This window comes from Vombatus ursinus, unplaced genomic scaffold (genome assembly GCF_900497805.2).
Source record: "Vombatus ursinus unplaced genomic scaffold, bare-nosed wombat genome assembly UNPS02014802.1, whole genome shotgun sequence".
NCBI classification, from domain to species: domain Eukaryota; kingdom Metazoa; phylum Chordata; class Mammalia; order Diprotodontia; family Vombatidae; genus Vombatus; species Vombatus ursinus.
In genome coordinates, this window is record NW_020954580.1 from 17,699,819 (window position 1) to 17,824,471 (window position 124,653).

The window sequence follows — 124,653 nt, forward strand, 5'->3', positions numbered from 1 at the left end:
GAAAAACCTGGAAAGACTTGTATGGTCTGATGCTGAGTGAAGTGAGCAGAACAAGGAGAACGCTGTACATAGTAACAGCCACATTGTGTGATGACTGATATTGATTGACTTAACTCTTCTCAGCAATGCAAGGATCTAAGACATCTCCAAAGGCCTCATGATGGAAAATGCTATCCACATCCAAAGAAAGAACTATGGAGTTTGAATGCAGATCAAAGCATACTATTTGCTATTTTTTTTTCTTCTGTTGTGTTTTGTTTCCTCTTTCTGGTGGTTCCTCATATTGGTTCTAATTCTTTCTTACAACATCACTAATCTGAAAATATGTTTGATAGGAATATATATGTATAGCCTATATCAGACTGCATGCTGTCTTGGGGAGAGAGGTGGGGAGGGAGAGGGAGAAAAATTTAAAACTCAAAAGCTTATGGAACTGATTGTTGATAATTCAAAATAAATTAATTAAAAGAATGTCAAGAAGGCTAAAACCAAAAAAAAAAAAAAAAACAACCAAAAAAACTCTAGTGATTTTCCAGGATCAAATACAAAATGCTCTGTCTGGCATTTAAAGACCTTCATGACTTAGCCTCCCCACGCCCGCCCCCCCCCCCCACCTTTCCAATTTTCTTACACCTTAAACCCTGACACAACTTTTGGATTTAGGGACACTGGTCTCCCAGCTCTTCCAGGAATAAGACACTCTATCTCTTAACTCAGGGCAATTTCCAGGAAGGGAACCAGGAGGCGGCACTGGAAGAACCTTGAAGGTTGGTTTGTTCACTGGGCTCTGGTCTCACTGCAATTTTTAACTCCTTTTGCCCTTGTGATTGATTTGCCTCTGTGATAGAACCTGGGCAGCTGCAATCCCTCCTCTGCTCCTACTACTGACTCTCTCTCTTCCTTTAAACCCCAGCTAAAATCTCTCCTACAAGAAGCCTTCCTCAACCCCTCTGGACTCTAGTGCCGTCTTTCTGTTAATTATTTCCTATTTATCCTCAACATAGCTTGCTTTATATATGTTTATGTCTCCCCCATTAGATTGTAAGTTCTTTTTACAGAGGAGGAAACTGAGGCAAACAGAGGTTAAGTGACTTCCCGGTAAGTGTTGGAGGTCAGATTTTGAGCCTAGGAAGATGAGTCTTCCAGGTTCCCAGCCCAGTGCTTTACCCACTGTGCCACCTAGCTGCTGCCCCACCTGGTATATAGTAGGCACTTAATCAATGTTTGGTGATTGATTGATTGATCCCTTGCTCTTGCCACATGACCAGTCCATCTGTTGAGGTATAGGGGTGCAGGAACCCTGAAATTGTGACACAGATCCTGCCTCAAATGAATTTTACCCAAGCCTTCTTTCAGCCACAGGCAAGATTTTTTAGAACACCCATCAAGGTGAGCATGATTCTAAAAATCCGCCATGTTGGCCAGACTCTTAAGGAATCTGAGACATTTAATGGGGGGGCAAGATGGACCTTATATACAGAAATACTGTGGGAAGGCTCTAGGTGTGGTCAATAGGCTGGGGTGACTGGGAGGTAACAGAGAAGGACCCGGCAGCATGTAGAAGAGGTCTAGATGGAATTAAGGGTGAGGAGTTGGTGGGGGGAGGGGTAGAGCAATCCATAGGTAACAGACAGTGAAGGGCTGGGCTAGGTTACAGGTAACAGAGAATTGGGAGATTAGGTTGGCCACCATGAAAGGCCAGTTGAGAGGATTACTGGGGTGATGACTCAGGCCAAGGCCAGAGAATTGACCTTGTGGGAAAGTTCGAGAAAGTTGGGGTGGGGCTGGGATTCTTATAATCTAGCCACTGGTTAGATTCTTATAATCTAGCCAATAGTTTACTAATGTTCAGACTCCTTAAGAGTCTGCCCAATATGACGGTTGTTCTAATAAACTTTGTCTTTGGCTGAAAGAAGGTTTGGGTCGAATTCTTTCGGGCAGGACCTGTGTGTTGTGATTTTGGGGTCCCAGGACCCCTGTACCCCTAAACCACATCAGGTCCACTGGGGCAGCAGCTACAGTGTGGGCCCCCTTGGCAAAGATCTTGGGCCCTAGGGCAACCTTTGCCTGGAAGCATCACCCAGATTTGGCACATCCTGCTCAAGGTAATGAAGCTGGCCTCCAAACTTGGACCACAGCACATTCACCTACAGTTGCTAGCAAACAGCGGGTTTGGGAGACAGTCAATGTCTCCCCATTGTTCCCTGGATGCAGCCTGTGCTTGGTTCTGGTCAACCTCCTCTTTGGGACCCCCTGGAGGCAGGGACAGCTCTATGCCCCTTGCCAGCAGGAAGCAGTTTCAGAAGCTGAGACCTTTGCCCCTTACCCCAAAAGAATTTGGGTCCCATTTGTTTGAAGGGAGAATGATGAGGATGGGATCTAGACCCCAAAAAAGAAAAACCCTGGACTTGTTGCACATGGCCAAATCTCTGGTGCTCACCAGAGGCTATAATCCCATCACCTGGCTTTTCATTGTGGCTACACCCAATCTCCCAATTCTGTTACCTTTAATCTAGCCTAGCTCTCCATTGTTTTATCTCCCTATGACCCCCGGCCATTTCCCACCCTTAATCCTAGCTAGGCTACATTCTCCCTTGGCCACCAGGTCCAGGTCCCAGGAGTTCTGTTTACCCCAGCTTGCTGGCTACTCCCATCCAGTTCTTCCTTAGACCCCTCCTCCAGTCACCCCAAACTACTTGGCCACTTCTAGATCCCTCCCACAGTCTTTCTGTATATAAGATCCATCTTGCTCCATTAAGATGCCTTGATTCTTAAAATCTAGCCATTGCTTAGACTCTTATAATCTAGCCAATAGTTTACTAATGTTCAGACTCCTTAGGAGTCTGCCCAATATGACAGATGTTCTAATAAACTTTGTCTTTGGCTAAAAAAAAAAAAAAAAGAAAGTTGGGGTGGGAGGTGTTTTCCAGGGCCTATACCCCATCACATCTTCACTTTGATGGGGTTGGGATCTGGGTCCCAGAGAGGAAAAACTCTGGACTTTACCACATGGCCAAATCTCTGGCTTTCCCCTGAGGCTATAATCCCATCAACTGGCCTTTCATTGTGGACCTCCCTATGGCCCCAGGCCATTTCTCCATTCTCCCTTGGCCAAGAGGTCCAGGTCCCTGGAATTCTATTACCTCATACACTATTTGGCCACTCCTAGATTCCTCCCATAGTCTTTCTGTATATAAGGTCCATCTTGTCTCCATTAAAATGCTTAGATTCTTAAAATCTAGCCACTGCTTACCCACCCAAAAGAGTCTTACCAGACTTCTTAAGAGTCTGCCCAATATGACGGATGTTCTAATAAACCTTGTTTTTGGCTGAAAGAAGGCTTGGGTTGAATTCTTTTGGGCAGAAACTGCATGCTGTGATTTTGGGGTCCCCTAAACCACATCAACTTCACTTCATACAATTCCTTCATGATGTCTTTGACCCCTGTTCTTCTTTGAAGTTCCTATTTAATTACATATTGCTGCCTATTCACACCTACCAAATGGCCTTTTCTCATCAGGATTCTGTTATGAAAAATAAGGATAAAAGCAAAGTAGAGATGTTTCTGTTAGCAAAATGTTCCATGAAGCTACATCAGGTAGAAGGACTAAAATACTTTCCTGTGGTTCTCTTCTTCTCCTCCTCTCTGCCTCCTGGCTTCCCTGAGTCCACCTCTGTAAGAAGCCTTTCTCAGTCCTACTGAAGCAGTTTAGGGGTGCTGGGACCCCAATATCATAATACACGGGTCCTGCCCGAAAGAATTCAACCCAAGCCTTCTATCAGCCAAAGACAAGGCTTATTAGAACATTCGTTACATTGGGCAGACTCTTAAGGAGTCTGAATATGAGTAAGCAGTGGCTAGATTATAAGAATCCCATCATCTTAATGGAGACAAGGTGGACCTTATACACAGAAAGACTGTGGGAGGGACCTAGGAGTGGCCAGTAAGCTGAGGTGAATAGAACTCCTGAGACCTGGACCTCATGGACAAGGGAGAACAGAGCCTAGCTAGCATTAAGGGTAGGAAATGTCCAAGGGCCATAGGGAGGTAAAACAATGGAGGGGAGATTGGGTGTAGCCACCATGAAAAGTCAGTTGATTATAGCCTCAGAATGCCAGAGATTTGGCCATGTGGGAAAGTCCAGGGTTTTTCCTTCCTGGGGCCCAGATCCCAACCTCATCACTACCTCATCCTAGCACCCTTCTAATATTACTTATCTCTGATTTATCCTGCATGTAACTTGTTTGTACATAGTTGTTTGTATGTCATCTCCCCCATTGGATTATGAGCTCCTAGAGGGCAGGGACTGTCTTTTGCATTTCTTTGTATCACATAGTAGGTGCTTAAATAATGCTAGTTGATTGATTGACTGACTGATACCATCTCCCTATCCCCATGTCACATATTATAAAGCATGGGATCAGCATTATTACAGTTCAATCCAATTCATAAGACCGTCAGTCTTTAGAAGGGCCATTTTGGTTTGCCCTAGTGCAATGGAAAAATTGTTACCAATGAAACTCCATGATATCCAAGTTAATTTGAGCAACTTTCTTTACGTAATCAGATAGGACCCCCTCCATACCCACCCACCCCCAAAACCTGGCTGACAGTGAAGTCTTGCTGGGCTCTGAGCTATCTGGGCTACAGTTCAGTTTAGTTTAAATGAAATGAAGTTATCTTTTCCTTTCATTGCCTGCAACATTATTTCTTTACCTCTCTTTTTTAAATACTTATTAATTATTTACTATGTGCTAGGCACTGTGCCAAGGATTATCTAAATCATGGTGATAATAATAAACATTTATTATTATTAAAATTAATGATGGATGACATCTTAGATAACAATAATAATAGTATACACATTTATGTAACATTTTAAGTTTTACAGAGCACTTTTGTCTTTTCTTTTTTTGAATATTTTATTTTTTTCCCAATTTCATGTAAAACCTTTTAACATTCATTTTTTAAAAATTTTGAGTTCCAAATTCTTTCCCTCTCTTTCTTTCCCCTCCCTGAGACAGTAAGCAATTTGTTACAGATTATACAAGTTCAATCATACAAAATATTTCCATATTAGACATGTTGTGAAAGAAAATACAGACCAAGAAAAAACAACGTAAAAAAAAGTGAAAAATAGTATGCTTAGATCTATATTCAGACTCCATCAGTTCTTTCTCTGTGATGAAGTCTAGAGGTTTAGGGGTGCTGGGACTCTGAGATCGCCAAACGCAGGTCCTGCCCAAAAGAATTTGATCCAAGCCTTCTTTCAGCCAAAGACAAGGTTTATTAAAGATCCACCATATTAGCCAGACTCTTAAGGAATCTGAGCATCTATGAGCTATTGGCTAGATTGTAAAAAATCTGAGCAGTGGCTAGATTATAAGAATCTGAGCACCTTGATGGAGACAATATGGACCTTATATATGGAAAGACTGTGGGAGAGATCTAGGAGTGGCCAAGTAGACTGGGGCGGGGGAGAGGATGAGGGAGCAGGAGAGACTGTGAGGTAATAGAATGCCAGGGACCTGGATCAAGTGGCCCAGGGAGAATGGAGCCTACCTAGGATTAGGGTGGAAGTGGCCCGGGGCCATAGGGAGGTAAAACAATGGAGGGCTAGGCTAGGTTAAAGATAACAGAGAACTGGGAGATTGGGTATAGCCAAAATGAAAGGCCAGTTGATGGGATTATAGCCTCAGGGGAAAGCCAGAGATTTGGGCCTGTGGGAAAGTCCAAGGTATTTCTTTTTTGGGGTCCAGATTCCATTCTCATCACTGTAATACCATGATAGCATTTTTTTTTGCATTTTATCTTCATATAGTGCACACAATCCATACTAAAAAGCAGAGACATCTCTTTGCTGACAAAAGTCCATATAGTCAAAGCTATGATCTTTCTAGCAGTAATGTATGGCTGTGAGATTTGGACTATTAAGAAAAGTTGAGAGCCGCAGAATTGACGTTTATGAATTGTGGTGCTGGAGAAGACTTTTAAGAATCCCTGGGAAAGCAAGGTGATCAAATCAGTTAATACTTAAAGAAATTAATTCACACTATTCATTGGAAGAACAAATACTGAAGGTGAAGCTTAGATACTTTGGCCACATAATGAGAAGACAGGACTCGTTGGAAAAGGCCCTAATGTTGAGAAAGATTGAAGGCAAAAGGAAAAGGTGATGGCAGAGAATGAGATGGATAGATAGAACATGGAAGCCACAAACATAAGCTTGAACAAACTTTGGGAGATAGTGGAGGACAGAAAAGCCTGGCATGCTTTGGGTTCAGTGGGTCATGAAGAATCAGACACAACTGAACAACAACAAATTATATATGCATATATTGTACTATAAACATATATTTATGTAGGGTATCCCAAAAAAGCCAGCCCACACACAAATTGAGGAAAATAATCTGCCTAAGAACAGGGTAAAAAGCTTGATGCAAGGTTCAAAATAATGACTTTAGTTTTATAAACAAACAAAAACCCACCCACATTTATTAACTACAAAAGTAGTTAATTGGAATAAGAAACTGTTATTGAGTTGTTAAAATGGAGCTTTTTAAGGTCATGGAATTAAAAATAAAAGTAAGACTTTAATTGTCATATTTTACTTCAATTAAATTTTTAAAAAAAGTATTTGAACTCAGGGTATTTTTTTTTAACCAATTGACTTCAATACCGAGACTTGATTGGATTTAAAAATTAATTTTTTTCAATCAAAGACAAGGTTTATTAGAATATCTATCATATTGAGCAGACTCTTAAGGAGTCTGAACATTAGTAAGCTATTGGCTAGATAATAAGAATTTAAGCATCTTACTGGAGACAATATGGACTTTATATACAGAAACACTATGGGAGGGATCTAGGAGTGGCCAAATAGTCTATGAGGTAATAGAACTCCAGAGACCTGGACCATGTGGCCAAGGGACAATAGTGCCTAGATAGGATTAAAGGTGGGAAGTGGCCTGGTGCCATAGGGAAGTAGGGCTAGGCTAGGTTAAGGTTGACTGGAACTGAACACAGGCTGCATCCAGGTAACCATGGGTGGGACATTGGCTGGTACCCACTGTTTACTACCAACTATAGGTGAATGACCTGTAGTCTGGAAGACAGAAATCTGACAGAAAAGACTTGCAGGGTCCCCATATAAAGCAGGGACTAGATTTAGGGCCCAAATATGAGAGGATAAAATATCCTTAGTTCTGTTTGCATTCAGATAATTCAGTTTTCCAACCACGCAGATCAACACCTCATAGCCAGACTCAGGAATAGTCAGGTGGGTAACATTCCCTTTCAAAGAAACATAATGGGGAAACTGAACCAGGAAGATCCCATCTTAGACTGAGGCTAAAATTGTCCTCTCAGCTTTTCCCAATGCTGACTTTCCACCAGTATCACATTCTCTTTGAGTAGTTTGTGGCACTTCTCTCAGATGGTAGATTATTGATTATCGATGGATTATTATGATCCATCAGACAACTCAAAACAAAATCCTATGAGCTTTTACCTCACACAGCAGTTTCACTAATCACAGCTTAGGAAAAACTTATCCAAGATTTACATTTCAAACTTAAGTTTGTCCTGGTGTAAAAAGCCAATCATTAGATATTATTTCTATATACTTGCAAATTCTCAGCAAGACAAAACCCAAACAAGCATTTTGGCTAGTTTACACATTAAAACAATAACCAAAAATAGCCAAATTATTTTATCAGTAACCAAATTATGAAAAATTACTTGGCATAACTGATACAAAAAGTTCACCAGTTTGAAACTTGAAACAAACCCATTACCAATCCGGTGAGTTCAGTCTTGTTAAATTCATTTCCAAATTACTTTACACAGAGAATCAACATCTCATCATTAACTGTTAAAACTACAAATTTAAAAGAGTTACTTACCCAAGTTCAAGTTTGGAGGTCAGCTTTTTTTACTTTGAGCAGGATGTGCTGAACCTGGGTGATGCTTCCAGGCAAAGGTTGCCCTAGGGCCTAAGGCCATTGCCAGGGGGGCCCATGCTGTAGCTGCTGCCCCTCTCCCCTCCTTCCTTTCCCCAGGTGGGGGAGGTGAATTCAAAGGTGAGGGGGAAAGGGTGAAACTCTCTTCTCCAAGAGAGAGATTAACAGATACCCTCTTAACTCAAGGGAAGGGAGTGACCAGGGTTGTAAGGAGGTGTTTCAAAACTCCTTAATGATCAATCACAAAAGCTCCAGAATCTGCCAAGATGTTTTTAACTATTCTAACTTTCCCTGTGACCTCCACAAAGAAGGATTCAGGGGTGTAGGGGGAAGGGAGGAAGTAAGCCTCAGGGAACCAAAAAGCAACTGCAGTTTTCCCCAATTCTCTAGCACCGAGAGAATTGACAGAATTAGGTATGCATTTCCTGATAGGGCATCCATCCTTGTCCTCTCTGCTGTGGAAGGTGTATCCAGGTCCATGGCCTTCAATTGACCCAGTGGACCAAGAGCCTGAGAGTGTCAGCTGAGTGAGAGCCTCAAAACTGTCTGCCAGAGAAGCACTTCCAAGCCTTGGTGCTTGGAGAGCGACCCTAACTGCAGGGCGAGAAAGGAGGGAGGAGAGGCTTACATATCTTCCAGTCTTGGCTGGAGAAGAACTTGGGGTTAGTCAGTTTCCTTGTATGGGCCACCAAAATGTTGAGGTTCAGGGGTGCTAAGACTCTAAAATCACAACACACGGGTCCTGCCTGAAAGAATTCAACCCAAGCCTTCTTTCAGCCAAAGACAAGGTTTATTAGAACATCCGTCATATTGGACAGACTCTTAAGGAGTCTGAACATTAGTGAGCTATTGACTAGATTGTAAGAATCTGAGCAATGGCTAGATTATAAGAATCTAGACCTTAATTTTTTTTTTTTTTTTGCGAGGCAATGAGGTAAAATGACTTGCCCAACTAGTAAGTGTCAAGTGTCTGAGGCCAGGTTTGAACTCAGGTCTTCCTGAATCCAGAGGCGGTGCTCTATCTACTGTGCCATCTAGCTGCTCACTAAATATTAATTTGACAAAAGTTCTGAGGACATTCTGATAATTTAGTTTTTGTAAGGAGCAATGAAGTCCCCTAGGTAAAGTGGTGAAGACTACAGAGGGTCTTAAACATTAAGTTTTGATTGATTGATGCCTGATCTGATCAGCCATTCAGAAACACAGGAAGTTTCTTATGCAGAGGATCTTCTGTAAGTGAGATTCAACAAGGAAAGAAGAAAGGAAATAAGCATTTATTAAGCACTTACTATGTACCAGGCAGGTACTGTGCTAGGTGCCAGGGATATGAATACAAGCAAAAAGAGAAACAATCTCCAGAAGGAGCTTACATTCTAATGGGGGGAAAGGCAATGCACAAAAGGGAATTGAAGGGAGGTTAGGGGTGGGGGGTAGCAGGAGAGGAAGGAAGGTACCCAGCTCATGGGCATGGCTACGAAATTCAGAAGCCAGGAATGGGACTGAGAGTGGAATCAAGCCAGTTTGAGTCTCTCCACAAAATGGAGGCCCCAGTGTGAGAAGAGGGGGCATGACTTTAAGTGGGATATTCCAGGTTGAGAAAGCCCCAGGGATGATTGGAAATTCCAGGGCAAGGAGGGCCCAGGGTCTGATAGAAGTTCTAGGATGAGACAAACTCACTAGACATTCTCTAAGCAGCTACTATGTGTAAGATCTGCTGGGGGATTTTGGACAAGCATTTTAGATAAGGCATGGAATCTGTCCTTGTGGAATTTATCATTTGGTAAGGGGATAAGACAGATATATCTCTATATTGCATGGTGAGCTTTAGAGAGAATTGGAAAACCAAGTGCACATGAACGCCTGGGACTTTCCACTGTGCTTTTTTACCTTTATTCTTTCTCCCTTCCAAGTCATCCTTCCTACCTCCATCACATTATCACAACTCTGTCTTTAGTGGAACCCTGTTGCCTAAAGCAAAGTTCAAACTCCTTTGCCTGGCAGTCACGGCCTTCCTTCCTTCCTTTGGAACTGTCCTACCAATCCAGATTTATCTCATCCCATTTCCTGGCATATTCTGTGCTCCAGCCAAATTGGTTATCTCATACTCTGGGCCTTCTGAGCACCCCTTCCTGTCCTTTCCCACTCCTGTGCCTCTGTTCAGGCTGTTACCTAGAATAGAATACATCTGGAATGTCTGCCTTCTTCACTGTCCTCCATCGACTTTTTAAAGCCCAATTAAAATATCACCTTTTCCCTTGTTCACCCAGTGAGCTCTTTGTTTTACAGGTTTCCAGTGCACTTTTGTATTATCTCAGGCTTTATTTATCTGTAGGGGTAGCTTGGACCAGCAGAGGGACAGCTGACCAGGAAACCTGGGTTCAAGTCCTGCTTCTGACATATGGGCTGTGTCACCCTAGACAAGTCATCACTTCTCAGTGGTTTCAGTAACTCTGTAAAACTCTTAAGTTGTATTGGTAAAGGGAGTTTCCCCACCTGGGAGTTCCCAGCACCAGTGAAGTGACAGGTCCATGCCCTTTTCCTATATTTATCTGTATATGTATTGCATCACCTTATTATACTATAAGCCCCATGAAGGAGGGATTATGCTGTATCTAATCTTGTTTTTTTGTTTTTTTGTTTTTTTTTTTAGGCAATTGGGGTTAAGTGACTTACCCAGGGTCATACAGCTAGTAAGTGTCAAATGTTTGGTCTGAGGCCAGATTTGAACTCAGGTCCTCCTGACTTCAGGGCTGGTGTTCTATCCACTGTTCCAGTTAGCTGCCTTCTGCTTTATCTACTCTTTAAATTCCATTGATGGAATGTTCTGGATGAAGTGGGTTCTTAATACAAAGGCAGCTAGGTAGTACAATGAACAGAGTGCTGGAGCTAAAGATCTGAGTTCAAATCTACCCTCAGATACTTACCGTCTGTGTGACCTTGGGCAAGTCACTTAACCTCTGCCTGCCTCAGTTCCTTCATCTGTGAAATGGGGATGATGATAATAACACCTATCTTACAGGGTTGTTGTGAGGGTCAAATGAAATAATATTTATAAAACACAGTGCCTGGTACATAATAGATGTTTTAATAGATGTTTATTTCCTTTCTCCCTAATAAATAGTTATTGAACTGAACAGGTGGAGATGACAGAGAGAAAATGTTGAAGATGACTGTCAAGTTTAAATCTGAGTGACTATAGTGCAGCTAGGCGGCACAGTGTTGGCCCTTTCGTTAGGAAGACCACTTACTGGCTGTGTGATCCTGAGCAAGTCACTTAAACTCCATCTGTTTCAGTTTCTTCAACTAATACACCTATCAGGGTTGCTGTGAGGGCTGAACCAGATAATTGTGTTATATTGTGTAATTGTTGTGGGTATCAAATGAGATATTTGTTTTTTTTTTAATATGTGCTTTATTTTTAAAAAATTTTGAGTTCCAAATTCTCTCATCCCTTTAGCGCCTCCCCCACCCATTGAGAAGGTAAGCAATATGATATCAATTATATGTATGAAGTCCATGTAAAATATATTTCCATGTTAGCCATGTTGTGGGGAAAAAAGCAAGAAAAATAAAGTAAGTGAAAACAGTATACTTCACTCTGCACTTAGAGTTCATTGGTTTTCTCTCTGGAGGTGGTTAGTATTTTTCATTGTGAGTCCTTTGGAATTGTCTTGGATTGTTGTATTGATTAGAGTAGCTAAGTCTTTCACAGTTGCTCATGAGATAATATTTGTAAAGGTCTTAACACAGTACCTGGTATGTAGCAGGTGCTTAATAAATGCTCATTCTCTTCCCTCTCCCTTCCTTTGACACTGGCTGTCAATAAGGGTGCAGCTATTGAGGGAATTGACCAAAGCGGAATATGGCAATTCAGGATAAAAAGTGTGAGAAGATAGCAAGATGACGAGCAAGAACATCTTGAAGACTGTTAGAAACAGAGAACTAGGCGATGGGTGTGGATATATTTGAAACCATGATTGTGGGTTAGTTCACTAAGGGAATGAATGTAGAGACAAGAGAGTATTTAAAAAGGCAGTCAAGAAGGCAGACAACAATAGGTTAGTGAAGCTTGAAAAAAGGGAAAGGAGTGAAGTGAATCAAGGGGGACACCAGCAAAGGAAAAGGATCGGGGTGACAGAAGAAAACGGGGCAGCCTTGTTGGTGGTAGCAGGAGGGTCAAGAGGCCTTAGAGTGGAAAGGGAGAGAAGAGGCTCCCTAGCCCAGTCCTCTCATTTTCCAGATGGAAGATGTTGAGGCCAGAGAGGTCAAGTGGTTAACATGACATCACCCAGCTAATCTACAGTCAAGTCAGCAGATGCTCTGATTCTAAATGTAGGCCCTTTTCATTACAGCACCCCAAAGGTTTCGTGGACTAATGAAAATGATGTAATATAGCATGATACAGAATATAAATAACAGCATTGGGAATTTGGTGCGAGGGAAAGAAAACTTGACTCAAGAGTCTGGAGGCCTGGGTTCAAGGTCAAGCTCTGCCACTAACACCAGCTTGGGTAAAGTCACTGCATGCATTGTCCTCATTTGTTAAATTAGAGATTGGATCATTGTGGGGTTCCCTTCCAGCTCAAAAAAAAGGGGAGAAATTATAGAGAAAAAAGAAGACAAAGTAAGGCAGAGAGAAGGGGAAAGAGAAAATCAAGAAAAAAACACCATGGAATGAGAAATACAAAAAACAAAAAGAAAGGAAGAAAGATGGGGTAGGAAAAAGGAAAGGAAGGAAGAAAGGGAAAGAAGAAAGAAAAATGAAAGGAAGAAAAGAAAGGAAGAAAGAGAAGGAGGAAGAAGGAAAGGAAAAAGGAAAGAAGGAAGGAAGGAAGGAAGAAAAATAGGAAGAGCTGAAATGTCATAGAAGTAAAAAGAACCAAAATAATATGTACACAGTGATTTCATCTATGTAAAGGAAGATAACATTAAATAGCAGCTAGACTTATGGTAAATATAATGAACAATACTGATGCTGACTGGCTAAAGCCCAGAAGATGGTCTTCATATCTTCTATTGACAGCCGATAATGACAGGCAGCATGGTGGGGTGGATAGAGGGGGTGGGACCTAAAACCAGGAGGCTTGAGTTTGAATCCTACTCAGACACTATCATGTGATCATGGACAAATAACTTAAACTTCTACAAGCCTCAGTTTCCATATCTTTAAAATAGAAAATAAATAATACTTAGAGTACCTGCTTTATAGGGTTGTAAAGATATCTTTAAAACCATAAAGGATTTCAGATTTTACAAATATGAATTTTTTATTATTATAGCCAAAGGATATAGTGGCATATAAAATCATTCCCAACTACTTTTTTTTATGTTGTGTAACTGTTTCAGGGGTTTTTGTTTTATTTTTGCCAAATTGTTTTTTTTTCTAATTTTAAAGAAAAATAAATAAATTTTTAAAAATTAAAAACAAACAAAAAATAGCCAAAAGAGATGAGGTCGAAACAAAAGGGAAATGTACAAAAGAAAGAAAGAAAGAAGGAAAGAAAGAAAGAAAGAAAGAAAGAGAAAAAGAAAGAGAAAGAAAGGAAGGAAGGAAGGAGGGAAGAAACAGAGAGGATAAAAGGATTAAACTCCAATCTATTCACTTGCCCTGGCCAGATGGTCTGATATCTAGGGCGTAGGGTCCTACGTCCCATTCCTCATCTTTCCCTCTTGGTCTACTTTATAGGTTCTGGATTGCTGTTTTTAACTCCAGCATCCTTCCTTACCCTGTTTCTCAACTTCACAGTGAGATTTTTGAGGGACATGAAGGAATTTGGGACATTAGGATAAGCTTCATGTTGTCAACTCCAGATATTTCTTTCAGGTAAACAGTGGCTTGGGAGAGCTGGTTGTTGTTTTCAGTGTGAGCATTTACACCCTGGAAATTGGCAAATGTTACTAATCAGAGCTTGATTTATTGTTTTGTTGATTGTCTGGACTTAAGAAAACGATGGAGAAAATGGTAATAATGCAGGTTACACTTTAAAGCATGTCTTGTGTACACCCCCACCCCATCCCCAGATCTAGTTGTTAAATATTTACCAGCACTCTCTGGGATACAGAATGGTATTATTGGATCTTGAAATTGTAGCAACATTTCCCTTGCCTAGAGGACCCTTATTTGGCAACCTGGGGTAGAGAGGGTACCAAGGAGGATTAGCACCTCTGGTGTTAGGGCTTGCCAACATCTTTTCAGGGCTGCTCATCTACCTTTGGTGTCCACCTGGCTCTCAAATCTCATCTGTGGCTGTAAGAAGCTGTAGCATATGCAGTGGCCACTCCCTGGTACACGATTTTAGCAGATGGCTAAACCAGGTTGAGGGGAACAGATGAGCCTCAAACTCGTGGGTGAGTTTGGGGGGTATCTACCCCAAGCATGTGAAGACTTCTCCCAGCAGAATGGGTGGATGAGAACAATTTGTTCCACTGTCCATGAAGGCCGCTGAAACAGGTGCTGTGGAGTGCTTAGAGCCTGGTCAGACATCAAGGATGCCAAAGTCATCCACTGCATCCCGGGCCATCGCCAGTCGTCTTGATTTTGTCCTGCCACTAGACTTCAAAGACTTTGGAAGAGAAAGTGAGGCTGAGACTTTGTGTAACTCTGCCTCACTTAAATCCAATTCAAGCACAAGTCAAGACATCACCCTGGGATGTCACTGGTCCTCTTCAAAAACAAAGGGCAAGGGGCAGCTAGGTGGCGCAGAGGATAGAGCACTGGCTCTGAAGTCAGGAGGACCTGAGTTCAAATCCGGCTTCAGATCAAACGCTTGACACTCACTAGCTGTGTGACTCTGGGCAAGTCACTTAACCCCAAATGCCTAAAAAAAACAAACAAAAAAGAACAAACAAAAACAAAGGGCAAGCAATAATTTGGCAACCTTGATTATTCAGAATGTAGGTGAAAACTAATAAGCAAAAAAGATCCCTGAGCAGCCAAAATACAGGTCACAGAGTCATAACCGAAAATAGCTTATACTCTTAGGGTTTTCCTCAGCCCCCTCACTCACAATCTCTTCATTATAATGGAATGAATACAGTGCTTCGAGTCAGGAGAGCCACCGACTTTGCTTCTTTTGATGCTAGCTTTTTAATTCTGGGCAAGTCTTTTAATCTTTCTGGGTCTCAGTCTCTTCACCTATAAAACTGGAATGAAACCTATAGATTTCCATATGTTTGTGGGCACGCGCACACACACACACACACACACACACACACATACACACACATACGGTACTGGGAAACATCTATAATCTTATTGGTCTGAGTATTCCCTATCCACTGGTGCTGACTGCAACACATCCTGGGAACACATCTTTCTTACCCTGGAAAATTATATTCTGTGTCCTTGCATAAATCCTCAGTAGAAGGTCAACCCAATGTACTGGAGGCCTACCGATGCAACACTTGGACTGTCCAACTATCTCTTATTCTTTACTCTTGTTACATGAGCACGTCATTTCCCTTCTGGGGCCTATATGACTTTGCTGCCTCTGCTGGCAATGACATATATGTGTGCATGCATATATGCATATCTGTAGAGAAAACTATACTTCCTATTCAAAACTATGACTTTTCCTTGCTGCCTTTTTTTTGGGGGGGGCATATTGTTTAATTAAATGTCTTTTGTTTTGAACTGATGTATCCAGGCAAAAGTAAATAAATTGGTGTGGGCTTATAAACTATGTTCTTGAAGAGCTGCTGACTTTGACTTTGGAGTAGTCTTTCTGAATTCCTGTGTGTGGGAGATTGTGCCCCAGGTGCTCCATATGAAATAGCAGATACATCCTTTCCATGTCTCCTGGGGTTTTGAGAACATTAGTTAATCCTCTTTAATTGCCTGAATCCCTTGGCTAGACATGTGAGGTGGGCACCATAGTCACAGCATTACTGTGCTATCATTCATTCATCTGTGAGAGGAGCCAGGGTGAGCTGTTGGAGGATGTCACCGATTTATTAATTTTGATTTATATCCACTTTTCCCATCTGTTCCATATTGGTGCATTCTGTAATGCTTGTATTTCACTGTTGCTGTTGTGAATTTTCCCCATGGATATATGGTTTAGAATGTACTACAATTATGCTGTATACAAATGCATTAGAAAGAGTACTAGATTTGAAATGGGAAGACATGGGCTTAAATTCTGACTTAGTCATTCCCGGTGTGACTGACTGAATAAGTGAAAAAGTATATATTAAGTATTTACTATGTGCAAAGCACTGGGGATACCAATGGAAAAGTCCCTGCTCTCAAGGAGATTACATTTTAATGGGTGAAATAATACTTATGGATCTTAGCTGCAAGTCAGAAGGAAAGGTCCCATGGTCCTTAGGATGCAAAGTAGATGTTAATACCTCTTCTTTAATGTTATTTCCACTGATACAATCACATCAGTTTCTGATGTTGAACCATTAGACAGTACCAAGTACTTTCATGATAAGAGCTCCCTTTTCTGGATCTTCAGTAGCCATGGTTACAACATCCCCAGAAGCAGTTGCCAAGCCCCATCTCCATAAGGGTTACTTCCCAGGATGTTGGCAGTTGGTCAGAAGTTAGTGATGAGAAAGGTGAGTCTTAATTGCTCTAAATCTAGGATCTGATGGTCCTTTTTTATGCTACTTAACCATAACTAGGCCAACACAGCTAACCTCTATCAGAGTAGGCACTGCTGTGGTTCAAACTTTCTCTGTCCTCAAACCTACAACACCACCTCCACTTACTAAATTTGGATGCCAAAGGTCTGGGAGGGGAAGACAGATGCTGGGTAGTTGTTTGCCAGGGAGCATTTCCTCCCCATAATTGCTGGAGGGTTAATCTTTTCATTCTTCCTTCTATGATTCCCTAACTCACTCCCCTCAAAAACCTTTCTAGACCTTTTATTCTCTCCTCAAAGTTTTGATTGCTCCATTCAGACTTCACTAAAGGGGCAAGTTGTAGCCCTTGACGGGATTGTTGGTACACTTAGCTTCTTTCTCATCCATTTTGGTCCCTCAGACTGAGCAGAGCAAAGAATGTTCTTGGGGAATCTCTTACATTCTTCACAAGGCTCCACTTGAGCCCTTTTCTGTATTATAAGCTCTAGTCTTTCTAGTACCGATGATACCCAGGCTCTAAATCTAATTTCATTGATCACAAACAACCTTATTTCCTAGTCAACCCTCAGCCTACAATTTGACTTGTTATATTCATTCTCATCACCCTGAGTTCTGGGGTAATTCAGGTGCAGGTTTGCATATTTTCTCATGAATTAATTAAATTTGTTTCATTAATTTGTGAACTCATCAATATTTCTCAATCAGCTAAGCTCAATGCCTTCACCAGTTCACCTTGCTTCACTTTACTGGGTCCTCTCTGGCCTCAACAACCATTTTGCTACCTGGAAGTCTACTTTTGCCCTGGGACCTCACTGTACTGACTGGTGATTGCCTCTCCCAGAGCAATATTTCAGGAAATCCTCAGCTCCCATGCTTCCCCTTCACTCTCTAGTCTCTGGACATCTCTTCCACAGCCTTGCTGAAAAATAGCCACACCTTTCCCCTCTCTGGTTCTGGAATCACGCATAAATCAACTCTGTCACAGTTCCTGGGTCAATCTATTTACCTAACGCTCCTTTCAACATCTTGTAACTTTCCACCCTCCCTGGTCACTAAGTCCTTTAGGTGAGTTGTCTCTCCCATTAGAATGTAAACTTCTTGAGGGTACAGAAAATATTTGCTTTTATTATTTTACATTTTGCTTTTATATTTGTACATTTCACATAAGGCTTAATAAATCCCTCTCCCCCCATTCATTTATTTAATAAATTAGAGAAACCTTTTCTCAATAGTAGTTACTCGTATCTATATATAGTAAACTGCTTAATCTCAGGATTAACTAAATGTTAAAGTTGCTGAGCATACACTTTATTAACAACGAAATCAACAATAAAGATATCGATAATTATTTGCAGAATTTTAGCTATGAAAATAATCACAACCAAGGTCACATCAAACTAGGAATGTGCTGGTATACGTTTAATAACCATCCCTCAAAAATGTATGCACAACACATTTTAAAGTTTAATCTGAGTTGACATTTTCTTCTCTTAAATCTAGATGCTGAACAAAACCATCAAGCCCTGATTTGTGGGTTTTGCCCGTTTCCAAGGTGAAAGTGCTCATGCTGAAAATTTAACAATTTAACACCTCTGCCTCAAACTCTCACTGTAATGGCAGATCATTTCTGAGAACATACCCCCTAATATTTAGCTCATTAAGAATTAATAAATGAAGTCTCTTTGAAAGAATTTTCTCTATGCTTTTCTAAAAATAAGAATTAAAACAATTTCATCAAGAGAGAGGTCCTTTTCAACCTCTTTCTGTCTCCTTTAGCTTCTCTTTGGCTGTGACAAGAGAACAGTCTCTTCAATTTTCTTCAAGCTATTAATCTAAACAGTCTTTCTCCGGACTCATTCATCATAAAATTCTCTTTATAAAGGTACTTAATAATAGTTAAGATAATTCTCCTGTGAAAGTTTTTCCTTGCTCTATTTCTTTTGTCCTCTCCAGAGTATCTTTTAAACCATCTTCATTGACTCTCTTCTCAGTTTCTCAGAAACTGCCAGTCCTGACTGCCAAATCCTAAACATTCCATTTGGCTCTTAAAGCTATAGAAACTGTAGCTATGGCTTCTGTAGGACAGGCTTTTGAAAAAGGGGTTATACTTGTGTTATAGTTATTGGAACTAACTTTCTCCCATGACTGGTGCTGACTCCCTACACATCTCTGCCTGCTTATTTTTGTATGTCTTACAAATCTCATCCATTAGTGTATAGAAGATCCTTAAGGGCAGGGAGTATCATTTAAAAAAAAATACATTACTTTTGTATGTCCAGTTTTTAGCACAGGAGTAGTGCAGGTATTTGGACTCTCTCTACTCCTCCTTCTCTTCCCTCCCCCTGCCTGTTTCTCCTCCTAATGCTCATCTGTCTCATTGTGACCCTAGAAATCTCTTTCTTAAAATCACAATTTTATGAAGAACTCTAGCCAAACTTCACCCCATTTAAGCTTAGACTCTTTCTCCTCCTCTATCAGCTGTCTGCACCCTTCTCCAGATTCCTTTTAGGTCTTATAGTCTGCTATTAAAATGCAAGCTTTTTGAAGGTGGGAACTGTCTTGCTTGCTTGCACCTGCATTTCCAGCACTAGTCAGTGCTTAATAAAGGCTCTAAAATTTTGGACAACCCCAGTGCTGAGGGAACCCCCCAAATATTTTTTAAAACCAAAAGAAAGATCCATATACTGTTGATCATAAAGGGTAGATCCTTTATGAAGCATTTATAGTGACCTCTTTTTTAAAAATTATTTTTATTTCAATTAAGCATTTATTTTCTCTCCCGTGGGATAGAAGTGGGAAGGAAAAACAAACCCTTGTAATAAAAATGCCTAGTCAAGAAAAACAAATTCCCATATTGGCCTTCTTCAAACAACTGGGGCTTCAAAACGGACCTATTTGTACAGCCCTCCCTTACTTAAATCCAATTCATTTGAATGTCATGTACATCGCCTCCCTGATGTCATGGTACTCTTCCAGAATGAAGGACAAGGGGCAGCTAAGGGGAGCAGTGGACAGAGCACCGGCAGTCAGGAGGACCTGGGTTCAAATCCAGCCTCAGACCAAACACTTGACACTTACTAGCTGTATGACCCTGGGCAAGTCATTTAACCCCAATTGCCTAAAAATAAAAAAAGAAACAGAATGAAGGACAAACAACAACAACAAAAAAAACAACAAACAACAAGAATTGGATATCCAAGGGATGCCCATCAATTGGGGAATGGCTAAACAAGTTGTAGTATATGATTGTAATGGAATACTATCCTGCCATATGAAACAACAAGCAGGATGATTTCAGAAAAACCTGGAAAGACTTCCAAGAACTGATGCAAAGTGAAGTAAGTAGAACCAGGAGAATGTTGCACACAGTAATAGAAATATTGGTGGATGAAAAACTGTGAATAACTTAGCTATTCTCATCAATACAATGGTCCAAGACAATCCCAAAGGACTAATGATGAGACATGCTATCTGCCTTCAGAAAAAGAACTGATACTGATTGAATACAGACTGAAGCATGCTATTTTCACTTTCTTTTTCTTTTATTCCAGTCTTCTCATACAAAACGAGTAATATGGAAATGTTTTACTTCATTGTACATGTATAACCTATCTGATTGCTTACTGTCCCAGGGAAGGGGTAGGGGAGGGAGGAAGGAAGGAAGGGAGAAATAGAATTTGGAATTTAAAACTTTAGAAAAAAGTTAAAAATTGTTTTAACATGTAATTTGGGGAAATTACATATGTATGTATGTATATAAAACCGGGGCTTCTCATTCTGTTTATTCAGTCCATCACCTCTCTCAGAGTTCTGGAATTACAGTTGGCCATTGCATCCATCAGAGTTCCTGCCTTTCAAAACACTGTTCTTGTTCTGCTCATATGAAGGATTTATAGAAAGGAATAAACCTGACCGGATGTGCGGAGGATGGAGGCCTGGAAGAAGGACATCGATCCCTGTTGCATCCACCAATTAACTAGCATTTATTTAGGGCATTCTACGCTGGGTCCTGGGGATACAACACATAGATGAAACAGTCCCTGCCCACAAGGAGCTTCCATTCAGGTGGGTGGGTGGGTTGTCCACAAGGCCCGGGGCAGGGTTGTTCGGTTCTGTCCCGCTTGCAAGAGCTGCCCCCCTCCGTCGGCCTCATCTCACTGCAAGCCCTGGAACTCCTCCCGGATGCCTGGCCCTTTAAAGCAGACCTCGGGAATAGAGTCAACCCCGGGAGGCGGAGAAAACAGCCGCACCGCCCGCGAGGTTGGTAAGGAAGCGGGGCGCGGAGGCCCGGCGGCAGCTCCTGCAGCTCCCCGGCCTTCTGCCCTCGGACCCGGGGCCACTTGCTTGCCCCCAGCCCCTTCCCTAAGCGGCGTGCTTGAGCTCAGCCCCGTCCTTTACACCGCAGGTTGCATGCCTGTCCTCAGCTTTTACACCCGGAGCCCCAGGCTTAATCCCAGCCCTTGCACCCCAGGGCCGCCTGCTTGCCCCCAGCCCCTTCCCTTGGGCCTCGGAAGCGTGCTTGAGCTCAGCTCCGTCCTTTACACCGCAGGTTGCATGCTTGTCCTCAGCTTTTGCACCCGGAGCCCCATGCTTAACCCCAGCTCTTGCACCCCGGGGCCGCCTGCTTGCTCCCAGCCCCTTCCCTTGGGCCTACGCGGCGTGCTTGAGCTCAGCCCCGTCCTTTACACCGCAGGCCTTGTACCCGGGGGCCGCATGCTTGACCCCAGCCCTTGCACCCGGGCTGCATTCTTGAGCTCCCGGCCTTGCATCCTGGCCGCCTGTAGGAGCCCGGGGCGGGTTCTGTGCTCTCCGCCCCGTGCTCAGAGAACCTTAGCTCGCCCGCGCGCGCTGGCACTGCCGTAGCACCCGGGTTCTGGGCTCTCGGCCCCAGACCCGCGCCCTCGGTTTGCGTAAGGAAGGTGCTCATGGGAGGGGCCGCGGCCTATGGAGGGCCCAGCGGGGCCGGAGCCTGGCGGGAGGGGCCGTGGAGACCCGGGGCACTGTTTTCTGCCGGGAGCACCGTGGCTTCTTGGGCTCGGGCTTCCTGCTTGGGGCCAGCCTAAACCCCAGAGGTCTATATTAGAGGGGAGGGCGTGGAGCAGCCCCGGGGGCCGGGAGGAATGACCATTAAAATGCCTTTTTCCCTTTAACAAGCCTTTGTCACAAATATGCATGATCAAGCAAAACAAATCCCGGCTTGGTCCTTGCCCTAAAACGTCTCCTTGTGCCGCCTGAGTCCCTCTGTCCTGAAGCTGATAGCAGGCTTCATCCTTGGGCCCCCAGGAATCCGCCTTGGTCGCTAGTTCCTAAACCTCCAAGCTGTTTGCCTTCACAATGATGATATTCATGTTTAGATTATTTTCCTGGTTCTGCTCACTTTACTCTGCATCAGTTCATACACGTCTTCCCAGGTTTCTTTGAAACCATCCCCATCATTTCTTACAGTTATAAATATTCCATCACATTAAACTGTATTTTTTTTTTTACAATAAACTATTTTTGGTCAATTGTTAACGTTAGGTCAGGCTTTCCATATCATCTGTCACATCTCTGGCTTCTTCCTCTGACCCAAGCTATCATATGTAATAATAGGCATAATAGCCATTCCTAACCAGATTAAAATATAATGAGGAATGTTTAACAAAATAAATAAAAATACAATAAAATATAGATAACTCCTTTTTAAAACCAAGTCAATATGTAGCCTGCAGGGATCATTATTTCCTGGTTCAGGGGCACTTTTATATTTGAGTTTGATACCACTATCCTGAAACACCAAGGTGTCTCCAGGCTCCTGTTGAAGTTTAGAGATTTAGGGATGCTAGGACCCCAAAATCACAATCCGCGGGACCTGCCCGAATAAATTTGACCCAAGTTTTCTTTCAGCTAAAGACAAGGTTTATTAGAACACAGATCAGGGGTAGATGAGATTTAAAGAATCCGCCATATTGGCCAGACTCTTAAGGAATCGAAGCATTTGTATTGCTATTGCAAGCAGGCCAGATCTTAAGAATCTGAGCACCTTAATGGAGGCCAGATGGACCTATATACAGAAAATCCTATATACAAAAGGAGGGATCTGGATGGGAGTGGCCAGTAAGCTGGTGTGAGGGAGGTAGGTAATGAAATGCCAGGGACCTGGACCATAGTGGCCAAGGGAGAATGGAGCCTAAATAGGATTAAGGGTGGGAAGTGGGGGGGGGGGGCATCGAGGCATCGAGAGGTAAGACAATGGAGGACTGGGATAGGTTTAGGGTAACCAAATTGGAAGATTGAGTGTAGATGATAATGAAGGGCCAGTTGATAGGATTATAGCCTTAGGCAAATAGCAGAGATTTGGCCATGTGGGAAAGTCCAAGGCTTTCCTTTTTGGGGTCTAGATCCCAAAGACATGGTCTTTTCCTTTTAGGGGTTGTCGACCTGAAAGTTGGTTAAAGAGACAACAAGCTAGGTGATAAGTAAATTCATATTGTTTTATTCCCTTAAGTTAGCAGCATGTAACATGTTACATGGAGGCAGAGCTTTAGCTCTAACCGAATCAAGCAATTTTTGGAGGACATTTAAACCCTGACTCAGGATGTCTGTGTTACTCAGTTTTATGGTCTCCATATGTTTAACCAGAGCAGGAGAAAGGAAATTTAAATAAGATAGGCAAATGTCAGATCCAGGATATCTGTGTTTCCTTTACCACCATCAAGGTAGTGTCTGTCTGGGTTAAAGGCGCCTTAGTGGTCATAAACCTAAGAATGCTCTTGATCAGCTTCAGCTGTTGACACAGGAAGGGGCATTCTCAGTTCACTGGGAAGAAAAGATTAATTCAGGTTTTTGGCCCTTATTTAGGCTCAAGTGATCTTAAATGATTGGCAGGGTTCAGATCCCATCCCCATCATAGAACTTGAATCCAGGTCTACCGGGGCTCCACGGCCCGATATCTCTGTCCTCTGTGCCACAACCACTCCAGCTAGGTGGGAAAATGGGGCATATATGTTTTCAGAAAGGAAAACAGTGATGAATTATTTCATTTGGCCATATTTAATGTATGACGAGAATTGCTCTAGGGAGGAGGGGTCATTGGGAAGTAACAATGATTTTAAAAGATAAAAAGATATCAATAAGACATTTAAAAGGTAAAATAGAAAAATAAAGTGAATAGCAGAATAGTTAATTCTTGAGGATCATAGGTTTAGAGGGGCCTTAGAGGACTGGATTTTCTTTTTTTTTTTAGAAGCAGTTGTGGTTAAGTGACTTGCCCAAGGTCACACAGCTAGTATGGACTGGATTTTCTTGAGCAGAGAGTCATCTAATGCATTTCCCTCTCTCTTCTTTGCGTAGATTTCAACCCAGAAGCAGATCTTACAGTCTTCGAGTCTTACGTCTCTTCTTTTCTTTAAGAAATCCCCCCAATTTGGGTTTGAAGCTGCGATTCCCAGGACAGAGCTTGACACAGGATTCTCTTTCTCAGCAGACTGAAGGCGAATCCTCCAGACGTGCTAAAGGCAGAATGGCTCTGGTTCCCTACGACTCGGAAGGAATAGGGATACAGAAATTCCATAAACCTCAGGCCACCTATACGTTTGCAAACCGCACGATCCAGATCCACCAGGACTGGAAGCAGCTGGGTGTGGCAGCGGTTGTATGGGATGCGGTTTGTATGCCCCCGGGCTTCTGTATTTCTTGAAAAACAACCAGATGACCCCAAAAATCACTTGAGGGTATGGAGACTTGATGGTCTCTCATTTACATTTTAAGGATGAGCGGGTAAGGCCCAGCAAAAGTCTTCCTCTTCCCCAGGATCACATTAGACTGCAAGTTAGCAGTAAAATCAGAACCCAGACTCGGCCACTCTGACTTCTAATTTTTTTTTTAATGGAATTTTTACCGAAGTCCTGATTCAAATCTGAAGTGCCCCAAATCCTTTTCTCTACAGTCCTAAAAACAGCGTGATGTGGATGTGTATGCATGCACATAGTAAGGCTCTTAATTGCGTTCTTTGTTGGCCCAGGCTGTGGTGCTCTGTACTTACCTGGAGACGGGGGCTTTCAACCTTCAGGGCTGTTCTGCAGTGGAGCTAGGAGCTGGAACAGGACTAGTGGGCATTGTGGCTGCTTTGTTGGGTAAGTTTGCCCAATTCTTTTAAGTTCCCATAGTGTTTAAAGCTAACATAAAAACCAGGTGTTTGTGGCATTTTCTTGATTTGGCCGTTTTCTTTACTCAGGAGGTTTCAATCCATGTAAAGGGTGTCCTAGCAGATAGCTTAAAACTGCACTAAGACTTTCTCACTGGATATGGGCCAGTAGCTGGTTATTATTATTTTTTTGGTCACATCCACAAACTCCTTCAGTTAATTCTTTTGACCTCAATAAAAATGGCTAACATTTATATATATACATATATATTTATATTCATATAGTGCTTACTGTGTACCAGGCACTGTGCCGAGCACTTAACAAATATTACCTCATTAGATCCTCACAGCAACTCTGGGAGGTAGGTGCCGTTTAATTATCCCTCCCTTTTACAGATGAGAGAAAACTGACACAAACAGAGGGACTTGCCCAGGGTCACACAGCTTCAGAGGCCAGATCTGAATTCAGGTCTTTCCCACTCCAAGCCCAGCCCTCTATCCACTGTGCTACCTCTGTTTCTTTTATCCCTTTTGTCTTCAGTTACCATCTTAGGTGAAAATTCCCCTTTGATTTTTTTCCTCCCATACTCTTACCCTTATTGAACATTTTTTTTTTTTTTGAGGCAGTTCGGTTAAGTGATTTGCCCAGGGTCACACAGCTAGCTAGTAAGCGTCTAAGGCCAGATTTGAACTCGGGTCTTCCTGACTCCAGGCTTGGCACTCCATCCACTGCACCACCTAGCTGCCCTCCAATAATAATAGTTTATATTTATTTATGTAATATTTATTACAGAGTACTTTTTTAACACTAAAAATTTCAATTATCATGCATTTAATTTTTTCCCTCCCACCATCCCAAACCCCAAATAGAAAAAGAAAAAACAAAAGCCTTGGGACAAATAAGTATAGTGAGGCAGAAAAAAATGACTTCGTTGACCATATCTAAAAATGTACATCTTCCTGCACATGTTGATCCATCACCTCTCCATCAGGAGGGCAGTAATATTTTCTCTTTTCTTTTTGAGTCCTTTAAAAAATACACTTTATTTATTTTGTTAAACATTTCCTCGTTTCATGTAAAAAATTATTTGGCATTAATTTAAAAAAAAATTTGAGTTCTAAATTCTGCCTCCCTCCTATCTCTCCCCCAGGACAGGATCATTCTTCATCACTGATCGGATGGAATCATGGTTGATCCTTGCATTGATTAGAATCCTTAAGTCTTTCAAAATTGTATGCCAAATACATTCATATGTCATAATTTATTCAGTGATTTAATGCCCAGTTAATTGATAGGTACCCCTTTAGTTTCCAGTATTTTGCCACCACAAAAAAGAGCTGCTATAAATATTTGTATATACATATATATGCACACGTGCATACATACTTATATATACACATACACACACACATATACCACTTTGGGTGGACGCTTTCCAATAAACCTTGTTGCCTGCTTTCCTTCCTGGATTTCTGCTCCTTGGCCATCCCCTAACTGACTCCATGTTGGACCTTATCATTCCTTGCAATTGGCTCCATCTCCCAAGATTTAAAACCCAAATAACCCCTCTCCAATCTGAACTTCTGTTGTTATATCACTGCTACCCAACCTGCTCTCCCCTCTCCTTGTGACTTCTAGACCCTTTATTCATCCCATATCCTAGTCCCTTAGCTGTTCTATGGGTTCAGTTGCCTCCATACTCATCCCATGAATCTTTACCCTGTTCTTGCTAGCACCCTGTTTGCATTTTAGGGGTTAAGGAGTGGGTAGTTGGCAAGGCAGTAAAAATATCATAGACTATGCAATCTAGAAATCTTGAGATGTATGGAAAAAGAGGGAGAGATTCACAATAGCTTGAGGGGAAATAAATAATGCTAATGCTAGTAACAACTAGCATTTCTATAGTGTTTACTGTGTGCCAGGCAGTGTGCTAAGCTCTTTACAAATATTACCTCATTTGATCCTCACAGCAACCCTGGAAGGTGGGTACTATTATTGTCCTCATTTTACAAAGGAGGAAACTGAGGCAAACAAAGGTTGAGTTTTGCTGAAGGTCACACAGCACAAAGTTAGGGTAGATGTTTTTATTTAGAAAAGGTAAGGACGGAGTATTTTTTAGGTAGATGGGAAGGAACCTATAGAATCAAGTTTCTTAACCTTTTTCTGTTTCATGTTCCCCCTTGGCAGTCTGGTGAAGCCTATTGACCCTCTTCTCAGAGTGATGTACATTAATATATAAAATCTATCAGATTACAAAGAAAAATCAGTTATGTTGAAATAGTCATTGAAATATACATATACATGTATACCAACATATATCTATATATACAAAATATACATATTTTTAAAAGTTCACAGATCCCATGCTAATAGCTCCTGCTTTAATGGAGTGTTACCATTCCTAAACTTACAAATTATTTTACCTTAATTACATTTTAGGTTATCTGTTTCCTGAGGACTTTTAGGGAGACTCTAAGTTTATCTTTGAGCACTTACTCAAACACATGTGAGTTAGGTTAACAGCTGATACATATGTATGGTAATGTTACCAATGGCAGAATTTTTAGCCATGAAGGACAACAACCTGTATCACAAGTGGAACATTAGCTTAGAACCTTAATGGAATGATAGATTAGAAACCAGAGTGTGGAAGGGCATAGAGATAGTGTATAAAGCACCAGACCTGGAGTCAGGAAGACCTGAGTTCACATCTGGCCTCAGATATTTACTGTGTGACCCTGGGCAAGTCACTTCACCCTGTTTGCCTCAGTTTCCTCATCTGTAAAATGAGCTGGAGAAGGGAATGGCAAACCACTCCAGTATCTCTGCTGAGAAAACCCCACAGGATCACAAAGAGTCAGACATGACAAACAACTGAATAACAGCAAAAATGAGATTAGGGGCCACATGACAGCAGCCTTCAGTAACTTGAAAGGCTGTGACGTGCAAGGCCTGGCCCCCACAGGGCAGAAGTAGTAGTGATGGGTAGGGGTTGTGGAGAGGCATATTTAAGTAAGGAAAACTTCCTAACAAAAGTGTGATGGGCTGTCCTCCAGCAGTCAGTAAACATTGATTAAGTGCCGCTGTGTGACAGGCAATGTTCCTAAGCCTTGGCATTTGTTTGGTAGGTAGAAGGCGTTTGTGAAGTTCTGTGATTATAAATAAAATTATTCTCCTCTACCATACCTGACTGCTTATGCGCCTGTTAGGAACCTGTTGGGGACATTAGTTACCAACTAATTAATTAATTGGGACATTATTTATCATGAGAGGCTATTTCTTTGACCCACATTCTAGGTGCTCATGTGACCATCACAGATCGGAAGATAGCATTAGAATTTCTCAAGTCCAACGTTCAAGCCAACCTGCCTCTTGATATACAACCGAAAGCTGTGGTTAAGGAGTTGACTTGGGGAAAAAACTTGGGGACCTTCTCCCCAGGAGAGTTCGACTTGATCCTGGGGGCTGACATCATCTACCTGGAGGAGACTTTTGTGGATCTCCTTCACACCCTGGAGCACCTGTGTAGCGACCGTGCCATCATCCTTCTGTCCTGCCGCATCCGATACGAACGGGATCACAACTTCTTAAAGATGCTGGCAAAGCATTTTACTGTACAGGAGGTTCACTATGACCTCGAGAAGGATGTGCACATCTATAAAGCACACAGGAGAAGCCATAAGGAGGACCTGTAGAGTATAGTCACAAGTTTGCCATAGACATACAGTAATATTTCTTGTGCTATCTCGTCAGGGGAACACAAGATTGTGAATCTAATATTGTGGCATCGTATGTAACTATCTGTATCATTGTTGAACCAAACTCCTTATCTGATGATATCTTCTCAGGCACATCAGAGTCAGAAGAATGAAGTATTTCTGTAGCATCGGTCTTGTGATGGGGTGCTTCTTTGGATAGGTGCTCAGACCCATCTGGATAATGTTTAGGGATAGGGACTGGACCTATGATTTATGATTTCAATGGCGTGACTTCAGTGGCCACTGTAATTTAGTGGACCTATGATTTATGATTTCAGTGGTTATGACTTCCAGGGAAGGAAACTCCCTCTACCAACAAAGGTCAATACCTTTCCTGAAACTTATTGTATTACAGAGTGTCTTAGAGAACCAAGAAGGGAAGTGACCCGGCCAGTGGGTCAGAGGTGGTCCATGAACCCAGGCTGTCCTGGCTTTTGGGACAGTTCTACATGCCAGGCTGCCCCTCCTGTGGATGTGGGAAGGCTGAATGACTTAGAATTTACTGTGAAATGTTCAGTGTTTTAATATAATATAGAATTTTCATAATGTGAAAGAGATTTGTTTACACATTCCCTTCTTGTCTTTGTTGGCCCTGTGTGGGTCTTTCCTACTTTTGTCTTGTGGCTGCAATTTGTAATTAGGACATAATATACTTCTAATTTCTAATTTCTTTTGCATAAAAATATAATGAAATGATTAAAATAAATATTTTTAAATATGAGTTTTTAGCTGAGAAAATAAATCATTTTTTACCCTTTTATGAATTACTTGTTGAATTTGTTAGATGCTGCTAAAAAGATTGTAGTTAATTCTTCACAAACTAACTTTTTTATTAATTCTGTTTTTTGCATATTTCTGTGGGGCCCTTCAAAAAGTGCATAGCAGGTCATATTGAAAACCAAAATGTGGTTACATAACATAGAGAATGGTTTTGCATTTCATTGCCCTATCCTTTTAAGTGTAGAGATTTGATGACGGGTGAGATTTTATGCATAAATAGTAATTTTTATGTCACGTGTGCTATTTTTTAAAAAAATGAATAGGGTTAGGTAATGGTGGCACCTTCCTGTGGTCCCTGCTGCTGGGGGGGGGTTGAGGATGGTGGAGAGTTTGAGGTTGGGACTTCTGGGAAGCAGTAGGGCTCATGCTGACTGGCTGTCCACATCAAGTCTGGGACAGGTACAGTGGGCCCCCAGAAGCGAGGTGGGACACCAGGCTCCTTAAGGAAGGGGGTACGGTCCTAGGTTGGAAAAGTGCAGGGTTTGGGACTGTGACTGGCCCAAGTGAGATAGGGGTACCCAGGACTCCTGCCTGAAAAAAATAAATGAATTGATAGTAGCTTGACACTTTAAAACTAAAGGCCTGTACTTTTCTTTTTTAAGTTTGTACTTTTCAATGATAAAAATATAATCATTTTGAGTATGGATAATTTTAGAGAATTAAAAATTGATTTTTATTTACTTTCCAAGTAGAATATACCACAGCAATTGGCAAACTTTTTTTGTTTATACACATTGTCTCTGAAATGACAAAATTTGTAACTCATGGAAAATCCTTGTCCTCCCACTAGTTTAAAAAAAAGTCATGCTTTTTATTAAAAAAAATTTTGTCCACATTAAATTTATTAATTTTACTATTGTTATAAATTTATTAATTAATGTACATAAATTAATTTATATCTACAAAACTGCTGTGCTTCTAACTTAATTAGAAATGGGGGTCTCACAACTCTTGGTTTTTTTTCCCCTAATTACTTCATTTTCCTTATAGTACTGCCTTAGGTAAAAAAATATCAATACTCTAATTTCCAATTTTGGAAGCCTCCACTTTATGCTTAAACTGAAGTTACCAATACTCCTATGAAGCAACTGATCAACTCTTTTGTAGGCTGTGGTGATAGCCACAAGGTGGCATTAGTGCCCCACACCTGGATCTGAAAAAAATGACTGGCCAGCAGTTTTTTTTTCCCTTTCCTTTTTCCTGCCTCCTTCCCTCCTGTCCTTCCTTCCTTTCTTCTTGCTTTTTGAAAAGAGAACACCCTCTTTTGTATGTTGGAATTGGGATATCATTAATATAATTATATGTGTGTATGTGTAGATACATATCTCTACATACATACACACATATATACACATAATTAAATAAAATAACTTTGGACTGCTCCAGAATGAAAAGATCTTTTAGTGAGGGTCCATACTAGATCTTTTCCTAGATGAAGCTAGTTAAAGAGTTGGTAACATTGGGAGCCGGGGGAGCTAAGTGTGACTTTCATCAGTTTTCCTATTAACTTGCCCACCTTATCAGATGCTGGATCCCCTTTGCAATTCAACTAGAAATAAAAAGAAACCAAATAGGGAACAAAGAGATGCTGATTTAAAACCACCAGTCAGACAAAAAGCATTTATTATGCACTTATTAGGGCAAGGCACTGTGCTAAGCCCTGGGGATACAAAGAAAGGCAATAATTATTTCTGCCCTCAAGGAGCTCACATTGGAACAGAGGAGACAACACGCAAACATTGTGCCTCCCTTGAAAACATTTCAGGACCCGATTCTATCTAAAAGATCAACCTTTAGAGATGGGGATTAAGATTGAGCCTGCATGATACAAAGACTGGGTAATTAGTCCTTGGATAATGGAGTGTTTTATGTGTCAGTCAGCACTTACTAAGTACTTATTATATGCCAGGCCCTGTGCCTCAGCACAGTTTACATTCATAAAATACCATAGGAATATAGTTGTGTAAGGCTCAGGATAAAATTTAGTATTTCAATTCTGTTTCTGTAGTCAGAATAAAAAATCTTGTGTTTGAGCACCGTGACTCATTATCTATCCAATTGACTTTCTTTTCCTCATAACAAAATTATCAAGTACTTCCCCTTTATTTTGAAAATGCATTCGTTCATCAAAATCAACCTCCACTTCCAAGGGTCCTATACTTGCTCTGGTCCTGAGAATATAGAGCTGCGATCCAGGAGCGAGTTTAGGGAGGAGAGAGCTTAGTTATCATTGGTATTACCTCACCTGCAGAGGACAGTGGGATCCGAAGTTTGCTGGAAAAGTCTTGAGATCTTGTAATTCAGCCCCTCATTTTACACAGCAGGAAACTGAGGCTCAGGTTAAATGACTTATCTAAGATCACCCAGTTAGTGTCTAAATTGGGATTTGAACTCAGATCTCTTGAATCCAGGCCCAATAACCTGGATTTCACTACTGCTGAATATTATTAGGCACTTCTGTGTTTAGTAATTGAGTGGATCTAGTGGAAAACTTAAGCTCTTTTGGTGTATGAGCCCGGCACAATTGAAAGATAGCATGAGAAAATGGCAAAAGTCCATGTAGACATTTCAAGGCCTAGAAGATCAAAGTTTGAAAAATAGTCAACCCATCCTTGCAAAATGTTCACAAAAATAAAATCATTGGCTTCCAATGCCACTCATAGACTTTCTCAGGTTATGGGCATGAGGCATGCCATTGATTTGGGCTAAGGTGAGGTAACAGTTATGCAGATAGGCAGAATTTTTTTCCTAGTATAGAATAGGTAGTTTATTCCCACACAGAAAAGAGAATGCCAAAGCAATAAAGAATCTTAGAATGATTAGCCTAGAAATCAGTAACATCATTACCAGTACAATTAGTTGGGAGGCTAATTTTCAAGCCTTCATGGGACATAAACAGTTTTTAGGCTATTAATGACCCAGTTCACCTTTCACCTCCACCGATCAAACACCAAACAAGATGGTCTTCCCCAGGGCCTCCTCTCCAGTGCCTTGTCACAAGCAGCCAATGTGACCTCTGGAACTGGCACTCATGGGTATCTAGGATCTTTCGATATTCAGAAGGTTGATGTCAAGACAGCCAGGGACCTCCAGTATAATAAGCCTGGCTAATTCAGCCTACCCCCCAAATGGAATGCAGGTGCTCAGACGACCCTAGGTAGGCAGAATTTTTGATGGGTTGGTTTATAATAAGAAATCATCAAAAGAAATAAGCTTATGTGTGGTAAGCAAGAAGAATCTTTTGCTATACTAAATATTTGGGAAATAGAATGAGAGTAAAGGCCTTAAAATATTAAACATTAGCATGTATTTATGTAGTATATAATTATATAATAGATGTATATATTTATATTCATAAATATTAAATGCTATGTAAGAACTATGCATAGGCCTCCAATATTAACTCTTTTTTGGACATATGTAAAGAAGTACATGAGTCTTAAATTAGTACATGAAACATTTGGGGGGTCTTAAAAGTCTTAGTGCAGTATTTCAGTAAGGAAACATTGAAAGTACTTATTTAATGAAGTCTTGCACTAAGACTTTTGGGACAACCTGCATTGAGAAGTTAGCTGATTGAGGAGGCAGAAAATAGCTCTTTCCACCAAACACATCTTGAAATTTTTTGAGGACAGAAATTATGTCTCATACGTCTTTTGTCTCAGGTCCCAGTAAAATACCCTATATACTCAATATATATTTACTGCTTCACATTATAGAAGGTATTTTATGAGATGGTGTGGAAGATACAAAAGTGACTAGTAGTCACTGCTTCCAGAACAAAAGCATGGACTGATTTTCTTGTTATTTCCTGCTACCTTCCTAGCTCAGTTTTCCCAGTTAAAGGTGAGATAAGTAAAACTCCTCTCAGATTTGTTGTTGGAATTTTGAAACATTTTATTTAACCTATGACCAAGAGAACCTCTGGTCCTAATACCCAAAATTACATTAATAGAGATTTTAAAAAATTAACAGTCTGTTCACAAAACTTCTGTGCTTCTGTAACTTACACATAGTAATGGAAGGCTCACAATTCTTCTTTTGTGTCTTTTTGGTCAGCTCTTAAAAAACCCAAACATGAGGAATTTGTACAAAATGATTATCCAGTGTATTAGATAATGGGAATTGTATACAAATTCAAATTCAACAAACATTTATTAGGAAACTACTACACTCAGGGCCTTGTGCTAAGTACTGGAGAAGACAGGAAGATACAAAGTTTTAATAAGACAAGGTCTCTGCCCTCATGGAGCTTACAATCTAGTCAAATTGGCAAGCATGTATTAAGTGCTTACTATGTGCCAGGCAATGTGCTAAGTGATGGGGATATAATCTAGGAAGGAAATAACTTCTTAAAGATAAAGGTATAGCTGGATGATGGAATCAGGGAAGGGAGGAGGTATTAGTGTAACTTGGGTTGTGAGGGTCAGGTACGGATTTGAGTGGCAGAGTGTGGGTACAGATGTGTATGTATCTGGCAGTGGGAGTGGTGATGGTGTTCTAGGCTTAGGGAATAGTGTGAACAAAGGTAGACAGTGCCCAATGTATACATGGGATGGTGAGTAGTCACATATGGCAGGAACTCTGTATGCACAAAGGCCAGGATGAGACAAGGATCCAAAGAGTAGGATGGCATTAGGCTGTGAAGGATTTTGAATGCCTGGGAATGGGGTAGAGAGTGAGGAGATGTGGTTATTGCATGCAGAAAGAAATGTGGAGAGAGGCACACAAATATACTGTTGGGGGGACTTCGAACTGGTCCAAACATTTTATAAAGCAATTTGAAATTATGTCAAAAAAGAGTCATAACCATACCCTCTGAAAGGTAGACATTCTAAGGAGGTAAAAGACAGGAAAATCCGGTATAACTCAAAAGGTTAACAGCAGTACTTTGTGATGGCCAAGATTTGGAAACAAAGATGATGCCTACTGATCAGGGAATATCGAAACAAATTGTGCTACATGAATGTAATGGGATATTACTGGGCTGAACAGGTAATTAGGTGATGGACTGGAGAGTCTGGAAAATCTGAGTTCAAATCTAGCCTCTGATACTGTGTAACCCTGGGAAAAGACAACATACCCGCCTTAGTTTCCTCATCTGTAAAATAGGGACATCTACTTCACAGGATTTTTATGAGGATCAAATAATATGTACAGTTCTTTGGAAACCTTTAAGCACTATGTACGTGCCAACTAATTCAGAGATGTCCAAGAGGGCTTTTATGTACTGACGCAGAGTGAAGGAAGTAAGCTAAACCAAGAAAATATACAAAATAGAAAAATAAAACAAAACTGAATGCTTTGCAATTAAAATGATCAAACTTTTCCCGGAAAAAGAGGTAGGGGACTACAGATGAGATGTTGCATATACTGTCAAACACAGCTGATATGTTAGTTGATGTTTTTTTTTCTCTTCTTGAATCTTTATTACAAGGGGAGGCTCACTGTATAAGGAGAAAGGATAGGGTAGTCATAAATGAAAGTAACTGAAAAACAAAACATAATAATAAACCTAAGATTTTAAAGAAAAGACTTCTACTAATACAGGCTGGTGATGGTGAGTACTTGTATTAGGACTGTAGGAGATGTGCAGATCAGTTCCGGATGTGTTGTCCTTGAATACTTATATACAAATGAGTGGAATCTGTGGAAGGTTGGGGCCCCGTGACTCCTAAATCTTCATCTACTCCACAGAATGATACGTAGAGCTGTCTACTCTCTTGGTCCCAATCGACCCTTCCTGCATTACCTCCAAGGACTCCTCCTAAAGTGTGATATTCTCTGCATGCATGTGTCACTTTGGCCATAGCTCACAGGCTTCTCTTCACCCAGTATACTCTTCTCTGCATCTCTGCATGCTGAAACCCTACCTATTCTTCAAAGTCCTGCTGAAATGCTCTCTTCTCGGTCAAGTTCTCCTAAATTGCCAAATTAAAAGTGAGCTCATATAGCAGTCTGTTCTCTTAGGAGGCACTTGAGACAATCTGTTTTGTGTTACAGTACATGTCTCATGTGCCCCTTACTAGACTGTATGCTCCTTGAGGGGAGAGATATTCTTAGATTGCTTCTCCATTTCTGGGGGAGGATGCACTCAAGACATACTTTTAAGCTGAATCAGCATTCTTAACATATTTTCAATTAATAAAACAATAAACCAATAAACCAAGTCCTGGTTTGCAGGCTGCCATTTTCAAGGTATAAAATGCTCACACAAAAATTTAACAACTGGGCCCTTCAAGTACACTTCTGTATAACTGGCACTAATAATTGTTTGCTAGATTCATTTTATCTCCTTGGATAGCCCAATGCTCTTTGCTATGTCCCCAGTGTCCCAGGCCTAGGATTCCTAATCTCTATCTTAGATGTAGGGCAGCTAGGTGGCACAGTGTATTGAGTGCTGGGCTTAGGATTCAGGAGCTCATCTTTGTGAGTTCAAACCCTGCTGCAGATACTTACTAGTAGTGACCCTAAGCAAGTCACTTAACCCTGTTTGCCTCAGTTTCCTCATCTGTAAAATGAGCTGGAAAAAGAAATGGCAAACCATTCCACTACCTTCACCAAAAAACCTCCAAATGGGGTCATGAAGAGTTGGACAGGACGGAAAAACACACCGTGTTACTTCATATAACAATGGCCCTTGCTTTCCATTCACGTTAATTTAATAATCCCATCATCTAACATGTCCTGCATGTGTTCCTACATTGGAGCTTTGTAGGTTGTAATTGGCTTTAAAAAAAAAAAAAAAAGGAACCATATCCCTGTAATTACCATGTAACTATATAAGGCATAATAATTAGGAGTTTAACAAACATTTGTCAGCATTAATGAAAAAAACTCAAAAGACCTAAGTATCTATACACTATGTGCGAGGCACTATGTTGAGTGATTAAAAAAAAAGCAACTAAAAAACAAGTATAGTACTTGCCTTCCAGGGGATTAATCTCCGATTAAGGGAAGGAATGTGCTATGCATTTGGATAAATATGAGATAATTTGAAGAAGAGAGTTCTACGAACTGGGGTGGGGTGAGGAGAGGGAGAGATGAGAAACTTCCAGCAGACATGTGCCATAATTTAGCCTTAGGAAGGGGACTAGGGTATGTTGCCCAGCATAGGGCACAGCCTCTATAAAGGAACAGAACTAGGCAAACTTAGTTCAGTAAAAAGCTTAGTTTGGTGTAGATCACTGGCTGGAACAGAGTGCAGGAAGGAGAAGGAGTATATCTGGATGAATCTGGAAAGGCAGATTAGGGCTGGATTGTGGAAACATTTAAATGCTAAGTTGAACAAAGTGTTTTATTTTAGAGGCAAGAGGGAGCCATTGAAGATTTTTCATCAGGACGGACATGGTCTGACTTGTACTTATTGTTGGAGGATGGATTGGAGACTGGAAGCATGGAAAGCTAGGGGAGAGATTATGAGGGCCTGAGCTTGAGGAATGGCCATGCAAGTAGAGAAAACATAGACATGGGTGATAGATGCAGTGGAGGAAGAATTGATAAAACTTGGCAACTGACTGGAAACAAAGAGGTGAAGTAATAAAGGGGAATCAGGCAATTTAGACCTGGATGTAATATGTGGGACTGACAAGATGGCGGTTCTCTTAATAAGATAGGGAAGTTTGGAGGAGGAAAGAGCTCTATTTTGAACATACCAATAGGACATTGAAGGTAGAAATATTCAGCATAAGTTTGGCAATGTGTGACTGAAATTAAGGAGCTACATTAGGGATATAGATATAGCTATCACACAGTGGACAGACCACTGGGCGTGAAGTCAGTAAGAACCTGAGTTCAAATCTGGCCTCATACACTTACTAGCTGCATGATCCCTGGCAAGTCATTTGTCCACTTGTAAATGGGGATGATAATGATAACACCTACTGCCCCTACGTCCCACGGCTATGGAGAGGATCAAATGAGATAATACTTGCAAAACCCTCAGCACAGTGCTTGGCACAGAGTAGGCACTTAGTAAATGCTTCTTTCCTTCCTTCGTTAAAGGGTAAGAGAAAGGAGGACAGATAATTGGAAAATAGCTACACCGAGAACAAAAGACAGATAAATGAATAAGCAAAGTAAATAGAAGGTCCAGTTAGAGGTTAGAAGTCAGAAGTGCCTTGGAAGCCAAAGGAGGACAAAGCATGTCCAAAGAAGGCGGTTAACGGGATAAACCTTCTTGTCTAATATTTAAGGTTTACTAGAAAAAGGTCTAATGATTGTTGGTAACTTTGGAGTACTGGGATCAGAAACCAGATTGGAAGAGATTGAGAAATTGAGGAGATAAGGATGCCAGGCAAGGAAGTCAGTGCAGACAACTCTTTCTAGGAATTTGGATGGGAAGGTCAAGAAAAGTAGGATGCTAGCTTAAGGAGATGACAGGGTCAACTATAAGACATCAGAAGCCCTGGGCAAGTTTATAGGTTGTGGAAAGGGGACCAGTAGAGGAGACAAAGACGAGAAAGAGCAGTAGAATGATATAAAGGGTGCGGTCTGAGACAGTAGTTCTCAAACATTTTGGTCTCAGGATCCCTTTAAAAATTGAAGATCTTAAAAGAGTTTTGTTTATGTGGGTAATATCTATCAATATTTGCCATGCTGGAAATTAAAACTGATATCTATGAATTCATTTGAAAATAACACTAACAAACCCATTACATATAGATATAATTTTCTGATAAAGAATTGAATTTTCAAAAAAAAAATTAGTGAGAAGAGTGCCATTGATTCACATATTTTGCAAATCTCTCTAATGCCTGGGATTAACAGAAAATACTAGATTGTAATTTCTGCTTCTGCATTCAATCTGTTATGATATCGTTGCCGTTGATCATACATGAAGAAAATCCAGACACAGTTGGAAAAAAGAGGAGTATTTTAATAGGCAAATAATGCCTTAGTATCTTGGAAAGTTTTGACCTCATGGACCTCCCTGAAAGGGTTTTGGGAACTCAAAAGGTCCATGGATCACTTTAAGAGAACTGTTGCTCCAAGCTAGGAGAAATATCATAGGCAAAAATGGAGCGGATAGGGCTTTCTCACAGATTTCCACTTCTTTTTTCAAAGATTAGAGTAAAGGGAAGAGAAACATGTGGATAGCCTTAATTTTCTCAGTAAAGTAGATGAGGTTATTTTTTGAGAAGGAACGAGTTGGTGTACCTGGTGTAGGGAAGAGTTTCAACAGCCACTGTGAAGAGTGTGATGGTCAATCAGGGAAGTCTGGGATGGGATGACTTGAACTGGTAACAGACCCAGGTGTCATGGTTGTGGTGTTAAGTAGCTCAAGAGAAGGCAGAGAGTGAGGGTCACTCAAGATATGGATTTGGCAGGCTGTCAATGGAAATCCATTCAAGGGTGGGACAGATAGCTGAAGAGAGAAAAGTAAGGCCAGAAAAATAACTACAATTACTGAACATCAGTTATTTCCCCTAAAGTTGAACAATTAAAAAAATCTTTAGAATCTTTTCATTTTCTAAAGGAAACAGGTGAAGAAATTATCCTCTATTTTCCTCTATTACTTTAATGTCACAATCACTTTTTAAGGTACCATCTTGAGTTCAGTTATCTAGTTAGTCCAACCTCCCACGTCATTCCTTCTACAGTATTCCGGATGGTCCTTTCTCTTTCACTCACAGTCCATATAACTTATTAACACCTTCAATTCAACTCAATTTAAATTACTGTATCCCAGTGGAGAATCCTGTACTTAAAATATGGGCATGCAATGATACGTGGCAACAGAAGATTTACTATAATTTTCTGGTATTATTCTACCCAAGGATTTCTTTTATATGACACTTCTATCAGCATTTTTGCTCAAGTAACAAAATGAACAAACACATATAAATAGCTCAAAGAATACCATTTGTCACTACTGTTTAAAAAAAAAAAATATATATATATCCGACCCCCAAAAAAGAGACTTATAAGCATTTTTAAAAGCATGTTTATGTGACTGCACATAAATGTTGGTGTAAAAAGGGCATTTTGACAGTTTATACCACAAAGATTACAGTAAGAAAAAGCACTTCTTTATGACAATTCACAAATTCACAAGGATCACTTTAATATACAAAGCAATTACTATCATTCTGAAACAAAGCAGCTAGTATGTACATAGTGTTAATAAAATGCATTATAACTCAGTACATTTTTTTACATAGATAAAGCACAAAAGATTTAAGTAAAAAAAAGTTAAAACAGGGATGTTTCTAGAATGTAGGGAATTTTAATACAAACTTTTTTCCCTATTATAGTTTATTTTTAATCCACTCCAAAAGAAATATTAAGAATTAAGATCAGTACGCTGTTTTGTGCTGATGGTTCTGGGTAAAGTAAGAAATGGATAGAATTAATCTTTACCTCAATTTTCTTAAAAAACAAATCAAAATAAAACAACTCTAGAAACTTCCCTGATCATATTCTTTTTTTAAAAAATGTTTTAAATTATAAATTTGGAGTAGAAATAATTCTTTCTTGGTGATGACAACCAAAATGTGAATAAATCAGGCAGGGACAACTTTACACAGAAAACTGATAACCAGCACTCTTACTCACCCCTAATAAATCCATACTAGCAGGAAATATTGAAGGTCAGACATACGCAAGTTCTACAATTTACTCTCCCATTTTTAATATAAATAATTTTATTACATACATAAAATGGAGTGGCATCTGGATAAAATACACATTCTATAGAGCATTTTACCAATCCAATTAACATAAAATAAAATAAAACCCCCAAACACATGATAGACTGCTTCATTTGGCCAACTAATATAAGACCTTTATTTTCAGGGATCTCCGCCTCTCCTCACCAATTTCAAATCATCTTAGATGTACCCTCCCCTCAGGCAAGCTATTCCTTTAAGGCTGAATCTTGAAAATCCTATGCTTAAATAGGCAAGCATTACATAACATCTACTCCAAGTAGGTTAACTGATTTACCTATTCCTCCACCCTTCCAAAAACATTTCCTGAGGACTGCAGATTTTATTATTTGCAGGTGAGGAAAAAAACCCAAAATTGTCATGATATACTAACCCCCATTCCTCCCTCCCCTTTATTTCCCCTCCTCCCCCATCTAGGACCTGCACCCACAGTACCAGAATGCAGTAGACAGGTCAATATTTTTCACTTCTGTGCTAAACAATTCTGCCTGTTTATACTATCAACTTACTTTACAGGCTTCACTGTATTTTTTAAGTTTTATATTTTTTAAAAAATAAATTTCAAGCTAAAACACCTGAAATACACTCACTCCTTTCAAACTGTATCTGGTCCCTCTTAAAATCTGTCTGCCCCTGAGGACACATACAAAGGCTTAAGTTACATTCACTAATTAATGCGAACTTATCATAAAGCAGATGAGACAGATGGAACTTCAGCACCCTGTTTAATTTATTTGAAATCCTTCCACACTGGCTCAGCTTAATGATATGTTCAAGCCCCTCTCCCAATCATTGAGTCTACAAAGTGAAGGAAACCAGTTCCTAGTACACATAGTTATAGTAAATTGCTAAAGTCAACATTAACAATATTCAGGATATATACCTGGGTCATCAATTCATCTTCATTGCTGCCTAACAAAAAAAAATCTAGTTGTGCTTCTTATAAACAAATGAACAAATTATTCCATGCACCTTTTGTCTCTAGGTCAGCAAATTTTATTTTTCTTTCACTTGAATTAAACTTATTCAAATATATAATCGGATTTAGGCTCAACACAACCAATTCAGAGTAAAAAATTCAGCACAATATTTTATTTGGTTTACACAATGACAAATACTTTTTTTCAATCTCTTACCTAAATGCAATTCAGATGGTTGTTCTGGTATCACATTGACAGTCTTAACGTTGGGGAAAAACAAAAATGGGGGAAAAACTTTGTCACAAGGAAAAAACTCAATTTGCTATGTGTTGAAAAAGAACAAGATAGGATGTGAGCCAGTCTTTATTCTATTTAGTGGCCCTGACAAATCTCCCACCTTAGCACCTTAATGTAAGACTAATCTTCAGGTACTAATATTTCAAACAACAAAATGTCTGTGTTAAAAAACAGTCACATGATTTAATCAAAAGAAAGAGAAAGATGGACAATCAGTTCATGATTACTTGCTAAAGAAGCTTCTCATATTGTCAATACCCAAGTTCCTAGAAATTGGGTAGTTTTTTTTTTTTAAAAGTGCATTTTATACCAAACATTTACAAAGAATAGAATGTAAAAAGAACCCAAATAAATATACAACTTTTGTGTCAGGTCAGTAGAATATAATCCACTAACAGTTTTCAGAGCTCAAAAAAAAGGAAAGAGAGAAGCTCCTTCCAAAACTTACTAAAAAGTTGTATTATTTCCACTATTCCCGAACCCTGAAATGACTTCAAAATTTTAACTTTAAGATACAAGGCCTACTTAAATTGCAAAATGAAATGACTTTTAAATTTTCTAAATAACCAGAGCCCAGTTTGGGCTGGTGACCAGCTACAACCGCTCCTAAAATAAAAACTGATTTAATGTACATAAAGAAAAATCTAGGTTAAAAACACTTCAAGTAAGTAACGTATTCTTGTCAAACCAAACACTGTTGTTTTTTCCTAAGCCTTTGCATGATTCCAAGTATTACCTCTCCTGGTGTAGTACCCAAGTGGGGATTGGGCCTGAGAAGAAAGAAACATCAGCTAGATGACTCCTCCTCGGATAGCCAGCCTGACTGGAATTGTGCTTTCAGATCATAGCAATGTTGCTGACTATCATCAAAACACCATTTCTGATAACCTCCTGCCTAAGTAAAACTCAAGAATCCTTCCCCAGAATGGTTAAGAAAACCAGTGGCTCCTTTTCAAAAAAATCTTCCAATTTTGTTTGTTTGTTTTTTTAAACCACCATTATAGCTGCCAGAGACAAAGCAAAAAACAAACAAACAAAAGAAAAACAAAAAAAACTTTGGGGGGAAGTTTTCAGGCAAGTATAAACATAATTTATGTAAGTATTAGCCTAAAAAAACTAACAATAAAAAAGAAACAAAATAGTTGGAAGAGTAATTAAACATAAAAAATGCAATCACGAGTGCTGGAAGAACACAATCCAAACACTACCAAAAGGGATGCAACAGCACACAGAAATGTGCGAGCTGTATCTGACCTCCATAGACTATAATACTCAGCATTCCTGACTTAAGAGCTCTCAGAGCTTCAGATTATATACTGTGTGTATATATATATATATATATATGTACATATATTATACATATGTATTTTTCCAATATCTAAATTAACAGAGCACCTCTGACAATATCACAACTGTCAGCCTGGTACTTTTATTTGTAAAATAATGAAAATAAAATAAAATTTGAAACCAAATTTTTATACTGTGAACATAATGGATCTAGCCCTTTCTAGCCTGCGCTTCTGTTAAACCCTACCAAAACCCCAAAATGCTTAACTTTAAGATATAAAAAATGCCCCCCACACACTTAGCTTTTATGAGACTTGATCTGTCCTACCGATAAAAGTGCCAACAAGCCCTAATTTGCAAAGTGAGCAATATCAATTTTGCTATTTTCTACAACATATGTACAGATTCCTATGTTTTCTTTCCCTTTTGGCCAAAATGAAGAGTAAAGCATCTATTATTGGTAGCTGTTATGTGTTCTTGGTTAACATTGATTTCAATGTGGGTTTCTTTTAAAAATTTACTTTCTAGATGATGATATACATATTCCTCAATTCTGTTATATGCTTGAACAACTAAACTTTTCTAAATTTTGTTTTAAAAAACAACCTGAAGGAAAGCAGCCTGATTTCTATTTGTGGAAACTGAAGTCCTCAAATATACCCAAGGATCTACATGAAGTTCATCTTAAGAGCATATGCTCTTCTCTCCTCACCACACTGTGACTGATTTCAATTCAGTGTTACAACCCTTAAGGTGAAAAGAGCTAGGTCATTCTTCATGACTCAATAAATAATATTAATATTACTGCCATTATTTACCAGGAAAAAATAGGCAAACTGCCAACCAACTTCCTAATAAACTGAGAAGTACCAACTTTCGTAAAACATAACCTTTAGAGGGGAGAATCAACTTGCTAGGCACTAGGCTATCTAGAGCCTGTAAAAATTTTTAATGGAATTCCGTATTTGATTACTTAAGCAGTAAGAAATAATTTTGCCATGAAAACAAATCCTTGGATTCACTTAGATTCTTCATTATGGCCAATGTTGAGGATTGAGTGTACAATGGTACACTGAAATGCCAATTAAAAAAAAAATACATTATTTGTCCAGGTAGCTCAGTCAGGTAGAACACTATACTTTTAAGCTGTTTGAAAGCCTTGAGAATTTCAAGAATGCATCCATATTTATAAACTATATCACTTTAAAAGCTACATTCTTTAATGATGTCCCCCCACTCTGTTTACATTAAAAACCCCCCCCGCTATGACAATAAGCCATTTATAGCTTAAAATATTGCTTTTCAAAATTGATCCAGTAAAAGCTGACATGACTTTTGCATTTAATAGTAACAGTCTAACACAATTTGATTTCAAATGATGATGACCCAAGACAAAACATTAACCCTACAAGTTTTAGCATTTCTTAAAACTCTTATAAAACTGAATGCAAAATCATAACCGCAAATACTGTGACAATGATCTTAAGCCAGTATTTTAAAATTCTTGTATTTCACATGAATTATACCTACTTTAACAAGGTGAATATTAATTTTATTTCAGGTAGATTTAGTGAAAATAATTTAGCAATGAATACTTCCAAAAATTATTAGATAATTATTGTGTGACACACACACAACCACACATTTCTTATTTAGGAGTTTGGACATGCAGTTACTTTATCAAATGACAAAGATCACATGCCATACGGAAAGCCTTAAGCATATTAACCTTTTAAGGCAAAAACAAAAAATTTAGGACTTTGGTGGTTTTGAATGTGTATGTGTGTATGTTTAAATGAATGAAACCCAAACATTGTAATAGAATTCACTCTTAGACACTGCACTGAAAAAAAAACAAACACATGCATAAATTAACACCGATGCTTTTCTGAATGTCCTTATAACATTTTTATAGCTTTCACTGATAAGATTCACCTGGTGTAAACTTATACTTAAATGAATCAATTTCATTTTTCCTACAACACATTTATTTTCATTAATAGAATATTTCATTTTCTCTCTTTAGCATCCTGAAGGCTTTTTTGGTAATGATAAAATGTTAAGTACAGAGGGGAAGAGCAGGTATTGAAATGTTTAAAAAATAGTAAATGATTACTGTTCTGAAGCCATGGACATGAATATTCATAAAAACATCTTTTTAATATAAAGGGGCTATTCTATTCTTTAACAGTTCTCTTCACTGAAAAATTAATAATGCCTTAAGTAAAAAGCTCTTCACACCTGTATTGGTTAACTTTACTTCACTTTTGATCCAAAGGCTATGCTACACCATTCACTTGGTGACTTCCTTAAATGCATTCAAAATACAGAGCACACAGAGAATTGCAATTAAGAAGGGAGTGACCCAAAAGAGAGCCAGCCCCAAAATGCTTGACAGGTATGAACAAGTTTTTAGCACTGCAGAAGTTAGAGAATAGAAGATACACAAGAAACTCCTCTGAATTAATTCCTAATTTTTTTCTATATATAAATCCCTCCTTTTGGGGTATATCATTAGCAACAAATTTAAATAATTTACAAAGAATACAGGTCAATTTGGCAATCATCACTTCGTCATTGCACCTTACTTACTTTCTGCATTCAGTCCAAACGATACTTCAAGAGGCTGGGGGGAGGGACGAGGAGGAAGGGGTGACATTTCTGTTGCTAAGGCAATCAAGGAACTCAGCACAAATCCTTGAAATTATTAAAAAAAAAAAAAAGGATTCTTCTCACCTTCCCCCAACAATTCAACAAATAACAAATTATTACTCCCTGGAGAGCATAGAGGGAACAAAAAACAGAAGTCTCTTCTTCATGATCAGGAAGATGACAATTTCTTGGGGCGGGGAGAAGTGGAGGCAGGTGTCTGAATATTCACAGTTTAATGCAAAGCACAGATGAATGAAATTCTGTAGTTGCTTTCAGGCAGTTTTGCGCATAGAAAAAAAGAGAACTGTTTAGAAAATAAAAAGTTTACTTTGTCTTTCTGGCTGTGGACAAACCAGTCATTTTCTCCACCTTAGGAGGTGAAAATGAAAATCCAAAATTAATCCGATTTGTGGCAGTAAAGGTCCTTAAGTGCTTTTAGCTCCTCAATCAGTGTCTTGTTTTGGTTCTCAAGCACAGCCACTCTGTTCTCTAGGCATTTCACATATTCCTTTTTCTTCCTACGACACTCACGTGCTGCTTCCCTACAGACAGAAAAGAACATTTTAAAATAAAATTCAAAGATAGCTCTCTGGGAGGAGCAAAGATGGTAGGATACAGAGGGAAAAGCAGGTGATTAAAAACAAGAAACACCAATAAAAAACTATTTTAAAAATACATCATACAAAGTATCTTTATGGGAGCTCATTTTGGACTAAAGTAATTGGAAAACATTTTGAAAAATAGTGTCATGAACTAGACATTCTTAAATCCGTAATGAATTAAAAGGACCTTAATAATGAAATACCAATCTTACTTCCTAACTACCAGTTCCAAACTGTGCTGCCTCCCCTTACGTCACCACACCCACTAAATCTGGACTCTGGCAGCAGCACAACTCTGGGCTGGTGGACAGGTGAGCTTCCCCTCTGCCTGCCCAGAACCAACCCTTACTTCCTGGCCACCACCCAAAACATGATACCACATCTCTAACTCCTTCATTCAATACCCCTTTGAGATGATGTCTTCCTCCACTGCAATATAGAATGTAAACTCCTTGAGACTGTCTGGCTCACTTGTATTTGGGTCCACAGTGCTTAGCATACTGCCTGGCACATGGTACTTGCTAAATAAATACCTGTGATATCAATTTATCAATCAAAATATTCTATTATGTACAGTATAAGTTATAAGCAGCATGAGGAGAAAGTCTGGTCACCACATCATCTCAGAAAAAAACCTGTTTAAAAATTATCAAATGGTTTTTTCGTTAACATTGTGTTAACATTGCCTACCTCCCCAATTTCCTTCCTAATTTTGGCTCTGAACCTCTGATTTCATTAGGATAGAGAACTCCTAGTGCAGAAACTTCTCTATCAATGCACATCTGCCATGGTCTTGGCAACCTCTGGTCTTAGGAGAGTGACCCGGAGCACTGAGAAGTTAGATGACTTGTCCAGGGTCACACAGCCATCATATGGGGGACCTGAAATCCAGTCTTTGTGGCTCTGAGGTGGGATATCTATCCACTATACAACACTGTCTCTTCCTCCCCATGGCACAAGATATTAATTTATCTATGAAGCTTAAAGGCATTTACTCTGACTTTAAAAGACCTGATAAAACGTATGTGAAAAATACTTGCAACCGAAAATTTTTCTTAGTATCATTTAAACTTCAAATCTCTTCCAGCACACCAGCATAATTCTTTAGGTGTAAAAGTACCTGATCTTGGTACTTGATAGCAGAAGAAGCATTGTCTTGGAGTTAAGAGAACTGTTTTGAGTGCTGGCTCTGACAACTGAGACCTTGGGCAAATCGCTTATCATCTCACTGCTTCAGTTTACTCATCTGTAAAATGGGGGTAATAATAGCTAGTATTTATATAGCACTTTAAAGTTTGCAAAACGTTTTACTCTCTCATTAAAAAAAAAATCCTCACAACAACCCTGGAGGTAGGTGCTATTATCATTGTCATTTCACAAATGATGAAACTGAAGCAGACAGAGGTTAAATGACTTGCCCAGGGTAAGTGTCTGAGGTCATATTTGAACTCAGGTCTTCCTGTCTCTTAGGTCCAGTGTTCTATCCCCTGTGCCACCAACCTGTCTCCAAATTGTACTTCTTATCTTACAGGGTTGTTGTGAGGAAAATGTTTTATAAACCTTAACTTAAAAGCAACATTAAAAAATGCCCAGTGCCTGCCACTCAGAGAGCACTGAGTAAATGCTTGAATTTAGAATACATTAAAGTATAATTAATATTACTTCCAAAGCCTCTTTTAATGCTTTTTCTCTCTGTACTATTTCTGTTTTCACCAAATCCAATTCTTGTGTACAAATCAAAATTATATCCTTCTTTGCTTTATTCCTCCTGCTGTTTTCAACCACCCAAGCTGTTAATTTTTTTTTCTCAGAAGGCTGGCCTTCAAACATTTGAATATAGGCACTGGGTGCCCCTGACATCTTCTACTTTTCCAGTCTAAACATATCCAAATTCCTGTAATTTATTCTGTTACAGATTCCAGATCTCTCATCATCCTGTTCTTTCTTCACAAGACAGTCAATACTATGGTCCCATGAAAAATGTTAGTTATTATTGTTAAAGTTATGCAAAGGGCATGGATTATTCCATTTCTTAATTTTTAAAATTCTTAATTTTAAATTTAAATTTAATTAATTTAATTAACTAAATAAATTAACTTAATTGAAAATTTTTACTTTTTCTTCCCCCATAAAAACTGCTTGCAAGTCAGGTCTATTTTATATTTATGTATCCCCAAAAATTAGGTACCAAAAACATTTATGGGACTTTAGAGTTATTTTTGTTAAATGGAGATATTATTTTTAATACTAAAGTTAGTAACCATTAACAACTTTTCATTTAAGAATAAGAAACAATTTTATGTGAAATGATGAGCTTCTAAACTGTTTTCCCTACATCCAATTTCTTCCTTTACTAATTCATCTTATAGACAGTTGCCAAAATGAAATTCCTAAAGCACAGAAATGACCACATTCCAGAAGCCCCAAGGTGTCCTCTTGCTTACAGGATAAAATACAAACTCTGCCTGTTTGACTTTTAAAGTCCTTTAAAGTCCAGCTCTACATTTCCCGTGCAGGCTTAGTCAGCATCCTCTCCCTCAGTTACTCTCTACATTCCAGCTATTCCCTGTTCAAGGCATCCCATTCTTCTATATCCATGCTTCTGCATAGGGTGTCTCATGCCTAGAAGATACCGACTGCCTACTGAACTCCACCTTTGGAATCCCAAGGTTTCTTAAAGGCTCAACCCAAGTACTACTCATTAATTACATTTCTCAATCTTGTCTCCAAGAATTTCATGATATTGTCAGATGTTTTGCTGTTATCAAGATACATCATGTCTAAGCATTCCCATGACCTAAATCTAAAACCCTATCAAAAAAGGAAATGAGGTTGGTTTGTAACAATTGCTCTAAAGTAGCCTTATGAACTCTTTTCTAAAATGGTTATAATGTTTGTTAGAATTACAGTGAGAATCAACATCAAGTTTACTAGTCCTGTTTTCAGAATATCAGTCAAATGGTAAGAGCAGATGTTTGTTTATTAGGCACCTATCATGTGAAAGAAACTGCTAGGTGCTAGGGGTGGGAGGAGAGGGACGGACAACAAGGACAAAGAATGAAAACAATCACTACTCTCAAGTAGCTTAACTTACATTCTAATGGGGCAGACAACAGGTACAAATACAGCACAAAGCAAAGGTACAAAAAGTAGTTAAATACAGGGTAGCAGTTAGAGTGATCAGGAAAGGTTTCACTTGTCTCTATTCCATCTTATAGAAACGCAGGCTAAATTGGAGGGTTAGAGGCATCCCAGGCATGGGAACGGAAGGTACAATGTTTAGTTGAATTACAGGTGGTCATACGGTTAGACCTACACTCAAGGAAAATTACTTGGTCATCAGTATGTAGGATGGACTGGAGTGAGGAGAAACCAATTAAGTTGTTGCAATAGTCTTTATGTACCACTTCCTGTTGAAAATAAAATCTGATCCCCATCTAGGCTTCACATTTCTATCAGTGGTTTCAGGATCACACATATAAGTTCTTTCAGGACACCCTGGAATGAAAGGAGCCACTCATTTAAAGTTGCAATCTCTTCTTTTACAACCTCTCTGTCATCTCGTTGAATCTCAACTCTTAAATATGTTTAGTTTAACCATTTTATTTGGAAGAGCTTCCTCAGAATAATCTTTTGGAAGCTCTTCCTTAGTTGAAAAGAAAAGTGGTAAATAGCTCTGCCTTCTCTTAGTCAAGTATTGGTGTTAACAACCACCTTTGCTGAAAAAGTGGCCCATCGATTCCTTATTCATTTTTGCTCTTCAAACATAACTAAAAGACATTAACACTAAAAAAAAATAGCTTTAGTTCATTCTGGCCTTTATTCTTCCCAACACTATTATTTTTCTAACTTTTCCTCCTAACTTTTGTGCAATTTCTTTTTAAGTTTGAACTCATTAAAAAATACCCGATACTACTATTTCATCGGTTTCTTTAGCAGTATTTCTCTTGGGTTTATCTGCAATTGTATAGTCAGAATTACATTTTATTTAAAATCTCTTCCCATCTTTCAAGCTTTCCTTTTTAGAATCTCTGCCCATGGAACTGGAATACAATTATCATGCATTATTATTATTATTATTATTTTTTAACAATCTGATTTTTTCCAAAACCTAGGGTACATATTTATGTTTCAAAGACCTTTCCTTAGCTATTATGAACTCCAAGTTAGGATGGTTACTTTTCCCCAGATTAATTTCATTTCCATAATACTAATAAGTTCTTCCTAGTTAGTCTGAATTAGCAGAGTCAAAATTAATTCTGAAGTAGCAGCTCCCCTCAGTACTTCTTTTGTATCTTCTCAGTGATATAACTGTCATCACAATAAGTTAAAATTACACACTCAGCTTTTAGGACAATCAGATTTCAGAGACTGAGATAAAGTCTACCCTCAACATTCTTCCTTCGCCCATACACAATTCATTACTTTATAATTGTTACAATTAGCATCAGATAACACTGTCCACATCCTTCATTTGCAGTTTACTCACCAAATGAAATAAATTTAGCTACAAAATTAAGGTATCTTTTTTCAAGAATGTCAACAAAGAAATTAAAGAAAATCAAGTGGTGATTTTTACTTGTTTGTGGATATACTGCCATGCAGATAGCTGAAAGTCAGAGCTACTGTATTCAAAGAAAAACCAAAAGTTTTCAAAGTCTTAATTTTATTTTCCTACCATTATGCTATTACTTTATTTGCATAATTAAGTACAGATAAATAACAGTACAGCTATTGTCTCATGTAATAGACCTATATCTTTCTATCTACCTATGCATTCAACAACAGAATTGATTGTCTAATAAAGCAATTTTAATTCATTAAATGTTATTTTCTGACAGGCCAATATGCAACTAAATTAGCATTTATCAAATACCTTCCCATAGTGCTAAGCATAAAAAAGCAAGATGAGAAACAATCTCTGGCTTCAAATAAATAAAAACAGGTGGTAATCAGAAAAAGGAAAAGTATATAACAATTAGGGGGATTAGGAAATGCTTCCTCTAAAAGGTGGTACCTGAAATGGACCTTGATGCAAACTGAGAATCCTGAGCTACGGAAGCAAGAAAGGAGAGAGCAGGTGAAAAGGCAGGGAGAAAGGACACAGAATACCAAGGTCAGGGAAACAGCAAGTGGCCAGTCTGGCTGGCCACCATAGGAGTCCAGGTGAAAGCTGGCTCTGAATGGAGGGAATGTGAGATGCAGTGGAAGCAGAATGGACAAGAGGTAGCGACTGACTGGATGCAAGGGAGAGAGGAGCCAAGAATGATTTCCAATGTTAGGAACAAGGGTGACTGGAAGGATAAAACTGGATATGTGTATTAAAAAAAAAAGTTATCAAGATAATAAAATAACTTCCCACACAGGCCAGGTCTCATCTTGCCCATTCTGCCTCTTTCTTCTCTAAACTCTCAGTCTTGTTTCTTTCCCACAAGAAAATTCACAGACCAGAAAGAAGGTACACATATGCAAATATTTAAGTACATTGTGCCCCCCCATCCCTAGTTTTAAGCAGCTATAAGAGAGAAAACGATACTTTCCCTACAGAATCAGAGAGGCACATGAGCTACTTGGGATGGTTCATTTAGCCCAATTCCCTCATTTTTATACAAGAAACTAAGAGGTAAATTTTTCTTGCTAAAGAGCTAAGAGTAGAATCCAGGTTTTTGTATTAATCAATTAACATTTATTAAGTGCTTACTAAGAGTCAAGCAATGTGCCAAATATATAAAGACAAGAATGAAACTATCCCTGTCCTCAAGGAGCTCCATTAGTGAAGACAACATGTACATGTAAATATCAGCAAAATACACCCACCCACACCCACACCCACACCCACACCCACACACACACGGTTAAATTTCATTACACAATATTTGGTTTCCTAGATGTTTCACATAGTTATATCTTGCCTTCCCAACTACAACCCTGGCAGGGTTGATGTCTGTTTCTTTTGCATTTCTCAAAGGTTTCAGCCACACATTAAGTGCTTAATAAATACCTGATTTATTAATACCATTTTCTGACATTGCTTTACGGGTCTGGTTTGTTCCCGGAAGTCTGTGGCACTCTAGGGAAGCCAGATAACATTTTAGATGAATAAAATATGCAGGATGGCAAACAAAGAAATGAATTCTACTGAAACAAAGTCATCGAAATATAACACCCCCCCAAGTTCACAGATCTCAAGTTAATAACCCTTCATCTAGATAATGGAAAAAAGAGAGAAGTATCAGGAATAATTCACATTACTGGTAACTAATTAGAGTTCCAAAGATCAGGAATATTGCCCCTATTAGCTTTCAGATTTATACAGTAAAGCCACAGAAGGTAGGAGTGAAGTCAAGAGACAAATAGCAATGGAAGGATTAATTTTAAGGCCAAATTTGAGATTTGGGGTGGAAGGAAGTTGCATTTCAACATTGCATTAGGAAAACATATGTGAACTAGGAAGTTTCCCCTCAAAGAATTCTTCTTTTTTTAAACATGTTTGTATTAATATTTTGTTTTTTACACCACTCTAGTGTCCCACGTAGCCCTTCCTCCTTGTCCTCTTAGAAAACCCCCGTATGACAAATTTTTTAGAGGAAAAAAATTCTGTGCAACTAATCAATATGTTGAATAAGTCCTAAAACATGTGCAATGTGTAACACCTGTGGACCTTTCACCTCCACAAAGGGGTGGGTTGATCCCTATAGATTTCTACACAATCTAGGAGCTGTAGCTCTAATTGCCTTGTCCCTAAACTGGGATTTTTCTTTCTTTTTTTAAAGGAGGTGCTCAGGGGGGTGGGGAGGTGGCACAGCTAAGTAGAGCAGTGGATAGAGCACCTGGAAGTCAGAGGACCTGAGTTCAAAATTGACCTCAGACGCTAGACACTTGACACTTAGCTAGCTGTGTGAACCTGGGCAAGTCACTTAACCCTGATTGCCTTGCCAAGAAAAAAAAAAGTGGGGCTGTTTTGCCTTTTTATTTATATCCCTAGAACTTCACACAAAAAACCATTAATTAATTGCTTAAAGATACATTAAGAATTACCAAAAATACATTAAAACCAGGACAAGAGGTGCTCTTGATGGCTAAATGGTCAAAGGATACAGTTTTTGAAAGAATGGTAAGCTATGACCAACCCTTGGAAAGACTACTTAAAATCTCTAATGAGAGAAAGGCAAATCAACCCGTTGAAGTTTCACTGCCAACTGACAGAGAGGACAAAACACAGTAAGAATCCATGCTGGGAAGCAATGGTGAGATAGGAACCAACAGGCTGTTGGAAGAGCTGTGAAATGGCCCCACCATGTTGGAAAGCAATTAAGAACTTTGCTAAAAAAGTGACCACAATGTTCATATCCTTGGACTTGGAGATTCCACTGCTAGGCATAAACCTGAAGTGCCACTTTCTGTGGGAGCAAAGACCTGGAAATGAAGCAGGTGTCCAATGACTGGGAGATGGCTAAACAAATTCTGTGCATGAATATATTGGAACTTGTACTTCACTTTATCTAATTTTTAAATGCACTGCACTAGTGCTGAGAACACAAAGAAAAAAAGGTTAAGTTCTTCTTGAGGAGCTTCGATTTTATTGAGGAAACAACACGTACATAAGAAAATACGCACAATATTTAAGAGGGAATTTGGTGCGTAAGGCACTAGCAGGATGAAGACAATGAATTTGGAGAATACTTACACAGCAAACAGAACTAGACTCCAAGACTTGGCAGGAAGAGGTAACATGCCTAACTTTCTTTGAAGCCATTGGGATAAAGGGTCAAAGGAGAATGGCTTGAGCTCTGACTGAATAGTTCTCAATGTGGATAAGGTTGGGTCCCTAGGTATAGAGGAAGCATCAATTAGTGTGTCCTCGGCATTAATTTCCTCTGGGTATCTTCCTTAGAGTTTCTGTGGAGACTGAGAGGCCTACCTTGCATTTTTGGGAAATGCTGTCTGCTGTCCTTTTGTTCCACGAGCACCATGGGTATGGGTTAGTCAGAAAACATTAATCTATTGATACATATTAATTATATTAATACATGCCAAGAATTGTGGATATAAATAAATATAAGAATGAAACAGTCTCTACTTAAGAGGATTGTATATTTTAATGGAATTCTCAATAACTTGGAAGGTCCTTGACAGAACAGTGATGAACTCTGGGTGCCAATTTATACATTTTTTTGGGGACATGGCCCATGTGGGATCAGTTTTGCTTAAATATGCTTATTTGTTGCAAGGCTTTTGTGTTTTTCTTTTCTTTTTCTGGTTAACACTGAGGGACGTGGAAAGGAAAGAAAATAGATTTTTGTTAATTGGAAAAAAAATTTAATAAAAAAACCTCAAGAAGTCAATTATTCTGTTATACTTATTGATACTTTCACTTCAGAACGTCAACTGTTCAGGGTAAACTCTATACCAAATACATTATGAAAATGAATAGGTATGTGTGTCTTTTGCTAGTTGAGGCAGGTAAGTTGCTGTAACCTGGTTGACTGAAAAGATGAAGATTCCCTTTGGTGAGGTCTCCCTAAATGCTTAATTACCTTTAAGCCAGACAGGTTATTAGGCAGATCTTTCTATTAGTAAAGGTCATGTCCCCAGGGCATGAAAAGGTTCACTATGTACATCTCCTAAAAGGAAAGGGCTTTTTAAGTGATCCAATAGGGAGGAAACAGCATGTGTCAGCTACATGTTAAATATTCCATGTCTAACATATATGATGCTCCTGAAGATTTAGAAGATAAGAATGACAGTAGATATTGGGCAATCTCTCAGAAGGTAGATTATCCACTGTTTAAGTTTAGGGTATATAGGGCCCAATGTATACATCCTTTACAACTTACTAATGGGAATAATCTGCATAGAAATTGAGCTTTTAAATTTTTATTGATCACAAGACTACAGACATGTCAGAATCTATTTTGGCTTCAGTTTTTTCACCCCACAAAATCTAGGTCATGATTAATGCAAGTTCAAATAATGCAAAATTAGATTTAGTACACATTATAAAATGATACCAAGTTGCATTTAATGTGGACCAAAATTCAAGTATTCTAATGCATGCAACTTAGTTGACAGTCAGAATTTGCCTTTTGTCATGTGTGGATGTGATGTGCTGCTGTGTACCATAATGCCAACAGTTGTATTAATTTTTTAAGAGCGTTTAACAGAATGGACAAAATGAAAGAATACTTCCAATGGAAATATCGCCAATACAAAAAAGAAAAGTTTTGTTATACTGAATCAAAACAAAAATTTGATATAACTAAATGACATGAATATGGTCAGAGTAACTCTAAAATAGGACAAGATATTGGAATGTCTGAATCTACAGCATGATGTATTATGAAAAAAAAAAGTAAATGAAATAAAAGAAAATGGCAAAAGCTGCAACAGCTTTTTGAGTTTTGCAAACAACTACTAGGAATAGAAGTGTTACAATGCCAGAAATGCAATGTCTTTTAGCTGCATGGACCGAAGACTGCAATCAAAAGCATTTTTCTTAGAGCAGCCATTTAGCTAAAAGCTTCATTAATTTATAGTAAAAGAAAACAGTGAAGAAACTTTTACTGCAAACTTCGGTTGGTTTGATCACTTTAAAAATCAAGTTTAACTGCATAATTAAAATTACCAGAGAGGTGGCCAGTGCAGATAAGGATGCAGTAGCTAAATATCCTATTTTTTGAAGAAAATAAACCAAATAAGGTAAATATACAAATCAATATATTTTTAATGTGGATGAAACAAACTTAATATGGAAAAGTGTTTTTTTCTACAATTTAAATTTCTGAGAAAAAAACTCAACCTGGATTTAAAGTGTCTAAGGATCATCTAACACGTTTATTAGGAGATAATACAGAAAGAGATTTTAAATTAAAACAGTGCTTGTCTATGGGTCTCGAAATCCTTGCCACCTAGGGGGCTACCATTGATCCTTCCAGTTCTCTGGTGGTCAAATAAGAAATCAATCAATCAATCAACATACATTTATCAAGTGCATACTATGTACCTGGCACTGTATACTAAGCACTGGGGACATCAGAGGCTAAAGACAATCCCTGCCCTCAAGAAGCTGACAATATAGTGGGAAAACAACATACAAACAAATACATACAAAGCCAGCTATATACAGGATAAACAGAAAATAGTTAAGAGGGAAGACTGGAATTTGGTGGGGTTGGGGAAGGCTTCCTGTAGAAGGTAGAATTTTAGTTGGGACTTAAACAAAACAAGGGAGGTCGGTAATTAGAGTGGAAGAGGGAGAGTCCTTAAGGCATAGGTGGCATGAATGACTAAAGCTGTTTTTGAAGACTAGTTTTCAAAATATTTTAGCCCAGCTGTCCACAGATACAGCAAGGATAACAATATCAAGTTTAAAATGTTACTGATAATGGCCCAGGCCATTCGACTATACTTGGTTCATTGTATGAGAATATGAGCAGGCTCTCTACACATACCAGCATGTGTATGAAAACTTAAAATTAGAAAACAGCTGTCTAAACTGCTAAATAGTTTAAACAACAATAATGACCTTTTTGCCAGATAAGTCAGAATAGGCTTATCTTTGGGAAAGAGTCAATAATTTAATAATTAAAATTTTTTGCTTTATATTTTGTTTTATTATTGTATAACAAACTTAATCAGAAATCTAATTGTTTTTCAAGAACTGCCTCAAGGGTTACCTGAATGTTTTTTGGGGAGGGGATGGAGGTGATTCAGAGGGGAGAAAGAGAGACATGCTAAGATATCTCACATTCATTTCATTCTATCTGACACTGCTGAGGCAATGAGAGATGGGAGATATAAGTGTGGCTTAGTATTTCCTATCTTAACGTGTTATGATAAAATGGATGAGAAGGAAAGGGGTCTAGGGGCAGCTATCTGTACTCATAGGAATCTAAGGAAAGGGGTTCCTAAGTCATCTCTGCTGCTTACTACCATATGACTTTATGCAAATCACAACCTCTAGGCCTCAGTTTCTTTACTGGTAAAACGAAGTTATTGGACTAGATGGCCTCTCATGTTCCTTTCAGTTCTAGATATATGATCTATATGTACTAGTTGTGTGACTCTGTTTGACACAGTTTCCTCAATTGTAAAATAGGGATTAAGGGGGGGGGGGACTTAGCACAGTACCTGGCACATACTCAATTCCTTGCCCCTTCTCAGTTATGAATAATCTTCCTTCAAAGCATAATTTTCCAAACTATGGAGCGTGCCAGTTTTAGAGGGCACAAGCCCCTCTCATGAGAAAATGCGAAGCAATAGCTAAGATTATATGGTGTCTGGGTACAACTCTCAATAAATTCATTAAAGAGCACGTGAAGGTCAACAAAAATGAGCCAAAGACAATGAATCTGCTTCAAATGAAGGAATGCAGTACATAAATGATTTAAAACAGCATAGACAGAGGACACCAAATTCAAGCTGGTAGGTATCAAATCTTGACAAAGGTACTGATCTGCAATCATTACCACGAGTTACCATAAGCTTACAACACAGGTAAGTTGTGTTGTCATATAAAAGTTAAATAATCTTTTTATGGAACTAAAAAGCACTATATATTTTTCAACATAAATGCAACATCAACCCGGTTTCACTCGAAACTTCAATTTAAATATAATGGGAATAACTTGAAAGTACTTATAGATAATCATTTGGACTTGTCAATAAATAAATTTGTCTTAAATTTTTTGTCTCAATTTTAAAATAAGAAATAAGGTCTTTCAGGATAATATAATAACATAACCAATTTAATGAGAAAGTTGAAGCAAGCAAAGATAGTAGATACATTTAAAAATAGCCAAAGTATGGAAAAACCTAGTAAAAAGCCCATATCCAGAAAATACAAACCAATATATTATAGTACTGTTGATGGGAAAGAAAGACCACTGTGTTTGCTTTGGAGGCAGAAAACATTAAACCTAACAAACTGAAACATCTTGGATGTGCCATAGACATCTCAAACTCAGTATATTCAAAAATGGAACTTGTCATCCCCCCCCCCCAAATTCTACCCTCTTTTGAACTTCCCTATCTCTGTCAAGGGTACCATCATTCTTTCAGCTACTTAGGCCTGCAACCTAGGTGTCATCCTTGATTCTTCATTCTTACTCTCACATTTTTCCAACCCATCAGCAAATATTCTCTACTTTCATAACATCTCTCATATATATTCCCTTAATTTCATTAATAAATTCATAACCTCAGTTTAGGCTCTTGTCATATTGCATCAGGACTATAGCAACAGCCTTCTAACTGGTTTCCTTACCTCAAATCTTTCCCCAATCCAGGTCATCGTTCACTCAGCTGACAAAGTGATTTTTCTGAAGTGTGAGTCTGACTCTGTCACCTCCTCAGCCCCCACTGAGCTTATGGAGCTGCATTCACTTCTTATTACCTCCAAGATCAAATGTAAAAATCCTCTGGCATTTAATGCTCTTCAAAATCTGACCCCTTCCTACCTTCTTACATTTTATTCTGCTCCAGGCACTCTATAATTCAGCTGCACTAGACTATTTGTAGTTCCCTGAATATATGTGACACCTCATTTCCTGACTTGTGGCCACTGTACCAGCAGTTCCCAAGGCCTGCAAACTGCTGCCCCTTCATCTCTGCCTCATGGTTTCCCCAACTTTCTTTAAGACTCAGTTCAAATTCTACCTTCTGCATGAGGCCTTTCCTTATACCCTCACATGGCTTCCTCTTTCAGATTACTTTCACTGACTCTACAGCTTATATTCACCTGGATAGCCACATGTTGTTTCCCCCTTTAAAATGTATGCTCCTTCAGAGCAGGTACTGTTTCTGTTTCCTTGTATTTTTTTATATCCCCACACTTAGCATAATGCCTGACACATAGTAAGTTTCTGTTAACTCATTCAAATTGTCCATGCAGAACACACTGGCAATACAAGAATCTTTCCAGAGAAAATGAGATCTTTTAATTTGCAAAAATAAGCTTTTAAAAAAAAATCATGTCTGTGACATTGAAAAAGATTACTTATATCACATAAGGTTGTTCATACAGAATTTTCAATTAGAAAAAGCCAAGTTCGGCGACAGAAATGTTGCTATGTCCAGTTGCTGATATATGGATGATGAATGAAGCTACTTGGTGAATCATGCAAAGTAGCTTCCATTAGTGCCACTTGCATATAATATAGTGGGAAGGAAAATTATTCCTGTGTCTGAAGACCTTTTTGTTCAATTAACTGAAAAATCAAAATCTTGGTTATTTTCCAAAGCAAGAGGATAAAGCAGTAGATGCTCACTTATTTCATATGTAGTATTGATTGCTGAAACTCAGTGAAGATTTTTTTATTTTGCAAACCTATTAATAGCAATGTATATCAAGAGGAATTTTCAATATAACTGAATTTTCAAAAAAGAAAAAAGAAAATTATATATAATGTGGAAGAATTGTATGGGACTCTGTATTAATGGAACTTAATTCACGTCAGAACAAAGTGAAGTTTTAAAATGTGGCCCTGTTTGCAATTTGGACACAGAATCATAGAATTTAAAAGTTGGAAAGGACCTCAGGGGTCATCTTGTTCAATCCATACGGAAAAGGAATCCCTATTGTCACATGCCTGAAAAGTGGTCATCCAGTCTCTGCTTGGAAGATTTCCAAGGAAGTAGAGCCCAAAACCTCCTGAAGAAATTCATTCCACTTGAGGATAGTTCTATAATTGTCAGTCTAAGGTCTCATTGTATTGTCTATCTGGTCTAGCCCCTCCCCACATGCAGCTCCTCAATGACTTTTAGACAGCTAGCAAGCCACCCCCCCACCCCCACCCCCCTTCTCTTCTTCAGGATAAACATGTTCAGTTCCTTCAGCTGATTCTCATATGACAAAGATTCATAGCATTTCACCATCCCGGCTGCCCTCCTTTAGACACTATCAAGTTTTCCTCCATTTTCCTTAAACTGTATTTTATCTACAGTCCTTTAACTGTAGTGCCCCAAACAGAAAACAGTAATTCAAATCAGGTCTGATTAGGGCAGAGTACAGCGGGCTTGTCATACACATACTTAATTCCTAGAAACTATGCTCTTAATGCAGGCCAAGATTACGTTATTTTTTTGCGGGGGAGAAGGAGGGTTATGTTATCCTGCTGATCCATATTGAGCTTGAGTCCACTAACCACCCCATACCCCCATCTATTTGTTACAAAAGTCATAACAAGTTCATTAAAAGCAAATTTTTTTACAAAATTGTGTGTGACAATATAGGGGCAACGGAGAGGGTGCCTCCACATTACTGTGAAATACACTAGCTGTCTTGTGCCATTGTATTTCGAAGGATGTTTGAGCTAAAAGAAAAACTGCCATTGTTTCTTACTCAAACTGATCTGGAATCTAATCAGTTTTGGAGTTCCCTCCAAAGCTGTAGATCCCAACTCATCTAATTCTGCCCATCCTTACCCACATCCTCCGCAAAGTTGTGTTGGACTAGAGGTCCATACAACGTTGGCGAGATAGTCCTCACTTTCTCCCAACATCACGGTAATATCTGTGGAGCATCCTGGCTGTTTGCCTGTAATTCTTTTCCTTGCCATATGATCAACTAATTTTCTCTTTCTGTCATATAACTCTTCGATGACACGCTTTACTATGGTTCTTCAGAGTTTCTCCTTGGACATCTCCATCCCAGGGACATAAAATAATAAAATACAATAAATAAAAATCTACCCATATGTTTACTTTCTAATTTTTTAATAAAATCTTCACACCAAGGGGGTCCTTGATTATGAAAACATAAGATGAGAACAGGCAGACTTAAGCAGACAATTTTCTATGCCTCTTCCCCTTAATGAGCAATGTCTTCCCTCTGAGATATCTCCAATTTATCTTGTTCCTAATTTGTACATGGTCATTTGCATGATGTTTGCATTAGATTGTAAGCTCCTTAAGGGCAAGGGACTGTTTATGCCTTTTTGGGGGTATTCTCAGCAATTAGCAGGCCTTGCATATAGTAGGCAGTTATGTAGTAGAACAGATAAGTGTTAGACCTGGGGTAAGGGAGACCTGATTATCCTGAGTACTTATTAACTTTGTGACTTTGGATAAGTCATTTAACTACTGTAGGCCTCAATTTCCTTATATAAAAACAGTACCTACCACTCAGGCTTATTGTGAGGATCAAATGATTGAGGATTTATAAAGTGTTCTGCAAATTTTAAGCTCAAATGCTAATTATTATTAGTAGGTGCTTGTTGACTATGCTAGATCACATCATTACTGTAACACACAAGGAAGAGGTACACAGAAAATAAGATCCTACTATGTCTAGTGTTTGTTGATTTTAATTCAATTTAGCAAACACCTACTCAACAATTACATTCATATCAGGCACCGTGATAGACACTAGGGATACAAAGATTTGAGCAGTGGCAACGAGTGTAAGGAGTGGCCAGAAAGTCTAAGTGTAGCCCAGTGGGAATAGTGACTCATTCCACTGAGCACAGAATTACAAAAGCTGGTGGGATAAGACATCTTGCTCTGAGGTAGGAATTTTGACCTGGTTGCTAATTCTCCTATAAGACAGTGTATATCATCATGGATCAAGCAAGTGGGAAGATCAGATTCTGTCTATAGATACCATATCAAGAATGGGTGCAAGTGAGCTCATCTCCAGATTAATGTTTCAGAGACTGCCTAGTAAGGCACTAGGTAACTTAATATTAACCACTCTGTCAGCAGTACATGACCTTCCTACTTTACCATGAATATTGCTGCCACCTGATTCCTTCACAATTTAAAACCTCTCTTGAGAAGTGAAGGGCTCTGAATGCAGATGGAAGCAAAAAACTTTATTTTTATACTCTGTGTTTTCTTTTATAACATGGCTAATGTGGAAATATGTTTTGCATTGAATTCTTATGTACAGTTGGATATAAAATCGAGTGCCTTCTCAAGGAAGGAAGGAGGAAAAGAATTTGGAACTCAAAACTTTTTAAAAAATTGTTAATTTTTTAACATGTAATTGGTAAATATTTAATGAAATAAAAATAATTAAAAAACTTCTTAACTCAATTATTTTCTTCTACTTTAACAAGGCAGTTACTTCAGTAGAACAAAATGTAACTTTGAAGGCTTTCCTCAAAAAAAGGTGTTTTCCATGTGTTTTTGAAAAATTCATGTAAAATTATGCCAGATGTAGTTGTGAAGACAATCTGGGTCAATAATCTGAATACAATTACATCAAGAAATATGCAAAATAGGAAGACAAACTCACCTGAGGTGTTTCTTGTAGTGTCACAGAAGATGATTTCCACAGAAGTCAAAGAAAAAAAAATCCCTATGGATGGTAAGGTTCTCAAAAACGCTATTTGCTGAGGATATTACACTAACTATACAGGACCCCAGAACCTGACAAAGTCTCTTCAGCAAAATCCACAGTAAAAGCCACTAAAAGACATTATTCGTCCACTGTGAGTGGTTAAATCAAAGTGAATGAAAACGGTATATGCATTACCCAGGCTAGTGAATGGGAATTCATTGAGTTAGTGACTCATTCCACTGAATGTTAATGTATTGTATTAATGTATTAATATATTAATCTTTGACAGGTACTCTAGATGTATAATGTGTTCAGTTATTATATAGTAATCTTCTATGCAAAGCAAGTATAGAGGTCTCCTACCTCCAAAATATGGTAGGATGACATAGGGCTAGATAACAAATGGGAAATTGAAAGACCTTGAACTGTTTGTTGCTATAAAAGCCTATCTCTTCGATGCCAAAATTCTCCCAGTGACACTACATTGCAGGGGAAAAGAGCACTTGACATAGAGTCAAAGGAGCTCAGTTCTAATCCCACCTCCAATACTTATTAGCTTTAAACACAGGCAAGGCACTAACTCTCCGACCTAACATTCATTCATCTGTAAACTCTTATCTCATAGGGTTATGGTGATTATAAACTTTGTAAACTTCTAAGCACTATGTGGGGTACTATTTACTAATACCTAGTTGTGAACCACGGGCTATTATAATCTCATAAGAATCCAACTTAAAAGTAACACAGAGTAATGCAAAGATGCAAACAGGTATAAATATAAATAGAAATTCAGCACATTGCCAAAGAACAAATAAGAAGGAGCAAAAATAATATCAAAAAGAACATATATGTCTGAGAAGTTTAAGTGTCCAACTTATAGTGTGGTCTTATGGGAAGAATGACAATCAAGAGATGAATGGAAAGCCTGGGTACTATAAATGGAACCCCAAAGATATATGAAGAGGGATTAGACACTACACATGCATAGAACTAGCAGTTATTACTTGAATTAGCATCAATAATGATAAAATGATCATAGTATAAGACTTTGTATTCATATGCCAATCATAAAGTGATACATCTGTAAAGTTAATACATTTATCAGGGAAAGTAAAACACACATCACCTTAATGTCTTCCAACTTTTAAAAAAGAAAATAATTTCAGTTGGTCCACCTGGTTAAAGCATAGTGCTAATGAGATAAAGTCTATACAACTGATTCCTCAAACAGAATTCCTACAGAAAAATGAAAACTCTTTGCATATAAACTGCATGCATAGTAAGTTATCTAATAAATCCATGCTGTTGGTCACAAGTGAGGGCAGGCAGAAAGAAGTGAGTGAAATAGCTAAGCTTACATTTCCAGAAGAACAAAATGTGCATCTTCATTCACAAAGGACAGCACATTTAAAAGATTTAAATGGTTTTTAACTTAATCTAAGGTAGTGCATTATACATACCTATTCTTCATTAGACGAACTTCTCTTTTTCGTGCTGCCTCTTCTGCAGGCTGGGTGGGAAGTGCTGGGGATGAGGCCATAACAACACCAGGTGCAATGGTACTGGTGGGTGCTGTTCGAATCTGGTATGTCTGTACATCTCCAGAGGCAGCTGAAAAGAAATAAAAATATAGGGATATAAGGCATGAGACTTTAAGGCACTGCAATATGCAACTGTTAAACTAGTATCACTATAAACATGACAAAGGACAAAAATGGGATCAGAGGATTAGAGGACTCTGGCATTGTTCGGGTCATCAATGGAAACTAATTCCTAATTTAATGTATCAATGAGTAAAGCCACTTGAATGGAAAAGGATTTGACCTGTACTGCTATGTATTATCATTTTTATTTCACTGAAGGATACTTCTATTCAGTTAACAGCTTACCAACTTTAGATCTAAAAGGTAAGTAGGAATTAGCTTGGAGGATCTTCTGAGACAGTGAGCATTGTCCTCAATGCCTTCTTTTGACATAAGTAAAGTCAGATTTTAACATTTCAAGCAGAATCTCTTTCAAGGATATAAAAACGTCCAAGACTTTTCAAATGTAGCAAAATGGATGAAAAAAATAAAGCATTATGGTCAACTGTTATAATTTTTAAAATGACACAAAACTTACACTATCAAAAAGTACTGTTGCTTTGAGAGAACTAAATTATTCACGCAGACACTGTTTTAATTGGTAAATAAATTCAGGTTGTGTTCTACTAACCAAAATAACCAATGATTATGGAAAGAAACACAACCGATATTCTTTCCAAACCAATTGCTTCTAAACTAGGCTCAGTATCTATATTCCCAAAGGAAAAGAAATTTAAAGAAATTTCAAAGAACTCTGAAGTTTTCATGAATTATTCATATTTACTCCCAAGACCTACCACCACCTTATCAGTACCAATTAAAATGTGTAGTTTGGGGGAGAAAAGTTAAGATTTATATACTAAGACATGTTACCATCTTCAAACTGACGTTCAGAATTCAAATTCACTGACATCCTGCTTTACATTTTTTGAGTACCTGCATGTAAAGTGAAAAGGTGTTTTATTCCCATTAATATGCAGTATATTGTTTTTCAAAACGTTATTCTTTTTAGTAACAGGGTATGTTCTGTAAACCTCCTAGGCTCTTTAAGTAAATTAAGAAAATATGTATTTGATTTTTTAGATTATTCAAAAAGAAAATATCTAAATTGAAAAGGCAAAATAGTTACTGCCTCACATAAGGATTAAAGGATTATATCTGCAATGGAACATTTTTAAGGAAATAAGTGATAGGTCTAGTATCTATTACTCTAACTTATAAACTCTACTTTTAAAATGACAAATTAAATCTAAAATCTATTGTCAATTATTTATATTCTCAATGTGGCATGAATTAGTATTCTTGAAAGACCCATATGGCTAAAAAACAAAAGCAAAAAGACCAATTCTTTATAAGAATTCTAGAACCAAAATAGAAACAGGCTTTTTTCAAACCAAAAGTTGATAGACTGCAACTTCCTCTGTGATGAAATTATATTTGTCTTCAAAAGAAACAAAGCTAAGTCTTACTATTAGAGAATCATGGAAACAAAACTCATACTATTATCATAATATTGGCATGAATGTATAAGATTTTTCAGCTTAATAAATTATTTCAGGAAGCAATCCCTGATTAATTACAAAGAAGAGGTGGTAAAATCTTTTCAAGGAAAGAAAAATCATAAAAATTTTAACACAGAAAGGGACTTTAAAAAATCATCTAGTTCAATTTTCTCATTTCACAGATGTGAAAACTGACACACAGAGTAGTGTAAGGACTTGCCTAAGTTACACAGCAAGTCAATGAGAAAGTAATTTCATTCAGTGCACTTTCCATGTCATGACATGACATGACATGACATGACATCTCATCCCTGAATATGCTCAAACAATAAGAAAGCAAAACTACATTTTAAAACCTGGAAATACTTGTTTTTGTGCCATTACATTCCAGTCCAATAGAGATACTGAAACATTTCAGAAAAAATATTATAGTTTCTATAATCAATAAAATAGATGTTTAATCTTGGAGCATTCTTTCCAACAGTGACTTACACTGTACTTACTTTTGTTGCTATAGTTTGTCAAGTTACAATCTTCTGGAACAATCCCAATACATTAAAAAATTCTGAAATTCTCTTACCTTGCACAACAACTTGGTTGCTAGGTACAAGGATCTGTTGCCCATCAGTGGTCTGTGCATACTGCAGGATGGTAGTGCTGGCCTGAGTGGCAGCTGCATTTGTCATAGTTAATGTTTGCAGGCCCTGTACCCCGTCTGTGCCATTGTTAGCCAACTGTATTGCTCCTCCTTGGGTAATGGCAACTAAAACCCAAAGAATTTTACTGTTAAAATAAAAATAACAGCCATAAAAGACTACAAGATACATATATTTACAAACAAAACAAAAACCAAAAAACACCAAACATTTATTGTAACTAAAACCTCATCACAGCAAATGTGATGTCTGAAGAAAGGTTCTATCACTTCTGAATTTTATGTGGAAGAGTTCTCAAAGGTGTGAGTCCATGCTCATTATTTCATTATGTAATTATTAACTATCACTTATCTGACAGAAAATAATGTAATCACATCTGTTATTCAAAAAGAGCACTAAGATAACTACTCATCTATAGTAAGTGGAAAAGTACTCTCAAGACCTTAAAAAGGATATGTAGGTATGTCACTATGTTAATTGTTATTATTATAACAGAGAGAATAATATTTGTACTAGCTATCTCACTGGGGTGTTCTAAGGCAAATATTTTATAAAGCTCTAGTGATACTGAAATGCAAAGTGCTGATACTGGGATCCCACTTTATAGCATTACTTCATAAAATTAAGCACTTAACTGACTCAACATAAAAGCCAAAATCATTTGTTACTATATGTGAAAAAATGACTATAGTAGCAATGCAAAACAAAGCTTTTTGGGCAAACTACAAAGATACTATTTTTTTTTTTTTGGGTGAGGTAATTGGGGTTAAGTGACTGGCCCAAGGTCACACAGCTAGTACGTGTCAAATGTTTGGTCTGAGGCCGCATCTGAACTCAGGTTCTCTTGACTTCAGGGCCAGTGCTCTATCCACTGTGCCACCTAGCTGCCCCTGAAAAGATACTCTTTAAAAATCTACACTAAAGAACTTGAGTGGCTAAATACTAACTAATAAATTAATCAACAAGCATTTATTAAGTATCTACTCCATGCCGAGCAATGAAAGGCAAAGACAGAAATAGTCTCTCCTCTCATGGAGCTTCCATTTTATTAGAGAAGACAACAGGCGTACATAACACCCCCATCTCCCCATAAATACAAAATAAACAAGAGTGGGTTTGAGAGGGTTAAACTGAACTACTGATCTTAAATGCCCCTCTGAAGCTCTTCTTCCTACTCAATTTAAATACAATATTTTATGGCGGCTATTCCTCAAGTAATTCCTTGAAGGGATAGAAGTCACAAAACGAGCATCAGACAACACGACTTTTAAGACAGGATTAAAATTTAACCAAACCAGCAGAGACAATGTACAAAGATGACTGATATGTATTTGTTTCTTATAAGGGAAACACTTAGGACTCTCTACCTACCTTCAAGCTTTAAGACAAATCTCTAAATAAGTAGTCTCCAAGTTTTTTGGTCATCCACCTCATCAGTAAAAAAGTTTGAATACACAGTCCCAATGTGTGTATTTATACATAAATTATATACAAGTACTATATTAATAATTATATTACAAAAAATAAAAAAATTTTTAAAAGGGGGAGTGGGGTGAGGGGATACAGTGTACAGATAGGGAATTCAGCTGCTACATCTACCTGAATAGTGGTTAAGTTTTAACTGCTAGTGGTGGAAGAGGAGAGAATAAGAAAGCATTATATGACATTGGGTGAAGGGAGTATCTGAGTTATGCTGTACACAAGACTACCACTGGTTGTTTCAGGATAAGTAAGATATGCCCCATTTCTCACCCTACAACTGGTTGATCACACAGGTGTTGGGGTCCTAACAAGCCTTTGCTTCTGTGACTGTGACTCAAATGGACAAACATTCTCTTGCCCAGTCTCTGTGGGTATCCTTTATGCTAGTGCCCCTGCCCCTGCCCCTTTCCAACTCTACATGAGAGGCATAGCGTGAACCTGTCTTAGACACTTTACCAGCTGTGTGTCCTTGGGCTAGTCACTTAAACCTCTCTGAGCTTCAGTTTCCAAAATGAAGGGGTTAGACTGATGGTCTCTGTAGTCTTTTCTAATTCTAAGTCTATAATTTATGAGATCAACCAAGAGCAATCAAATCATCACTATCATTCCTGGTAAGGACTTATCCATCAACCGTCCTACGAATAGAATCACCAATCACTTTGACATGTCTGTCAAAGACTTTCTTGGCCACCCAATGTTATCTTCCCCTAACGTTCATGCTCATTAATGCTCATTAAAGAAAGAGACTATTTTAATAGTAATTTGTATCCCAAGCATTTAGCAATGAGCTCTTTCTTTCTTTCATGAAAAAGTATCCCTAGCATACATCTCCTACTCTGTAGATCACTAATCTAAAGAACTAGAAGCGCTGAATTTATAACAATGTTAGCTAGACTATTTTTACTTGGGGAAAAAAAAAATCAAGCTATCATAGTAATTACTAGGAAATCACTGGAGTTAGAGGGTGTAGTTCTGCTCATTTAACAGAAGATAACTGCACAAGAGAGATAGAGAAAAGAATCCAGACAGAGAGAGAGAAAATATTTACATCAGCTAAAACCTCTGATTTTAGGTACATGCCAGTAGGCATCAAATTCCCCATCTATAAAATGAGGGAAATGGCCTTGATAGCTTCTAAAGTCCCTTCCAGATTCATATCTGTGAAATATTTCTGTAAAATTATTAGGTGAAAGACACTTTTCCCTAAGTTCTCTTTTAAATCTGTCAGTTGGTCAGCACAATGATAAAAACTATTTTCCCAAACTGACTAGAATATGTAGAATGCATCATCAGTTTTTTTAAGAGTATTGGCTTTGGAGTCAGAGGATGCGGGTGCAAATCCTGCCTCTGACACTTAGTACTTGTGTAACTTTCAGCAAGTCATTCAACTTAGTTGGTCTTCTGAGTTCTAGAAGTACAGATCTTGAGTCAGGGGATCTTGGTTCTGGCCCTCACTTTAATACGAACTAGCTGTACATTCTTCAACAAGCTCTATCTCTATATAACCTCTCCGTGCTTCAGATTTTGCTTCTGTAAAGTTACAAAAATTCGACCTGCGCACGGTTTTCGTAATTATCAAAAAGAATAGAGGATGTTACTATGCTTTGCAAAGTATCAAGGTCTAGAAAGACACAATGTATAATGAATTCTCCATATTCTTCCCTCCTTGGTCAATTAGTCTTCTAATAGCTCTTTATTCCCTTCCTGACTGGTAGTTTTCCCCTTCCTTAAAAAAAGAACATGCATAAACTCCCTCCCATCATAACCCTATCCACTATCTAACTCTTTCCCCTCTGTAATCAACTCATCTTCACTTAACTTTCTTTCAATTTAAATACCAAGACAGTAATGACATAGATTATAATGGCTGTAATCACAGTTTATTATTGCTATGATTACATATAATAAAACTGTTCTGAAAAAAAAAAAGGGCAGTACTTTACTTTTAAAATATTCTGTTCATTTCCGTTCTCCATAAACCTCTTCCTTTTTGATCTAAAATATTTAGGTAATGGATAAGTGGAAATATGTTTCTTTTCATATTTACGTTATTTTAAAACCGTTCCTTTTACCTTGTGAAAAATTTCAATTAGGAATGGCAAAATAAGTTCCTAAAGCAATAAGCAGGATTGGTAAGGCCTGAGTGGGGAAGGGGAGCATTTTAAAGATTATTCCTTTGGAGAGTGATAAATTTTTAAACTAGCGATACTAGAAAATTAATAGTGCCTGGGCTGAAAACATGACTTCAAGCCTGGAGAGCTGTGAATTTGTATTCATTGTTGAGGCACAAACTATTCCAAACAACTGAGCTATACCATTCAGGGAGTCAGGGACATGGATGAAAAGCAACAAGTAAATTTACTTATAGATTTTTGAAAGCAAAGCCAGGAAGCTAAATGATGGACAACACTGAGTTTTATATAAAAGGCACAGGGGTCTAAGCGAGAGAACTGGACAACAGAATATATCTAGAGTGAAAGGAAATCTCTGAATTTTGCAAGAGGGAATTTTATCTCTGAGAAGCAAAAAGCAGGTCCTCTTACTTTGATAATTTTTCTATGTTCAGACCCACTATATTACCAAATGCAACTGTATCAACTACTACTATACACTAGAGATAGATTTGAATATGGCAAGCCACTAAAACCAACTGTAAAAAAATTCAGAGATGGGAGTCCTTTCCAAAACTACACTTTGGGGAAAGAACTCATTTTTAGAGAGGAAAAGGAGGAAAGGTTACCTTTAGTCCTAAATGTATTCAAAATGTTTCCTTTATTTGAATACATTCTTTGTACTGTATGAGTTGAAAATAGGGGTTATTTTGTTCATCTCGGAATCTCCATAACTTAGCACATAGCAGGTACTTAATTTTTGTTGAAATGAATTACTAAGTAAACTTAAGGAGAGATAAACCTTTAAAAAAAAAAATGAACCTACACATTTTAGTCACATTATACACTTTTAGAAAACAGTTTGTGGTGTTGTTCAGTTGTGTCCAACTCTTCATAACCCCATTTGGGCTTTCTTGGCAAAGACACTGGAGTAGTTTGCCATTTCCTTCTCCAATTCATTTTACAGATAGGGAAACTGAGGCATACAAGGTTAAGCGACTTGCCCAGAGTCACACAGCTAGTAAGTGTATGAGGCCATATTCGACCTTAGGCATTCCTGACTCCAGGCTGTGCTACACGATTGACCCCAGAAAACAGTCAGAGCCCTTTACACGGAAGACAATCGCAAGGGAAATGTGAACAGTCAGACTGGAAAATCATATTGCACACAGTTCATAAACGCAAGGAGAATCAAGCCACTCCCTCCCCTCCCCCTCAGCTTCCCCGGGTATGAATGCACATCACTCACTGTACTGCCCGCTGCTGGTCTGGTAGATTGGAGTTGGCACCGTCACAGTCGTGATGGCCGGCGCTGACGTCTCTTCTTCAGACTTCTCTTCTTCGATCCTCGGCACTCCGGGTGCATCTGAGGATAAGTCATTCAAAATTTTCCTAGAAGAACAGTAAGCCATGCAAATCAGCATAAAAGTGAAACAAAGCGCCCTAAATAGGACCAAGGCAAGGAAAAAGAAAGTTCAGAGAATAACAAAAAAGTTACTAGCGGTTATGACTGACTACAAATTTGGGAATCTGGAGATTTACTAACTAAATAATCCATTTTACAAAAAACAAAAACAAAAAACCCCAAACAAATAAATATTGTTAGAGTTAATACAATGACTAATTCTAGATTAAAAAGGTTTCATACAGTTTGTGTCAAGAAAGTAACGACTTTGGGGACAGCCTTTTGCAGTTGAAAGAGTCCTGGTTTTGCAGTTGAAAAAGTCCTGGTTTTGAAGTTGAAAGACTTGGGTTCCAAAAGTGGCTCTGTCATTTACTATCTGTGATGTATTGAACAACTAACTTAAACTCTCTGGGCCTCAGTCCCCTTGTAGCCCTAAAGCTGTAATTCTACCGGAAGTGAAGTATGCCATTTATCATAGACTATCATGAATTTGATAGCAAAAGCACAGTAATTTATTATGTGAATGAAGTCACTGCTCATGCTTTAAAAGACACTGTGCTATCATAAACATGAACACTTGGAATGATATTATAGACCAATATTTTCACCATTTTGAGGGGGAGGGGAGTGTGCCTATGATTTAATTGGTACTAGAACTTCAGGTGAGGAAACTTCTCTGAATATAGATTGGTACCTGCTTTGCAACTTATAGAGTTGTCTGGTGCATTAAGAGTTTCAAGCCTTGCTCACGGTCACATACTCAGTGTGTGTCAGAAGGAGACCTTGAGCCTAGGTCTTCCTGAGTCCCAAGACCAGCTCTCTCTTTATTACGCCATGCTTCCTTCCTAGTTTCATAACATCAATCACATTTTAATCATACCCCATCATTATGTCATGAAATCCAACTAGAAGGGCTGATTTTTTTTTTTAAAGTAGAAGGGCTGATTTTAAAAAATAAAAAAAGAGTAAGTAATGAGTGGTTATTAGTAATCCAGCCCAGTTTGAGCCCCAGGTGGATTAACTTCTGATTAGTATGCTTTATGTGGCCATATTCCCTTCACTTTTTTTGCACTGGTCATTTCACATGCCTGGAATGTATTCCCTACTTACCTCTACCTTACAGTCCCTCTCTTTCCTAAGACCACCTCAAGCACTATCTTCTGCATGAAGGCTTTCCTGATCTCCCTCAACTGACAGGGACCTTCTCTCCAAAAACAACTTCTATTTAACTGTTTTGTGTGTGTGTATACATATTTATTTTATATTTATGTTACATGTATTTATATGTCTACTTTTGTCTCTCTCATTAGAATGTAAGCTCTTTGCAGGAGAGATTGTTTCATTCTTTATACTCGTATGCCTAGAGCCCAGCACAGTGCCTGGCACATAGTAGGAGTTTAAGTGATGTTTGTTAATTGATAGCTAGTTCCGTCTGACTTGTCTGTGTGAAATAAGGGTTGGTTGAAAACAACTGTCAAAGAACTAAGATCAATGCACTGACTAATCACCATTCTAGAAGATGAATCCACAAATCCAGATGAATCATGCTTCACACTTCTCGGCAGAGAGGTAATGGACTAGAGGTACAGAAATATGTGTGCGTATTTCCGACGTAGACAATGTGTGGATTTGTTTACTTGACTATAATTGTTTGGTTTTTTTTTTGGAAGAAGGGGGTATGCTGGTAAACAGAAATATTTAACAACTGACTCAGGGAAAAAAATACATGCAGGACCCACTTTTCAGTTTAAGTTACATTATTAACATTTTCTTTCCTTTTATTATTTTTAATCATTAACATTTTGGCCATCATTTTAAGTCTAGAAAATCAACAAATCAAACACTGATTTGTAGAATTTGATTTATGAGGTGTGAATGCTCACACTAAAAATTTTACAGGGGCAGCTAGGTGGCGCAGTGGATAGAGCACCGACCCTGGATTCAGTAGTACCTGAGTTCAAATCTGGCCTCAGACACATAACACTTACTAGCTATGTGACCCTGGGCAAGTCACTTAACCCCAATGCCTAGCCAAAAAAAAAAAAAAAATTACAATAGGTTCAGAGCCTGCACAAATCAGCTCCAGCACATTCCTGCAGGGAGGAATTGCTTCCTTTTTTTGTTAAAGAGTACGTGGATAGTAATATTAAAACAATGTAAGAAAAGGAAAAAAAAAACATGAATGAATCATGTAAAAATACATAGAAGAGAGGAGTTTAAAAGTGGACATAGATAATGCAAACAAACAACATAAACAATTCACTTTCTATATGCTTTCCTTTTCTGCTCAATCATACAGGGAATTGTTCACGTTTGTCAAATTCACAATAACAAAAAAGGAAAATTTAAAACGTGATTAAAGTCAATTCAATAAAAATATGCTAAAGGTATACTTTGTGTTAGCTTGGAATTAGATGCTGTTGGGGAATTTAAAAAGACATGCACAAACCCTAGCCTTTAGGAGTTAAAATTCTTGTTGTAGAGAGAAGACAGAAACACATTACAAAGTTGTGTAATGGTAATTAGTGAGAGATGAGAGTTAGGACACTGCAGACAGAATAGTATTATAGGCAAAAAACCAGAAACAGTGAGTTTCTGGAATGGTAAGGAAGTTAACCTAGCAAAAGGACCATGTTGAAGAATTGGGGGACTATTAATTTTTTACAGGATTTGTTTTTCCTTTTTTCACTGGGATAGGGGGGAGGGGAAGAGAGGGTACCTAGTGATAGTGTTGCTCCACTTCTCCCCCCAAAAAGACCCAAATGTATAAAAATATTTATAGCAGCTTTTTGTTACAGCACAGAACTGGAAATTGAAGGTACTCCCATCAACTGGGGAATGGATGAACAAATTATGATATATGAATGTAACAGAATATTACTGTACCATAACAAATTAAAAAAAAAAGATCTGGGAAGATTGATATGAACTGATGCCAAATGAAGTGGAGAATCAGAACAATTAAAACAATAACAATATTGCAAATAAAAACAACTTTGAAAGATTTAAGGATCAATGCAATGCAATGACAAACCACAGAGAATAAAACTCCCCATTTTCTGACAGAGAGGTGACAGATGCAAGTTGCAGGAAACATTCTGAATACAGCTAATGGTAGTAATTTGTTTTGCCTGGATAACCATACCTGTTATGTGGATTTTGATTTACTTTCCCTCCTTAAAAAAATGGGGAGAGGGGAAAGGTGGGGACTAGGGATAGGGTTGCCAAAAGAATAAAAAGAAAAGAAGGTCATTTGAGCATTAAAAAAAATGCACATACTCTTTGATCCAACAATACTACTGCTAGGAGGGTATCCCAAAGAAATCATAAAAACGGGAAAAGGACTCATATGCACAAAAATATTTATAGCAGGTCTGTGGTGGCAAATAATTGGAAATTGAGGGGATGCCCATCAACTGGGGAATGGCTAAACAAGTTGTAGTATATGAATGTAATGGAATACTATTGTACTATAAGAAATGATGAGCTGGAAGACTTCAGAAAAACCTGGAAAGACTTAAATGAACTGATGCTGAGTGAAATGAGCAGAACCAGGAGAATGTTGTACATAGTAACAGTCACACTGTGCGATGATTGACTTTGACAGAGTTAGCTCTTTTCAGCAATGCAAGGATCTAAGACAACTACAAAGACTCATGACGGAAAATGCTCTCCACATTCAGAAAAAGAACCATGGAGTCTGAAAGCCATCTGGAAGCATACTATTTGCTCTCCTTTTCTTTTGTTGTTTTATTTCTTCTTTCTTGTGGTTCCTCTCATTAGTTCTAATTCTTCCACACATCATGACTAATGTGAAAATATGCTTAATATGAATGTGTAAGTACAGCCTATATCAGATTAAATGCCATCTTGGGGAGGAAAGAGGAAAGAGGAAAGGGAGGAGAAAGTTTAAAACTCAAAATCTTATGGAAGTGAATGCTGAAAACTAAAAATAAATTATTAAAAAAATAAAAACAAAAAAAAAAAGGATAGATGAAATAGTCAATCAATTCTGTATTCGACACCTAAGGATAACTGAAATCACTGAAGAGACTGACTAATGACATAACCCAGTTTTATGGGTAATAGTTAATAGATTTACTGGATTTGAACAAGCTAGAGGATTACTCCCCCGGTAATCTCTCCAAATATTCCAAAATGGAAAATTTTGCTGTTGTATGACCACTGCTGTTATCAGTGAACACATGCCATTTAAAAGTAGCATAAAATTGGCAAGAAAAAGTGTGATTTACTTTGCTTTGGGAAAATTTCAGAGAGAATTATAACCAGCACATCTGATAATTTAGATCAGATAGAAAATCCTTCAGACATCTACAAATAAGAATTGTGTATTTAATAAAAATAATTCAACAACTATTACGATTACTCTTTACTACTTGGTGGTTATATATCATATGCATAATAGCAATAAAATAACATGACCCTTACTTGTCTCTTTTGCATTGCTTTAATAATTATATTACCCCCCCCCCAAAAGCACAGAAAAGAACGAAAAGGCCAAAAGACAAAGACGATAAGGATTGTTTTAAAAGTTACATGTTGGGGCAGCTAGGTGGCGCAGTGGATAGAGCACTGGCCCTTAAGTCAGGAGGACCTGAATTCAAATACGACCTCAAACCAAACACTTGACACTTACTAGCTGTGTGACCCTGGGCAAGTCACTTAACCCCAACTGCCTAAAAGTAAAAATAAAGAGAAATAAAAGCTACATGTTGAATGGTGACATAAATTTGAAAAATTATTGATAGGGGAAGCTAAAAAAGTGTTGAGTTTTCTGAGGATGAGAACATACAGAAAATAACTGATGGTATAAGAGCAAAAAATGAGAAGACCCTCATATTGGGAAAGATTGAAGGCAAAAGGACAAGGGGATGGCAGAGGATAAAATGGATAGACAGTATCATGGAAACAATGAACAAGAACTTGGACAGACTTCAAGACATAGGGGAGGATAAAAGGGACCATGAGGTCACAAAGAGTTGGACAGGACTGAGTGACTGAATAACAACAACAACATGGGAGTATAAACTTATGGAATATCCAAGCAAGAAGAACAATAAGCCAGAAAGAGAAAAAGCAACTGGAAAGGTAAGAGAAGCAGTTGAGTACAATATCATGGAATTCAGGCAGGAGGATAGATTTAGAAGTGAAAGGGATCTATGAAGTTACTTAATATATATTTGTTGTTGAGTCGCTTTTCAGTTGTGTTTGATTCTTTTTGACCTCATTTGGAGTTTTCTTGGTAAATATCCCCAGCTCATTTTATAGGTGAGGAAACTGAAGCAAACAGACTTAAGTGACTTGTCCAGGGCCACATAGCTAGTAAGTGTCTGAAGCTGGATTTGAACTCAGAAAGATGAATTTTCCTGACTCCAGGCCTCATACTCTATCCATGGTGCCACCTAGCTGCCATGAGTATATATATAACCCTGAACCTTTTTACAGACTAAGAAGCTGAAGCTCAGAGAGTCAGAATAACAGAATAGCTGAGATTTAACTCAGGCCCTCTGACTCCAAATCCAGTATTTGTTTTAGAAAAAAGTTCTAAGAAAAAATGAGTAGTTAATAGCCCAAGAGGAGAATAAAGCCTCAGAAACACCCATTAGATTTGACAACATGATCTCTGAAAAAGAAGTTTTGTTAAAGTAGGAATAAAAACCAGATTTCAGGAAATTAAAGAGAGAATGGGGTGGTAAAGAATTTGTAGATTAAAGTAAATATTATTGCTAGAGAGAAAAAATATGTATGGCTTCCTCTTACTGCTTGTTTTGATTTGCTTCATGTTAAAAAATGCAGTATAACCTGCCCTTAAGAGATACACAAAAATTTAAGTTATAATGCTAAGTTGATATATCCTACAGGAAACAAAAAAATGAGACTGACTATAAGCTGGTAAAAATACTCTCAGTTCAAGAAGAGAGTGAATTCAGTTAAGCAAAATTCCTGAAGGTTTCAATATTGATTTATAAATATACATTTAGGAACCTGAATTTAGCTCTAAAAAAATAAACTGAACTGATCTGTCTTTAGACAATTAAAAAAGACTACAAATAAGATGCAAGTTATTCTCCAGTTCTATAAAATAGTATAGAGAAACACACATAAATGAGATATGACCAATAACGTTAGATATATAGCATAATGAGAAGCAATATGGCATAGCGGACAGAACCTTTTGGAGTCAAGAAGGCCTACGTTCAAGTTCTGCCACTGACACAAAACAGTTGTGTGACCACAGGCAGGTCACTTAACCTCTCAGTGACCTGGACAACTCTCTGATTCTAAGTTGAATAAATGATGCTGATCAACAGTGGTAGAGAAAATTTCCCCACTGAGGTGGTTTTTCGGCTGAAAACACAGGTCCAGGTCTATCCCCTCCACAATGGAAAACAAAAAAATTGATTATCACCACTGTCAATTTTGGCAAGGGAATTTGTGGAATTTTCCTTCTTCTATGGTTTGAGCAAGGGGGATCCTCACAGATCAAATGCCTCTAATGGCCAGAAGTAGTATTTATAAAGTAAAGTAGTATTGTAAAAAGAGCCCTGGACTGGTTTGCTACTAACCGAACTCAAAGTTTTCATTCCTAACCCTTTAATTCGAAAGATGGTATCCATTATTTCCAGGAGAACATAAACTACCCAAGAGCTGAGGTTGTACATAATTTCATAACACCAGTCTCTAAACACAGGGCCATATACATTGTTTGAATTTCTGTACCTGTAGGAGGGCCTCCTTGAAAGAATTTCTCTTCTTTTTTGAGAATCTGTGACACTATCTACTGATTCCTGTGAATCTTCACTCTCTGCAATAGTAGAAATCTGAAAAGAAACAAAATTGTACCACTTCAGTTGAGTTCAGTTCACATAGATATTTTACATATATGAGAAAGTCAAGAACATAAGCAACATACTTTGGATGGAATAAAGGGTTTCATGAAAAAGATTAATGCTGATTCCTTTTGTCTCTCAGTCTTTTACCATGTAGAGGGCAAATATTCTCAAATAACTTATAAGATCTATAAGAATTTGTCAATGTTACCTTCATACTCAAACAAAAGAAGTACTGAAGGAAGTTAATCTTGAGTAGACTAGTCATTTAACTTTGAAAAGTCCTTCAGTTTCCTCATCTGTAAAATAAAAGGCTCTGGAAGCTCCACAGGAGTCACGCAAGAACAATACTTCATAGCCATTGGAATATTATACAACTGTATAATATTTACTTTATTGGAAATACTAGAAGTGGTCAATAGTTCTATTTTTGCTTTAAAAACAAAACAAAAAACCTGACCTTTGAAATGCTAACTACTATCCACACAGGTCTTCAATACTTCTTCATCCTTAAATCTAATCTGCAGAGATTAAACCACGAATCTTGACAGTTCCAGCAGCTTAATTAGGGAAAATTATTCCTGGGCCGGCCTTGGCATTAAACCATGCATCATTACTCCAAAGTCTGATCAAATCAAGCCAATAATGTAGTGGAGGTTCTCCACCCAAATGGTGTGGTGCATCAGTTTAATTTTGATTGCTCTAAATTGTGTTCGTAGAGTTCCTGTCTCTTGGTAGGTAGACTCCCAAGTATTTTATACTGTGTGTAGCTATTTTAAATGGAATTTCTCTATCTCTTGCTGCTGGACTTTGTTGATAATACATAGAAATAGTGATGTGGGTTTATTTTATATCCTGTAATTTCACTTAAGTTGCTAATTACTTCAACTAGTTAAGCTGAACTCTCTTAGGGTTCTCAAGATTCTCATTCTCTTAGGGTTCTCATCAGATTATCTACAAAGAGTGATAAGTTTTATTTCCTCATTGCCTATTTTTATTCTTTCAATTTCTTTTTCTTGTCTTATGGTGATAGCATTTCTAATATAATATTGAGCAATAATGATAATGGACGTCCTTGTTTCACCCTGATTTAACTGGAAAGTCTTCTACTTTATCTCCATTACAGATAATGGTTATAGATAAACCGTACCAATCATTTTAAGAAAATCTCCATTCATTCCTATGCCTTCTAGTGTTTTTTTTTTTTTTTTTAAAATAGGAATGGGTATGGTGTTTTGTCAAAAGCCTTTTCTCATCTATTAATATAATCATATGATTTTTGTTGTTTTTGTTATTGATATTCACCAATTATGCTTCAAATTTTCCTAATATTCAATCAGTCCTGCATTCCTGATATAAATACCACCTGGTCATAGTATATGATCTGATATATTGCTGTAATCTCCTTGCTAATAACATTCTATTTAATACTTATAGTTAGTATTTTAAAATTTTAATGTTTTATTTATTTGTATCAATATTCATTATATTCATTAGGCAAACTGGGTTATAGTTCTCTGTTTCTGCTCTCCCTGGTTTAGGTATCAAAACCATATTTGTATCATAAAAAAAAATTTGTAGAAATTTCTTAATCTATTTTTCCCCCAATACTTTATATGGTATTGGGATTAATTGTTCCTTAAATGTTTGGTAGAATTCACTTGTAAATCCATCTGGTCCTGGGGTCTTTTCTTAGGGAGCTCACTGATGGTTGCTCAATTTGTTTTTCTTTTTAAAAATTTTTTTTATTAATTTATTTTTGGTTTTCAACATTCATTTCCATAAGTTTTTGAGTTTTAAATTTTCTCACCCTCCCTCCTCACTACTCTCTACCCCAGACAGAGTGCAATCTGGTATAGGCTCTACATAGGCTATACATTCCTATTAAACATTTTCACATCAGTAATATTGTAAAGAAGAATTAGAACCAATAGGAGAAACCACAAGAAAGAAGAAACAAAATAAAACAGAAGAGCAAATGGCATGCTTCGATCTGCATTCAAACTCCATAATTCTTTCTCTGGATGTGGACAGCATTTTCCATCATGAGACTTTTGGAGATGTCTTAGATCCTTGCATTGCTGAGAAGAACTAAGTCTATCAACATTAGTCATCGTACAATGTGGCTGTTACCATGTATAACGTTCTCCTGGTTCTGCTCACTTCACTCAGCATCAGTCCATACAAGTGTTTCCAGGTTTTTCTGAAGTCTGCTTGCTCATCTTTTCTCACAGCACAACAGTATTCCATTACATTCATATACCACAACTTGTTCATCAATTTGTTTTTCTAAGATGGTTATTTAAGAATTCTATTTCCTCTTCTGTTAATCTGGGCAATTAATATTTTTTATAACTATTCACCTATATCAATTAGATCGTCAGTTTTACTGGCATTTAAGTGGGTAAACTAATTCCTAATAATTGCTTTAATTTCATCTTCATTGGTGGCACAATCAACCTTTTCATTTTTCGATACTGGCAATTTGGTTTTCTTTCTTTTTAAAAACAAAATTAACTAATGGTTTATTTTAATGTCTTTTTACCCCCCACAAAACTAGCTCCTAGGTTTATTTGTTCAACTTTTTTTTTAAACTTTCAATTTTATTAATCCTTCCTTTGATTTCTAGGATTTCTATTCTGGGGTTTAGATAGGGATTTTTTTTTTTAAGTTGCATGCCTAATCCATTGATGTGCTTTCTCTCTTTTATTTTTTTTAATTAAAAAAAATTTTTTTTTTTGGTGAGGCAATTGGAATTAAGTGATTTGCCCTGAGTAACACAGCTAGTAAATGTCAAGTGTCTGGTCTAAGACCGGATTTGAACTCAGGTCCTCCTGACTCCAGGGGGGGTGCTCTACCTACTGTGCCACCTAGCTGCCCCTCTCTCTTTTATTGATATAAGCATTTAGAGATATAATGTTTCCCTTCTTACTGCTTTGACTGCATCCCAATAACAAATTTTGTTATGTTGTCTTGTTGTTGTCATTATCTTTAGTAAAAATTATTGTTTCTATGATTTGTTTTCACCCACTCATTCTTTAGGATTATTTACTTTTCAATTAATTTTTAGTCTATACTTCTAAGGTCCTTTATTGAATGTAACTTTTAGTGCATTATGGTCCCCAAAGGATGTATCTAATATTTCTGCATTTGTCTGTGAGGTTTTTATGCCCTAATACATGGTCAATTTTTTGTGAGGGTGCCATATAGAGTTAAAAAAAAGGGTATACTCCTCCCTACTCCCATTTTTCCCCAAAGTTCTATGATACCTAACTTTTCTAAAATTCTATTTATTTCCTAATTTCTTTCTTATTTATTTTATGGTTAGATTGTCTAAGTCTGAGAAGGCTAAGTTGGGGATCCTCACCAGTACAGTCTTTTTTTGTTTTTGTTTGTTTGTTTTTTTGGCTAGGCAATGGGGTTAAGTGCCTTGCCCAAGGTCACACAGCTAGTAAGTGTCAAGTGTCTGAGGCCAAATTTGAACTCAGGTCCTCCTGACTCCAGGGCTGGTGCTCTATCTACCACCCCACCTAGCTGCCCCATCAGTACAGTTTTACTGTCTACTTCCTCCTGTAATTTTTGTTTTGTTTTGTTTTTGACTAGGCAATGGGGTTAAGTGACTTGCCCAGGGTCACACAGCTAGTAAGTGTTATGTGTCTGAGGCTGGATTGAACTCAGGTCCTCCTGACTCCAGGGATGGTGCTCTATCTACTGCGCCATCTAGATGCCTCACCAGTACAGTTTTACTGTCTATTTCCTCCTGTAATTAATTTAATTTTTCCTTTAAGAGTGAGAATGCTATGTCATTTGTTGCATATGTTTAGTCTTGATATTACTTAATTGTCTATGGTACATTTCAGCAAAATGTAACTTCTCCATTTATCTTTTCTAATTAGGTCTATTTTTACTTTTGCTTTGTCTGAGATCATGACTGCTACTCCTGCTTTTTTTTTTTTAACTTCAGTTGAAGCATAGTAGATTCTGCTCCAGCTACATATCTAACTCTGTGTATGCGTTTCTGTTTCAAATGTGTCTTTTGTAAACAACTTATTACTGGATCTTGGTTTCTAATCCATTCTATTTTCTTGGCTTTTATGGGTGAGTCAATTCCATTCAAATTCACAGTTATGACTGCTAAATGTGCATTTTCCTCTATCCTATTCTCTTCTATTTTTTTTAAACCCTGTCCTCTACTTTAAAAAAAAAATCTGTTTAGCTTTTGATCACTGCCTCCCTTAATTTACCTCCCCCCCCCCCCTTAGCTCCTTCTACTTCTCTGTTGGGTAAGATGAATACTATAACCCAGTGTTCATATATAGATTCTTCAGATGACAGTGAGGTTCCAAGTGCTGCCTCCTTACCCCTCATTTTCCCCTTCATTCTAAAAACTCTTCCCTGTACACCTGTTACGTGAGAAAATTTTCCCCATTCTTCCTTTCCCTTCCTCCTTCTCCCAATAAATCCTTTTCCCCTCAACCTTTCATCCTTTTTTTTTTTGAGATCATCTCAACATAATAGACTCACATTTATGCCCTCTGTCTCTTTCTACCTGATCTAATAATGATAAAGTTCTTGAGAGTTATATGTATCACCCTCCCATATAGAAATGTAAACACTTTAATAAGTTTCTCATATTTTTCATTCAAGGTTACCTTTTTAAACTTCTCTTTGAGTCTTGTGTTTGAATTTCAAATTTTTTATTCAGCTCTGCTCTTTTCATCAGGAATGCTTGAAAGTCCTCTATTTCATTAAACCTACATTTCCACCCCCTATAGGATCATATTCAGTTTTGCTGGGTAGGTCTACTTCGTTAAAATCCTAGCTCTTTTGCTTTCTGGAATATCATATTCCAAACTCTCTGCTCTTTTATTATGGTGGATACTAAATCTTTTGAGATTCTGACTGTGGGTTCATGGTATTTGAATTCTTTCTTTCTAAATGCTTGCATAATTTTTTTCGTGACCTGGGAGTTCTGGAATTTGGCTATCATATTCCTACTACGAGTTTTCATTGTGGGATTTCTTTCAGGAGGTGGCTGGTGGATTCTTACAATTCTATTTTGCACTCTGGTTCTATTCTATCTGGGCAGTTTTACTTTATGATTTTCACACAGACTCTTAAGCTGTCTAAGGGGTCCCATGACAGCCTCAACCAAATTTTTACTTACAACTACCTTTTGCTATCCCCATGCTTTATTTAACTCTAGTGTCCATCCCAAAGGGCTCTTTAATTCAATCTATGGCTTTATAATTATTCTAAGGTACTTCATTTCAAAATAAAATTTTGGTTCATTCTATATAGGGATAATAAAGTCACTGCATGACATATTAAATATTTATTAAACATTGAAATTAGGTGCATTTATACAGTGGAGTGGGTTATTTGTCTTTCTTCAAATGACAAGTTATAATTATTTCAACAGATATGGGATCTCATCTCACTGGCATTAGTACTTCCCTCTACTGGTGCAAGATCACAAATGACCCATACTCTTCTATCTAGTGAAACTCCTGACCACAGATTTCCATAAATCTTCCCTATAGGATTTGTTGTCTACACATACTGGTAATAAATGATACTGTAATGTAATCAGAAAACAACTTCATCTGCTCTCTTTCTTCCTCTCTATAGTTCTATTAGGCTCTTTTATAATTACTATGCTAACATTGTAAAGTGGTTTACACTTGCAATCTTATTTATCACCTTCACTTATCTCATCAGCATACATACTCCTCCTACCGGTATATATCACAATCCATCTGTTGCCTCTCATCTTGAACATTTCTTGCCTATATCACTCTATAGATCCCATATTGAGAATACATCTGCTGTGCTAGAAACTTTCCCAAGTCATTTAGATTTATAACCATGATTTTAAGAAATCCTCAATCATGCTTTATTTCATTCTCATCTCTCTTCTCTATAGCCTTTTTGACAATGGACTCAAGGTAGAGAAGGAGACATAAATTTTTTGGACAAGGTCGCTGTGTACATTCATTTTGCTTGACTATGCTTATTTGCTACAAGGTTGCCCCCCTCCCCACCCCATTATAAAATTTCTCTTGTTTTTTAGGAGGGAAGGCATGGTTTTTGGGCAATTAAATGATTCTTCTAAATATCTCTCCCTGAACCGTTTTCCAGGTTGGTTTGTTTTTGATGTTAAGTATGTTACATTTGCTTCTATTCTTTAATCTTCTGATTGTGTTTTCACTTTTGTCCTATGGAATCACTGTTTTCTTTTTGGTCTATTCTTGTTTTAAGGGAGGTGGTTACTTGAGTAAGGTTTACCACTTTCTCTTCAAAGCTCTTTATTTTCCTTCTAATTCTTTGATTAATTTCTTTTAGGTGTTCAGATATCCCTTGTGGGAAAAACCATCTTCTGAGTTATTTCTTGAAGTTGTTAGGTAGTCACATACTTTTTTAGAGATCTCTATTTCTACAGTAATTTTTTTATAATGGTGGGTATTTTGATTTTTTTCATCCCTCCAGCTTTAGATCTTGAAATGGCACTTTATGACGAGGCAGTGCTTTTAGGTGGTGCCCTGTGTCTCGAGGGTTTCTGTGCTGACTTCCACTTCTAGAGTTAGATCTTTGAGACTCAGAGTGTTTGATCTGCAGTGCCCTCTCTGGTGTTGCAGGATAGAGTGCTAGGAACTGCCAAACATCTAGAAACTTGGGTTTTCCCAGTCAATGAGCTACCACTGTCTGGGGCGGCTAAAGTCTCCAACTCAGAGCTTTCTCAGGGTACTCTTCACCTTTGATGCCTCTGGACATCGTCTTAAAGGTTTCTGCGGTACTGGTCATGTTGGGAAACAGGGTTTATTTGCCTGCATATAGACTGGCTTTGCTGGTGGCTCTTTTTTTTGGGGGGGGGGGGAGGCAATTGGGGTAAGGGACAGCCCAGGCTGGATTTGAACTCAGGTCCTCCTGACTCCAAGGCCAGAGCTCTATCTACTGTGCCATCTAACTGCCCCTATAGCTCTCTTTCTTATGATCTTGCTTATCTTTTCTTGCTCACAAGATTCTTTCTCGTTGACGTTTTATGCTATTCTAGGGTGGAAGAAGTCACTTAGTGTAGTTTCTTAATATTCAGTATGGTGCAAATTTCATTGGGAGTACATTATGTGGGAACCGGGAAGTCTGTACCTTTTATTCAGAGAGTTATCCTGGATCCTTTTACTTTCATATGCAAATGTTCCCTGAAAATATTTAGCTTAGCCAGGATTTACGTAAAACTTTCTAGGAATTTATTTGACAATTTCTTGTTGCTTTATGTGATGATACTATGTATAATTTTCCTTTCTCCTTCTTGGTAATGTTTTGCAAATGAGTTTATACTCTAAGCTAGTGTTGATCTTGGCTGCTACAACTCTGCTTAGGCAGAAAGTAAAGTGCTTGGTTGAGTTTCTGGGCTCTTTGGACACCTCATTTGGGCAACCACTTCATATTGGTTGTTTCCTTAAAAAAACAGAGAAAAAAACTCTTAACAGAGTTAAGAGCTCTACTTTAGCCACTTTCACATTTTCTGAGTCAACACCATAAAACCGATCAGATGGGAGTTTCTGTAATTGGGCATTAGTAGCTTCATATTCACTTGTTATTGTTTTGACTTTTGCTCTACTCACTTTATGTTTTGGCTACATGAAGATAGCCAACTGTTAAATGGTTTCACATAAATCATTATTAGTCCTATCTTGTACGTTAAGATATAGTCACTTTCATTTATTTTGGATATTGTTCAATGCTTGCTATTTTTAATGCCTTATTTCAAAAAGAAAATATTAATGATATATCAATGAGAACACTGATAGCAGCATTTGACCTCTAATTTCTTCATCCTAAACCTTATCTTTCAAAATCATTTTTATGGGTTTTTTTGCTCATTTTTGTACTTAAGTCAATATTAAAGCAAATGTTGCTTTTGGCAGGGCGAAAGGATTTTGAGTCTGAGAAGCAATAACAGCACTTAAAATTTTTTTTTGTGTGTTCTGCTAATACTTTTTTTGGAAATCTTTTTTATTTAATATTTACTTCCCCCCAATTACATGTAAAAACAATTTTTAACATTTGTTTTTTAAAATTCTGAGTTCCAAATTCTCTCCCTCCCAACTTCAAAAGGCAAACAATTTGATAAAATTATACCTGTTATGTTATGCAAAACACATTTCCATACTAGTCATTTTTGTGAAAGAAAACACAAACAAAAAAACACAAAGCAAAATAAAGTTTAAAAAAGTATGCTTTGATCTGCATTCATACTCCATCAGTTCTTTCTCTGGAGATGGACAGCATTTTTCATCGTAAGTACTTCATTGTACAATACTACTGTTACTACATACAATGTTCTGGTTCTGCTCATTTCCCTTTGCATCAGTTCACATAAGTATTACCAGGTTTTCTGAGTGCATCTGTACAATACTATACAACAGTATTCTACCACAATCATATACCACAACTTGTTTAGGCATTCCCCAGTTGATAGGCATTCAACAGTACTTTTTTTTTTTTTTTAAGCATCTTGTCAGGATATTAAATACTCAACCTAATTAGATATCTATGAGCACAGTCCCTGAGATTCTCATTCTTTGCTAATAACTTTGTTGTTTTTCTGCTACCTTGCCTAACTGCAGCAGGGACATTTCACTTAGAGTAGGTGCTGAAGTAGGTCAAAGTTAGCATCAAATTTTAATACCATAAGAGCTTTCTCTTCAATACCTTAACCAAGTCACACTGAATGCTGAAACGCCTGGTGGAATAATATAATCTGATTCTATCTCTACATTATTTGAAAAGTATGTTAGGTATAAGAATAGATATTGGCCAAAAGAAACGAAACAAACAAACAAACAAACAAACAAAAAAAAAAACAAAACCACAGCAAGGAGGGGTAGGTACAGGAAACAAATGTTTACTTTGAGATAAAACCACATTACCACGCATGTTTGAATTATCACTGGTTTTTAAAAAAGGAGATCAGTAAGGCTGTATGAAGCTTATACACATGCAGATTGAAAACTCTTTCATATGCATACCTGAACAGTTTGGACTTGAGGAGACTGAATAACTGATGGCTGGGCCGCCTGAATAACTCCATGGACTTGAACGGTTTGCCCATTAGGGAGCTGCACTAAGGTCACTGTTGGAGCAGATGAAGTTGCATGAGCTGCTGGCATAGAAACCTACAAAAATAGAGAAAACGTTATAATAGATACATTAGGGCTAATAACAGCAGCTCAAAATCATGTAGCACTTTATTAGATGGCAGTTCATATGACAAAAGTTATAGTGAATTTTACAGGCTCAACAGGCCAATAGAATGATATAGAAGCAAAAAAAACATTACTATCATAGACTGCATTATGAGTGGCATAATGACCAAGGTCTTAGCCCTGTGTTTCTCACACAGCATTTAACTCATATAGTGCTTTATAAATGTTTATTGAATGAATGAATGCTGTCCCCTGGTATTCTGTTCTGCTTAAAGCACATCTAGAAAATTGTGTTTAGTTTGGATTCCAAAGTTAGGAAAGGTAGCAACAAGATGTAGAACAAACAGGATGATGAAGGCCCTCAAGGTCATGCCACATGAAGAACAGTTAAATGGACTGAAGAGGTTTGGGCTGGAGAAGAAAATAATTAAGGGGAACATAACAGGATTTGAAGAGCTGCTACAGGAAAGAGGAATGAGAAATTTTCTTTTTGGGTCCAGAGGGCAAGAATAGGAACAATGGGTAGAAGTTATAAAGAAGCTAATTTAGGCTTGATGTAAAGGAAAATCTCCTAATAATAAGAGCTGTACAAAGGTAATAAATAGGCTATCTTAGGAACCGTTTGCTGAAGGTCATCAAGCAAAGGATGGATTACTCCCTATCAGATATGATTCAATGGGAATTCTTTTTTTTAGGAACAGTTTAAACAAAGGTTCCAACTTGGAAATTCTGATTCTGTACTATCTTCACAACAACTCTTGAGCTAGTAAGTGTCAAGTACTAATAACCTTATTTTACCAAGGTTAAATGACTTTCCTTGGATCACAGAAGTGGAAAAGATCAGTAGGTCCTAAAATCAGTTTTTCTAACTTTAAAACTCTTTCCTCTGTACTACTCATTTTCAAAACTAAAATTATTTTCAACAATAAAAATATGATGTCAATTGGGAAATATTCTACTAGGTACAAGAAATTAGTTATGAAATGTAACATTTTTTAAATTACTAAATATATTTGTTTCTTCTTCCATTATTTGATCCTACAGCAGACCCTTCAGGAACAAAATGAAGTACTTTGCATAGTTCCAAACTTTGGGTTTAGCTTAAAGTTGACATATCCAATGCCAATGTTAGAAGTAATTGAAATTTAAAAATGAAATTTTTATACAATTAAACATTATTTTAAAAAGATGTAATAAACAAAGTTACTCCCAAAGGGAGGTTAAATGTTTCTAAAACACATTTATAAAAGATTTACTATAAGTCATATATGTAACTTACAAATAAATTATTAATCATTTAATTAATATTAAAAAAAATTCTATTTCAAATGAGTCCAATATTGCTCCCTTGTAGATCAGTAGAAAGGGTGGCAATAAATCCATGTTCAAAGTCCTTTGTAGGACTGTGGGATTAACACATACAAATACAAGATTCTTTTTTCTACTTGGTTTCAGAGAGTAACTTGATATAACCTACAGAGTTACAAGGGAAATGGGTGAATTTTCATCTAGACACAATGCTTTTCATGTATCTTTATTTATGTATCTTTATTTATCATTATTAAAATCTATATGTGTAAATAATGCTCAAAATATCACTAATAGTTTTTTTCTTGATATTAAAGAACAACAGTGATCAGAAATATAAGAAGAAAAATTATGTCAACATAGAATACACATTTAAGAACTTTGAGGAGTGAATGAAAAAGGTGATACTTCATATTCAGGGAAAAAAATAATGAATATATATTAATAGGGCTATGAAGATATGATTTCATAGATAGAAGGGCAAATACAAATGGTCTGGAGAAAGTGAAAGAAAAGACAATACTTTATTTATAGGGGATTATTTTCTGATCTTCACTTGTGATGTAATTGCTATGGAATAATTAATCATGCCCTGACCTCCCCAAGCTGAAGAAACTCCTACCAATATGGAAGAGCAATTGCTTTGCAACTTCCAGGCTTGGAGAACTGCCTAGGGCATTCCAAGTTTAAGTGACTCACCCAGGGTCACAGTCAGCCAGTATGTAAAAGAGGTAGGTAGTAAGAACCCTGAACCTTCTGACTCCAAGGCTGGCCCTTTATTCATATGCCACTTATGTTTATGTTAAAATGTGTTTTAATAAGGATTGATTTATATAACGCTTCAAGTTTGCAAAACGTTTTATGTCTATTCCCTCATCCAAACCTCTTAACAATTCTATGAGGCAGATACTATAAAATGATTATCAGAGGCAGCTGGATGGTACAGTGGATAGTGACAGAACTGTAATCAAGAAGACCTGAGGACAAATCCAGCCTCAGACTCTTACTAGCTGTGTGACCGTTGGCAAGTTACTTAACTTATGACCACCTCTATTTCCTCATCCATTAAAAAGTGACAATACCAGCACCTACTTCCTAAGGTTGTTGTGAGGATCAGGTGAGATATTATTTGTAAAGTGCTTTGCAAACCTTAAAGTACTATATAAATGCTAGCTACATCATTATCATCACACAGATGAGGAAACTGGTTCACACGAACTAAATGTCATGCTCATGATCACCCAGGCTACCATCAGAGATGAAATTTTAATCTAAGTCTTCCTGACTCTATGACTTCTCCACTATCTATCATACTGTATTGTCTTCTGTTTGTAGACAAAAGATATGAAACTACTATCTTGGAAACTTACATGCTTGAATGTGGTAATGAAGCTATTTGTTATTTGTCCTATCTTCTGGGTCAGTACTCCAGAGTAATGGGCACAATGAAAAAAGAATGGTGTTTTCCTCTAAACAAACAGCACTTTCTAAATATTAGGGAAAAATATGAATATTTAAAAATTATAACTAGAAAAAGCCTTGAATAACAGTGGGTACTTTTCAGTTTTGTTATATGAACAGTTGTTTACAACAATTATGTTTATCTAAAGGAAAATAACTTCTAAAATTTCATATTTCTCCATTCATTCCAGGTATGCCACTACACTAAAAATTTTATTTTCTTTTAATCCAAAACACACATTTCCTCTTGGAAATTATACAGTTTAACGAAAATTCCAAAATTATCTTATACCTGTGCTAATGTTGCAATCTGTGGTTGTGTTTGTACAGCCATCTGTTGATTTTCTGCCTCCGTTATAGCTGCATCGCCACTCTGTTGGGTCTCTGCACCAGATTCCATGGTCATTTAGTTACCTATAATCATAGTGAAATATATTCTTAAATACTGATGTGCCTTTTTAATGGTTCTATAAGCATTTCCCGACTTATGAATGGGTTGTATTTCAAAAAGCATTTGTAAAACAGCTCTGACTAGGGAGTCTGCTAATAATTGTGCTTAGGTTTCCAGCTATCTCAAAAAGCCGACTATGCAAAATATTGCAAAAGTAGTATTGTAGTTTCTAATTATTGTTATATAAAAATAGGTTTGGACTTGCAACTGCGAAGTAGGGATGCCAGGAACACAATTTTCCTGCTAGTCCTGGACATCTGAAGAGACTCTTTCTCTTCTTTCATTCCTCATCTTAGAACTGAAGCACAGAAAATATTCTGATGAGGTATGAAGCAGGTGGAAGTTCTGGGGATGGGAGGAAGGTAAGGAGTACACAAAGAGCTCTCATAAGAGATGGAAAGGTCACAGAGGCTCATACGGAGATGAATGGGGGTATATAAATAAGAACCTGAGTGCCACGAATGATGTCATTTGGGGGAAGGAAATCAATGCCTAGAAGCAGTAGTAGCACAGACAGAAAGAATGGGATGGGCAAATCAGAGGATTTTAAGGATCCTAGACGTCTAATCTACTATCTCCCACCAAATGCAGGAATACCCTCTACAAATATCTCTGGCCAGATGATTGATCACATAGCCCCTGTTTAAACAATCTGCTGATGAGGAAAACTCAGTAACAAGTCCACTTATTCTATTTTTTGGACAGTTCTGATTACTGTAAAGTAAAAACGCTATACACCGCCAAAGAGAGAAATGATAAACTCCAAAGTGCAAATTAAAGCGTAAGTTTTTCATTTTATTTTTCTTGTTTTTTTAAAAACATGGTTAATATGAAAATGTTTTGCATGATTTCACACGTGTAATTGATATATTGCTTGCCTTCTTAATGGATGGAGGGAAGAGAATTTGGAACTCAAACTTTTTTTTAAAAATGCTGAGTAATTAATAAATCAATTTTAAAAAATGAAATAACAAGGTTCTACCTCCCACCCATCACACCAGCAAAGATGGCAAAAAAGAAAAATGTCAACTGATGGAAGGGATGTGGCAGGGCAGGCACAATAACGCCCAAGATCACAAAGCTGGAAAATACTAAAGATATGATTCAACCTCAGATGCTCTTTCCAAAGAGAAAGATAGTGGACAAAACACAAACCTTTTCTGGGGCCCCAATTTCCTAAATGTATAAACTGAGAGGACTGGACTAAATGGCTCCAATGGGTCCTTCAAACTTTCAATCTATGAAACCATAAAACACAAATTCAGAATTGTGAGAAACATGTTCCAGCAACTCACTGCTCCCCTAGAAACATACCATTCGGAGTTTCGTCCTCCCTTAAGAAACAAAACTTAAACTGAAGTGAACAAAGGGATGTTTATTTATTTACGGTTCTTGCAAAAGAACCAGGTGTGTGATAACCTCTCCCCCCCCCCAAAAGAAAAAGGGACACACATACACACACACACAGAAAGACACCAGAGCAAGCCTTTTATGCAGTTAGTTCCTTCTTGTCCCTCCCTTCAGAGCCTGGATTGGTCCCTGCCCTTCTGGGTTACAATATTCCTGTTAGTCCCTCTTCCCGCTAACACATGAAATGTGCCTAGTTCTTTGCTACTGCTCCCCTCTGGGAGTTATTATTAATGAACCTATTACGCGTGCACTCTTTAAGTAAGGCTTAACTTTGTCCTCCTTCGACCTCTTTAACCAAACAACCAGTTTCATCCATTTTCAGCCTGTACTAGAACCTCTGAGCTACTTTTTCTCTCAATTTCCTTATATGGAAACATAATCGTTTCTTACCTCTCACAGAATCATCACAATTTGAGCTGAAAATGAAGTTCAGAGGCCATCTAGTCCAACCCATAATTGAGATTCTCTACTACAACATACCCAATAAATGGTAAAAAACAGCCTTTGTCTGAAGATTCCCAATGATGGGTGGCCTTTCGTTCTTAAAGTAGTTCATTATTTAGATACAGCAAACCTAAGTTTGTCTATTTAGAATTTCCACTCACTATCCCTCATTCAGCCTAGAGGAACCAAACAGCAGTCTCTCTTCCACATAATATCCCTTTAAAACAAATAGATGTGTCTCCCCTAAGCCTTCCACCAATCCTTATATGGCATAAACTTGAGGCTCCTCCCAACTCCAATTGCCTTTTCCAGGATACTGTCCAGGTTAGCAATGTCCTGAATGAATTGTAGCGCCCAAGACGGAACGCAATAGCTTAGCTGTGGTTTGACCAGGAAAGACTATAGAGGACTTTCATATCACTCTTTTCCTGGAGGTATGCCTCCCTCTTAATGGAACTTAAGACTAGATTAGCCTTTTGAGCTGTCACGTCATTCAATTCACTTATACTGGACTTACTGTCCACTACAACAACACTCAATTGTTTTCAAACTTTTGTCTCCTCATGTCTCTGCCATTTTATACTTGCTTAGTCACCCTGTACCTTTATACTTTATATATACAGGCCAAATGTTCTAATTTGCCAATAAATAGCATTTGGGATTTTATTAACCTCTGTATTAACTATCCTTGACAGCTAAGTCACCTGCAAATTTGAGAGGCACGCTATCAATGCTTTTATCCAAACCACAAACCAGGAAGGATGATTATGAATTTTAGAGTACATCTGTCCTCTCTCTCCTTTGTGTGTTCATACAGGCTCTTGTACAGAGTGGGAACACATTTCCTCATTATCCCCTCTTTGAAATCCCTCCTTCAAGGACCAACATAAACACCACCTTCTCAATGAAACCATTCATTTCTGTTTTCTTCTTCCTGAAAGTAATTTCATTCTCCTCAAATTTTCAGTAGCACCTTTGCCAAATCTCTCCTTCGCCCTTATTACATTTTATCTAGGGAAATAACAGTAGAAAGGAAAGAGTGCTACAACAAAAGTCAGGAGAGACCTGAATAAGAATCCTATCTCTGCTAATTATTAGTATTTAAGGTATTAGAAAATCATTTAATCTTCCTGAGCCTTCCTTTGCTAATCTGTAAAATGGAGAAAATAATACCTAACAGGGTTGGTGAGGATCAAATAAGATAATGTCTATATAATGCTATATAAATGCAGGTGTCATTACTACCTTGTATCATACCTATCTGTACAGTTCTGTTCTCCTCCATTAGATTAAAATTCCTTTGAAGGAGGGGATGAAATAGTTTTTGGGATCTAGCCTGGTATACTGTATATAGTAAATGCTTAATAAACATTGCATTGAATTTCTGGTCAATGAATTCTAGTTTCATCATAACCTCAATATGGGTTATCTTGGGTCTGTTCCCTCACCCCCAAGCCCATAGCTAAAGTAAGAGATAAGTACTTAAAGAATGTAAATATCTATAAGAATAGAACAAATTGTCTGAAATAATACAGAGGGAGAAAACACTTTCAGATAAACAAATTCTGAATGACAAATAGTATCCCAAGATTTATGAAAAATAAGCCACAAAAATCCCCAAAGCAAACACTCAATACAAGAAACTAGCATCATCATCATCATCTGCTTTATCCTGCTTTCACAGATTTGGACTTGAAGTGGTAATTCCAGAAACACCAGCAACTGGATCTTTTAAATAAATCAAACTCAAAAAAATCTTTAATATTTTAAATTTATATTCAAGGTAAATCTTAACAAAATTGAACTTTTCTATTAATTTTTATTCAGTAATTACTTTTTTTTTAAACCCTTCTCCTGGTAGCACTGTTTCTTTTTTTAGAGAAGGGTCAGTCTAGTACAGTACTGTGGATTCCCTACCTGGAAGCCAGTTACCTATATGTGAATATTTTACTGTCTTTGAAATGTAAATAGATGCTCTAGTGTTTAGGATACACAGCCATGTAAAAGCATTATTCAATTCAGAATAGGTTACTATGCATCAGATACTACTGACAGTAGTATTATCATGTGAGGAGCTACAAAATTTTATCAGTTGGGTGCACATCCTAAAAAAGATGGGGAACCACTGGTGTTAGGGAAGCAGTGGACCTGGAGTTATTAGGCCTCAATTTGTGTTCTGCCACTAATAATTAGCTTTGGAACCCTGGGCAAAACACTTGACCTTTCTGAGCCCCAGTTTCCTCAACTCTAAGAGCAGCAACATTGTATAAGAAAGCAAAATACCAAAGTAAAACAAATACCAACTTATTTTACCATGGAGGCCCACTCCTCGGGCATTTGCCGAATAAGATAGATGTCAAAGGGCTTTGCAAACTTGCTATTTGTAAGCTATTACCTTTTAGAAAGAGTAGTGGCTAGAACATAACAATTAACACGTAAAATAAAACAGAGACTGTGTAAAAACAATACCAACCTAAATGTTTATTAAGGTAAAGCTAAAGTTCTCCTTCAGGGTCTTTGGCATACTAAAATGGTGCTTGCTGATATAAGTAAAATAATTACTGTTAGAGAATAGCTGATTGAAGCAGTTCAGCCATTAGGATTTACATGGAGCAAATACTAGGCTTACAAGGTAATATGCTAGATTCCATGGAACTAAACAGACTTGTTCAGGTAGTTTATGATCTAGTTGGGGAGATAAGCCATACTAAGGATAAAATATCATTTACTGCCTTATATTGTCAAGTGAACTATAAAATAACAGACAATAAGTGCTATAATAGAGTTCATAATAGACAAAAATCACTCTGGCTTCAGTGGTCAGGGAAGGCTTCACATAGATAATATTTGAGCTGGACTTTGAAAATGGTAGGATTTCCCTAAGTGGAGACAATATAGTATAGTGAAAAAACTGCTAGACTTGGAATTAGGAGATCTATGTTCAAATCCCTACTCTGACACTTAGCAGCTGGGCCATCAAGTGCAAATCATGTCACTTTTTTTAGCTTCAGTTTCCTCACTCACTAAGTGGGAAAATATTTATAACATTTCATGGTATTGTAAAGAAAGACTAATTTTAAAGCATCATATAAATGGGAGCTATGATTATTCTTGGATGGAGTAGAGGCGGAAAGGGAAAGAAACACTGCAGGAATTAGAAAAACAGTATTCCTATTGCATGGGGCTGAGTGAATATTTGGCCAGAGCAGGTTTTCTCACATTGGAGCTATGGAAAAGGAGGTTGGTACTATGTATAATGGAATGGCTAGAAAAGCCTACTAACAGCAGCAACAATAACAAAATGATGGAACAGCAACCCCACAAATCTGAGTTCAGAGTCTGCTGTTCTTTAAAATATATATATATGACAAGTTCTGAGGACAAGGCCTTTATCTTACTTATTTCTGTAAATTCCCTAGGACATAACACCTAGCAGGTATTTAATAAATAACTGTTGAACAAAGTATCAAGAACAGAGCAGTGGATTCTGAGTCAGGAAGACTTGGTTAGAAAGAATCTGGCCTTAGATACTTAATAGTTGTGTAACCCTAAGCAAGTCACCACCTTTGTGACTCAGTTGGACTCAATTCTCTAAGGTCCTTTACAACTTTATATCTATGTAAAGTCCATAAAGCAAGAAATACCAACAAGTCTGTTACTATATTATGTTGCCAAGTGTCCTGGGAGAATCTGCTTCCTAAGAGCAAGGAATAAGCTTATCTTTGAACTCCCCACATTTTCATTATTTTTATCAATATTTATTATTGATTGTAGAGACTCATAAATTATGTTATGTGATAACTGAAAACATTCTGTTCATCATGAAATATTGATATGCAAATACTTTGAAGGAGAATTAAATATATTCATATTGCTATGAAAAGTTTATAGGTTTTTGTAAATTTGTAAGTTTAAGTACTTTAAACCAAACTGTGATCAAGCAAAATCTGTAACACTCCAGCTTTTGCCCCAAGAGTTGTTAAAAGAAGACGTATGCTGTATGACTCAATATTTTGAGTTTAAAGGCTAGGAACAAACAGGGGACATCCAGTCGATTCTACTTCATGGATTCTCTAAAAATCTAAGTCCATAAAAAACAACTCTCTCCAGGATAGTACACTAAGTAATTCTGAGTAATGAATTATAGCCTTGAGGAAAATTAAATGCAATCAGAAAGATTTCTGGCTTTTTCCTGTACTTGTTTTGTTGCTGCCTTTCCTTAGCTTACCACCTAACCATACTTAAAAATACTTGCCATTCACCAATCTAGCAAAATTGAAGAGCATGATTTCAATACTAATATGTTAGCTATATTCCAGGACCTTGGTGCTATTATCATCCATTATTTCAAAAGCCAGATAGAACATTTATAGCAGGTTCAAGTCCCAAGTATACAGGCAAGACGTTAAGCTAGTATGCCTAAACTTCGGATTTGGTCTGTGTGCATGCGCAGTATACCACCTACACTGAAGGAATATGATGTAGGCCCTCTGATCAACAGCTAGAATAACTTTGGCAATTCTCATCAAGACAAATGCATTTTTGACATTGAATCAAGGTTTGTCTTGTCTATGTATGCCTTGGTCCCCGATTTACATCAAATTCACAGATCTAGCTATCTCTTTCCCAAAGTTAGGTCGGGGATAAAGTAAACAAAGATAAAGCAAGGACTCGAATGAGGAAATTGTGTATTATGAGATAAATCAAAAAGCAACTCTACTATATGAAAAAAATTTGCAATACTCTAGGGAAAACTATATTCAATTGGTTTCTTACCAATTATTTATGCTAGTAATTGGTTTAAAAAGAAAAAACACCAAAAATCTGATCCCACTTGTAATAGTTCATAACTCCAGTTTACTATACATGTAGGATGACATAAAATAATCACTGAAAATTTAAATGTTTTTGGTATGTGCTTGAATTTCAAAAATTTTTGGAATAGTATATTTTGTTACATATTGGGGTCCTGAGTTATCACTAGAATTTTGTAATATTGGGTTGAATTAATATGATTCTTATATTCTGAAGCCTAGAATTTTTTCCAAAGGAAATATATTGGAAAGGCACTGTGTGAAACATGGTGTTCTGTGGCAAGAAAATCATCTAGATTGACAATCAAGAGGTATGGATTTTAATTCCAGATCTGCCATTAATTAAATCTGATAAGCTTGGGTAAATCTTTTTACTTTTCTTTGGGCTTCAGTTTCCTCACCTGTAAAATGAAAGAATTGGACTAGATCACAGGTTCTCAAAGTGGGCAATACTGCCCCCTGGGGAGTGCTGGACCCATGGGGGGGGCAGTAGTAGCCTCAGGTACAAACGAATAAAAATATGGGGGCCGTAAAAGCATAAGAAAAGAAGAAAATTTTGAAAAACTGTTCATACATGTTTCATTTGTTGTGTAACAAAATTAAAGTCATAGTGATTACATTATTTTCCAAATTAACACACAAAATGCAAATAATCTATCAGTGGTCAGGTCTGCCGACAGGTCTTAAGCAAGTGTTGGCTGGTTGAGTGTGTTGCCCATTGTCTGGAATTTCCGTCCAGCATGCACTGGGCAGGAATATGTGCATGTAATGAGGAAGGAATATAGATGACAAAATATCAATGCAGGAAAATTACACAAATTTACAAGATTCTTAAATTTAAGATGTGTCATTTAAAAAAAAAATTTGTCTTTTTTGGAAATGATGCAAATTAAAAAAAAAAAACTGTTAAAGGGTTAAAGAAAGTAGATTTCCAAGGGTGTGCCGAGTAATTTTTTTTTTTAAAGGGAGAGGTAGGTCAAAGTTTGGGAACTTCCGGACTAGATGATCTCTGAAGTCCTTTCCAACTCTGGGATATATTTAAAGTTTTTGTTGACATTTATTTATGTCTTTTTTTTTTTTTTTTTTTTGCAGAAAAGTTTCATTGCCTTGTTTTAATTTCCCGATGAACTGAAACTAAAATGTCATGGTTATTTTTCTATTTACTTTTCCAGGTTCCTTTGGAAAAAGAAGTGAATCCTTTTTCACACACACAAAAAAATTCACTAATAAAAATAAATGGTGAAATGTTTTGCAGAGGTGTGAAAGCAACTTTTTTTTAATAGTTTATCACCTGCTTTTTGAAGGTCCCTCTTACTTTTCAAACCTTTTATTTTTTGATACTGACCAACTCATCCCAACCTGTCCTGTCCTGTCTCATCCCATCTTGCTCCATCCCTTGCCTTTTCCTCTAAGCTAAAGACCACATTTCATACTTTACTAAGAAAAGAGACCATCAATTAATGATGTGTCATCAATCTCTCATTCTTTTCTCCTTCACTCCAGTCTCTGATGATTTTGTGATCTTTCTCACCAAGGCCAACCCCTCTACTTGTACCCTTGATCCCATTCCCAGATTACTCCCATAATAAAGTACTCTATAACCCTTAATCTTTCCCTAACTGCTGACTCCTTCCATGCTTCCTACAAAAGGCACAAATCTTTTTAATATGAAATAATATCCTCACTAGACCCTACCATCTCCTTCTAGTGATGTTACTTTCATAGCCAAAATCCTTAGGAATAAAAAAAAAAAAAATTTGCACTTCCGGCTGGCACATCCTCTCCTCTCACTTACTTCTCAACCTTTGGCTTCTGACCTCATTTACTTAGCTGAAACTGCTTTCTCCAACATTTTGTTAAATCCGATGGCCTTTTCTCAACCCTCATCTGGCGTTTGACATTAATAACCACGCTCTCCTAGATACTCTCTCCTCAGTCTCCTTTGTTGGCTCATGGTTCATGTCAAACCTCCTAAGTGTGGGTGTATACTCCCCAAGGGTATGTCCAGGGCCTCATCTATTCACTTCATATTCTTTCATATGGTAACCTCAACAGCTTCCAAGATTACCATCTTCATGCAGGTGACATCCAAATCTATATATGCAGCACCAGTCTCTCCTGAGCATTCATTTTGGCAATTATTGGGTATTTCAAACTGGATGTCCCATAGTTATTTGAAGCTCAACATGTCAAACACTTAACTCATTAACTTTCCCCTGAAACTCAACATCTTCTGATTTCCCAATTTTTGCCAAGGGCACTATTAGCCTTTCACTCACCAGGTTTACTCAGTATAGTCCTCAAATTCCTTTTTCTTCTTTACGCCATATAGCTAATCAGTTACCAAATCCTGTACTTTCTACCTTCACAATCTCTTTGGCAGCCGTGTCCTTCCTGGTGTCTACCCCAGTTCAGGCCCTTATCTTTTATCTGTACTACCACAATAACCTAATTAGTGTCCCTACCTCAGTTGCCGTATTTCCCACACTTTCAGGAATGACTATGTTACTCCCCTACTCAGTAAACTATAGTGGCTCCCTATTACCTTTAGGATCAAATATAAGCGTCTTTGTTTAGCTCTTAAAACCTTTTCAACCTGGCCCTAAGCTATCTTTTCCAAGTTTATTACTCATCACTTCTATTCCTGTACTTAGTCCAGCTGAACTGGACTTCTTGTTTCTCACACGACATCCCATCTGTAGTCCCTTAGCCTTTGTACTAGCTGTCCCCCATAAATGAAATGTATTTCTCGTCCACTTCTGCATCTTAAAATGTTTACTTCTAAATTCTGCGCAAGTGCCACCTTCTACCTACAGTCCTTTATAATTATTCTAATTACTAGCATGCCCCCAACCCCGTTGCCTTGTTAATTTTGTATATTTTGATTCCCCTGAATGTTTCTTTATAATGGGACTGTGCCATTTTTATCTTTGTATCATAGTAGGTTATTTGTCAAAATGTGCAAGGAATGTTTACTATAAATGATGTAAGTAAAGTAGCTTGAACTTTATGGTCATACGATACACAATACACAAAAACCTGAACAAATGATTACAAAATAACGAAGATGGCTATCTATGAACATTAGCTATGGCTCCTAAATACAGAAAAGAATCAAGTTTCATTTTGTCACCTATATGTCCAATATTTTTCAGTGGTTTCTGGAAGGAGGTGAAGCACATAAAAAAAGGAAGTTAAATGTCCACTATACGGCAGATATAGCTACTTTTAGAAAAGCAACTTCAAGAATGAGGTTTTTCAAAATAAGTCCTACTAGCTCTGGTAAAATTAAGCATCCACCAAAAATGTACTACTGAATTTAAATATTTATTTAATCAGTATACTACATAGACAAAAATGATAGTTTATTCCATGGAATTTAATAATATACTTTAGAATTTGGTTTTAGAAAAAAAATTTCTCTTGGTTAGTTTCTTACAAAACAGCCCTAGAAAAGTGAATAAGAATACTGGTTTCCTTGAGGAGGCAATATGAAAATCACAGAATTGAAATAACCAGGAGATCTGAGTTTTAGTTCCAGCTCTGAGATTAACTAGCTATGTTTCTGAACAAGTTAATTAACTTTTCTAAGCCTGTTTCCTTATCACTAAAATGAAGGGAACTGAATTAAATTGCCTAAAAGGTACCACCTCATTTTTACTGATCTATCAGTCCTTCCTTTTATTAACATAGTGTTCCACAGTTTTAAAGGTACTTTCACACACTTTGTCTCACCACAGAATAAATCTGTAGTGGTACCATTCCTTTTTTTTTTTTTTTTTACAAATGAGGTAACTGGGGCTTAAAGAAACCAGAGATTTGCCCAGGGTCACAGAGACAATGATTTACCTGGGATGAGAACTCAGTTCAAACTTCAATGTGTTCTTTCCACTGTGTCAGTGATTATTTACTCTGTCTCATTCAATGCCTGTGGATTACTTCCACTTTAAAGATAAGAAAACAATAATTACTAAGTGATTCAAAAATCATTTGTGATATAGCCAAAACTATAGCCTGGGTTTTTAATTTGGCTGTAGAGGTTTCTGTATTGCCTCCAATAATCTAAGAGTGGATAGTATTACTAAAAGTTTACCAATTTACCTTACTAATTATCTTAATAGCATAGTTGGCTTTACGTCCACGTTGAATAGAAAAAGGAAATAGCCCAAGATCATACTTAGTAGGGGGAGAGAAGGGTCAATTTAAAAGAGAATTGGCCATAGAAAGTCCATAAAGTTAATCCACACAGATAATTTATTTTTTCTACATATTCTTTATTGCTAATAAAGACAGGGTGGGAGGGTGGGGGAGTGGCGGAGGGAAATTAAGTCTTAAAAAAAAATGCTGGAGTATAAAAACATTGTCAAATTTTCTGTATCCCTGACTTAATCAGGTATGAGGAACTCTTCCTTTTAATCTACAGACACTCCTGGTAGCTTAACTTTCATTATTCTATTAATTGTTCACATTTCAGAGCTGAAGATAATGCTAAGTTAATAAAACATTCTAGTTATTGGAAATTCATAATAGAGAAAATTTGTATTCAAGCAGAGAATGCCATTTAACTTTTGCACTGCATATCATAAAGGGTGTGATAATATTTTCCTAAACTGACTGAAATGAAACTTAACATACATATGGACATTACGGCAAGTACATTTAGTTTTTGAAGTCAAAAAACTATTCTAATCCAGTATTATGAATTTCGAACTGAAATTTACATGCATGTCTCCATTATCCTAGGCATATATCAGAAACTTATCAGTATTAGAACTGACTTAGCAATTTATCACATTAAAGGTTACCTGTGTTTTACACCTAAGTGGTAACAATTTTGCCAGCTCAAAACATTTTTTACTAGTCTATAGTAATATATGTATAATAAAATAAATGAACTTTTTTTCATTAACTACTAGCCTCTGATTATGTCAATAAAAGTTAACAAAAGAGGGCAACTAGGTGGCTCAATAGATAGAGCACCAACCCTGGAGTCTGGAGGACCAGAGTTCAAGTCCAGCCTCAGACATTAGATATTAGCTGTGTGACCCTAGGCAAGTCACTTAACCCCAACTACCTCACCCCACCCCCCCAAAAAAGTTAACAAAAATCGTGTTTATATCAATAGATGCAGAAAACGCTTTTGACAAAAAACAACACTCATTCCTATTAAAAACACTTTGAAGCATAGGTATAAATAGATTTTTTCCTTAAAATGGTTAAGAAGTATCTACCTAAAACCATGAGACTTATCTGTAATGGGATAACCTAGAAGTCTTCCCAATAAGATCAGGAGTGAAACAAGGATGCCCATTATTACCAATATTATTCAACATTGTACTAAAAATACTAGCAATAGCAATAAGAAAAAGAAATTGAAGGAATCAGAATGGGCAATGAGGTAACAAAACTATTTCTTTTTGAAGATGATATGATGATATACTTGGAAAATCCTAGAGAGTAAACTAAAAAGCTAGTTGAAATAATAATTTCAGCAAAGCAGCAGGACATAAACCCACATAAAAGTTATCCTGACTGAACAATTTACAAAACCAGAATAACTTTGTTCACACATTTTTTTGCACTATTAGTGAAATAGTCTATTAACTTAAGAGTCCCAGGTCCACTAGGTGTGACTGTAAGTCACTTAATGGTTCATAGTTTAAGTAACCTAAACTACAATGACCCTTTATCCAGGTCTAAATTCTATCTGCTGGTCATTAAAATGTGGATAATAGCACCTGTATCTGTTGTGTGTGTGTGTGTGTGTGTGTGTGTGTGGTGTGTTTGTGTGTACACACGTATATACATACACATATGCACACATGTCCATTAGAACATAAGCTCTTCGAGGAAAAAATAAACAAACTTTACACTGACACTGTATCCCTAGCACTCGGCACAGAGCCTGACATTTGCTGATTGCTACTTTATGTCATTTTTGTAAAGAAAACACTTTGTAAAACTATACAGCAACATACAAAAATGAAATGTTATAGGTTCTATGGCAGGATGTATGTTATGAGTTTCATGAGGGTATATCTAAGTATGTATATCTAAGTATATGAAATATATAACTGGGATTTGAATTCAGGTCCTTTGACACCAAGATCAGTTCTATTTCCACCGTACCATGTAGCAGAGTTGGTCTGTAGCAGGCAGAATGAAGGAGACTGCCTTAAGAATCAATAAAATGGCTGTATCCTAATACCTTCATTCTTATAACAGGTTTTCCCTCTAAAAATCTTTTTATTCCCTATTCCATTAGCTCTAAATACCTCTATAGAAAAGACATATATAAACATGAGGAAAACATGTATAAACAATGAGGTAAAATCTGCACAATGACTGATTATTATGCATCTATGTGTGTGACAGGAAATGGAGATACCAAGACAAAAATGAAGTCGTTCCTCCCCTTAAGAAGCTTACATCCTATTATACATATAATATAAATAAAAACAGCACTTTTAACTGTTACTGCCAGTCTTAGCCCCAGAAGACAAATGCTGAAACATAACGTCTCACCAGTGGTCTATGTCTTGAACCCATTCTGATTGGCCCTTTGACCTGGGCTGATTCATCCCTCCTTAGGGAACTTGGAGGTTGCCCCCAACCTCTCCCACCTCTGGGGACCTCTCATGTCAGACTTAGTGGGTACACCTGATTAGCTGAGTCCCAGTGAAACTTAAAGACTCCTGAGCTCAAGAGATCCACCAGCTTCAAGTTCCCCAGCAGAAGGGATCGCAGGCATTGCACCATTAGGCCTGGCTCTGTGTAATTTGTAATGCTGCAATAGCAGAAAGGGTCATCAATGGTTGGTCTTACCTTTTCATATTCAAGGGAGGATGTAATTGTTTGTGGAAGGGAGGTACTTATTGTAGACAGTCTTCTCAAGAAGTTTAGCCATGAAGGGCAGAAGAGATATAGGTTGATATAATTAGGAGGAATAGAAGGATCAAGCGAAGGTTTTCTGAGGATGGGGGAGGCATATGCATGTTTGTAGGCAGTAGGTAAAAATCCAAACAAGGGAGAGATGGAAAATAAGTGAAAGAGTGTATGGGAATTAGGAACTGGACGGTGGGGAAAAGGGTTTGGATTCAATATCACTGAGATATGTGGGCTATGACCAAGTGTAGGGTAAACATTGGGTGGTACCACTCTTCTTCCTAGAGGAGAATGGAGATCAGGCAAGAGATATAGGCACCAGATGGAAGGCATACAGTGAGATGGGATTCATTTTTTCTTCCCTCTGAAGGCTGAAGAGCAGGCAGAAGATGGCACAGCAGAAGAATGAAATCCTGCTTCCCAATAACTTTGCTGTAGCAGGAGATAGACGACCCCAAGTTAGAAAGGTCACTCCTCTTTGAATCCAGAAGCTCTCCTCACTGCAGTACGCTGGACATCACGTTGGCATGAGGGAGAAGTTGTTCCTCACTAGTGCAGATAGAAGTCAAGCCCCAGACCAGATAGGTGGGAGCAGGAAGTGGAAGTCTGGGGGGGGGGGGGAAGTGGAGGGATGTAAGTTGTAGACCCCCTCCTCCAGGGAAGGGGTCTTCCTCTTCCAGGGAACACCAACAGCAGAAGATGGAAGGTAAGAATAAGAGGAAAATCTATACCCAAGTCCTAGACTCAAGCCCATTCTTTTTCCACTACACGAGACCTAAGTCTACAATTAAAGCATTTTGGAGAGTTGTCTGATGCTCAAAGAGGTTAAGGAACTTATCTTTCGTCACACAGCTAGTAAGTTATCAAAAGGGAGACTCAACCCTGTCTGGTATTCTGTCCATTAGGTCACAGTGCTCCTAGAAATAACTGTTACTTATTTGAAAGTAGTGTTCATTTAAGAGTACAAGTAGATCTGAATGAACAATGCCTTTCAATATGACTATGAATAGTTTAAAATAACTAAGACACCATATAAATGTGAATTATTGTTAAACAACTTAAAAAAGATCTTTTCAAACCTCCAGTGGCACAATAATAACAAACCATAATAACAACAGGTAACAACAATTACTTCAGTCTAGATCAAACATTTTTTTTTTTAGCTAGAGCTAGAATGTCACAGTTAAAATCAAACACTGACAAATACGCACATCGCTAACTCATCAAATAAAATTGAAATACATAGTAGAGAAATAAAAGCACCAAATTAGTAGATAGAAGACCTTAGTTCTAGCCTCGGCTCCACCACTATCTAGAGTTTTGGCCTCTGGTACATCCTTTCACCTCTTCTGAGTCCATTAAAAAAAAAAATCACGATAGGGAAAAATACTGGCTTGTCTTACTTTACTATTATGAGGATCAAATGAAACGCAAAAGTTGGTTTTAAAATTATTAGGGAATCATGGGGTGTTTAACACTGCACCTTTAGGTCACACTTGGTTGATATGTGGGTTAGTTTTGCTGACCTGCTCCTTTTCTCACTTTTAAATCAAAAGAATTACAAAAATACAAAGTATTACTATGTGTTTAACCAGCGATTTTTGGATCTTCTAAGAAAAAGAGTTTCATTTTTACCTTTGGTAGCTTTCAAAACTTTAAAGTTCCCTTCCTAAGACTTGAAAAACAGTTTAATCAGTCTCTTTTATTAGCCTTTTTCTCTTACATCATCTTTACAGTTTACTACTATGCCTTCTAATTCTAAAATGCAATTGCCTAGCCTACTGTTATTTCCCCATCCAAAGGACATACACACCACTCAGAACCAGATTATAAGAAATGGTGACAAACGGCTTCAGGTTAATCATTGAGATAGTTCTGACTACTGAATTTAAGATCTTGAAAGTTTTTTTTTTTTTAAAGTAGGTGTTCTAGGGCAATTAGGTGGCAGAGTAGATGGAGCACTGACCCTGGAGCCAGGAGGACCTGAGTTCAAATTCTGTCCCAGACACTTACTAGCTGTGTGATCCCGTGCAAGTTAGGAATTGCCTTAAAAAAAATTAGATGTCCTTACTCTCATTTATAATCAAACAGTGCTTCTTTTATTTCTCCATCCAAGTTGGACACTAATAAAAGATACTATCTGAATTTATAAAATTTATTATGGAATAATGATGTTCAAAAAGAAGAAAAGTGTCAGTGTTTTTAGGTGATTGCTTTCTGTCTAAAATATAAAGTATAGTACTATTAATTATGGGACTGATCAATTAAATACCACTAAATTTACATAAAGTATAAAGGAGACAAGTTTTTCTTAAACTAGGTCAGTTTCTAACACTAAGCATCAATGTTATTGCTACATGGGTACCTTAAAGTGGCTGGCAGAAATAAAAGGAAAAAAAAAATCAAATACTAGGATGAAGAAGTATTTTTCATATTTGACTTATGTTGCTATGTGGCACCAATGTCATGGATTAATAGTAGTTAACACACAACTACCATATTTTAGAATGGGGATAGGCAAAAACTAATATTGTGAGTCCGTGGCGATGACAGTATGAAGGAGAACAGAAAATAGTATTGTATATCTATGGTAAGCTTCTTAAGGGGAACTGTCTCACTTCTATATTCTTTTTTTTTTTTGGTGAGTCAATTGGGGTGAAATGTCTTGCCCAGAGTCACACAGCTAGTGAGTGTTACGTGTCTGAGGCTGGATTTGAACTCAGGTCCTCCTGATTCCAGGGTCCATGCTCTATCCACTGCGCCACCTAGCTGCCCCCATGCTTTTATATTCTTATTATCTATTATGATGTCTGGCTGCTTAATAAACAAATTTTGACTGATTCTTCTCATCAAGATAACTCTTTACAAAGTAAAACCCTTTTGTAAAGTCCCTTTTATAGGTTAAATGAAAACAGCTCCTCCACCTACCAAAGGGAGCCCTGGGTTGCTTCCACCAATGAAAAAAACATTTAAATATATCAGAAAGCCTATAAAGATATTTGTGCTTGTAGATTCATTACAAAAGGCAAAAATGGCAATCTGTTAAAAAAAAATCACCTTTAGTACAGGGTGTCATTTTAAATAATAAAAATAACATAAGAGATCATCAGGTAAAACAAAAATAGATATAAAACTAAAAGAATTTGAATTTTCAACTTATGTAATTTCAGTGTACAAATGACAATCCTAGCATTAAGGCAGCTGCACTTAAAGGATCACAGGACTTAGAGCTGAAAGAGACATTAGCAATTAACCCAATCTATTTTACAAATAAGTAAATTAAGGCCCCAGAGAGTTCCAAGTGACTTGCCCATGGTCACACTGACATTTGAATCCAGGTTTCCTGACCACAAATTCAGCACTCTTTCTACTACACACATTGAAAACAATTTTAGAACTGGAAACAAAATACATTCTTGTTTCTCAATTGTAAGTTACTCATAAAAATCACTATTAAATTCAGAAAGGAAGTAATGGATCCAAAAGATAGCACTGTAAGTATCTGACACCTTAGGTTAAAAAAAAATATGTTCACAGGATTGTTTAAGTATAATATGAATAAATGGCTTTTGTTTCTTAATTGAGTCATATGCATTATATGACATAGCTGGGTTTCCAAAATAAAAACTTGGATGAAAAAACCTTGTATTGTATACAGTACAGCTTTACATATCAAAAGAAGTTAAAATTTCAGTTTGTTTGGGAACCAAAGTTGAAAACCACACTAATGTCTCTTTCTGAAACACCACAAATATTGGTAAACCATCAAGAAATCTGACGTGCAAAGGCCATCTGAATAATGATCACTAAACATAAAAATGATGAGAAATTGTTTGAGGCACTTTTATGACAGTATTTCTTACTACTACAGGAGTTAAGTGTTATGTACAACAGGAAAAGAGAAAAAAACCCCACAGAAAAAAGCAGGTCAGTCAAAAATATTAACTAGTTTAGGAAAACAGCTCTGCTTACCATAGTATGAATCTGAATGGAAAATAGTGATACTCCAAACCTCCCATGTTTATCCACAACAACTGTATTAATTTTTCTGTGCAAAGTAATGTTTCTTTTAATTCAGAAAATCAGGTGATTTACATCACCTGATTTTCTGCTGTTCAAAGTTTTCAATGAAAGGTCCTCTCATCCTTTTACAAGATATCATGCCTATAAATCCAGATGTATATGTACATAACATGTGTGAATCCTTTTGCTATTAAGTAAAAGCTTTAGAAACTTAAGGTCCTAATTGTGTTATCTTGTGGCAAACAACTAAATGTAATAGACATTGTAAGAGCCCACTGTGAGGCCAGGAAAAAAAATCTTAACATTTTTTTCATTCATTAGGTATACATAACAGATCTGAACCTTACCTTTCAAATAATTGAACTGTTGTTTCAAATGGGCAAACAAATAATTTTCCAAGAATATACACAGGAATAGTTGGCTGGATGTGTACACACAATGATACATGTCATACATAAATTACAAATGAGTCAATTTTAGCTCAACATGAAGGAAATAAATGCTCCAACATGAAATTACAACTAGGATGTGGACAGATAAAATTTACTTTTTTCTGTAGCTGTGGTTTAACTCAAAGCAAAAACAGAAATAATGCATACTTGCTTAAGAAAATGAAAAAGTTACTGTTCTCTACCTATTCAAAGGGCCTATGACATTTCACACTATTCAAAACTGACATGCCAGAAGGATTAAAGACTCAAGTGGAGATGAAGAAATGTCACCCCCCCCACCCGAAGTATATGAATTATCCCAATAGTAAATTTAAAACTGTCTACCTAAATTAATTATCACATTACTAAATTTTATTTAGGTTACCTTGACAAAACTCCTAACAGTATGTTATCCCTACAAACAAAAATAAACACAAAAATCTCAACTACTGGAAAATTCAAAGGCATAAACTAAGATTAAATTAAATTAGCCTTAGATTGAAATGAATTTGCCATTTGAATACTTCCAATTAGAACACTTCCCTCTCCCCATCCTTTTATGTTTACAGTACAACTGCTCTGCTACGTTCAATGGACAGAAATTAATTGCTTAAAAATAGACAGTTGGGAGGATACTAAATCATTTCAATTCAGCACCATAAGTGCATTCAAATATTGATCAGACGATCCCAAGAACTACAAATTAAGAACTCACATGTTACTCTAGGTTGGGACTACAAGAAAAATAATCTAAGAGCAATAAAATGCTTACACAGTAGAGTCTGTTCTTGGTTTCTACAAGTGTGAAAAAGTACTAACATTTGCTGGTCAGGCTGTACTATAATGTTTTATGAGCAATTTCCTTATCAAGTTTCCCTTTAATAAAACCTAAAATAAATTATCCCAAAGATGGCAAACTAAGAACACGGAATTTTAAATACACGTGTATATATGTGTATATGTATGTGTGGTTGGGGAGGGGTGACTGTCTAGCTGTCACACAAAAATACCTGATTTTTATGGAGCATTTTAAGATTTAAAAAGCACTTACATACATTCTCATTTGATCCTCACAACAACCCTGTGAGATAGGTACTGCAGATATTATTACCTGTTTTACAGATAAAGAAACTGAGGCTCTGAGATTGTAATTTGCAAAAGGTAAAGTTACCACAACTTTTGTTTAGCCTAAAATTCTAGCTACAGATCACAATACTCATAAATTATTATATCAAAGGGTAAAGAATGTAGTTTTATCTTGAAAAATAAAATGCCTTTAGTCAAGTGTGACAGTTCCTCTAAATTATAAAGACTTAGAGATATATTTTTTCACCAGAAAAATAAGTCTGAGGAAGACAATTTTAAATCAAGAAACTAAAGTGTATGTAGAAAAATATTAATTTCAGCCGGTCAAAAATATTCTAAATTAAAAACATGTTAAAAATTTGCATTGTAGATATTCTTATCTGAAATCCTAACTTACAGGTGTTAAGAAATACAGGTAACTGAAACAGATCATGATCAAAGTTACCAAAAAAAAAAGTCTCCCCTCCCATAGCTAATGTGCCAATGAATTTAAAAGACATTCTTCTTGCCTCCAACTAAGAGAAACAAAAATGTGTAAATAAAAGTTGCTTTTTTACTCCAAGATGAAGGTATGTACTACATAGGGAAAAACCAAAAAATGTGTAAACAAAAGTTGCCTTTTATTTCACGATGAAGGTTATTGTGCTATAGGGGGAAATAAATACTATTAGAAAAACCCCACACAACTTCAGGGCTTTACTAAGTTGCTACCACTTCTGACAGTTAAATATTGTCAAGAACATGAATTAGGGGGTCAGGGAGATGTGGAGAAGAGAGATGGAAACATAGATAACACTTCACAAGGTTTGGAAGAAACAGTGATGTTCACCCCCATAAAGACTCAGAAAAACGTTCTTTTTTTATTTTTTTAAAGACAAGTTTCAGAATGAAACGGTGCAAGTGACTTTTACCTCAAAAAGGGTTAAATTCGAAACCGCCTAGGAGCCGTGGCTTCCCTTTTATAAAAGTTTTTTTTAAACTAAAAAGAGTTTCTTGGTTTTTTTTAAAAAAAAAAAGAGAGGGGGAGAGAGAGAGGGACGTAGGTTAGAGAACACCGGGCTCGGTTTCCACACCCCCCCCCCCCCGCCCTCTTCTTAAAAAGGAGGGAAAGTCAACTAAAACGAACTGCAACATTAACCTCATCACAACTGCGCAGAAAAAAAACCTCCACAATTTTCCCAAAGGGGATGGTTGGGTACGAGGTGAGAAAAAAAGTGCAGCAATAAAAATACGATACGAAAAATGCCTTTGGTTTGGAACTTTATTGCACAAAAGAGCAAAGAGAGAAAGACAGCAGGTTAAACGTTGCCTTTTTTTTTTGCAACCGCCCCCCCCCGAAACTGGCGTGGTAGAGGGGTTTTTCAGGAAGCAAACCCCTTCGCCAACACTTTCTGTCCCCCAAACTTCCTTTTCCTCACTCGTAAAAAAAAGGATAAAAACAACAAAAACTCCCGGGGCCTGAAACCGCTTCTTTCCCTGTGACCCGGCGGTGCAGGAGGAGAACCTGGCCAGGAGCGCACGGGAGGGGGAGGGGAGCGGGGGAGGGGGTGCCGCGGGGGGGAGGGGGGGCTCGGCGGGGCTTTCCCGCACATGCCCCCCCCCCCCCCCAGCGCGAGAAGCAGGGCTCCGGCTCCCCGCCGCGGGCGCCCCTCACCCCTCCGGCGCGCGCCGGGGCCGCGGGGATGCGGGGGTCCCGCTCCCGCCGCCCCCTCCCCCGCCGCGCCCCTCCCCGGGTGCCCCCGGGCCCCCCGCCCGCCCGCTTGCCCCCCGCCAGGAGCGCCGCCGCTGGCTGCAGGCAGAGTCGCTGCCGCCCCGGCCGCCGCTGGCTCCAGTCCGCCGCCATTATTCTTTGTTCGCTGAGAGCGGCGGCGATGTGGTCGGGCTCGGGCGGAGGCTCCATCTTTAACGCGGCCCCTCCTGCGAGGGGAAGGCCCCGAGCGCGGGTGTCCGGCGCCTCCCCGTCCCCCCTCCGTCCCCCCGGCTCTCTCGGGCTCCTGCCTCCTCCTCCTGCTCCTCTTACCGGTGGTACTGGCTCCTCCGTCACTGCTTTCGTTCGCGGCCCGGATCTCGCTGGAGTTTTATTCTCTCCCCCACGTAACACACCGCGTCAAACTACACCTCCGCCGCGTCACTCACCAACACTCCGCTTCTCCCAGCCGCCCGGGCCACAGGCAGCAGCAGCCGCCGCCGACTGAGGAGCCGCAGCCAGGGAGCCAGCCAGCGCCGCCCAGTGCCGAGTGCGCAGCGGCGGCCGCGCACGGAAACGCCCGAACTCGGCCGGAGACGCCCGAGTGGCCCCGCCTCGCGGCTCCGGAGGCGGAACTAGCCGAGCGACTTCGGGTGCCCCCGGGCCCAGAGAAGAGCTTTCGACGGGGGAGGGGAGGGGAGAGGAGGCAGGAGGGTGGTTGCGGCATTTACAGCGCTAAGCCCGTGGGCTCAGTCTGCTAGGGAAGGGAAGGGAAAGAAAGGGAAGGACCGTTTGTTTGTCACCCAGCAGGCCGAGAAAGCGGTAGAAAGAGGGAAATTCCTCCGAGGTTATGGTTTATTAAGGCAACTCTGCCCCCTCCCCAGTCTCTTCCCACGAGGAAAAGCGGCGGACTCTAGGGCATTTCTGGCCAAGCGACCCCGGCGGAGGGACACACAGCTGCCAACGTGGAAACAGAGCTGCCCGCCGTCCCCGGGAACATTCAAACGGCGGGCTGCGCTGGCAGCCGCAGGAATGCGGTGCTCGTACTTTGGGGGCGTCAGGGGGTGGGGTTTGCATCCGCAGCCACAGTGGAGAAGCTGCGGGTCCTCACCCACTCTGAGACGCGTGCTTCTCCCCCGCCACACACACACACACACACACACACACACACACACACACACACACACTCCCTTACTCCCTCACTTACTCACTCCACAAGTCCAATTTCCGAGTAGTGGTGAAGCTGGTAGATTTCGCACCCCAGCCCCCCACCCCAGGATTCATCCTGGGCAATCTGCTGAGCCCGAACAAGGATGCCCTCTCTGAGACGGAGAGCCTGCTTTGTCCATCAGCCGGGGCTGACTTGGGATGGGCAGCCGGCATCTCTTGGACCCGGTGGAGGTGATGGTCTAACTGGAGTGTGTAGAAGTTGGATTAATGATACTCAGAATAGTTGACCTCGGCTTTTACCTTGGTTCTCCTGTTATCCTAAGGAATCAAGATTGCTTGCATCACTGTGAGGGTGACTTCCCGATGTAATCTTCAACAGATAATGGCTCCCCCCCCCCTTTGAAATCCCTGCTTTCCTTTAAAACTGAAATTCATGCCGTCTTCTGTACGTGAAGCAGCTCTTCAACTAGGAGCCCTGAACTCAGATCTTAGTTGCTCATGACTGGGCTTCCAAAAGTACCTTATGTTCATTTTGTGTATATTCTTTATGTAGTATGGCTGACTCCCACATTTGTCAGGGAATTGTGTGTGTGTGTTAAGGAGACCAGAATAAACATATCTTGATTCTCCTGCTCCCACACTTCTCCATGGGATATTTCAATTCCAGCCGGGAGGAGGCTGCGGTCAGAGGCTGGCCACCACTCTGCTCTCCTCATAGAGACAGGTATACAGGGCAGAATGATATCTTACCTGCCCCCTTAAGTATTGTTAGCCTAGAGGACATAGTTTTCATATTCAAGCTAAATTCTTGATAGCTATTTCTTAAGCGGGGGAAAGCCCAAAGCTTTATATCCAGGGCTTGACTTCTTTCCCTCCAAATACTAATTCCACCATGAACACATGAGTAGCAAAGACCCATTTATCCAAGTTTGTAGCAAAACAGAAATGAGAGAAATTCACATGAGAATATATATACTAGACAATACAGATTGAAGGCGCTCTCACTTTGGGAGGTATGCCAGTTCAATCAGAAGAAAGAGTCCTAAATTTCCCAAAGGGAAATTCCCTGAAGTCTCTAGTGTAGCAAATGGTGAGTTCGGATGTGTTCAAAGTTCTACAAATAGGCATCTTCCTCAGAGCCTTTTTCTACCTTCAGCAACCTGAAGTGGGATGGGCATTTTTCATTTTGAAGTTGAAGACAGAAGATCTCTAAGGACACTCAATAGCTCAGCTACCCTCTCCCACTCCACAAAGGTGTGGGATATTTATCTCTCCTAATGAGGAGAATCCCATACCAATGGGCTTTGGAGCTCAGATTTCATGTATATACTTGTATATGTACATGGTCAGAATGTAAACTTCTTTAGGCCAGTAATGGTTCTACTTTTGCCATCTGTGCAAGGTGGTGGTGAGGTGAATCCAGTGTTGGACTTGGGATCAAGAAGCCCTGAGTTCAAACATGCCCTTAGGCACTTAATCAACAAGCTGTGTGACCCAAGGCAAAGGGCTTAGTCTCAGCCTCAGTTTTCTCATCTATAAAATGGGGATGAGAATAGCTTCTACCCCAGATCTGTGAAAATCAAACAATATAATGTTTGTAGAGCCCTTTGAAAACCTTAAAGTGGTATCTAAATGCTAGTTATTATTATATTTCCAGAACTACACAGTGTCTCCAGTGCTGTAGGTGCTTAATAAATGTTTGTTAAGTGATTGACTGTAAAATGAGGTTGTCTCTAAGAATCCTTTCTGCTCTTTCATAATCAAACTTTTCTAAGGAATGGTTTACTCTAAACCTATTTGCTTCTCGCCCACTCCCCTCTCAACCAACTTCGCTAAAGCTGCTCTTACCACCCTATTCACACTTCACCTACCCCTCCCCTTTATCCTTACCATTCTACTAAAATTATTCCCAGAGACCTTTTTGTTAAATCTAGTGGCCTTTTCTCAGTTGTTCTTGAAGGTGTTTGATGTTGTTGAAAACCTTGAAGTTCTCTCTCTTGGCCTCCAAGACAGTACATTCCTGGTTCCCTTCTTAGTTCTCCAACCACACTTCCCATTCATTTGTATTCTTCAGCCTTCTGTGATTGTCCTTAAAGTCCTTGGTTTTTTGCTCTTCTCTTCACACTCTCTTCTGAGAGTGATCTTCCTTCTTTAAGTGTCTCCCCACTCCATTCTGTCCTCAATTCAGCTACTGTTTTAGTGGTTTTTCTAGACCATGTTATTCCCTACTGAATAAACTCCAGTGGCTATTGCTTCTAGGGTCAAATATAAATCCCTTTCTGTTTTTTTAAAAATACTTTTACAACCAGGCCCCGACTTACCCTTCCAGCCATATACATCATTCACCTTCCCACATTCTACAGACCAGCCAAACTGGCTGTCTTATTGTTTCTTCCACCCAACACTCCACGAATAGCTTTTGCACATTCCAATGCCTGGAATGCATTTTTTCCCCTCACGTCTACCTCTTAGAATCTTTTTTCTTCCAACATTCAGCCTAAGTACCACCTTCAACCTGAAGCCTTTCCTGATCCTCCAAATTGCTACTATTCTCTCCAAATTATTTGTATTTGTGTTTTATATGTATACATACATACACATGTGCATGTGTATGCACATATGCACATGTGTACATGCATACATATATGTGTATATTTTATATATACTTATTCTCTCATCCCTGCCCCAATAGTATGTAAGCTTCTAAAGACATAGACCACCAGGCACAGAGTAAACTTTTAATAAATGCTTGTTTATTGATTTATTGTATCCCAACACCTGATACCAAGCACTTAAATGCTTGATGAGTGATTAAGAACTTATCCAACTTCATGCTTTCAATTATTCCCTCCATATTGGGCACTTCCAAAAATCTATCTCCAGACCAAAAATCTCTCTCACCTGAACTCTAGGTCCCATCTCCAAGTCCCAATGACCTCTTTTTTCTTGGATGTCTCAACCATATTTCAAATCCAATATATTCAAAATTGATCTCACCACGTCCCCCAGTTTTCCTTTCTGTGTCGTCATTATCCCAGACACCTAGACTTGAAACCTTGGAGGGGTCACTGACTCTTCCTTCTCCATCTCTTATATGCAGTGAATCACCACATCCTGGTCAGTGTTTCCTTAGCTATCTTTTTCTCCCACTGGCGCTCTCATACCTTGCCCTTCTGACTCCAGAACTCTTCTCAATCCTCAATTCATTTTGCATCCTCCTAGTCTTTCTTAATTGTTTTCATCATGGCACCACCTTCACCAACAATCATTCATCATTATTTTGTTTGACTACGCTTATTTGTTACAAGGGAGAGAGGGCTTTTATTATTTGGAGGGAGAGTTGGGGTGAGTGTTGGCTAGTGATAGAGACGCAAAGAAAAAAAGAATAGAAATATATCAATGAAACATTTTTTAAAATACTCAGAAGAAAGCAGAAGGAAGTTCAGAAGGAGATGCAAACAAACAGGGCAATATTGATCCCACAGTATTTAATATGTACGCAACAGTTCTTACCCTGCCCCACTCTGCTTAAAGGCCAAGTATGTTACAAACCACACACACCCCCTTTTCTTAAGGTGTATGAGGCTGTATAAGGTTTCTTGGTCATAGGCTCAATCCCCCATCAATGATATCCCCCAATTTAGGGATTCCCTGCACTCCAGTTCCATTTAATCACTTAAAAATCAGCTTAGCTCTCACAAAGGAATATTTACTTCAAAGGTATAGCAAACCCCAACCCCTAGGGTCGTAATCCTCCCTTATACCACCTCAGTCTGGGGAGGGGAAGGGAATTAGGTTGACAGCTTTACTCAGTTCCTAAATTTGGTCCCACCAAGTTCCAAATCCTCTGACTTCTCAGGGGTTCACTGCTGGGTTATCAACAACATCCAGCCTAGAATCCTGGCTCCAGGCTTGTCATGGCTTGAGCTCCCCAGTCCAGGTACTCTCCCTCCTTGGCCTAGAACTGAGAAGGACAAACAAAACAGACCAAGGCCCCAAGCCCATTTCTTGGGAGCGGGGGACTTAAGAGGAAGGGGAAGTAGGAACCCTTTCACCTCATCCAGCTTAGTTCATACCTGTGCTGTAGGTGAACAGGACCTTCAACCCTTGAATGTTGCTAAAGAGAGAGAGACTGGCCTGGTCTGGTAGTTTTAAAAGATGCAGCCTGCTCCAGTTACTCAGCTAAGGGAAAAGGCTATTCCCACTCATTTGGTAGGAGAATGAAGGATGCCTTTTCCCAGAAGCAGATCCCTGCCATCTCCCATATGGGTGCCTCCATCTTAGGTGAGTTGCGTGTGAACATCAAAGCCTTGATACATATACTCTAACAAAAAATAATCTATATGTAATAGATCTGGTAAGCATTTATTTAGTATTTACTACTTGCCAGGCACTGTGTTAAATATTAGGAATACAAAGAAAGTTTAAAAATTGTCCTTGCCTTTGAGCTTACATTCTAATGGGGAATACAGAATGTGAATAAAAAGGGAAATAACAGATAAATAGCATAGACAAGTCCTTAGAGTTGAGGGGACTGGGAAAAGCTGCCTATAGAGGAGCATGGTTTTATATATGTAAGGGAGAGGGATGCCAATGAACACCCAGTCCTTGAAGCAGTCTGGTCTGCCTGCTGACAATGTGAGTGGAAGCTTGTTTATGGATATGCATGATATAATGAATGTGCCTTTCCCAGATTCAGAGCATGCACAAGTATTCTTAGACTGCTTCCTATTGGCTTACTGCATAGTGATGAAAAGACTTTTAATTGGTTACTCAGTCAGAACTGAGTGTGCATACAAAGGCTCCAATGGAAGAATTTGACGAAGAAGAAATTCTGTAAGCCTCTAGGTGGGGAAGAGAAAGGTAATAGGTGCTGCTGCCACCAGCCTCATCTACCCACATTGCACCATGTGGTCATGAACGCATGGTGCCTCTTGTTTCTTTGTCTCTGTTGTGTTTCTCCTTTCTCTATCTTAGGTAAATGGATATTGCAGATGGAAGAGATCACATCTAAAACTTGTGAGCTTCAAAAGGTTGGAAGAACAATCAGAAGTCCAGCAACTAGAGTCTATAATAATGTCTGCCACTGGCCTTATCAGCCAACTGGGCCTCAGCAGTGAATCAACATCACAGCTGTGAGGTTCCATACTAGGTAGTAACACACTATGTCCTGCAAGCAAGGGAGTTACTCATCCATCAGGCACATCTAGAAATGAACTTGGGGGGAATGTTTAGCAGCAGTCACTTTAAGCTTAGAAGGACAATCAGAAGTCCAGTAACTAGAGTCAATAACAAAGCAGTTGATTGTTTTTTTGCTTTTGTGGTGAGGCAATTGGGGTTAAGTGACTTGCCCAGGGTCACACAGCTAGTAAGTGTCATGTGTCTGAGACTGGATTTGAACTCACATCCTCCTGACTCCAAGGCCAGAGCATCCACTGCACACCTAGCTGCCCCCAAAGCAGTCGATTTAAGCTTGTGTATGTTCTCCCCAGGGACAGAAGTGGTAGAAGATTTCAGAGGATTTTTTGGTACTTATTATGCCTTTTCAGCAAATATCCCTTTGTGAAAACTAATTGATGTTAATTGGTTAGCAATGATATTGTGGAAATGTCCATGGGTAAATTGATATCGGGGAGCTAATCACTAGTTAGATAATATTGGGAGGAAATGAACTAAGTGTATGAAATTAAGAAGCATACACTGGATGGGGGCTCATGACCAATAGTGTCAGAGAAACACACCCAGGATCCTTAGGGTTTACCCTTAGAACTCTGGGGAGCAGTACCTTTGCTCTGGAACCCAATCTGCCAGTGGGAGTTGAGGGAGTAAGCCCAAAGTTTACTACATGTAGAATCTTTTTGTTGTTCTTCTTTGTATATGGAAATGTTCATGTTTATTGATTTTTGTCAAGTCCATAATTTTTTTTAAGAAAAGAAAATTTGGGAAAATTATTAATCAAGTATTTATCAAGTACAAAATCAAATACTCCAATGGATCAGTAATCTTATTGATGTGGGTATTTCCTCCAACTATGCCACTGGTATGTATTCATCTTGTGTAATTCTTACCCATGTCTTATTGTAAATTCACCACAGGGCATTGACCCAATGTGCTAGGTTTTTCACATATTTCTCCCAACATCTACGAGGATACCAAAAGAATACACAGACTTTCTGGCTTTATCATTTAACAGGCTCACCTTTTCCACTCAGACAGTATATTTCTTTGATGTCATCTTTACCTTCTGTACTCCACTTCTTCATATTTCTTTCTTTGTAATGTATTGGAGCCTTCTTACACCCATCACAGACCATTGATTGCTCTGTGGGCAGGAGTATGCTGGCAAATGTTTAACAACTGGATCTTCCCCCCACCCCCAAATGTGTGCAGGATGCACTTTTAAGTTTAATTTGCCTTATTAACATTTTTTCTTAAATCTTAAAATCAACAAAACAATAAAAGAAGCCCTGATTCATAGGTTTGCTGATTTCTGAGGTATAAAATTTAACAATTGGTTCTCATGAGGTGGTTTATGCTGACTCCAGCACACCTTTGCCTATGGGTGATTTTCAAATTCAATTCTTCAGAGACTGTAATTTTCCATGACTCAGCCATACAATATCATCAGAAGAATATTGGTATTAAAAAGACATACTATGCTCAAATCATTTTTGTCAGTTGTCCAGACCTGTGATTTCGTCTGTGTAGGAAAATTCCAGAAGGGAAACTCTCTCCTCTTACTGATGAAGATTAACAACTTTCTATACCTTAAAACTTTTGAGGGTGCCTTGAGCACAGAAAGGGTAAAGGATTTTCTTATGATTATGTAGCTAGTATGTCAGAGGAAGTACTAGAACCTGAGTTTGCCTGACTCCAAGGCTAGCTTTCTATCTCTTACTCTCCATCCTATCTGATTTCCTCAATACATTTGCTTCTCCTCAGGCAAATGTGTTTACTGTGCAATAAGGATGGCATTCATTCTTTCTTCAGTACCTTTGTTCATTCTTAGAATACCCTTCCTTTTTTCTTTCTGCCTATTGAAATGCTACCTAGATCAAATCTCACTTACTCTAATAATTCCCCTTACCACCACAAGTTTTCCCATTGATCTTCCTTTCTCTGTATTCTTATAACATTCACAATATGGACCAAACAATCTGGCATTTGATTACTTACTGTCTTGTATGTTTCTTTTTTATTTGCATTGGATTTTGCCAATCACATTGTAAGTTTCTTGAAGGCAGGAGTAATTTTTTGTTCTTCTGTGTTCTTCACAGGGATGAGCACATGGTAGGTAATCAAACATTTCATTGGTCTAGCCCAGATCACAGAAGTGTTTTCTTTTTCTCCTGTATTTACAAAACACAGACTTTGCAAGCATGTGCATGACACTTGGATTTTTTTTTTTAAGATGATCACTATTATTGTTCTAGTTCTTCAGTAGGAAGTTTAACCTTGTTGGTTGCCATTTCTACTATAAAGGGCACCTTTCTGGATAGTTAAGGCTTCTAGCCAGCTTACTGGGAGGGATATCAATAAAAGTAATGAACATTATAGGAAAAGTAAATTGAAGTTTTGAAAATCAAAGTTTTGAAAATAAAGTCTATATCAGATTGCAGGCCACCTTGGGGAGGAGAAAGAGGGGTAGGTAGCAAATTTAGAACTCAAAATCTTATGGAAGTGAATGTTGAAAACTAAAAATTAATTAATTAAAAAAAAAAACCTCAACAAAGTTTACCTAGGACAGATAGAATTCACTTCACTTTGTTTGGTACTTTGTACAATTAGATGTGCCCCTGGAACCTAGAAGGTCTATATGAAAAACATTTCATTTGATCACTTAGCTGAAATTCCTTTCTATTATCTAGGCAGTAAATGATTTGAAAGATATAAGGATAAAATATTGAAAGATCACATGTATAGCTGTTCTAAGTAAACCTGTCTTTGGGAAAATGAGCCCTACAGGACAAACACTTTCTCTTTATACACTTTCCTGCTCCATTTCTGAAAGCAGCTAGTACTCTGGATCAAACAAGTAGTCAAAACTGTTGAACCGCTGGTGTTTGATGTCTGCATCTGTTGTTGCTGATTGGCAAGTGGCAGAGTTATGATGAGACAGATTTCAAAATGCTGTCCTGTCCCTCTTAAACTGAAGATGTGTTTTCAGCACTGCCTCTGGCAAACTGCCAATGGGATGGAAAAGAAAAAGAAGACAATGCAGCAAACCTCTCCAGTAATTCAAAGGACGTTGTGCCTGGTCATTGGCAGTCACCTGGGAGCTCAGGAAAGCAGGTTAAGGAGATGCAGTTCCTACTCCTTAGCGCCCACTGAACACACATACATTTCTAAATTTTTGATTAAACACTTAATGGAAAAGGGCATGCCCAATGATGAATTGGAGAGGGGAAAGGGAATTGGGGGGTGGGGAGCACCAAGTGGATATCGGGAGGGGGGGAGAAAGAGAGAGAGAGAGAGAGAGAGAGAGAGAGAGAGAGAGAGAGAATGTCCAGCAGAATCCTGAAAGATGACTACTTGGCCTGGTGGTTCACTTAAATTAGGAGCCACAGACCCCTTCCCATGGCCAAGGAGAGGTTGAATCATAATGTTGGAAGGTACAAGCAGGGACAGTAGAGTGACAGGAGGAGCATATGGCAAAGAACAAATAAACCAGGGAAAGGGAGCAGGCAGAGCTGCTCAGGAAAGACATGCACTCAAATGTAGCATGGAGGTCTTTATGGAGGGCATCATGATGATGTTTAGGAAACACTGGACTAAGACATCTACAAAGAGAGAGAGGGAGAGAGAAGGGAAAGTGGGATTGAGGTAGATGGCCATGCTCTGTCAATTCACCCTCTACTTGTTGATTGTTAAATTTATTTCCTATCTGATGTGGTTAATCACCTAGTATAATTAGCCTTGTACCTAGTTGTAGGCAGGTTACTCCTTCCATAAGGGGTAAAACTATCTGTTGTGTATTGAGTCCTTTCTTACAGCAATATCTTTGACAAATAGGACTCTTCCTTTTGGCACTACTATCTGGTTTTAACAGTGGAATGAAATAATGAATGAAGAGTAGAATGAAAGAGAATTTAGGAATAATAGAACTTTGAGTAAGTAAGAAAGTAAGAAATTAGGTTAGTGTAGGCCTAGTGAAATGATCACTACTTAAGGCAAATTAATTGATTATGACAGGCACATTCCCAATCTAGTTGACAATTTACCCCATATCCCAAGGCAAAAACTAAATTCCTTTACCACTAATCTCATTAAGGGGTGACCAGACAAGTAGTCAGGGTCTTATCTGATTTCTGTTCCAAGGGAGAAGAGGACAATTTGAACAGTTTCTAGTGATTTACTTGGGAGCTGGGGTAGGGGTGGTAGGGTACACTTAATTGGATAAGGGTGCTCCTACGTGTTCCTAGACCCTTCTGAGGTGCCAGAGGCAGGGCTAGTCACTGGGTATCACTTTCCAGAACATTTATGTGGATGACCAGGAAGGGTCAGATGGGTATCTATTGATTCTGTTGCTTGATTTTCTGTATTCAATATGGGTAAAAGAGAAACTAGAGCATCCAGTTCTGGGGAAGAGGAGTCATTATGTAATAATACCTGAGGCACCAATGGAGACCCTAAAAGTAGATGTAGAGATGTCATGTAAATAATCCTTCTTCCTTTTTATTTTTTTCTAAGTGACCCCTCGGAACCTTAGAGGTTTAATAACAGTAGTGATAATGACCGGCATATGAGAGGCAGTGTGATTTAATGATTAGAAATCTAGTCCCCATGTCACACATCTCTGGGTTCAAGTCTCAGCTCTGACTCATACTGACCCTGGGCAAATCACTGAGCCTCTCAGTGCCCCAGGTATCTCCCTAACACTTTCACTTGTAGCATAGTTGTAGGTTCACCTCCTCAGATGGAGTTTACTCACCAGAAGTTTCTTGCATCAATGAAATTACAATTCCAGACTGAAAAAACAAATAAACAAACACCCCAACAAACTGTTACATGGATAAATGGATGATCATTTTGCAGACTTTAAAGCACTACATATTGTCCCCCCATTTCCTAAAGTGGTCACTATATTTGAATTTGTACTGAATTTTTCCATTGGGCTGGAACCAATGGAATTGGTTCTACATAATTATAACTTCAAACAGAGTGCATCCGAATTCATGTAATCACTTTAGGGGATTCATTATTCACACTAATCAGGACCTAATTGTGATAAATAAATATGTGATAGAGTGTTCCAGAAGTCTTAGTGTAGTCTTAAGCTACTTAAGCTATTATTTTAAAAATAAAACTGCACCAAATTTCTGGGATAACCTGTGTATATAAATAATATACATGACATAGATGGATATATGGATAACATATCTATATTTTTTGATATGTAGTTTTACCTGTCAGTTTGTTTTTCATCTCTATATATGCATATCTTCCTGTGAGGTAAGTACTATGGGTATTATTATTGCCATTTTACAGATAAGGAAACTGAGACTAAGTGGTAACTGACTTGTTCACATAACTGGTAAATGGGGGAGGTTTTATTTGAACCCAGGTTTCTGCTACCTTTATGTCCAGAATTCTTGCTGAGACTAGACCAGAGAGAAAGAAGTGGTATGTGATAAACAGAAATCATTATATGTAGTGTGGAGAGAATTATGATTTTCATGATAATTGATATGATATGTATAATGAATATACTAATAATTTAGATTTCTAAAGATCTGCCTCTCTGGCTCAGGAGTCAAACTTACAATGCAGCTTGAAATGATCAATCAAACCCTTAATAACACTCCTATAATCACTGCATTCTTATGCCTGTGTACCTTAAGTGAGGCGAATCAAAGATTGTAGAGCCTATTCTCCTCACAGAACTGAGGTTCCGTGCTCTGGGGGTGGGATGGGGGTGGTCACCACCCCCAAAAACTTGACTCCAGAATTGTTGTATTGTGGACTCCTGGCCTTGTCATGGGAAACCACTCAGGCCCTGGGAAATGATTGTTTGTAATCCACCCTCCCCACCTGTGATTTATGTATATAAACTGTGCTTTTACTTCAGCTTGGAGAGCATTCCTCACTCTGAAACTGATTAATTAAATCACTACTTGATTACTGGTGCTCTAATCTTTAGGCCTGCTTTGTGTGGCTTCAAGCATTCCCAGTTTAAGAGACTGGCTCAGTAACATCCTGTTAATAGTAGTATAATATATATAATACTTTATGATTGTGATACACCATATTAGTATAGATATGTTCAATCAGTTAAGACTAGCCATAGGCTGGGCATTGTTTTTACTGGGGCCAGACAGACCTCCTCCCTGGTTTTGTCTTGCTCATTCTTAATTTCAGTTTTACAGAACTGCATTCAGTTGCCATTCACATGTATTTTTATGTGTACGTCTGTGTGTGCATGTGAGGATTGAGTTGGAGCACTATGCACTCTTCCTTGCCACTAAGGGACTCCTCTCAGCCAGTTTCCATACATAGGGACCATGTTCATTCCTGGTGGAGCCTAACCATTTAAAAAATGGTATACTGAGAGGCAGCTAGGTGGCACAGTGGATAGAGCATCAGCCCTGGGTTCAGGAGGACCTGAGTTCAAATACGGCCTCAGACACATAACACTTACTAGCTGTGTGACCCTGAGCAGGTCACTTAACTCCATTGCCTAGCCAAAAAAAAAAAAAAGATACACTGATAGCGTGGAAAGGGGCATAGAGTGCTGGACTTGGGACAAGGAAAAACTGAATTCAAATCCTGCCTCAGATACTTACTAGTTGTATGACCATAGGAATGTCATTTAACTTCTGAGAGCCTCAGTTTCATCACCTGTAAATTAATAGGGCTGGACTCAGTGTTCTCTAAGGCCCCTTCCACTTCTAAATCTATGATCCTACAACCTTAAGAAGGGTCAGGCTCTTTCTTTCAGTCTTTATTTCTTTATACCCTCATCCTGGAACTTCAGGGGAAATTTAGCTAAAACTTAGGTTTTTGGCTTATATCTGAGGTCTCCCCAAAAAGAGGTAGTAGAAAGGTACTAAATGTACAGTGTAGACCAGGTATTGAACAGCTATTTATTTCCTCTATGAGAAAGAAATGCTTAACACATACAGGACCAATAAATGCACATTGACAAAAGACTTCCAACAGGATACAGTAACTTAAACTACTGTTATACTCTCCTAACAGGTTGATAATTGAAACATCAAGACATGATACAATTTGTGAGACTATTGAAAAGGCATTTTATATTTTACCTCCAGCATACATGGTCTAAACAGTTCTCTCCAGGTCCATACTTTCTGTCAATCCTAGTTAGGGAATTGAGCTCCTCCCTCCACCAGTGGTTACTCTCTGGTTCAGAAACTCCACCTGCTGACAACTAGCTTTCACCAAAGGCTCTAGAATCTGCACACTTCTCAAATTCAAAATGTTGTCTCCAATGCCGGATATGTCCATCTTGTGATCACTGCTTGGTTATCTATAAGCAGGGTTGGAAACACAAAGCAGGAAATAAACCCAGGAAAAGGCAATCCATGACCTAATCAGATGTGGGATGTGTTTGCAGTTTTGCCCTGGGGAGTGGGTGGGTCGTCCTTTCTTTGGGAGTCATAAGACAATCTCTAAAGCTTCGGCCTATGTCCCTTCCCAATACTTAGCTAATGCTTGTCCATCACCTCTTTTCTTTCACTTTCCCTACTCTGAAGACCAGGTTTGGGGTAGGGGTAACGGGGGGGGGGGGGGGGG

General features: G+C 38.2%; 2 protein-coding genes across 10 annotated transcripts; one reads left to right on the plus strand and one right to left on the minus strand.

Moving 5' to 3' along the window:
* The first annotated feature begins 20,783 nt into the window (after positions 1-20,783).
* Positions 20,784-29,166, plus strand: METTL21A (methyltransferase like 21A). 6 transcript variants are annotated; one of them, XM_027873906.1, is made up of 4 exons: positions 20,784-20,814; positions 24,017-24,199; positions 24,557-24,668; positions 27,978-29,166. In XM_027873906.1, exons 2-4 carry the CDS (start codon positions 24,056-24,058, stop codon positions 28,373-28,375), a joined length of 654 nt encoding a protein of 217 aa, XP_027729707.1. In that variant the 5' UTR covers positions 20,784-20,814; positions 24,017-24,055; the 3' UTR covers positions 28,376-29,166. The 6 variants fall into 6 exon arrangements, with proteins under 6 accessions (XP_027729707.1, XP_027729708.1, XP_027729710.1 ...); XM_027873907.1 differs by lacking the exon at positions 20,784-20,814 and adding an exon at positions 20,850-20,959; XM_027873909.1 differs by lacking the exon at positions 20,784-20,814 and adding an exon at positions 21,450-21,473 and having other exon boundaries at positions 24,020-24,199.
* A 9,998-nt stretch (positions 29,167-39,164) lies between these two features.
* CREB1 (cAMP responsive element binding protein 1) lies at positions 39,165-111,235 on the minus strand. Of its 4 annotated transcripts, none has more exons than XM_027873623.1 (8): positions 111,061-111,235; positions 89,789-89,910; positions 86,551-86,697; positions 77,409-77,509; positions 70,512-70,654; positions 65,594-65,776; positions 63,389-63,539; positions 39,165-45,586 (listed from the first exon to the last, which is right to left on the minus strand). In XM_027873623.1, the coding sequence occupies exons 2-8, from the start codon at positions 89,900-89,902 to the stop codon at positions 45,442-45,444; spliced, it is 984 nt and encodes a 327-aa protein (XP_027729424.1). In that variant the 5' UTR covers positions 89,903-89,910; positions 111,061-111,235; the 3' UTR covers positions 39,165-45,441. The 4 variants fall into 4 exon arrangements, with proteins under 4 accessions (XP_027729424.1, XP_027729425.1, XP_027729428.1 ...); XM_027873625.1 differs by lacking the exon at positions 39,165-45,586 and adding an exon at positions 46,802-46,892; XM_027873624.1 differs by lacking the exon at positions 89,789-89,910.
* Positions 111,236-124,653: the final 13,418 nt, after the last annotated feature.

Excerpts from the sequence above, each read along its gene's own strand:
- METTL21A (XM_027873905.1), top strand. The coding sequence starts at position 23,858 with ATGCATTTCCCTCTCTCTTCTTTGCGTAGATTTCAACCCAGAAGCAGA. Across the intron at positions 24,200-24,556 it reads CAGCGGTTGTATGGGATGCG|GCTGTGGTGCTCTGTACTTA; the intron begins GTTTGTATGCCC and ends TTGTTGGCCCAG. Across the intron at positions 24,669-27,977 it reads CATTGTGGCTGCTTTGTTGG|GTGCTCATGTGACCATCACA; the intron begins GTAAGTTTGCCC and ends CCCACATTCTAG.
- CREB1 (XM_027873623.1), bottom strand. The coding sequence starts at position 89,902 with ATGACCATGGAATCTGGTGCAGAGACCCAACAGAGTGGCGATGCAGCT. Across the intron at positions 77,510-86,550 it reads CTCAAGTCCAAACTGTTCAG|ATTTCTACTATTGCAGAGAG; the intron begins GTATGCATATGA and ends GTTTCTTTTCAG. Across the intron at positions 70,655-77,408 it reads TCAAGGAGGCCCTCCTACAG|GAAAATTTTGAATGACTTAT; the intron begins GTACAGAAATTC and ends CTGTTCTTCTAG.